The 144,179-nt window shown below is 47.7% G+C and overlaps 1 protein-coding gene across 1 annotated transcript; it reads left to right on the forward strand.

Moving 5' to 3' along the window:
• Positions 1–28,034: 28,034 nt before the first annotated feature.
• On the forward strand, positions 28,035–94,472 carry LOC136573460 (vomeronasal type-2 receptor 26-like). The gene is made up of 6 exons (XM_066574750.1): positions 28,035–28,559; positions 64,456–65,475; positions 65,604–65,727; positions 88,119–89,018; positions 91,042–91,145; positions 94,410–94,472. Exons 1-6 carry the CDS (start codon positions 28,035–28,037, stop codon positions 94,470–94,472), a joined length of 2,736 nt encoding a protein of 911 aa, XP_066430847.1.
• Positions 94,473–144,179: the final 49,707 nt, after the last annotated feature.

A 144,179-nucleotide genomic window follows, 5' to 3' on the forward strand; every position in this document is an offset into this window, starting at 1 on the left:
ACTCCAGGAATTGGGGATATGTGTCAGCCTGAAGTCCCTTTTGTGTCCAATGCGTAGTCTATGAGCGGGGTTTTTGGAGAGGAGTGGTAGCAGCGCAGGGGAGAGGGAAGTGTATCTTGAGTTATTCAAAGCCTGTCGGCATTTTTGTCGTCTGGGTCCACGCTAACCAATCTTTCCTGAATTGGGGCAGGGTGTTTCTCTGGTGTGCAATCAGTTTTTCGTGGACACAGTTTAAGCTGACGATTTCTCGTATTTCTTCTATTGAGGGTATGTGCTTGGATCTCCAATTCCTCGCCAGTAAGATGCGTGCTGTGTGGAGTATGTGAGTAATAATTATTCTATGGCTTTTCGGTACATTTTCTATGCCTATTAGGAGCAAGGCAAATTCTGGTTCTAATTTGCCCAGAGAAGGTAATAAGTTGGATATGTGTTGTGAGATCTTGCTCCAATAATCGTGGATTTGAGGACATGACCAAAATATGTGCAGCGGGGATCCGGCTCCTCCGCAGCCTCTCCAGCAGAGGGGAGAGGTGTTTTTCCCAATCTGTGACAATCTTAGGGGGGTGCAGTACCATCTAGTCAGAAGTTTTTGGTATTGTTCCCAGTGGGATGCACACGAGGTGGATTTGTGAGCCCATTTTAGGGCTTCGCACCACGCATTTGGGGCAAATTTTTTGTTCAAGTCCTTTTCCCAGTTAAGAAAATTAACCATTTTTTTTGAAAAATTGAGTGCCAGATAGGCTGCTGTAGATAGTTTTTGAAAGTTTTTTCTGTGGTGGGATGCTTCCATTTAGTATGTCGCTTAGTGGGTTTGGAAGTGTTGCATAGAGGGTCTTGTGGACTCCTAAAAATTTGCTTATTCGTAAGTACGTGTAGTATTCTGATGGTGGAATTCCATATTTTTCTTGGATCTGGGAAAAGGATAGTATGGTGTCCCCTTGATATGTCTATGATCTTCATTGATGTTCTATGTGGCCAATTAGATAAGGCAAGATCGGGGATTAAATGCTTTAGGCTGAGGAGTGGGAGGGGGGTATTTGTTGACGAAGTCGCCTCTGAATTTATTTTGGTGTTTATGGTACTCCAGGCCTGCGTAGTAACTTTAACTGTTTGGGGATGTTGCGAATTTCTGTAACTTTGTACAGAGTTTGCTAAGAGGTACGCTTTCCAGTCAGTGATGCTTGTTAAAGATGTTTCTATGTTTGCCCATATTTTGTCTGTGACTGGTTTACACCAGTGTCTGTTTTGGTCGATTAAGAAAGTTCTGTGGTAGCTGCGTAGGTTGGGGATTCCCATACCTCCAAACTTTAGGGGTCTGTTTAGAATAGAAAGTGCCACCCTAGGCTTAGCTCCGCCCCAAATAAACCCGTTCATTTGTTGGTGAAAAGCTGAGAAGATAGAGTCAGGAATAGGGATCGGAAGAGTTCTAAAGAGATATAGTATGCAAGGGAGAATGAGCATTTTGCTTTTCGATGTGGAGTCCAGCTGTGGATTGTGGATAATATTAAATTCTCCACAAATTAGGAGTTTCCCTTTAATTATGTGTGTAATTTGTTTAAGGACGGTGTTCAGGAAAGCTCCTTGTCCTGTATTAGGAGCGTAGATGTTCACTATGGTGAATGTCACATTGTTGATCTTGCACACCAAAGCGACAAACCTCCCCCTGTCGTCTAGCACTTCATGAAGCAGTTGGAACGCAATTGTTTTTTTATTGCTATTAAAACTCCTGCTTTTTTCTTTGGGCCGTTTGCGTAAATAATGTAGGGGAATTCTCTGTTAGTTAGCCTAGTGGGGTCGGATTTCTGGAAATGAGATTCCTGGATGCAGGCTATGTCGGCCTTAGATCTTTTAATTTCTCTCCAGAGGAGGGATCTTTTGTATGGGCTATTCAGGCCTTTTACGTTCAGAGACATAATTTTCAATGCCATTTGAGAAGTGTTAAGAATGCGTTGGATAAGCTGAGTGGGTGACAGGAGCATTGCCAAGAAAGGTTAGCATAGTGTAAGAGTAAACAATAGGGTACCTTCAAGGGAACATAAAACATTTGGGAAATAGTAACCAGAAATAAACAGAAAATCGTGCAGTGGATCATACTGCGCAAACGTGTGGGAAAGTCTGCAGGAAAATTGTGGCAAACCTGAACTCGTCGGTGCGGGTACCAGCCATTTATGCACTTTAGCTTGCATCTCTCCACTCCTGGGAGATCTTGGGAGAGGAGCTGCTCCTCCGGGTATGGATTTGGTCCGGTCGCGTTGAGCAGGGAATGTTTCATTTTTCTAGAAGTTCCAGACCTCCTTCAAGCGTAGAAATTACATATGTTTTCCCGTTCTTTGTGGTGATAATTTTTGTTGGGAAGCCCCACTTGTATCTTATGTCGTGGTTTCGTAGTGCCGAGGTTATAGGAGCTAGTTTTTTCCTAGCTGTTATTGTAGCTTGAGAGAGGTCGGCGAAAAGTGTGATGTTCTGAAAAGGAGCTGGTAATGCCGGCATTTGTCTTGATGACCGCATAAGATGGTCTTTAATGTGGAAAAAGTGGATACGTGCAATTGTATCTCGAGGGTAGGAAGTCGGGAGGTTTCGAGCTCTTGGTAGTCTGTGAGCGCGATCTATGGTTAGGTCTAGAGATGAGCATTGTGGAACGACTGCACGGATCAAGCCCTGCAGAAACGGGGCGAAATCAGTGGGGGGAATTGATTCTGGTATTCCCCTGAATTTGATGTTGTTCCGGCGGTTTCTATCTTCAATATCTGCCAGTTTGTTTCGCAGCGTCTCCACTTCCTCTTCTAGGTTGTTATGTGAGTCCACCAATGAGTTGTGGGCAGATGCGAATTTTCCATTTTACGCTCTGCATGATCTACTCGCCCTCCTAGTTCTTCCACCGAAGCGCTTATGCCAGCGATGCTGCTAGCAATGTTTTTTTGTATTGATGTGTATAGTGCCAGCATTGCTTCTTTCATAAACGTTTGAGAAGCTGCTTGATTCTGAGCTGGAATATCTTGTAGGGTTGTTCCTGGCGAGTGATCGCGGTTAGATGAATATCGTGGACATTGTTTCAGCGGGCTAGAGGAGTTCGATTTGTTTTCCTTTGACGCGTCTGTACTAGTTGTCGAGTAGTGCGCTCCTCTCTTGTAGTTTATCACGTCCTGGGTAGCGGTAGGAGAGTCGTTGAAGTTTTTGGGGGACCTGTTTGGGTAGCCGTTGTCAGCCTTGGGGGACCCTCTTCCTGGGGATTCTCCCAAAGGTGATGTGTTAGAAGAGTTCTGTTCCCCTGGGTGAACCCCATCTCCCCACGCTGAGTTGCTATATGTTGGCATAGGTGAAACTGGGCTCTGTGGTTCAGCGAGTGAGCAGGTTCGGGGGGAGTGCGCTGTGTTGGAGGCAATTGCACTTTTTGTTTGTGGTAGCTGTCAGAAGCTGCACTTATTGTGGAGCTTGAGCTGATTGGGACTGATTCCCCATTGGCTCTCCTTCTGTTTGCAGGAGGCTCATAGGCACAGTAAGGGAGTCCAGCAGTGTCTTTAGCTGCACTCTTTATCGGGAGTCTTGGGACTGAGGCAATCTTAGGGGATTTCCCCACATCAGGAGGAGTTGCATGCAGCCGGGCTGAGAGGGTTAAAGCACCCAGGGAGAGCGGGGGGGGGGGGGGCGATTGTAGCACTGCCTGATAATGGAGAGCAGAGGAGTTCTCACATGTCCCGCTGTCACAGCCTGTCTGCTCCTCGGGTGAGCTCAGTGCAGCGGTGGGGGCTCTGAGCTTCTGCTCTGAGTGTCCTCTTGTGACAGCTGTGGTGGGCATGGAGGGAAGAGCTGCTGGGGTGTCAGCCACGCTGGAAGCAGAGGGGGTTCCCGGTTCTCGGCTCCATCGGCTGTCTGTCATGTCGCCTGGGTCCGCAACTTGCAGACTCTTTGTGACAGGTGCGGGGAATGTGGAGTGAAGAGCCGCGGGAGCGTTAGCCGCGCTGGTGGCAGGGGGAGTGGGAGTTCCCGGCTCGGTCGGCTGTCAGTCATGCCGCCGGGGTCCGCAGCTTGCAGCGTCTCCTCTGATAAATAAGATGGAGAGTGCTTCCTACCTTGGGGTAGCTCGGGAAGGCTTCTTCCTTCTCTTTTGCCCTTGTCACTTTCGGCAGATCTGGAGATGTCTAGCCGCGGCCCCTCCTCTCCTTCAGAGCGCGGGAGTGGAGAGTCGCCATGTTGCAGCTCCGCTCCTCGGCTTCTTGTTCCGTAAAAGTCGGTAAGTTTCCTTGGTGGGAACTATTTCATATTTTTGGGCATACTGGGTGAGGGTGAGCGTCCTCAGAAGTGGATTTAAATAGTTTGGCTGGTTTTTTAGGTCGCTTGTATAGTCGCTAGGCATGTTAGGACGGGAGCTGTGTTAAGATGCGTCCATCCAGCTCTCCTTCCAGGCCACGCCCCCCGATTTTCAGCATTTTGAGGAACACTTTATTTTCCGGCACCAAACCAAGATTACAAATGCTCATAGGTGTCAGAATGATAGATACCCCCACAAATGACCCCATTTTAAAAACTACACCCCTCAATGTATTCACTGAGGGTGGTTGTGAGTATTTATACCCCACAGATTTTTTTCAGGAATTAATGCAATTTAGAGGAGAAAAAATGAAATTTCATGTTTTTGCAAATATGCTATTTAACAGATGGGATTTTTTTTCTATAATGCACATGAAAATGTGTATTTGCACCCCAAATGGATCCCCCTGTTTGTCCTGTGTTCAGAAACATACCCATTGTTGCCCTAATCTGGTGTCCGTATGCACAACAGTTTCCAAACCGAAAAGAGCAGACGGTGGCTTTCAGAAGTCATTTTGCCTGAAGGCGATTTCTGCCCCATTGCCCAATTGTAGAGCCCTTGATGGACCAAAACATGACCCCATTTTGAAAACTAGACCTCTTAATGAATTTATCTAGGGGTGTGCTGCGCATTTTGACCCCACGGTTTTTGAATGAATCTAAGCAAAGCAGAAGGAAAAAATTATGATTTTCATTTTTTGGCAATCATGTCACTTTTAAACCCGTTTTTTTTGTACAGCATACATATGAATGAAGACTTGTACCACAAAATGGATACCCCTGTTTGTCCCGTGTTCAGAAACATACCCATTATGGCCCTAAAATTATGTCCGTATTCACAACGGGGCCCAAACCGAAAGGAGCAGCCGGTGGCTTTTAGAACAGACATTTTGCATGAAGGCGTTTTAAGCCGCATTGCCCACTTGTAGAACCCTTGAGCGGCCAAAACGACAGAGGACCCCCACAAATGACCCCATTTTGAAAACTAGACTACTTAACGCATACATCTAGGGGTGTACTGTATATTTTAACCCCACAGTTTTCCCCATGACATCATGACAGCTTACGCTGGAGGTTGCTCACCTGCTGACCTGAAGGGACAGGAAGAGGCAGAGTATAAAAAGCACCTCCCCTCCACCAACACCAGTGTTTTTCCTGTCCCTTCAGGACAGCAACGGCAGAGCTCCAGCGACGCTGTCCCATGCCGGAGGAGGACTTACCGGCGAAGCAGCCCCGGCAACCCCAGTGGGAAGTACCTCATCTGGGAGCTTTCCGGGGACTGCGTGGGCCGGGGTCCAAGTACGGGCTGCCGGCACCACTGCGGCCGTCATTTCGGGCGGCGGCCGCCATCTCCGGGTCCAGGCCGACAGGAGCGCTCCAGGGGGCGTGGTCTCGGCGGAATACAGCGCGGTGACATCAGACGCTCCGCAAATGGGGCGTGGCCTATGAAGGGGGCGTGGCCTGCGCGCCCGGCGCCGAATTTAAAAATCTGCTGCCCCTGCATCAGCTGGTGGTGGTTCTCCACGCTAAGGAACGATCCTAAGTACAGGAAGCGTTCCTGCAAGACGCAAGATGTCGGCCAGAGAGGACCCAGAGACCCTCCAAACTGTAAGTGGTCCGGTGGACCAACCTACACCTGCACTACATACACTTCCCGACTAACAGAGTTTCCCTTGTCTTACAGGACAGGGATACTCAAAAACCGAGGGAGGCTAGGAGGAGCAGTAAAAAATGTCCAGTATGTCTAACCAAACTCGACGACTCCTGCACAAAAATGTTATGTGCTACCTGTTCTGCAAAAGTTATGCAGGAGGAAAAAAACTTCCCTTATGGCCGAAATTCGGTCAGTCATCCGGGAAGAAGTGCAGTCTTCCCTCTCAGACCTCCAACCTGGGCCTTCCGGGGTTGCACGCAGGTCGGTTCCGGCGGTGTCTGAGTCCGACTCCGACATAGCGGAAAATATGGATTTTGACGGGGAAGTGACGCAGGAGGATAAAAAATATATTTTCTCTACCTCAGACATGGATCAACTGCTAAAAGCTGTACGCAGAACCATGCAGGTGGAGGAAGACGTGCAGCAACCCCGCACAGTCCAGGAGGATATGTTCGCGGGGTTACTCCCGCAACGGAAATCTTCATTCCCCGTAAACGCCACGCTCAAGCAGCTGATTCTAAATGAGTGGGAGAGTGTGGATCAGGCTCCGCTAATCCCTAGGGAATTCAAAGAACGCCTTTTATTTCCGGGAGATGAGGTGTCCTTTTTGGACGAGATACCAAAAGTCGATGCGGCAATTGCCATGGTATCCAGAAAGTCCGGATTACCCTTTGAGGATACGTCCCACTTAAAGGACCCGTTGGACCATAAGGTGGACACAACCATGCGTAAAGCCTGGTCTACCTCCGGTCTGATCATGAAATCCAACATCGCGGCCACTTCCGTGGCTCGTTCCATGTCAATCTGGTTGGACCAATTCGCAGCCCTAGTCGACCAAAATGCCCCTAGGGAGGAGTTCGCAAGCGGCATCCCTCTGCTACGGATGGCAACAGGGTTTCTGGCGGATGCTTCAATGGAAACAGTCCGCCTCGGAGCCCGCATGGCAGCACTATCGAACACCGCCAGAAGGGCAGTGTGGGTAAAAGAGTGGTCGGGGGACTCAGCTTCCAAAAATAGGCTATGTACCCTACCGTTCCGGGGCGGGCGCATATTTGGACCAGACCTGGATCGTCTGCTGGAGAAAGCAGCGGACAAGAGTCACGGACTGCCTGCCACCAGACCACCCAAGAGACCCTTCACTCCTCATCCCTCGTCCACGTACGCCGGGAAGGGGAAGACCGGAAGATGGTCTTATCCGAAGGGCGGAAGGGGTAAGACTTTAACTTTTGTCTCTCAGCCCATACTTGCGGGCCCGGTAGGGGGTAGACTGGCTCGCTGTTCCAATAGCTGGCGTAGTATTACAACTAACGAGTGGGTACTGCACCTAGTGGCGGAGGGGTACAGGATCGAGCTACTATCCCGCCCCCCGGACAGATTTATGATAACCCCAACCCAGTCTCCAGGCCTAGAACAGGCTCTGTTGGAGGGCGTACGGAACCTGCAGGGTCTCGGCGCGGTTATCCCGGTCCCCAAGAAGGAACAGGGAAAAGGTTTCTATTCCCCCCTCTTTCTGGTTCCCAAACCAGATGGCTCCCACCGCACCATTATCAATCTCAAACAACTGAATACATTCATTGAATATAGGAAATTCAAAATGGAAACCATTAGAACTGCAACTCCTCTAATTGCCAGGGATAACGTAATGGCTACAATAGACCTTAAGGATGCCTATTTTCACATCCCTATTTACGCCAACTCACAAAAGTTCCTGAGGTTTGCGCTGAGGGTAGAGGGGGAAATCTGCCACTTTCAGTTCGTCTGCCTCCCATTTGGAATCTCCTCGGCTCCGCAAATTTTTTCCAAGGTCGTGATAGAAATGGTGGCCTTCTTACGAAATCAGGGTGTCATGATCATCCCCTACTTGGACGACTTCCTATTGGTGGCAGATTCCCCGTCCACTCTGAGATCACACTTGGAGTCCACATTGCAATTATTTAAGGAGCTTGGCTGGATTATTAACGAGTCAAAATCCAACATGGAGCCAGAAACCAGGAAGAAATTCCTGGGCGTCATCCTGGATTCCAGTCTACAAAATTCGTCCCTTCCTCCCCTAAGAAAACATCTAATCATAGAGGAATGTTCCAACCTCTATAAAAAACATCGGGTAACGATAAGAGACGCAATGCGGAACCTGGGACTAATGACTTCGTGCATCGGCGTGGTCCCCTGGGCCCAGTTCCATAGTCGCGGACTCCAGTCACTAATTCTCCAGAATTGGGACAAGTTGCAGGCTTCGCTTGATCAGACAATCCCTATTTCTGCGGAAGCCAGAGCTTCACTCCGTTGGTGGGTGTCGTCGGACAACCTGTCTCAGGCATCCGATTGGAATTTGGACCCGGCAGTAATAATCACGACCGATGCCAGCGCCAAAGGGTGGGGGGCCCATTTTGAAGGCGGTTATGTACAGGGGGCCTGGGACGTTCACAAGAAAGCTAGCTCATCGAACTTTAGGGAGCTTAAAGCGGTATGGAAATCCCTGCGTAGCCTGCAAACACGGTTAGTGGCGAAGCATGTGAGGATCTTCTCAGACAATATGACAACAGTATCACTCATTCGCCACCAGGGTACCACCAGGAATCCTCCACTACAACGACTGGCGGGGCGGATCCTTCAATGGGCGGAAGGCACAACAAAGTCCCTATCGGCCTTTCATATAAAAGGAGCCGAGAACTCAGCCGCGGACTTTTTAATCAGAAGGAAAGTGGACCCAGGAGAGTGGGAACTCCATCCAGAGGTGTTCAGCCTTCTTGTGGAGAAGTGGGGGGTACCAGAAGTAGACCTCTTTGCGTCAAGCGCAAACACCAAATGCCGGCTTTTCTTTTCCAGAGGCGCAGAGAAACAGGCCGTGGGCACGGACGCTCTCTCTCACCCCTGGGATTGGGACCTAGCGTATGCCTTTCCCCCTCTACCACTAATCCCGCTCCTGCTAAGGAAATTACTGCAGTCAACCCTAACAGTAATTCTTGTAGCACCATATTGGCCCAAAAGACCGTGGTTCCCCCTCCTGAGATCCCTGTCAGTGGGAGAGCCCTTCCACCTTCCAACGAGACCGGACCTACTGTCGCAGGGCCCTCTTCTTTACCCGGAAGTTCACAGATTCAGGCTTACGGCCTGGAGCTTGAGCGGGTAAAGTTCCTAGGGAAGGGTCTTTCTCCTAATGTTATTTCCACCATTAGCGAGAGCCTTAAACCCTCGACACACAAAATCTACTCCCAAGTCTGGGAAAAATTTTCGGAGTGGATAGGCCAGGACATCCAGCAGCTGGACCAGCCAGACGTCCGTAAAATCTTAGATTTTCTCCAGGCGGGCCTGGATAAAGGTTTGAGTCCGAATACCCTCAAAGTCCAAATTGCGGCCTTGGGGGCATTCTTCGATCTCCCGCTGGCGGAGCACAGGTGGATTAGGAGATTTCTTAGAGGGGCTAGCAGATTACATCCATTCACACGGCCCACGGCACCACCCTGGGATCTGACCATAGTCCTTCAGGCCTTCTGCGACCCCCCCATTCGAACCGATTACGGATCTATCCATCGCCTGGCTGACGTACAAGGTAGCCCTGCTTGTGGCAGTTACATCGGCCAGACGCATGGGGGAAATCCAGGCCCTCTCACGAAGGGCCCCATATATGACTATCCACCCAGACAAAATAGTTTTTTCTTTAGACCCATCCTTCCAGCCTAAAGTATTGTCAGATTTCCCCAAGGGCCAACCAATAGTTATTCCAGCCTTTTGCCAAAATTTCAAAAATGGAAAAGAACAAAAGCTCCATAATATAGACGTCAAAAGAGCGGTACTAGAGTACCTTGAGGCAACGGAAAGTTTCAGGAAGTCTGACAAACTTTTCGTTCAATTTCAGGGGCAGGCCAAAGGAAAGGCCGCTTCTAAAGATGCGATCGCCAGGTGGCTCAGGAGAGCCATCCAGGAGGCTTACAAGGCCAAGGGCATCCCCCCTCCAGAAGGATTGAAGGCCCACTCAACGAGAGCGGTGGCATCCTCTTGGGCAGAGAGAGCGCACGCGTCGATTGAGCAAATCTGTAACGCACCCACATGGACTTCAGGCCATACTTTCATTAAACATTATAGGCTGGACTTTAAATATAGTCAGGACGTATCCTTCGGTAGGAAGGTGCTCCAAGCCGTAATCCCTCCCTAAAAAGCCCATGCCACTTATTTGGTATTCCTCCAGCGTATGCTGTCATGATGTCATGGGGAAAACGGGAATTTTTTCTTACCGATAATTCCCTTTCTGGAAGACATCATGACAGCATACGGGCTCCCCCCCCCCCCCCCTTACCAACATGGTTACCCTAGTTTGTCCATCACATGAGCTAATGTGTATGCTTTGACTTTGTTTTCTGAGGTGTGTGATGTCAATAAAAACACACCTTCTGGTTAAGTATACTGTCACTGTGGTCATTTGGAACGCACTGGTGTTGGTGGAGGGGAGGTGCTTTTTATACTCTGCCTCTTCCTGTCCCTTCAGGTCAGCAGGTGAGCAACCTCCAGCGTATGCTGTCATGATGTCTTCCAGAAAGGGAATTATCGGTAAGAAAAAATTCCCGTTTTTGAATGAATCTGAGCAAAGCACATGGAAAAAATTACGATTTTAATTTTTTGGCAATTGTGTCATTTTAAAAACATTTTTTTTGCATAGCGTACATCAGAATGAAAAAGTTCACCCCAAAATGGATACCCCCGTTTGTCCAGTTTTCAGAGACACACCCATTGTGGCCTTAATATTATGTCTGTATGCACAACGGGACTCAAAACGAAAGGTGCATCAAACTTCAACTGTGTCTTAAATTTTACGTAATCACCATTGTCTATTGGATAACGGCGATCACGTGACTGGAAACCACTCACTGCGGCCCTCGGTCACTGCTACAGGCTCTTGGCTACATTTAGTAGCCAGGAGTAAGGAGACTTTGAATTTCCAGGGCCCTCAACAGCTTTTGCGCTTTTGTCTGCCATTTTGCTAATGGGCACATGCGCCAAAGTTGGGGAAAGGTCCGTGGATAAAGATCCCGTCGGGGGACATCGCCGGAGGCCCTTAGGTAAGTAAGTTCACCTCCTCTCACGAATCTGATCTGTGATTGGAGGTGAAAATTTCACTTCTTTTACTTTTACGTGATTGCTGTTTTCAATTGGAAAACGGCAATCACGTGACCAGGAACCGCGTTTTGCAGGCACCGGTGAAATCTCCAGGCTCTCAGCTACGTTTGGTAGCCAAGAGCAGGGAGATTTTAAATTACCCTGGCAATCTGTGCCTTTTGCACATGCATCCGCCATCTTGGCGGCGTGCGCGTGCGCAGAAGCCGTGGTGAAGTCCACGGATAAATGCGGTGCCATTGGATAGCAGCGATCATGTGACTGGGAACCGCATACAGCGGCTCCCGGGGACATCCCTCTGCTCTCGGCTACACGTGGGAGCCGAGACCAGAAGAATTTTTTAATTTCCCTGGCCGCGCGCACCTTCTAAGCGCGCGCCCAACGTATGACATCTGGCGCGCATGTGCAGAAGGCGCTGACAGGACCTGGAGGCTCGGACATCGCCAGTCATCGCCAGTACTTTCAGCTGCCCCGATGGATCTGATCCACCGGGGCAGCTGAATCTTTCACTTTTTTAAACTTTTTATTAACTTTTCACATGATCGGTAAATGCCGGCGATCATGTGACCGGGGGAGGGGACCCGTGGCCCGGAATGGCAGCTCCAGGTTGCCGGCTGCCACGTCCTCAGCTTGAAGGGCCTTAATCCCTGCAGAAAACATATTTCTACGTCCTCAGGGAATAAGGCCCAGCAAGCTAGGACGTAAAAAGTCTATGGGCTGGTTGTTAAGGGGTTAAGGCAATGAAAAATGCGGCCTTTGCTGTGCAGCCGTCTACACAAATGTTGGCTCAACCCCAATCTTCCCATGACCAACCGGAAAGGGTTTCAAGGTCACCTGGCTATCCCATTCAGTATGTGTCCCATGAAAGTGACTACACCGACACCATGACGGGCAGTTCCCCTTCACAACCCTCGTTCTTGTCAATGATGAGCATCCCTTTGCCGCAAACAGCACAACATACTACCTCTGCCTTATACTCACCACCAAGCAGTTCTCAATCAGGAAGTGGAGAAGGGTTGTTCGGGAGTTATACGACATTGCAGTGATCCCAGTTATTGGTGGGATCACTGCAATGTCGTGTACGTAAAAACTGCAGTTATCATCTTTGAAAACGCTTCCGGCTTCTTGGACACTGTATGGGATTGCTGGGTGTCCCAGAAATATTTCGGGATGGTCATGAGAAAGATTGGGGAGAAATTTGTACTATGGATCACTACCGAGACTCACTGCTCTGCTGCTAAATTTATAATGCTAAAATGCAAACAAATTCCTTCTCTTCAGTTTCATAACTTTGGTTGATTCACACAGGGCTGATTTTAAACGGGCCGATTAGCCGCTGCAACGTTTCCGACGTAAATTCCGTGGCAAGTCAGGCGTGTGTGAACTAGGTTTTTTTTTTTTCTCGCTTGAGGGCAGCACCCAGCAACTATGGAGTGCTGTCCGCAGGCGCGGGATGTGCGTCAAAGTTGCTTCAAAACACACAAACATTTGCTTGCTTTCAAGTATCACTTTGTCGCGCTTCACTCTCCAAATCACCAAAAGCCAAAATTGCCAAATACTCCAATCGTGGTGAAACTGAACGGGAAGGATTTTTTTTTTGTTATTTTTTATTTATATTTTTTTAAATGGTTCCCTCTGGGTGCCTTATTTATTACCTATTGTATACTAACTGGCTGGCTGTCCTCCAAGGTTGGGGTTTGATACTTCTCGAGTTCCATGACATCCTTTTTTTTTTAGTGTATATGTACGTTGTCTGTAATGTACCCTACATTTGAGTTTGCAGTACATGAATAATTAAAAAAAAATACTGCTGGGAACAAATGCATTTTGCCTGCCTGCTCCACTCAGTATTTTAGCTTGCGGTCTGTCCGACAAGTTTGGGGTTTGCTAGTTTGCTAGTTTCATGCCAGCATCATTCTTTGGTTGTTTAGCTGTTTATGTACATGTTCTCTGTAATGCACCCTACATTTGAGATTGCAGTAAATTTAATAATCCCCCCCCAAAATTTGTGCTGTCAACAAATGGCTTATGACTGCCTGTTCCCCTCCATATTCCAGCTTGCTGCCTGTCCGCCAAGGTTGGGGTTTGATACTTCTCGAGTTCCGTGACATCCTTTTTTTTGGTGTATATGTACATGTTGTCAGTAATGTACCCTACATTTGAGTTCGCAGTACATGAATAATTAAAAAAAAAAATACAGCTGGGAACCAGTGCATTTTGCTGGCCTGTTCCCCTCAGTATTGTAGCTTGCGGTCTGTCCGCCAAGTTTGGTGTTTGATACTTCTTGAGTTCCATGGCATCCTTTTTTTGTGTGTATTTGTACATGTTGTCTGTAATATACCCTACATTAGAGTTCGCAGTACATGAATAATTAAAAAAAAATTACTGCTGGGAACAAGTGCATTTTGCCGGCCTGTTCCCCAACCCTAACCAAGGCGGACAGCGAGTCTGCGAAAACAGTGCGTAAGCATGCCGCCATAAGCTTCCTGTGCAAAGCATTGTTTTTTTCAGGAAGAATGGACCCCTTGCTTGTATGTTGTTTTTTATTACAATGAACATGGACATGTACACCAATATAAAAGAGCTTTGTAGGAAACATCATATTGCCTTTTCTGTTTATGCACATGATCTTTCAACTGAAAGCAACATACAAGTCCAGAGTACATTTCACTTTTGCCAAATGAACACAGCTGTGTACAGGTGCCTTATGGTTGTCTGTTAATGCTGTACTTTTTGTTGGCTGCCTATGCGCAAATTTTCGCTGCACTGACGTCTGGCTTGTCTTGTAACATAGAAGAACGCAGCGCTTTTCACGAGCAAAAAAAAAAATGCTGTGATCACGTGCCATATGGCAACATATTCACCCAGTTTTTTTGCTGGCTTGCTGTCCGCCAAACTTGGGAATTGTAGTTTTCCATTTTAGGAATAAACTGTAAAAAGCAACCAGCATTTGGCACTTGTTCACAGCCTTTTTTTTTTTTTATAATGTGGACAAAGAAATGTTACAAGAACTTACATGTTGCCAAAACTACAAAGATCATGTACATAAATACATAACTACAAAGAATTACGCAGGGAAACTGTATTTTTAAATGTATGTGTATATGTACTAGATGCTTGCACTCTAATAAGCTACCGACATGTCCAGAGTAAATTTCATTAATAAAATTTTTTTTTTAAAAAGCGGGAACAGCTGCCTTAAACACTGACTATTCACGTTCCGCTGTAACTGCCAGGATGTCCCCCGAGGTTATGGTGTTATCTGCTGGATTTTTACGCGGAACAAAATATTTTTTCTTTTGTGTTTCTAAAAAAGGTGTTCATATAGTTGATTATTTATGCGCGTACCTAAAATTACAAAATGATTTAATAAAGAGTGTTGAGAATAATATTAATAGTCCAGATTGTTTTTTGTAAACAACTGTTTTATTGCAATCTCACAATTAGATAATTGAGAATAGTGTAAGATGACATTATTCCCCCCCAATTTTTTTTTCTTTTTTATAAAGTACAATTGCATTGTAAAAACATTTAAATCTGCTGTGAACACTCCATATGAGATGGAGCATCTCTGCTGGTGCATAAATAAACAAATTTTGTTTTGAAATGTGGTCTTTTGCGTTCTTTTGGAGTTGGTCGCCGGGGGATCAAACTGCAGTTAGGGCTGCACACCACCGGCACAGGAGTACTGCCATGGCACGGTGCCTTCGGGACTAAGGAAATAGTCAGTGAAGTGTTCCCTGACCTGCAAAGCAGTAGCAGCCGGGCGACCAGCACCCCAGTTGATGGCCATGTCAAAGACAGGTTCGAGTTCTTCAACATCTATCTCGGGGCGATATTCCTGGAGATAGTTGTGAAGAACACAACATGCCTTGACAAGGTCATCAACTGTGTTAGGGTCTACCATCAGTGTAGTCCCTAAAACTCTCCACTGACTAACCATAATCACGAAGGCACACTCAACCACTCGACGTGCCCGGGTCAGCCTATAATTAAAAATCCTTTTCCGGGCATTCAGTCCTCTTCGTTGGTATGGGCGCAGCAGGTTTGGCATTAGAGGGAAAGCCTCATCCGATACCATCCCAAAGGGGACTGGATGTGTGGTTCCCAGCAAATGTTGGGGGGCTGGGAGCATAACACCATCTCAGAGAATTTGCATCCCAATCTGAGATGTTCACAGCACCCGAGAATCTCACAGTATTTAATTGGTGCACACTACAAGCAGTTTATAACGGTGGAAAATTTGGTCGAATTAGTGGCACACAAATACTATCTGCATTCCATCACGAGGAAGCATTTGGGAAGTTGGATTAAAACTTTAGAATCTCTCTATTTTTCCTCATCCATTCTCCCCATTGTCATATTAATTGTAGATGGGGAGAGAGAATGAGAAAAATTACATTTTACCTGCACCCTCCTGAACTGACAAAGTTCCAGAAGGTGCAGGTGCTCACTGCAGCGGTGGGATAGCTGTTTACCTGTTCGGTGTCTTTAGCATTTTCTCTTCTGCCTACCGACTCCGCGATCGTGTGACTGCTGGGGTCAGGTGGCAACCAGCGGCAACATGATCTACGTGCCAGGAGGCAGAAGACAGAATGCTAAACACACCAAACAGGTAAACAGCTACCCCCAACACTGCAGGATCCCGGCTACGCGTTCATGAGACCGTGACGGAAGAGGTAACACCGGCAGCCACCTGATTGCAAGCCACAATCTACATGCATTACATTGCGCGATTTGGGCGCTTCGTAATCTGTAAATTAGAAGGCAGGAAGGGTTAAAAACCATTTCTGCCTTCTCCTTGGGCGTCCTTGATGAGGATCAGTGCAGGAGTGCATATGCACCCGATGTGTCGGATGATTGGGTACAGATGCAGCACTCCTGCACAGAAGTGTGCGGTCTGTCTTGACATCGTAGCTGTGGAGGGAAATGATGATGTCAGGACCCATTTTCATGCGGATATCAAGGAACTTTGCATGCGCAGAAATTCCGCGACGGGATTCCCTGTGGACTTACCACACATTGCGGCTTGCATAGCATTGCAGACAAAAATACGCAGTCGTATGCAGACATTCGTGATTTGCCAGCACAAAATGGCGATTGGCTAACAAGCAGCGGGAGGTTCCAATTCTGTATGGGGCTCGCAGAGCCCCACACTGAATCGTTTCTTACCCAACGGCAACCTACTCTCACAGCGGGAGCTGAACGGTGTACCTGAATACTACTCCATGGACTCACCCGGATGCACATGAACGAGCCAGAACTGCCAACACCAGTGAATTAGCAGAGCACTCTGCAGGGGCTCGGATTCTGTCCCGCTGCGAGAATTCTCGAACCCCGATCAGCGCAGGCCATCAGGCTGCCTGCAGACGGCCAGGTCGGATCAGGGTGCGAGAATTCTGGCAGCGGCACCCGACCCGAGGCCTTGCAGGGAGCAGTGCGGGACACGCACACAAAAATAGCAAGCCAAAATTATTTTCGCAAGCTAAATTTAGCCCCGCCCCATCCCGCCTCCTTTTATTGCAAATAGTGCAGAGGGGCGGAGAGGAGGCAGAGAGGGGGCGGGAGCTCAGTTCCTGCTCCCGGCTCTTCCATCCTCCCCCCCTGCAGATGAGGACGACGTATATCGGCTTGGCGTGAAAACCGAGCCGATATATGTTCGTGTGAATGCAGCCTTAGGGTACTCGAGATGCTCATTACTCGAATCGCACACCACACGGTACTCGAGTCAATTCCATTTCCTTCCCCGCATGTTTAGCACCATTTTCTAGCCAATAGACATGCAGGGAAGGCATTACCACTTCCTCCTGTGACGTGCCAGCCCTATCCCACCCCCCCTGCAGTGAGTTGCTGGTGAGATCAAGTGACTGCTGAGTACATAAAGCGGTTCCGCCCCTGGCACGCCTCAGACACACGCTGGCTGGGAAAGTGCTGTTGCTCATTCAGGAATAGTGTTAGTGTCTTCAAGAACCCCAACGGTCCTTCTTAGGGCTACATCTGACCGTGTGTATTACTGTATGGCTGGCTGGGAGCAGTTTTGCACAATTGTTTTGTTTTTTTCATCTCGGGCTGTGCAGGCCATTTCATCCATAGCGTTCTTAGTCTGAAGTGTATTATACAGAGTATAGGGAAAGGGCTGCTGCTGATATTGGGAAAGTGTTAGCGTAGGTCCTGTCTTCAAGAACCCCAATGGTCCTTCTTAGGGCTACATCTCACTGTGTGCATTTTACTTGGTGGCTGCTGGGAGTTGTAGTGCATCCTTTTTGCACCCTTCCGTAATATTTTTTTCCGGCTGGAGTGCAGCACAATACCGCTCTCACCCTGAAGGTGCACACAAATAATTCCAAGCCTTCTGTGAACAAACTTATTTATACTGCTCTCTGTCTGCAGTTAATTAGACAGGGTGGGTGAGTGAGATCCGCATCTGATTGGTCAGGCTGTGACCAATTAGAGGCAGCTCATTCAGCAGGCGCGGATTTTAAATCCCCGGCTGCTGAATACTACTCACAGCTGTTTAGAGCAGTTCAGGAGGACTGCCGCTGGCCGAGCTGAACTCCGTCTGCCGGGACCAGGTGAGTATATATATATATATTTTTTTATTTTTACACATTTCTGGATGAATTGCAGGGAAGGGCTTATATATTTAAACCCTTCCCGACAATTCATCCCGCGCTCGCCGGCAGCCCATTGCTTTCAATGGAGCCGGCTGTATTGCCGGCTCCATTGAATTCAATGGTCAGTGCTCGTTTAATCGAGACGAGTACCGCGTGGTGCTCGTCTCGAGTAATGAGCATCTCGAGCACCCTGATACTCGAACGAGCATCAAGCTCGGACGAGTATGCTCGCTCATCTCTATTGTAGAGTGATAGTTAATATTTATGGAAGATTTCGGCACTCTCTATTGGATTGGAGGTTTTATTCCCAGAGATTGGGTCAACCATGAAAGGTATTTTTGCTTTATTTCTATTCTGTTTTACTCTATTGGCCATCATTCGGGTGAATTTGTTGTTGCTTATGTAGTAGGAGGATTTTAGGTTTTTAAGTTATTTTCGTGTTTTTCGATGAGGATGTTGTGAGCTTTAGTTCTTAGTTCCACTAGGGGTTTATGAGTTATAGTAGAGGGGTTATTTTGTACTTCTTTTTCTATTTCCGCTAAGCGTAGAAGGGTGTTTTTAAGTAGTTTTTCTCTTTCTCTGGATCATCACCCCTTTGACAACAGATTTGTGTGCGTTCCAAAGGGTGAATCGACACATTTCTGGGGAGTCATTAAATATGAAATATTGCTCTATTGTTTCTTTAACTTTCGACTGATAAGTTGGTTCCTTCATTAAGAAAGGGTTGTTTCTCCAATTTCCAAATGAAGGGGTTTGGGGGCCCATCTTCAATTTAAGAGTAATTGGAGCGTGGTCTGACCACAACATTACTCCGATTTTCGCTTCTTGGGCTCTCTTAAGAATTGGGAAATCTACCAGAAACATGTAGATTCTGGAGAATGACTTGTGGCAAAAAGAGTAAAAGGTATATTCTCTAGAGTTGACATTTAGGCATCTAAAGGAGTCATATAAATTTGCTCTATGCAACCAAGTTGAAAGCGTTGGGTTTCTTACTCTACTTGAAGAGTTAGTATTCAAGGTATCATCAGCTATTAGGTTGAAATCGCTGCATATCAGGAGGTTGCCTTGTTGAACTTTTCTGACTTTCCTTATTACTTTGTTCAAATAACTAATTTGCTTTGAATTAGGGGTGTATAAGTTGACTAGTGTCATCAGTAGCCCATTGATTTTACATATCAAAATTAGAATCTTCCTTCATTATCTTTTATTTCCTCTATTAGTTGGAAGTCCACTGAGTCTCTTATTGCTACCATTACTCCCGCTTTCTTTTTGGTTGCGTTGGCTAGGAAGATTGCAGGGAATCGATTATGGGTTATGCGGCGGGCCCTGTCTTGGGCAAAGTGGGTTTCCTGTACACAGAATACGTCCGCACCAGAGTCCCTTGCCTCCCTCCACAGGGCCGATCTCTTGAAGGGTGTATTCAGACCTCTGGCGTTTACGGATAGCAAGTTTAGTTCCATGGGGATTTTAATAAAGAAGCTTTATGCAGGGAGTGCTTGTTCTTAAGGTAGTATCCGGGACATCCTCTTGAGCCTTGATGATTAATCCCAAATGGGAGGTATGAAACAAGAAGGTGGATCCAAAAATTATTGGGAAGAAAATTAACGGTGCGAATTGAAACTGAACTGATGGTTCTCACTTTTTGAGCAGCCATCTTGTTGAAATTTAACATAAAACTAAAACGGGCCAATTTGAAGCTTTGGGTTGACCGGAGCTCACTTTCAAAAAGGCCGAGGATTGGGGTATTTAAAGTCCAACCTGTGTTGGATGACACCCTTTAATCTTGTTTTTTTTTAGGGCAAAGTATTCATAAGGAGGTAAAGGAGGCGCCTCAGCTAACGCCGCGCTTGTTTCTGAGACCAATCCTTTTTCACATAGGATGGAGCGACCTCCTGCGGAGTGGGAATATTCCACTTTTTAAAAAGAGACAAGCCTTCATCTGGTGTAGTAATAATGATGGTTTTGCCTTCTTTGTTAATATTGAGCTTTGTTGGGAAGCCCCATCTGTAGAGAATTTTATGTTCTCTGACGGCTGCTGTGATTGTTAAGAGCTTTTTCCGGGCTAGCATCGTGGTTTGTGAAAAATCCGAATATAGTTTGATATTGTTGAATGGATGGGGGGAACTCCTTTAAGCTCCTTGAAATTTTCATTAGTTCGTCTTTTATGTTGTAGAAATGCAGTCTAGCAATTACGTCTCTTGGGACGCTATCAGGGATGTTTTTTCCTTTAGGCAGTCCATGTATTCTAGCTATGATACGCTCCTGTGAGATAGAGTTTCGGAGGAGGGTCTGTATAAGATCTTGGGCAAATTTATTAAGCTCTTCTGGTCTTACCGACTCGGGTATTCCTCTGAATTTGATGTTGTTACGCCTATTGCGGTCTTCCAGATCCGCCAATTTTAGTTTAAAGGGGTGGTCTCGCAAAACCAAGTGGGGTTATACACTTCCGTATGGCCATATTAATGCACTTTGTAATATACATCGTGCATTAAATATGAGCCATACAGAAGTTATTCCACTTACCTGTTCCGTTGCTAGCGTCCTCGTCTCCATGGTTCCGTCTAAATTCGCTGGCAGCTTGCTTTTTTAGACGCGCTTGCGCAGTCCGGTCTTCTCCTTTCAGCACGAGCCGCTTCAGTGTGCTCCCCGCTACAGCTCTTCTGCGCATGCGCAGATGAGCTGTCACTGCTCGGGAGCGCGCTGGAGCGGCCATTCTGTACCATCCTCTGTTAGAGGAAGGTGCAGAGCCTCCCAGCTGTCCGGAGAAGCCGCCCAGCTGTCCTGCCGTCCAGGTAAGTGATGGGCCGGGGGGGCTGTCGCTAGGCCGGGGGGGGGCTGTCGCTAGGCCGGGGGAACTAGCGCTGGGCCAGGGGGGTAAGTGATGGGTCGGGGGTGATGTTCACTGACAGGTGAAGGCCCCGGAGCCCAGCGCTGGGCTCCGGGGCCTTCACCTGGGCTCCGGAACCTAGCGCTGGGCTCCGGAACCTAGCGCTGGGCTCCGGAACCTAGCGCTGGGCTCCGGGGCCTTCACCTGGGCTCCGGGGCCTTCACCTGGGCTGAGGGTCTAGCGCTGGGGAGCCGGGAGCGTAGCGCTGGGGAGCCGGGGGCTAGCGCCAGTTACCTGCTGCCTGGCGGTGGGTGACTGGTCGGCGGCTGCGGGGCGTCTGGTCGGCGGCTGCGGGGCGTCTGGTCGGCGGCTGCGGGTCGTCTGGTCGGCGGCTGCGGGGCGTCTGGTCGGCGGCTGCGGGGCGTCTGGTCGGCGGCTGCGGGGCGTCCGGTTGCCATGGAGACACAGCTGGCAGCGTCTCGGGAGCGCGCACGTCGGGCTGCAGCGAGCGACGGGGAAAGAGCCGGCGGCCATCTTGGGGAAACTTTTATAAGTTGCTGAAACGCTGGAACGGTAAGTACAAACCAGCTAGAAAAGTCATTTACAGGGGTAATTAGTAATGTATGTTTAATTAGGGGGACTGGGCAAAAAAAAAAAAATCACTGCTTCCTCGAGACATCTCCTTTAAGCATTTCAACTTCATCTTCTAGTTTATAATGGGCATCTATCAGTTCATTGTGCGAGCTGGTAATATCGCCTGTTTTGTTTTCTAAATGATCTACTCGTTCGCCGAGGCTCGCTATAGCGGAGCTGACTCTGGTGTTTATCTCATTTAAGTCATTTTTTAGTGATCCTTTAAGTGCCAGCACAATGTCCCCTATGAAGAATTCTGATGCTGTTTGGCTGGAGCATTCTATGTTTAGAATAGGATCATTGGTATCTTTATTACTATTGCTCTGGTGAACAGTAATGTCTGGAACATACTCCTCAGTTCTTTGGCGTCTCTTCTCTGGGCTATTACTAGCTGAGGCTACATCTGCATTCTCCCCATCCTGTACTGAGTGAGATAAAGAAGATGGCGCTGTAGTAGCAGACACTTCCCTCTTCTTACTTATGCTGAGCTGAGCCATTTTATAATTAATTGATGTCGCCTGCGATAGTGACTGTGGCTCTTGAGAGGAGGGATGCAGAGGCTTATCGTGGTGTGTATGTCTGGGGGATGAGGGACAGGAGGATGCCCGCTTACCCCTTTTTCTTGGCGCAGGATCTTCTCTGCTTTCTGCCTCTACTCCTCCGCTGGTCGGGTCCCTGTCAGCCGTGTGATCCCGCTCCCGCTCCTCTTCTGCCTCCCGAGCCGTGAAGAAGTCAGTGAGACGCTTCGGACCCGGCTTGTTAGGTCTCCGACATGACATCTCCTGGTGTACAGCGCTCTCCGACAGCCGATGCAGGTGGGAACTTTGCTCTAAAGTCGCTGGGTGTTGCTTTGGGTGAGTATTCTAGCGGAGATCACAGAAAGCTGACTGCCATCAGTGGCATCCAGGCCACGCCCCCAACATTATATTTAAAATAACGTGCTGAGGAATTAAATCCTGCACCTCATGTCAGTGTCCACATGGGTTTTGTGCAGATTGTTTCCGCACCATGTGGGTGATTTTCAAAACTGCTACTATAAATTCCACAACTAATCTGCCCCGTGTAGTAATAGTGTTTCCACCCCATGTTGGTGGCCCCAGTAGTAATATTGACCCCCTGTATTCCTGGCCCCACTAGTAAAAGCAACCACATATATTGGTGGCCCCAGTAGTAAAAGCATCCCCCTATATTGGTGGCGCTGGTAGTAATAGCTACCCCCCTATATGGGTGGCACTGGTAGTAATGGTGACCCCCACAGTGGCCTTGGTAGTAATTATTGCGGCCCTGGCAGTAAAAGGTGACCCCTATTGTGGCATTGGCAGTAGTAGGTGACCCCTATTGCAGCCCCTGCAATAAAAGGTAACCCCTATTGCGGTCTCTGCAGTAATAGGTGACACCTATTGTGACCCTTGCAGTAATAGGTAACCCCTATTGTAGCCCTGGCACTAATAGGTGGCCCCTATTGCGGCCCCTGCAGTAATGGGTGACCCCTATTGCGGCCCCGACAGTAATAGGTGACCCCTATTGCGGCCCCAGTAGTAAAATGTGTCCCCAGTAATAATAGCAAAACCTATTGCTGCCCCAGTAGTAATAGTGACCCAAGTAGTTATAATGACCCCAATTGCTGCCACAATAGTAATAGCGACCCCAGTAATTATAGAGACCCCTATTGCTGCCCTAGTAGTAATAGCGACCCCAGTAGTTATAATGACCCCTATTGTGACCCCAATCGTAATAGCTGTAAAAGTAACGGTAGCCGTAACCCTCCAGCAGGGGCACAAACTACTTCATAACCCCCCTCCCCTCACATACAGCTGCACGGCAGCGCCACTGCCAGGACCGAGTGTCAGCAGCCGGGATGCCCTGCAGCCGTGATGGGAGAGAGCCAAGGAGAACGCACAGCGCCGAGGTGGGGTGAGTGACAGCCGTGCAACAGATAGTGGCAGCATAGCTGCGCAAACCACAGCAGCCAAAGGGGCAGTGGTCAATGAGGCCAGCTCCTGCAAACACAGTAGCAGCAAGAGCTCCAGCGGTCTGCAGTGCACAGCAGAGGGCCGGGGACCACTGATGGCAGGAGCGCTGACTGCACAGGCCGGGGGTCACTGATGGCAAGATCCCTGGGGATTTTAAGCCGCAGCCAGCTGGGGGTGAGTGATGGCAGCAGCAGCAAAGGGAGCAGCAAGAGGGCTGGCATGGGGACATTCAGCTGAAAGGGCAGCAGGGGGCCAGAAAACATTTGACTGAGAGCACACACAGCCCAACACAAGCTGAGGGTGTCAGCAAATGTCAAGACTGGTGTATTATGTCCCAACCCGTAACTTCCGGTGATGACATAATACACCAGTACTGACGTGATTTCCAGCCAGAGAGCCGCGGCACCCCTGGCAGACTCTTCGGCACCCCAGTTGGGAATCATTGTTCTATATAATCATTGTTTTCTGAGCATGTTTCTTTTGCTCTAACATATTCCTCCAAGGGGATAGCTTTTATAGTGTGGGCCGGATGTCTACTCTTAGCATGCAATATAGCATTCCCTGCTTCTGGTTTGTGGTAGAGTGTGGTCTGGATCTCAATGAAGTTTTCTTTGGCTATGAACTCTAAATCCAAAAATGTTATGGAGATCTTATTATAGGTACTAGTAAATTTCTGGTTTAAATCATTTGTATTAATCTAGCTGATGAAATCTTTGACCTCTTCTTCAACGGAGCTCCAAACTATGAAAATATAATCTCTAAAGCGATTATAGCAAATTATTTTATCTGAAAAGGAGTTAGATATAGAAAAAAATTTGATGTTTCTTCTACCATGCCATACAAATATTGGCAAGAGTGGGTGAGAATGTAGACCGCACTGGAGCTCCGCTGATTTGGAGGTAATAGGTTCCATCATACAAAAAAAATATGGCGCAATAAAAATTCTATGCACATCACAATAAACACTATTAGTTCCACTATAATTGCTGTATTTCTGAAGATGGAATATAAATGATAGTATAGCCTGTTGGTGGGGAATACAGTAGAGATGAGCGAACGTACTCGTCCGAGCTTGATGCTCGCTCGAGTATTAGGGTACTCGTGACGAACACCACGTGGTACTCGAGTCAATTCCATTTCCTTCCCTGCATGTTTTGCAACATTTTCTGTCCAATAGACATGCAGAGAAGGCATTACAACTTCCTCCTGTGACGTTCCATCCCTATCCCACCCCCCTGCAGTGAGTGGCTGGTGAGATCAAGTGACCGCTGAGTATTTAAAAGCTGTCCCGCCCGCGGCTCGGATTAGACACACGCTGGCAGAGATCAGGGAAGGTGCTGCTCATTGAGGGATAGTGTTAGTGTAGGTTCCTGTCTTCAAGAACCCCAACGGTCCTTCTTAGGGCCACATCTGACCGTGTGCATTACTGTTGTGGCTGCGGGAGCAGTTTTGCACCAAAATTTTATTTTTTTTTCATCTTGGGCTCTGCAGGCTATTACAGCTATAGCGTTCTCAGTCTGCAGTCAATTATACAGAGCATAGGGGCAGTACTGGTGAGGCAGGGACAGTGGTAGTGTATAATCCTGTCTACAAGAACCCCAACGGTCCTTTTTTGGGCTACCTGTGACCGTGTGCATTTTACTGCGTGGCTGCTGGGAGTTGTAGTACTTCCCTATTACGCACCTAGGCCTGTTTGCATGCAGCCTTCCGTATAATTTTTTTCTGGCTGCAATTTGCGCTACATTACCGCTGTCAGCCTTCAACAGTACGCCAATAATTCCATAATTTTTTACACCGCTCTGTGTCTGCTGTCAACTTCACACACAGCGTACGGCGACAGCCCCTGATAGAGGGAAAGTTATATACACGCTATATAGCCTGTATTCTTTTTTTAAAAAAATTTAAATGGGGTGGAGTCTGACCGCTGAGCGGGATGGAGGTCTAGGTACCGAGCTCCGTCTCAGCGGCGCCTTCCAGAGCTGATTACAGTGGCTACAAGCAGTGCAGATGGGGGAAATCACGAAGGAGAGAGGGGGGAAATCTCAGGAACACCCCGATCGCATAAGGGACAGATTGACCTGCAGAAGTTCCTTAAAGAATGGAGCGCGCGCTCACCCCGCACCCAGCTAAAGATGGCTCCGGCCCGGGAATCTGCAGCAATGCACAGTAAGGCAGAGGAGGAGGGGGGCTCATCAGAGGAGGAAGAGGGAGAGAACGTCTCTAGAGCTTTCATGAGAGACTTATTCTCCCAGGCCCTGATCCCACTTAAGTCAGACCTTACAGAGATCAAGGAGGACCTTAAGCAAATGGAGCGACGTGTAGAGGACTTAGAATCCACCTCTGCCACCATTATTACACATTCAGGCGAAATGGAAAAAATTATAGAAGAACAGCATGAGCAGCTGAATAAAACCCTCATAATGCAGGAGGACTTAGAAAACCGAAACAGACGCAGCAATGTGCGCATTAAAGGTCTCCCTGAATCCTGGGCTACTGACTGTCTCCCCAAAGTTGCAACGGAGATCTTTACCTCATTATTAGGAGCAGAAAGAGCCGCAGCTATTAATATAGAGCGGATACATAGAGCCCTGCGACCTCTACTCCCTGCATTAGACCCCCCAAGGGACGTGGTTTGCAAACTGCTCATGTTTCCGGACGCTGTAGCAATACTGAGAGCAGCAAGGCAACAAAAAGAACTCTGTTATGCCGATGCCCCTATACAGCTATACCAGGACTTAGCGCCTTCAACCTTGGCGAAGCGCCGGGCCCTGCGTCCGCTCCTGGAAATATTAAAAGAGAACGGCATAAAGTATGCCTGGCTGTTCCCGTTTGGGCTAGGAGTCACCTACAAGGGTCACAGGCTCAATGTACGAACCCCAGAGGACCTCCAACAGCTCTGACAACTACTAGACATGGAACCAGTATAGCTTCAAGGATGGTTACCTTTGCCGGACTTGTCAAGACTTCCCATGTTAGCTCCACAGGAGAATTGGCAAACTGTGAGCAACCCCAAATCTCCGAAGAATAGAAAGAAAAAATCAAGAGAAGAGGTCGCAGAAATGGACACTTGAAAGAGACTTCAGTCCCTACCAAATTTTTATTCTTAAGTAGTTGTTCCCTCTCTCACCCCCCCCCCTTAGACAATATATTGTGAGTAGCTTTTCTCAGGGTGATGCACAACATCCATCAAGAGACCCTGGCTTTCAGAATGGGAGGGGACTCGCCTCCAGTATTGCCCCGGACCTGTTAACCTGGGCAATGAGAGAGGAACCAGCTGGCAGTTCAATCCGCCGATGAAGAGTGGTATATACTACTTATACCCCCCTCTCTCACCTGGGTGGCGACCCTGAGGTTTCCCATTTTAGGAACAAATGTTCTTCCCCCTGTTGGACGTGAACAGTCCTGGAAGGTGCCTGCCAGGTCAGGCTGTTGATAGTTTCCACAGTGACCTATGTGTTGTTGGTCACTGGTGTAATACCGATTGAAGCTCTACCCCCCCCCCCCCTCCCGGAGGAGGACCGGGAGCACACCAGACCTCTCTTTAACAGGGTATAGAGCGTTAAAGTTCATTACTGCTTATACTTGATTACTGTTCCTTCAACCTACCCATCCTTCCCTACCCCTTTTTTCCTTTATCCTTCCCCTTGTCCCTCAGGTAGGGACTCCAGTGTCTCATCGCAAAAGTACTGTTGTCCGTTAATAATATTCTCTCTTCTCAGATACAGACTTTCCTCTCTAAACACTGCAAACCATGAATGATCTACACCTCACATCATTCAATGTCAAGGGCCTCAACTCGCCGCTGAAACGCCACAACGTAGCGCTGCTGCTAAAAAGGTACAACTCAAAAATTGTTCTCCTGCAGGAGACGCATTTCAGAGGGGACAAGTGCTACGCATTGCCAGGCAGACATTACCTCCAATGCTATCATAACTCCCACCCCTCATCGGCGTCCAAAGGAGTCTCCATACTCTTTCATAAGTCTATGAACTTTGTATGCAAGTCCCAATATTCGGACGGAGAGGGGAGGGTGTTATTCCTCAAAGGCCTTCTAGATAATGTTAAAATCACTATAGCAAATTTATACGCTCCAAACACTGATCAGGTCACGTGGTTACTTAAACAGTTCGACACACTCAAACAATTTGCAATAGGTCACGTGATCTTGAGGGGAGATTTTAATTTGACCCTCAACCCCTTACTAGACTCATCTGTGGGCTGCTCTCAGGTCAAATTAAGAAAACTCAATCGGGGTCTCCAGGAATTAGGAATGGTCGACGTATGGCGACTCCTTAACCCCTCGGTGAAGGATTTCACCTTCTTCTCCTCGGTCCACTCCTCCTTCCAGAGACTGGACTATCTGTTGATATCCAAAGGACTATTGGAGTTCCTAAATAAAGCCGAAATAGATCCTCTGACCATCTCTGACCACGCCCCCATACATATCCTGCTCAGACCTATCCACCCATCCTACAGAGAATGGAGATGGAGGCTTAAGCCATCACTACTGGATTCGGAAGAAGAGGTTATAGATCTATCCAAAGCCATTGAGGAATACTTTCTTCTTAATACAAACGGAGAGGTTGGCACTCCCACAGTCTGGGAGGCCCATAAAGCCTAGGTTAGAGGTCTTTTGATTGCCCTAGGCTCCAGGGTCAAGAAAAAACTACAAAAAGATATAGATAATAAGCTCTTACTAATAGCTAAACTCGAACAATCTGTTAAACTTGGAGAAATTAGAAGACTTAAGAAAAGAATTAAAACTCTGCCTCGAATCGAGGTTCAACAAAAAGAACCTCTTTATGAAGCAGGTTGTTTATGCGCAAGGAAATAGGGGCAGCAAATTTATGACATCGCTAATTAAAAAAGCCCGGGCCAAGAACACAATCAGAGCTATCAAAATCACATCTGGAGGAATGGCCACATCCTCTGAGGAAATTGCCAAGGAATTCCAGTTGTTCTATAAAAAATTATACAACATACAAACAACCCCCAACGAGGGAGGGAATCAGAGTATGAAAGAACAAATTGACAGGTTTCTCCAGAAGGTAAATATGCCTAAACTGGATCACCAGGAAGCGGAATCTCTTCTGACCCCGGTCTCCCAACAGGAAGTGAAAAATCTGATAGCCTCTTGCACGCCTAACAAAAGTCCAGGCCCCGATGGACTTACTAGGGCTTACTATAAAACCTTGCAAACAGTGTTGGTACCAAGGCTAACAGACCTCTTTAACGCCTTACTGGGGGGTAATGAACTCCCTAGACAGGCACAGGAGGCCCATATTACCCTTATTCCTAAAGATAATAAGGATCCCACACTTTGCGGAAATTATAGGCCTATTTCGCTTATTAATTTGGCCGTAAAGCTATGGGCGAAGCTTCTGGCGAAGAGGCTCGAGGCCCTTGTCCCTTTCTTGATCGATGGGGAGCAGGCGGGTTTCGTGAGGGGGAGAGAGGGCAAAGATAACTGTCATAGATTACTACACGCAACTCGTTATGCACAAAACCACCATATTTCCCTAGCCTTTGTAGGCACAGATGCAGAAAAGGCATTTTATAGGGTGAATTGGACATATATGAAAAGAGTACTGCTTAATTACAATCTACATCCCGATTTTGTATCTGCTATATTTACACTCTACGCTAAACCCCATGCGAGACTAAGAGTAAATGATACTAGGTCACCTCCATTTGAAATAAATAATGGTACACGACAGGGATGCCCTCTCTCCCCCACACTATTTGTTCTGGCTTTGGAACCTCTTCTGGTCGAAGTGAGGCAAGACCCGAATATTAAAGGCCTATCTATAGGGGATAAGGTATTGTCCACTGCGGCATTCGCCGATAATAGTTTTTTTGGTGACCAACCCTATTGAGGGCCTCCCCGGACTGGTAGGACTGCTGAACCTCTTCGGAGAAATTTCAAATTTCAAAATCAACTTCCATAAATCCACCGTACTAAATATCTCTATCCCCCGCGCCCTGTCTAATACCCTCTCGACATCCTCCCCCTTTAAGTGGTCAGAGGTCTCACTGGATTATTTAGGAGTGATAATAACAAAAAAAGCGGAAGACTTGTTCAAGGCTAACTTCATACCACTAGTAAATAAAATTAAAAACCTTCTGAGAACATGATATACCAGTTATATCGTGGTTCGGCAGAAAGAACATCTTGAAGTCCTATATCCTCCCCATAGTGCTATATAGAATAAGGATGCTTCCTATTCACCTTCCTACAAGCTTTTTTAAGACCCTGCGCACCATCTTTTCCGCTTTTGTATGGAGGCACCGGGGGCCGAGACTGGCCTACAGCCTAATGATAAGGAGGGGGCCCGAGGGAGGCATCGATCTACCTAACATAAGTGATTACTATAGGGCTTCGCAATTAAGCTACTGGATGAATCTATTGAGCCTGATAGGAGACAAGTTACTATCAGCAATGGCCCTGCAATATAACAGGGAGGCCTCGGAGGGCGATATATGGCTACCGGAAAAAAAAAAAACGTTATAAAGCAAAGAACTTTAATTCCCTTACTGAGAGGCCCGTGTGAAGTATGGGATGGGGAGAGAGAAAGACTGGCTCCGTCACCCTCACCAATCCTCCTGCTGAACATAATACACAAATTACTGGACCTCAGGTCAGACCCAGTCACTGAGTCGATCTGGAATAAATTCAGAACTCATAAGATTGGAGACTTGTTCTCCATAGCTCATCTATCCCCTCCGGAGATTATCCAAACCCTCCTGCCTTCGCACAAGCTGTCCTTCCTACACCAAGCAATGGTGACCAGTAGAGATGAGCGAACGTACTCGGATAAGCACTACTCGTCCGAGTAATGTGCTTTATCCGAGTATCTCGCCGCTCGTCCTGAAAGATTCGGGGCGCTCCGCTGCTGACAGGTGAGTCGCAGCGGGGAGCAGGGGAGAGCGGGCGGGAGAGAAGGAGAGAAAGATCTCCCCTCCGTTCCTCCCCGCTCTCCCCTGCAGCTCCCCGCTCCGCAGCGTGTCCCGAATCTTTCAGGACGAGCGGGGAGGTACTCGGATAAAGCACATTACTCGGACGAGTAGTGCTTATCCGAGTACGTTCGCTCATCTCTAGTGACCAGGGTTATAGGAGAATTTATTAAAAGGTTTAAAGTGGCGAGACCTATGCTCTCCTTTGAGACTACTCTGAACAATAAAGACCCGAAATCAAGGAAAATTGCCCCGTTATGTAAACGCTACATAATACTACAGAGTATAACTAAACCAGCTTTCATTAGCTCCTGGGAGAAGGAGCTCGGCGTCTCCCTATCCCAAGAGGACATCAATTCAATATTAGCAAGATCATTTGGTATCTCCCCCTGTATCACGGCTCAGGAAGCGCATTATAAACTACTTGTAAGGTGGTATAAGACCCAGCAATGACTTTATGCTTATAAATTAGCTTCCCAAGACAAATGTTGGAGGTGCGGTAGAGAGGAAGGGTCATACCTTCACCTATGGTGGAACTGTACCCCCCTAAAACCCTATTGGAGGGGAGTTGAGGAGATCCTGAGGAAAATCAAACCAAATGTTTCGCTCTCACCAGATATATTGTTCCTTTGGAAGCCTTCCTCAACATTTCACCCCAGAAAAGACAAACTGATGGCCTTCCTGATAGACTCAGCAAAAGCATTAATACCACTGCATTGGCAATGCAAGGCACTCCCCTCGCTGAAACAATGGAAAGAAAGAGTAGATAGACTCTTTAATCTCGAGGAGCTATCGAGTTGGAATAACAGCACACACGACAGATTTACCAAAATCTGGACTCCATGGCGTAGTTTGAGGCTCTTGGACATCTTTTCCCATGGAGGTACCCCTCCTACTACCCCCACCTGACCCCCCCCCTTCCCTACCTCCCTTCCCTCCAATTACCCCCCCCCCCCCTTCCTTCCATAGTTGTATATTGAGAATTTTCTTTTTATCTCACCGCCCCGGTCTCAGGACTAGTGTTAGGTGGCACGGATGAACGAGATGTAAAATGTTTACTTAGTGTACTGTAAGCAAATAGCTATACTTTAAACCTAAGCTTGTAATACGAACCAAATGAAAGTCTGTTTCTTGCATTTAGTGAAAATCTTACTTGCTTTTGATATCCTGTATGACTTGTTTGACAAAAAACTTGAATAAAAAGTGATTTGAAAAAAAAAAAAAATAAATAAATAAATAAAAGCTCCTTCTTACAGATAGCTCTGACCGTCTGAAATTTACTGGGTGTCTGGTGGGAGTTGTAGTGAATCACTATTGCACGGCTAGGCCAGTTTGCAGCTTTCCGTATTCTTTGTTTCTGCCTGGAGTTAGCGTTACAATGTCGCTGTCAGCCTCCAACTGTATGCAAATAATTCCATAATTATTTATACAGCTCTGTGTCTGCCGTCAACTTCACGCACAGCGTACGGTGAGAGCCGCTGATAGAGGGAAAGTCATATACATGCTATATAGCCTTTATTCTCTTTCAAAATTTTTTTTAAAAAAGCTCCTTTTTACGGCTATCTGTGACCATGTGCATTTTACTGTGTGGCTGCTGGGAGTTGTAGTGCATCACTATTGCAGAGCCAGACCTTTTTGCAGCCTTCCGTATAATTTTTTTTCTGGCTGCAGTTAGCGTCACATTACCACTGTCAGCCTTCAACGGTACGCCAATAATTCCATAATTTTTTACACCGGTCTGTGTCTGCCGTCAACTTCACGCACAGCGTACGGCGACAGCCCCTGATAGAGGGAAGTTCATACACGCTATATAGCCTGCATTCTTTTTTTTAAAAAAAAATAAAAAAAAAGCTCCTTCTTACGGCTAGCTCTGACCGTCTGAAATTTACTGGGTGTCTGGTGGGAGTTGTAGTGAATCACTGTGGCACGGCTAGGACTGTTTGCAGCCTTCCGTTTTCTTTGTTTCTGCCTGGAGTTAGCGTTACGATACTGCTGTCAGCCTCCAACTATACGCAAATATTTCCATAATTATTTACACCGCTCTGTGTCTGCCATCAACTTCATGCACAGCGTACGGCCACAGCCACTGATAGAGGGAAAGTCATATACACGCTAAATAGCTTGTATTCTTTTTTTTTAAAAATGTAAATAAAAGCTCCTTCTTGCTGCTACCTCTGACCGTCTGAAATTTACTGGGTGTCTGGTGGGAGTTGTAGTGAATCACTATTGCACGGCTAGGCCTGTTTGCAGCCTTCCGTATTCTTTCTTTCTGCCTGGAGTTAGCGCTACAATACCGCTGTCAGCCTCCAACTGTACTCAAAAAATTCCATAATTATTTACACCGCTCTGTGTCTGCTCTATTCGTAATCCACCATGCTGAGGGGTAGGGGTAGGGCTAGAGGACGTGGACGTGGACGCGGGTGAGGACGCGGATGTCTAAGTGAGGGTGTGGGCACAGGCAGAGTTCCTGGTCCAGGTGAATCGCTGCCAGCTGCTGCGGGATTAGGAGAGAGGCAAGTTTCTGGGGTCCCCTGCTTCATATCACAATTCATGGGTCCACGTGGTAGACCTTTATTACAAACAGAGCAGTGTGAGCAGGTCCTGTCGTGGATGGCAGAAAATGCATCCAGCAATGTATCATCCACCCAGTCTTCTACGTCGTCCACTGCTGCAACTCTGAATCCTCTCGCTGCTGCTCCTCCTTCCTCCCAGCCTCCTCACTCCATGAAAATGACACATTCTGATGAGCAGGCAGACTCCCAGGAACTGTTTTCGGGTCCCTGCCTTGATTGGGAAAAATGGTTCCTCTCTCACCTGAGGAGTTTGTCGTGACCGATGCCCAACCTTTGGAAAGTTCCCGGGGTCCGGGTGATGAGGCTGGGGACTTACGGCAACTGTCTCAAGAACTTTCAGTAGGTGAGGAGGACGATGATGATGAGACACAGTTGTCTATCAGTGAGGTAGTAGTAAGGGCAGTAAGTCTGAGGGAGGAGCACACAGAGGATTCGGAGGAAGAGCCGCTGGACGATGAGGTGACTGACCCCACCTGGTTTGCTAAGCCAACTGAGGACAGGTCTTCAGAGGGGGAGGCAAGTACAGCAGCAGGACAGGTTGGAAGAGGCAGTGGGGTGGCAACGGGTAGAGGCAGGGCCAGAGCGAAGAATGCCCCAACTGTTTCCCAAAGCACCCCCTCGCGCCGAACCACCGTGCAGAGGCCTAGTTGTTCAAAGGTATGGATGTTTTTCAGTGAGAGCGTGGATGACCGACAAACAGTGGTGTGCAACCTGTGTCACGCCAAGATCAGCCGGGGAGCCACCACTACCAGCCTCACCACCACCAGCATGCGCAGGCATATGATGGCCAAGCACCCCACAAGGTGGGACGAAGGCCGTTCACCGCCTCCGGGTCGCAAAACTGCCTCTTCCCCTGTGCCCCAACCTGCCACTCAGATCAACCCCCCTCTAAGGACACAGGCACGAGCGCCTCCCGGCCTGCACCCACACCCCTCGTCTCCGCTGTCCTCGACCCCATCCAGCAATGTCTTTCAGCGCAGCGTCCAGCTGTCACTAGCGCAAGCATTGAAGCGAAAGCGCAAATACGCCGCCACGCACCCGCACGCTCAAGCTTTCAACGTGCACATTGCCAAATTGATCAGCCTGGAGATGCTGCAGTACAGGCTTGTGGAAACGGAGGCTTTTAAAAACATGATGGCGACGGCGGTCCCACGCTACTCGGTCCCCAGTCGCCACTATTATTCCCGGTGTGCCGTCCTAGCCCAGCACGTCTCCCGCAACATCAATCGTGCCTCACCAACGTGGTTACTGGGAAAGTTCACTTAACCACGGACAAATGGACAAGTACTGGAGGGCAGCGCCACTATATCTCCCTGACAGCGCACTGCGTGAATTTGGTGGAGGCTGGGACCGAGTCAGAGCCTGCGGCCGCACACGTCCTACCCACACCCAGAATAGCGGGTCCTTCTTCGGTTCTGGTATCTGCGGTGGTATATGCCACCTCCTCTAAACCCTCCCCCTCCTCCTCCTCCTACGCAACCTCTACCTCTCAATTAAAAAATGTGAGCACGTTGCCAGCAGTCTGTGTGGTGCGGCACGGCAGCACAGCGGTGGGCAAGCGTCAGTAGGCCGTGATGAAACTATTCAGCCTAGGTGACAATAGGCACACGGCCCCCGAAATGTTGCAGGGTCTGACAGAGCAGACCGACCTCAGGCTTTCGCCACTGAGCCAGCAACCGGGCATGGTCGTGTGTGACACTGGCCGTAACCTGGTGGCGGCTCTGCAGCTCAGCAGCCTCCCACACGTGCCATGCCTGGCCCACGTCTTCAATTTGGTGGTTCAGCAGTTTCTGAAAAGCTACCCCTACTTGTCTGACCTGCTCGGCAAGGTGCGCCGCGTCTGCACACATTTCCGCAAGTCCACCACGGACGCTGCTACCCTGAGGACCCTGGAACATCGGTTTAATCTGCTAGAGCACCGACTGCTGTGCGACGGGCCCTTACGGTGGAATTCTACGCTGCACATGCTGGCCATGCTCTATGAGCAGCATAGAGCAATAGTGGAATACCAACTCCAACATGGGCAGCGTAGTGGTAGTCAGCCTCCCCAATTCTTTACCGAGGAGTGGGCCTGGATGGCAGACATTTGCCAGGTCCTCGGAAACTTTGAGGAGTCTACCCAGATGGTGAGCGGCGACGCTGCAATCATTAGCGCAACCATCCCGCTGCTATGCCAGCAGTTCGCTGCAAGGCATAAAGGCCGAAGCATTGCAGTTGAAACAGAAGATGGGGGATGACAGTATGTCGCTTGATAGCCAGACCACCCTCATGTCTATATCTCAAAGCGTTTTGGAGAAGGAGGAGGGGTAGGAGCAGGAGGAGGGGGAAGAGACAACTGGGCACACTGCAGAGGGTTCCCATGCTGCTTGCCTCTCATCTGTTCAGCGTGTATGGCCTGCGGAGGAGGAGGAAGAGCCTGAAAGTCATCTTCCTAGTGAGGACAGCCATGTCTTGTGTACTGGCACCCTGGCACACATGGCTGACTTCATGTTAGGCTGCCTTTCTCGTGACTCTTGCGTTAGACACATTCTGGCCAACACGGATTACTGGGTGTACACCCTTCTCGACCCACGGTACAAGGAGAACCTTTCCAGTCTCATTCCCGAAGAGCAAAGGGGTACGAGAGTAATGCAATACCACAGGGCCCTGGTGGACAAAGTGATGCTAAATTTCCCATCTGACAGCGCTAGCGGCAGAAGGCGCAGTTCAGAGGGCTAAGTAGCAGGGGAGGCGCGGAGATCAGGCAGCATATTCAGAGCAGGCAGGGGAACACTCTCCAAGGCCTTTGCCAGCTTTATGGCTTCCCAGCAAGACTGCATCACCACTCCCCAGTCAAGGCTGAGTCGGAGGGAGCACTGTAAAAATATGGTGAGGGAGTACGTAGCTGATCGTACCACCGTTCTCGTGATGCCTCTGCTCCATACAGCTATTGGGTGTCAAAGCTGGGCACGTGGCACGAACTTGCGCTGTATGCCCTGGAGGTGCTGGCTTGCCCTGCCGCTAGCGTCTTGTCAGAGAGGGTGTTTAGTGCAGCTGGGGGAATCATCACGGACAAGCGTACCAGCCTGTCAACTGCCAGTGCCGACATGCTTACACTCATAAAGATGAACAAAGGCTTGATTTCCCCAGACTTCTCTTCTCCACCGGCGGAGAGCAGCAGAACCTAAAGATTCTTTTCGCTGCAACCGCAGATATAAGCACTCTTCTCTATCACTGGGAAAACGGGGCATTTATCTTTGTCAATCTGTCTCACATATTAGTCCTCCTCCCACTACTCCTCCTCCAGAAACAACATGTCATCGCGCTGAACGGCCAATTTTCATGCAGCCCAAAAGGCTCATCTACCAATGTTTTTACAATTTTTCAAAATTTTAAAAGTATTGATACTTTAACATCAACCAATTTTTTCAACATGGCTGCCTACAGGCTCTGTTACAAATTAAGCAACAGCGAGCTGCATCTTTCAAAAGATATTTATGGGTTTCACCTGCCCTCTCGGTTGATAAATTTTTCTGAGGTACACTTGTACTCTTGGTACACTTATTTTTCGGGCCCACGCCTACACTGTAATCCAACTAATTTTTCCGGCCTTTGCCTACGCTCATGGTACCCCAATGTTTCAGAGGTTGGCCTATATTATTACTACAGAAATTTTACTGGGGTCTGCCTGCCTATACTTCTGCTACAAGAAAGTTACAGGGGTCTGCCGTCTACTTCTGCCACTTAAATGTTACGGGGGTCAGCCTATACTGCTGCCACGTAAATTTTACAGGGGTCTGCCTATACTGCTGCTACTTAAATGTTACAGGGTACTGCCTATACTGCTGCTACTTAAATGTTACAGGGTTCTGCCTATACTTCTGCCACGTAAATCTTACAGGGGTCTGCCTATACTTCTGCTACAGAAATGTTACTGGGATCTGTCTATACTGTTACTACAGAAATGTTACAGGGGTCTGTGTATACTTCTGCTACAAAAATGTTACTGGGGTGTGCCTATACTGCTGCCATGTAAAGTTTACAGGGGTCTGCCTATACTACTGCCAGAAGGATGTTACTGGGGTCTGCCTATACTGCTGCCACTTAAATGTTACAGGGGTCTGCCTATACTTCTGCCACGTAAATTTTACAGAGGCCTGACTATACTTCTGCTAGAGAAATGTTACAGGGGTCTGCCTATACTTCTACTAATGAAATGTTACTGGCATCTGTCTATACTGTTACTACAGGAATGTTACTGGGGTCTCCCTACACTTCTGCAACATAACTGTTACTGGGGTCAGCTTATACCTTTGCTACAGGAATATTACAGGGGTCTGTGTATACTATGGGTTCACTAAGTCTTCCCATCGTGGTGTTCTACCTATCTGGCCCCCCAAAAAACCCAGACTGGCTAGGGCATGGATTGTGGGCCAAGTCAAACATGTATTTTCTCTCACTTTACCACAGCTATCTGGGGCACTGCAATGGGATTTCTTTCTGTACCGTCTGTGGGTTCCTAGGACCAACCCATGCTATGGGTGCACACAGACTTCCCATAGCGGTGTTGTACCTGCCTGGCACTAAAAAAAAAACCCAGACTGACTAGGACATGGGGTGTGTGCCGAAGCCAACATGTATCTTCTCTCACTTTACCACAGCTATCCGGGGCACTGCAATGGGATTTCTTTATGTACCTTCTCTGGGCTCCTGGGACCCACCCATGCTGTGCGTGCACATAGACTTCCCATAGCGGAGTTGTACCTGCCTGGCATTAAAAAAAAAAACCTAGACTGACTAGGGCATGGATTGTGGGCCGAAGCCAACATGTATTTTCTCTCACGTTACCACAGCTATCCGGGGCACTGCAATGGGATTACTTTATGTACCTTCCCTGGGGTCCACCCATGCTGTGGGTGCACACAAGACTTCCCATAGTGGTATTGTACCTGCCTCGCACTAAAAAAAACCCAGACTGATTAGGGCATGGAGTGTGGGCCGAAGCCAACATGTATTTTCTCTCACGTTACCACAGCTATCTGGGGCACTGCATTGGGACAAACAAGAGGAGCGATACAGCGCTAATGAGACGTTCACAGCTACGCTAGCATCGGAGTTCGCTCTATGCCCGCGATTGCTAACGGTTTGTGCAGAGGCCTATGTCCTCGGCGCAGCGAAAGTCTGCCATATTTGGGCACTCTGATTTTCTTTATGTGTACTGTCTTTAAGTTCCTTGGACCCACCCATGCTATGGGTGCACACAGACTTCCCATAGAGGTGTTTTACCTGTCTGTCCCCAAAACACTGACAGACTTGGGTAGGGTGCAGAGTGCAGATGGTTTCCCCTTTGCGTTGTCGATGAGGTATCCGACACCCAAACAGAATGAGTAGTGTGTGGACACATAGATTCCCCATTGCTATTTCACTCGCAGCACCTTGGGCCACACAATGTGTCTGCAGGGACAGAGGCAGACCCAGGGCCCACTCACAAACTTCCCACACAGAGTATTGCTGCATTGTGGAGATGTGTAGAAGTGCTGGGCTGGCACCTGAGTCCCCTTTATGACCACGTTTGCAGCTCCTGACGGAGGTGGCACAGGATTGGAATGAAGATCAAATGTCAATTTCTCATTGATTCTCAACAGCATTGTGGGCTATCGCCCTCCCCCCCCCCTTTTAAAGAGGGTCGCTACCTGGCCCTGCCAGCCCTCTGCAGTGTGTGCCTCCTGTTCCTCCTCATGGCTAGACGCTCTTATAAATAGACATGAGGGTGGTGTGGCTATGAAGCGAGCGTGTGGCATGAGGGCAGCTGAAGGCTGCGCAGGGACACTTTTGTGTGCGCTGTGGACGCAGGGTCGTGCGGTGGATTGGGCAGTAGGTAACCCAGGAGAAGAGGCAGCGGTGTGTCCTGCAGGCAATGATTGTGCTTGGTTGGAGGTAGTGTGGTGCTTAGCTAAGGTGTCAACTAGGGTAGGAATGCACCACAAGGTCTTCAAAACTCTGACGTAGCTTCACAAGTACCCGATCCACGTATTAACAGGAGAGCTGCAGGATATTAAAAAGGGTTTCCCTTATAAAGGGTAACCCTCACAAAGAAATATATAACACAATGATGTTAGAAAATATGTCTCCGCGCTGCGTGGTACTTGAGTTATATGTGTGGGTACTCTTTATCTTTAGCGGTAAGCATAAAGACGAGTAGCGGTATAAGAAAGACACTTACTGGAAAGGAGTGGGGTGTGTATGGTACAGAAGCCCCCTCCTTGAAGTGCTGACTCCAATCACTGACGAAAGTACACACCAGTGTACTGGGTAAAATCCAAGGTTTATTTCATAATCCATCGATTGTGGAAAACGTAACAGGCAATGCGTTTCGGTGTCTAAGTCACACCTTTCTCAAGCCAATGAAGTATAAAAGATATATACACAACATACTCACATTTATAATGAAACTGAAAATAAAAGCTCAGTACGTCCGTTTCATTTAGTCCCCCAACCGGTGCAAATTTATTCGATTTATGCGTGGATCTCAATACATTCATCAGGAAGATCACAATATTAAGACATTTCAAAATCAAAAAACACTCAGAAATCAAATCTCTTCCGATCGACTGTTCCTCCCTGCAGAATATACGAACAGAACCCATTAATACAGGTTTGAAGTTAAAAAGTAAATTCTACCATCTGGAAAGTAAAAGTGGCTTCATAGAAACATTCTATCAAAAAGTATTGAATGATCTGACCAAGATGGCGAATATCAGCAGACCAACAGTGATAGAAAACAGAAAAGTGCTCTTCTAGGCTTAGCCTCTAACGAACGCATTGTCATAAAAAAAGCCGACAAAGGTGGAGCCACAGTAATAATGAACTTAGAACAATATGAAGCGGAAGTTAACAAGATTTTAGAGGATCAGGAATATTACAAGAAACTTAAAGAAGACCCACTTAAGAGAATTGAGTTGGAACTTTCAGCATTATTAAAAGAAGGGTTAGAACGAAACTGCCTCACAAAAGAAGAGATGCATTACATTCACATTAAACACCCAGATGTCCCATATTTTTACATTTTACCCAAAGTGCACAAGAATAGGAACACCCCCCCGGCCGCCCCATAGTAACTGGCACTAATTCTATTACTTCAGCCCTATCTGAATATATTGATCTTCTTCTTCAAAGAATAGTAGTCTCCCTGCATACACTAAGGACACGGGAGATTTTTTGGAAGCTATAAGAAAAATAAAGTGGCAAGAGGGCTATATATTCTGTACTCTGGATGTTACGGCTCTATACACCAACATAGCGCATGCAAAAGGTATTATGGCAGTAGATCATTTCCTATCAAAAGACGACCAAATGCCTAAGAACCAAAAAGAGTTTGTACTCAGAGCCATTGAGTTTATATTACGCAACAACTATTTTACATATAAAGACCAATTTTATTTACAGCAGAAAGGGACCGCCATGGGTACAAAATTTGCACCGGTTTACGCAAACCTTTTCATGGGGGCGTTCGAAGAAGAAAAGTTAGAAGAACAGAATATAAAATTCTACCGCAGATATATTGATGATATATTCCTCATTTGGGAAGGGAATGAAGAAGGTCTTCTGTGCTTCATGGAAAAACTAAACAAGAATAACTGGGGAATAAACTTTACTGAAGAACACAGTAATTCTAAAGCAACGTTTTTGGATATAGAAGTATACGTATAAAATCAGGAGATAATCACCAAAACCTTCTTTAAAAGAACGGACACCAATAGTTATCTTAGCTATAAGAGCTGTCATGCGAAAACATGGAAAAACAATATTCCCTACGGGCAATTCACCTGTTTAGGTAGAAATTGTACAAAAACTGATGATTTCATAACCCAATTAGATGTCCTAAAAAAACGCTTCAGAGAAAAGTGTTACCCCAACTTACTAGTGGAGCAAGCTTATAAAAAAGCTCTGAAACAAAATGAAGAAAAAGACACAACAGTAAAAAATAAAAATAAAGAAAAAGGAAAATGTGATTCAAAACTGTCAGATAGTCAACCAAGATTTATAACAAAATACAGTACCCAACATGCCAAAATCCGAAAAATTACACAATCCACTTGCCGCCAATCCAACCCTCACATTCCAGAGGAATAAAACTATGAAAGAAATAGTAGCCCCCTCATGCCTGCATAGACTGATCCAAAACATCAAAAAAAGGAGAAGATTCAAAATAATAGGGAATAATACCATTTTAAACAATATAAAAGGTACCTTCAGATGTGGAAAACCCAGGTGCAAGTGCTGTGCCCTTATTACCCACGGCATAAAAGAGATAAAAGTTAATTTGGATGGCACAACACACTATATTAAAAACTTACTAAATTGCACCACTAATTATGTAATTTACTATCTAGAATGCCCATGTGGGTTGGGATATGTGGGACGCACCATCAATGCATTAAGAATATGCATCGGACAACATAGAAACAATATAAGTAAGGGTTTTCTTAACCACAGCGTATCACGGCATTTCCTCCAACATCATGACTGTGATTTCGCAGGCTTAAAAGTAACACCCATAGAAAAAATTCATTCAAAATGTTTCTCTCTTCTTAAAAGAAGAGAAATGTACTGGATCTACAAAATAAAGACTTTAGCCCCATTCGGACTCAATGAAGTTTTAGAAAAGAACATTTAATCGATTGTTTTACTGTTTTTACTGTATTGTTCATATTTGTTTTTTACATCTTAATACTCACCTGTTACTAATATCTATCCGTTATTAGCATTATAATGCATTCCTTATCTTACCTTACACATATATTTATGCTTTTTATTATGTATTACTATTCATTATCATCTTTCCCTTCCCCTCCCACTCCCACCCCACTTCTCTCCCCCCCCCCCCATTCCCCATTCCCCGGCCCATTACATCAATTTCACTATTCATCAACATCCAATAATCCAATTACCACTATTCTTTACCATTTCATATAATTTTATTCATTAAATTATACACACCATTAACCTTTTTTAATATCTTTTATTATGCCGAACACCATCCGGCCTCTTATCAATTTCAATATTAATAGGTCAATTAATCATCAATTTTTCATGTATTTATTTATTTATTTATTTAATTAATTATTTATACATTTTCACCATGCCAGTTTTTTTGTCATTACCATAACGAATTGCTTTATTGCCAGCTTATTATATTGTCCTCAAGCGGCACGCTAACACAGCGTTACCACAACACATTACCGGTCATGTGACCTCTATGGTACACGTGACCATGTCACCACACCAAGCCACGCCCCCCGGTATGATGCGGCACACCATCACAGCCTGTCCGCGTTACTCCGCTCATAGCAGACACGATGCACCAATACAGCGTCACCACGTTTGTCTACTGATCCCTCCTAGCTATTAGACACAGCACGCCAATACAGCGTGACCGTGCCATATACAAACCCCTCCCCTTGGGATGACGCGGCACGCAGACACCATGTGACCACGGCGCTTAGCAGGTCACTCCCCCCGCAGATCACACGGATGACGCGGCACGCAGACACCATGTCACCGTGGCGCTTAGCAGATCACACGGCCTGAATTCTTTTAACCACGGAGCTAATCCTCCACCTGCCCTCTTCTACTCATATGTGGGCACAACTATATTGGTAAACCCTGTTCTCCATTTTTCCGTGCCTCCCCCCCTTTCCCCCCCCAGCTCATCATGCGTTCCAACGCTAGCTCCTCCCCCTACCATTACTTCACACGCTGTCATAGCTGATCCCGCCCACAATATAGCGCTACCCACGGACGTACTGAGCTTTCATTTTCAGTTTCATTATAGATGTGAGTATGTTGTGTATATGTCTTTTATACTTCATTGGCTTGAGAAAGGTGTCACTTAGACACCGAAACGCGTTGCCTGTTACGCTTTCCACAATCGATGGATTATGAAATAAACCTTGGATTTTACCCAGTACACTGGTGTGTACTTTCGTCAGTGATTGGAGTCAGCATTTCAAGGAGGGGGCTTCTGTACCATACACACCCCCCTCCTTTCCAGTAAGTGTCTTTCTTATACTGCTACTCGCCTTTATCCTTACCACTAAAGATAAAGAGTACCCACACATATAACTCAAGTAAAAACCTAAGCGGAACATTGGTCCCATACAAAAATGCTCGAGTCGCCCATTGACTTCAATGGGGTTCGTTACTCAAAACGAACTCTCGAGCATCGCGGAAAGTTCGACTAGAGCAATGAGCGCCCGAGCATTTTGGTGCTCGCTCATCTTTAATTAAGATCCACAGATATGGCTGGATAGGCAATCTGCAATGGCATCCCAGGGACCATTCAGAAGGCCCCCAGCTGCCATGGCAAACACATGGCATGCTATGATTATGGTTTGGCGAGTGCACCCCCGGCTACAAATGACACCTTGCCAATGACTCTCGACCTGCCCATGATCACGTGTAGTCACACTAGGCTGCTGCTTGAGATAGGTTGTGTCATGTTCAGCACGACTATGACTGTGGCATCCCCGAACAGGCACTGGTGTCCCACTTGATTGCTTTGCTGTCCCTTGTGTCAGATCTTGAGATGAGCAACTGTAGTTCTTAATTCAATGCAGCAACAATCTCCTGTCAATCCTCTCTGTCGATAAGCCATAGTGTAACACACAACACACAACACACTGGTCACTAAGCTAGAGAAACCACAGAAATGACAAAAGTTATTTTGGTTCATAGAAAAAAAAGAAGATGTTTGCCTACCTTGCTTATTTTTCCAAGTAATGGAATTTGAGACCAAAAATGTTCATAACATCAACAAACAATGAAATTTAACTTAATGCAGTTAAAACCAAGATAAAATCCCAAACACTGTGATATTACTGTGAAGAGGACAAACGTTCTAGGTAAAAGCGGATTATTTTCGGGGAGGGGGGCTCCTTGACCAAATTGGGGGGGGGGGGGGGAATTGATGTAGACTCTAAATGATGAAAAGCCACAAAAAACTACCCAGCTTCAGCAAAAATGAAGCAAACAGAGAGAACAAATTTGAAAAAGGAACAGATCTGTCCCCAAGGTGGTTCTAGTATTAAAAATTTAGAACATCAGTCCTAGTGCCACATGGAAAGGGAGAGTAGCCATATGATGAGCTATAAAATTAAGATGTTCTTGACAGAGTAGAAGTAATTCTTCAAAATCTTGAAGGAAAAGGAATTTTCAGTGTACCTGCAGAATCAGAGAAATGGAAACATGTGGCCCAAAGAAGCAGGGGGATCCAAAGTTAGTCAGCACCCTTACTGCTCAGGAACCAGTGTAAGGCTCCCACACAAGAGAGTAAGAAAGAGTTATATCAAGAAATAACTTTGCCCACAAAGAACTTCTAGTAAGCACTCAGAATCCTCTTGAATGGAAAAAAAGAAGCAGCATCTTGTATAATAAATAGAGATGAGCGAGCGTACTCGTCCGAGCTTGATACTCGTTTGAGTATCAGGGTGTTCGAGATGCTCGTTACTCGAGACGAGCACCACGCGATGTTCGAGTTACTTTCACTGTCATCTCTGAGACATTTGTGCGCTTTTCTGGCCAATAGAAAGACATGGAAGGCATTACAACTTCCTCATGTGATGTTCCAGCCCTATACCACCCCCCTGCAGTGAGTGGCTGGGGAGATCAGGTGACACCCGAGTATTAAAATCTGCCCCGCCCGCAGCTCACCACAGATGCATTCTGACAGAGATCAGGGAAAGTGCTGCTGATGCTGCTGCTGCTATAGGGAGAGCGTTAGGAGTTATATTAGGCTTCAAGAACCCCAACGGTCCTTCTTAGGGCCACATCTGACCGTGTGCAGTACTGTTGAGGCTGCTATGAGCAGTGTTGCACATTTCTTTTTTTGTATATCGGGCATGCAGAGCATTGCGTCCCCAGTCTGCAGTCATTGTACAGAGTATAGGGCCAGTAGTGGTGAGGCAGGGACAGTGGTACAGGGAAAGAGATATACAGGCTATATAGGCAGTGGGCTTTTTCAAGAAAATTGGGGAAAAATAGTATATTTGGGCTGCCTGTGACCGTCTTCAGTGTACTGCGTGTCTGCTGGGGGTAGTAGTCCTAATTAATACGCAGCTAAGCGTTACAGCAGGCTTGCGCAAAATTGTTTCCTGGCTCTGCTGTCTCCGTTACATCACCACCGTCATCCCGCCAGAGGGAAACAGTAAACATAATATACGCTGCCTACAGTATCTGTCTGCTGTATCAGCTCAGCATTTAAAAAAATTGAAGCAAAATACGTAAGGCCTACTAGTGGCCTTTGGCTACTTGACTGCTCCTGCGCTGTGAATTACACTAGCTGAGTCATACGCACCTACGTCACAGTGCAGGCGTGCACAGAATTGTTTCCTGGCTCTGCTGTGTGTTCCGTAAGTGAAGTCAGGATCCAACCACAGGCCAATAAGCGGCACATTTAATTACAGCGTTCTGTTTCTGCTCTACTCGTAATACACCATGCTGAGGGGTAGGGTAGGCCTAGAGGACGTGGACGTGGGCGAGGACGCGGAGGCCCAAGTCAGGGTGTGGCCACAGGCCGAGCTCCTGATCCAGGTGTATCGCAGCCGACTGCTGCGGGATTAGGAAAGAGGCAAATTTCAGGGGTCCCCAGATTCATCTCACAATTAATGGGTCCACGCGGTAGACCTTTATTAGAAAATGAGCAGTGTGAGCAGGTCCTGTCGTGGATGGCAGAAAGTGCATCCAGCAATCTATCGACCACCCAGACTTCTATGCCGTCCACTGCTGCAACTCTGAATCCTCTGGCTGCTGCTCCTCACTCCATTACAATGACACATTCAGACTCCCAGGAACTGTTCTCGGGCCCCTGCCCAGAATGGGCAGCAATGGTTCCTCTCCCACCGGAGGAGTTTGTCGTGACCGATGCCCAACCTTTGGAAAGTTACCGGGGTTCGGGGGATGAGGCTGGGGACTTCCGGTAACTGTCTCAAGAGCTTTCAGTGGGTGAGGAGGATGAAGACGATGAGACACAGTTGTCTATCAGTGAGGTAGTAGTAAGGGCAGTAAGTTCGAGGGAGGAGCGCACAGAGGATTCGGAGGAAGAGCAGCTGGACGATGAGGTGACTGACCCCACCTGGTTTGCTAAGCCTACTGAGGACAGGTCTTCAGAGGGGGAGGCAAATGCAGCAGCAGGGCAGGTTGGAAGAGGCAGTGCGGTGGCCAGGGGTAGAGGCAGGACCAGACCGAATAATCCACCAACTGTTTCCCAAAGCGCTCCCTCGCACCATGCCAGCCTGCAGAGGCCGAGGTGCTCAAAGGTGTAGCAGTTTTTCACTGAGAGTGCAGACGACCGACGAACTGTGGTGTGCAAGGTTTGTCGTGCCAAGATCAGCCATGGAGTCACCACCACCAGCCTCACCACCACCAGCATGCGCAGACATATGATGGCCAAGCACCCCACAAGGTGGGACGAAGGCCGTTCACCGCCTCCGGTTTGCACCACTGCCTCTCCCCCTCTGCCCCAACCTGCCACTGAGATCCAACCCCCCTCTCAGGACACAGGCACTACCGTCTCCCGGCCTGCACCCACACCCTCACCTCTGCTGTCCTCGGCCCCATCCAGCAATGTCTCTCAGCGCAGCGTCCAGCCGTCGCTGGCGCAACGGCTTGAGCGCAAGCGCAAGTACGCCGCCACGCACCTGCACGCTCAAGCGTTAAACGTGCAGATAGCCAAATTGATCAGCCTGGAGATGTTGCCGTATAGGCTTGTGGAAACGGAGGCTTTCAAAAACATGATGGCGGCGGCGGCCCCGCGCTACTCGGTTCCCAGTCGCCACTACTTTTCCCGATGTGCCGTCCCAGCCCTGCACGACCACGTCTCCCGCAACATTGTACGCGCCCTCACCAACGCGGTTACTGCCAAGGTCCACTTAACAACGGACACGTGGACAAGCACAGGCGGGCAGGGCCACTATATCTCCCTGACGGCACATTGGGTGAATTTAGTGGAGGCTGGGACAAAGTCAGAGCCTGGGACCGCTCACGTCCTACCCACCCCCAGAATTGCGGGCCCCAGCTCGGTGCTGGTATCTGCGGCAGTGTATGCTTCCTCCACTAAACCACCCTCCTCCTCCTATGCAACATCTGTCTCGCAATCAAGATGTGTCAGCAGCAGCACGTCGCCAGCAGTCGGTGGCGCGGGGGGTGGCAGCACAGCGGTGAGCAAGCGCCAGCAGGCCGTGCTGAAACTACTCAGCTTAGGAGAGAAGAGGCACACGGTCCACGAACTGCTGCAGGGTCTGACAGAGCAGACCGACCGCTGGCTTTTGCCACTGAGCCTCCAACCAGGCATGGTCGTGTGTGACAACGGCCGTAACCTGGTGGCGGCTCTGCAGCTCGGCAGCCTCACACACGTGCCATGCCTGGCCCACATCTTTAATTTGGTGGTTCAGCGCTTTCTGAAAAGCTACCCATCCTTGTCAGACCTGCTCGGAAAGGTGCGCCAGCTCAGTGCACATTTCCGCAAGTCCAAGATGGACGCTGCCACCCTGCGAATCCTGCAACATCGGTTTAATCTGCCAGTGCACCGACTGCTGTGCGACGTGCCCACTCGGTGGAACTCTACGCTCCACATGTTGGCCAAGCTCTATGAGCAGCGTAGAGCTATAGTGGAATACCAACTCCAACATGGGCGGCGTAGTGGGAGTCAGCCTCCTCAATCCTTTACAGAAGAGTGGGCCTGGTTGGCAGACATCTGCCAGGTCCTGGGAAACTTTGAGGAGTCTACCCAGATGGTGAGCGGCGATGCTGCAATCATTAGCGTCACTATTCCTCTGCTATGCCTCTTGAGAAGTTCCCTGCAAAGCATAAAGGCAGACGCTTTGCGCTCGATAACGGAGGCGGGGGAAGACAGTATGTCGCTGAATAGTCAGAGCACCCTCATGTCTATATCTCAGCGCGTTGAGGAGGAGGAGGGGGAGGAGCATGAGGAGGAGGGGGAAGAGACAGCTTGGCCCACTGCTGAGGGTACCCATGCTGCTTGCCTGTAATCCTTTCAGCGTGTATGGCCTGAGGAGGAGGAGGAGGAGGATCCTGAAAGTGATCTTCCTAGTGAGGACCGCCATGTGTTGTGTACAGGTACCCTGGCACACATGGTGGACTTCATGTTAGGATGCCTTTCTCGTGACCCTCGCGTTACACGCATTCTGGCCACTACGCATTACTGGGTGTACACACTGCTCGACCCACGGTATAAGGAGAACCTTTCCACTCTTATACCCGAAGAGGAAAAGGGTTCGAGAGTGATGCTATACCACAGGACCCTGGCGGACAAACTGATGGTAAAATTCCCATCCGACAGCGCTAGTGGCAGAAGGCGCAGTTCCGAGGGCCAGGTAGCAGGGGAGGCGCGGAGATCAGGCAGCATGTACAGCGCAGCAGGGGAACACGCTCCAAGGCCTTTGCCAGCTTTATGGCTCCCCAGCAAGACTGTGTCACCGCTCCCCAGTCAAGGCTGAGTCGGCGGGAGCACTGTAAAAGGATGGTGAGGGAGTACGTAGCCGATCGCACGACCATCCTCCGTGACGCCTCTGCCCCCTACAACTACTGGGTGTCGAAGCTGGAAATGTGGCCTGAACTCGCGCTGTATGCCCTGGAGGTGCTTGCTTGTCATGCGGCTAGCGTCTTGTCAGAGAGGGTGTTTAGTGCGGCTGGGGGAATCATCACGGATAAGCGTACCCGCCTGTCAACTGACAGTGCCGACAGGCTTGCACTCATAAAGATGAACAAAGCCTGGATTTCCCCAGACTTCTCTTCTCCACCAGCGGTCAGCAGCGGTACCTAAACAATACGTAGGCTGCACCCGCGGATGGAAGCATTGTTCCCTATCACCATCAAAAACGGGGACCTTTTAGCTTCATCAATCTGTGTATTATATTCATCCTCCTCCTCCTGCTCCTCCTCCTGAAACCTCACGTAATCAGGCCGAACGGGCAATTTTTCTTAGGCCCACAAGGCTCAGTCATATGACTTTAGTAAACAATGTTTATACGTTTCAATTCTCATTAAAGCGTTGAAACTTGCACCTGAACCAATTTTTATTTTAACTGGGCTGCCTCCAGGCCTAGGTACAAATTAAGCCACATTAACCAAAGCGATTAATGGGTTTCACCTGCCCTCTTGGTTGGGCATGGGCAATTTTTCTGAGGTACATTAGTACTGTTGGTACACCAATTTTTTTGGGTCCTCGCCTACAGTGCAATCCTAGTAATTTTTATGGGCTTCGCCTGCACTCATGGTACAGCAAGGTGTGTGGGGTTGGCCTACACTTTTGCTACATAAATGTAACTGGGGCCTTGTCTATACTGCAACTACTGAAATGTGCAAGAGACTGTTATCTCCCTAAACTGCTGCAACAGGAATGTTACTGTGGCCTGTCTAGACTGCTACTACTACTGAAATGGAACCAATACTGTGCTCCCCCTATACTGCTGCTAGTGCAATGTTACTGTGGCCTGTCTTGACTGCTACTACTACTGAAATGGAACTAATACTGTGCTCCCCCTATACTGCTGCTAGTGATATGTTACTGGGGCCAGTCTAGACTGCTACTACTACTGAAATGGAACCAATACTGTGCTCCCCCTATACTGCTGCTAGTGCAATGTTACTGTGGCCTGTCTTGACTGCTACTACTACTGAAATGGAACTAATATTGTGCTCCCCCTATACTGCTGCTAGTGATATATTACTGGGGCCTGTCTAGACTGCTACTACTACTGAAATGGAACTAATACTATGCTCCCCCTATACTGCTGCTAGTGATATGTTACTGGGGCCTGTCCAGACTGCTACTACTACTGAAATGGAACTAATACTGTGCTCCCCCTATACTGCTGCTAGTGATATGTTACTGTGGCCTGTCCAGACTGCTACTACTACTGAAATGGAACTAATACTGTGCTCCCCATATACTGCTGCTTCGGAATTGTTACTGGGGCCTGTCTTGACTGCTACTACTACTGAAATGGAACTAAGACTGCGCTCCCCCTATACTGCTGCTTCGGAATTGTTACTGGGGCCTGCCTGGACTGCTACTACTACTGAAATGGAACTAATACTGTACTCCCCCTATACTGCTGCTAGTGATATGTTACTGGGGCCTGTCCCTAATGCTACCGCTGAAATGTTACTAATTCTGGGCTCTACCTATACCGCTGCTAATGCTATGTCACTGAGGTGTGGAAACGGAGGCTTCCCAAAGACATGATGGTGGCGAGGCCATTTCCCACCAACGCGGTTACTGTTAAGGTGCATATAACAACGGACACGTGTAGAGGACACGTAGTGCCTCAAAAACATCCCCCTCCTCCTCCAACAATGAAAACATTCTTGGCAAATACCTTTGCATAGGTCCGTCTGGTGGCAGTCCAAGAATTTCACCTTTACCGACACAACAAGAGAGCCCCCCACCATCCCCCCGCCATGGCCCACTTAATCCTGGCCACATTCTGAAAACCAACTAAATAAAACCGCGCTACTAGGTCCGCAGTCGCCACCACATTCCCACCAACGCGGTTACTGTTAAGGTACATATCACCACTCTGACTGGGGCATGCACTGTGGGCCGAAGCACACCTGTATTGTATGTGATGTTAGCTCTGTTGAGCAGGGCACTGCAATGGGATACATTAATGTACCGCCGAAGCCCACCTGCATTTAATCTGACGTTAGCTTTGCTGTCCAGGGCACTGCAATGGGATGTATTTATGTACCGCCGGTGGGTTCCAGGGAGCCACCCATGCTGTGGGTCCACAGGGACTTCACATTAGGGATTTGTACCTGCCAGTGTCTATGTATTAAAAACCCCGGTCAGACTGGGGCATGCAGTGTGGGCCGAAGTCCACCTGCATTTAATCGGACGTTACCTCAGCTGTGATGGGCAATGCAATGGGATATATTTATGTACCGCCGGTGGCTTCCTGGGACCCACCCATGCTGTCGGTCCACACGGAGTTGTAACTCCATGTGTCCACTTCTAAAGAACCCCAGTCTGACTGGGGTATGCAGTGTGGGCCGAAGCCCACCTGCATTAAACCTGATGTTACCTCAGCTGTGATGGGCAATGCAATGGGATATATTTATGTACCGTCGGTGGCTTCCAGGGAGCCACCCATGCTGTGTGTCCACAGGGACTTCACATTAGGGAGTTGTACCTGCCAGTGTCTATGTATTAAAAACTCCGGTCAGACTGGGGCATGCAGTGTGGGCCGAAGACCACCTGCATTTAATCGGACGTTACCTCAGCTGTGATGGGCACTGCAATGGGATATATTTACGTACCGCCGGTGGCTTCCTGGGACCCACCCATGCTGTCGGTCCACACGGAGTTGTAACTGCATGTGTCCACTTCTAAAGAACCCCAGTCTGACTGGGGCATGCAGTGTGGGCCGAAGACCACCTGCATTTAATCGGACGTTACCTCAGCTGTGATGGGCACTGCAATGAGATATATTTATGTACCGCCGGTGGCTTCCTGGGACCCACTCATGCTGTGGGTGCACACGGAATTCCCATTGCGGAGTTGTACCTGCCTGTGACTGTTTATAAAAAACCCCGGTCTGACTGGGGCATGCAGACACCTTGACAGAATGAATAGTGTGTGGCACATGGGTTCCCCATTGCTATGCCCACGTGTGCAGCTCCTGATAGAGGTGGCACAGGATTGGATTTCTCATTGCTTCTGTACAGCATTGTGGGCTATCGCCCTGCCCCTTTTAAAGAGGGTCACTGCCTGGCCGTGCCAACCCTCTGCAGTGTGTGCCTGCGGTTCCTCCTTATGGCAGACGCACTTATAAGTAGACATGAGGGTGGGGTGGCTATGAGGCCAGCGTGTGGCATGAGTGCAGCTGAAGGCTGCGCAGGGACACTTTGGTGTGCGCTGTGGACACTGGGTCGTGCAGGGGGGGGGGGGGTGGGCAGCATGTTACCCAGGAGAAGTGGCAGCGGAGTGTCATGCAGGCAGTGATTGTGCTTTGTTGGAGGTAGTGTGGTGCTTAGCTAAGGTATGCCTTGCTAATGAGGGTTTTTCAGAAGTAAAAATTGTTGGGGGGGGGGCACTCTTGCCGCTATTGTGGCTTAATATTGGGACCTGGGAACTTGAGATGCAGCCCAACATGTAGCCCCTCGGCTGCCTTATCCGTTTCTGTGTCGTGTTCATCACTTTCTTGAATTGCCCAGATTTTCACAAATGAAAACCTTAGCGAGCATCGGCGATATACAAAAAATGCTTGGGTCGCCCATTGATTTCAATGGGGTTCGTTACTCAAAACGAACCCTCGAGCATCGCGAAAAGTTCATCTCGAGTAATGAGCACCCGAGCCTTTTTGATGCTCGCTCATCTCTAATAATAAAGAAATCAAATGTTTAAAAGAATTAGAGGACATACTTAGCTCTTCTAAAGGTCTGAGTGGTTTAGTTGAACTCAGATTTGGTACTAGAGAATTTACAAAACTTCTTAACTGAACAGATTGCATCCACGCTCCAGAAAAGGCTCTAGTTTTCCCAAAGAAGTCCATCAGGGTCTTCAGATCCATCTGAGATACCACATTCCTCAGTCACAGTATATGAGTTTCTTAATAGCTCTTAGGTCTGCTACCTGTGTCTGCCACTTTCCTGCATTCTTGGCAGATGCAGACATTGCTCTGGTCCTTCTGTATGAATATACTCTGTTTCTATTTTCTACCAGCAATAAAGGAGTTAACCCCTCTCAGTGCTCACAACCCGGTTCCTACTTAAATAGCAATTAATCTCATGTTTAAGTAAGCTGGGGAACCTCCTTCTTGCCTCAGTATCGATATGTGTTTTATTAGGAACAACCATCACCTGCCAGAACAAGAGGTATATCTCCATCGCTTCACCATAATCCATAATGACATCTTTGGATATCTGAACAAGTGAGCGCCACCTACTAAACACTCAGATATGTGTTTTATGTGTGTTTGCTTCAGACACCCAGCACATCTAGGTCACCAAATCCAAGACTATTCTGTCATATGTTCCAGTATCTGAGTCAGTTTATTTTGTATGTCCCTTTACTTATGCTTTAGACTGTCTGTGTCTGTCTATTTCTGTCCAGTCTGTGCATCATTCCTGTTTCTGTAGTAGTTAGTACTGTTCCGTGTTTTATGTACACTGTTCATGTTTCCTGTAAGGGATTTTTTTGATTGAAACTAGACTATATTACAGTCAGTAGAGTTTGCATTCAGTCAAATAAATATCCACTTGTACATGCAGGCACACTATGTAGTGTTTGTGTGACCCACAGGGATCACTCATCATCCGCTGGAGGTCACACAAGGCACCACACTCTATTACAAATTTGGCAGAAGCATTCTTTAGGTCCAAAATAGGAAAAATAAAGAGGTCACAACTCAAAAATTCAGTACTAAGTGCAAAAGTGTTGGCGCCCCCTGTGTAATGTACCAAATCTATTCTCTAACTTCACAATGTCGTACAGACATGAAATTTGGAATGAACATTCTTCAGGTCCTAGATAGGAAAAGTAAAGTAAAGGGGTCACATCTCGATTATTCAATGCTAATTGCAAAAGTAAGTACTCCTCTATGTAATGTAACTTCCAGGTGTTGTACAAGCGTGAAATTTGGCACAAGCATACTTTTGGTCCTAAATAAGAAAAGTAATTGGGTCATAACTAGAGATGAGCGAGCACCAAAATGCTCGGGTGCTCGTTACTCGGGATGAAATTTTCGCGATGCTCGAGGGTTCGTTTCGAGTAACGAACCCCATTGAAGTCAATGGGCGACAGGAGCATTTTTGTATATCGCCGATGCTCGCTAAGGTTTTCATTTGTGAAAATCGGGGCAATTCAAGAAAGTGACGGGAATGACACAGCAACGGATAGGGCAGGCGAGGGGCTACATGTTTGGCTGCATCCCAAGTTCCTAGGTCCCACTATTAAGCCACAATAGCGGCAAGAGTGCCCCCCCCCCCCGCACTGTCAGCATAAAGATCGTTCTTCTCTGCCACAGCAGTAACAGCTGTGGCAGAGAAGAGCGATGTTAGCCCATTGAATTCAATGGAGCCGGCAATACAGCAGGTTCCACTGAAAGCGATGGGCTGCCGGCGATCGCGGGATAAATTGTTGGGAAGGGCTTAAATATATAAGCCCTTCCCTGCAATTCATCCAGAAATGTGTTACAATAAAAATCATTACTCACTTCTCCTGGCGTTCTGCGGTGCTCCTGCAGGCTGTCGCTCCCTCCTGGTCCCCGGCAGAGGATTGCTTTCTCTACGAAGGGCTTGAAATCCCCGCCTCCAGAAACACACGTGCATTCAGCCAATCACAGCCATTCAATGACATCATGGAGGCAGGTCTGACTCACACCCACTGAATGGGTGTGAGTGAGACCTGCCTCTGATTGGCTCAGCGCTGAGCCAATCAGGGGGCAGGTCTGACTCACACCCCCTTCACACCCACTGCAGGACGGCCGCGCGGAACTCTGGCTGCCGGGAGCAGGTCAGTATATATATATTTTTAGTTTAACACTTTTCTGGATGAATTGCAGGGAAGGGCTTATATATTTAAGCCCTTCCCGACAATTCATCCCGCGCACGCCGGCAGCCCATTGCTTTCAATGGAGTCGGCTGTATTGCCGGCTCCATTGATTTCAATGGGCAAACATCGTTCTTCTCTGCCACAGCTGTTACAGCTGTGGCAGGGAAGAATGATTTGTCTTCTATATGTTCTCAATGAGGTTGGCGCTGTTGCCGCTGGCCCCATTGAGCGCATATAGAAAGGAAGAAGGACCCTTGGGGTTCTTGAAGCCTAAAATCACTCCTAACACTCTCCCTATAGCAGCTCCGGCATCAACAACACTTTCCCTCCTCTATGTCAGAATGCATCTGTGGCCAGCTGCTGGCCGGCAGATTTTAATACTTAGGTGACACCTAATCTCGCCAGCCACTCACTGCAGGGGGGTGGTATAGGGCTTGAACGTCGCAGGGGGAAGTTGTAGTGCCTTCCCTGTCTTTCTATTGGCCAGAAAAGCGCGCAAATTTCTCAGGGAAGAAAATGAAAGTAACTCGAACATCGCGTGGTACTCGTCACGAGTAATGAGCATCTCGAACACCCTAATAGTCGAACGAGTATCAAGCTCGGACGAGTATGCTCGCTCATCTGTAGTCATAACTAATTTATTCAATGCTAATTGCAAAAGTATTGGCAACCCTATGTAATGTAATGTCCTGGTGTCGTAGAAGCGTGAAATTTGGTGGAACCAATCTTTAGGCCCTATATACGAAATGTATAATTGAGTCATAACTCGATTATTCAATGCTAATTGCAAAAGTAAGTGCACCCCTATGTAATGTAACTTCCCGTTGTCATACAAGTGTGAAATTTGGCACAAACATTCTTTAGGTACTAGATAGGATAAGTAAGGTCCTAAATAAAACAAAGGAAAGGGGATCTAACTTGATTATTCAATGCTAAGTGCCAATGCATTGGCACCACTATGTAATGTAATTTTCTGGTATCGTACAAACATAATATCTGGCCCAACCATTCCCTATCAAAAATCCACAAATATCAAAAAAATCCTCTTGGCAGACGTACAATTTCATGTAAATATTCAATTACCAGCAATCTGTCACAATACATTGATGTTCTTTTACAAAAATATGTATCAATTTAGATTCATATCTTAAGGATACGCCCAGCCTCACTACTCTACTGAAAGCAGTTCCATGCCAGTCCTCATACTATTGGGCCACATTGGACATTAAATCTTTATATTCAAACATCCCACATGAAAAAGGCCTCCATGTTATCCACTCTATTCTGCAGCAAGATCCCACTATACCTACAAACAGAAAGACTTCATTCTCAATAGCATTGAATTTATCTTAAAAAGCAATTTTTTTCTTTTAACTAAATGTTTTACATACAAGAAAAAAGGTACCGCAATGGGGACTGAAATTGCGCCAAGTTCCATTAACCTGTATGTTGGATTTTTTGAGAATGAACACATCACCTATAAATCACAAATGGTCAGATAATATCAAGTTTTACAAGAGATACATAGATGACTTAAGTTTGATATGGATTTTAATCTCTTTAGTCATCTGAATACAAATGTTTTTATTCTTTTGTTTCGGGCAAAAACTCAAGTACACATATAGAATATTTAGACCTGATTTTATATCATGAAGATGATACCATTTTAACAAAAACATTTTTTAAATCAACAGACACAAATATTTATCTCAATTTTAAAAGTGTGCATAACAAAAAATGGAAAACCAACCTGCCTTAATTTAAACGACTGAGACATAACTCTACAAGAATTGAGGAAATTATGAAGCAAAGCAATATTGTAAGAAATAGTTTAAGACAAAGGTTATCCTGCAGAGCTAATCTCCTAATTGTTGAATAGACCAAAACAAGAAATCCAGAAAAAGCATTCAAGAAGAGCACAAGAACTTATCCAGATCCACCCAACCAATTTTACCACCTTAGCTTCATAACCACATATAACTCCTCACTCTCCACTCTTAAAAAATATTGGCCCATCAGTCAGCAAGATCCCTATCTTGTGAAAATCATTCCGCCAAACCTTTGATCACATTCAGATAGGCACAGAACATTTTGGCACCTAGTAACCTAGAGAACCACCCAAAAACCTCAAAAGTTTTATCCAAAAATCTGGGAAGTTTCATGTGTTAGAATCCAAAATGTAAATGCTATTTGAACATAGAGAATAAGAAAATGGAATTTGTAAGCTCTGTCTCAAAAAAAACCTTCAAAATTTGCTCACACATTGTTTCTAGACCTTCATTACATTCCTTCTACAATGTACTCGGCTGTTTTTGTTTAAATAAAGCAACACTTTCTTCTAAATAGCCAAGCATGTGTACAATTTTCTAAGAGGTTGTGGCACTCAATCAGCATCTTTTTCTTCTCTACCCATATGATGTGCATGCAAGTGTGATATGATGCTTACCACTGAGATCAATGGGAAACACTTGCAATCCTTAGACACCCGTGAAACATCTGCTGAACCCCTTAGTGACAAAGCCTGCTTGCGCCTTAGTGACAGAGCCAAATTTTGGAAATCTGACATATGTCGTTCAACATAGCATAACTCCGTAAAGGTTTTGCATATCCAAGTGATTCTGACAATGTTTTTTTTTCGCCACATGTTGTACTTTATTTATGTTGCAAAAATAGACTGATATAATTTGTGTATATTTATTAAAAGTACCAATATTGGAAAAATTTTGAAAAAATTGTAATTTTTTCACAATTTCAACTGTAATATCTCAAATATGTGCAAACATACTGTACAAATTTTTGATAGGATATATATTTCCATCTGTTTACTTTATTATGAATGCACATTTGAAAAATGTTTGTGTTTTTTAACCATTTAGATGACATGCAAATTTAACATTACTTTTCAGCATTTTGAGGAACACTTTGTTTTCTTACAGCAAGCCAAGTTTGCAAAGGCTCATGAGTGTCGGTATAATAGATACCCCCCAAATGACCCCATTTTAAAAACTACACCCCGTAAGGTATCCACTGAAAGGTGTCATGAGTATTTTGACCCAACATTTTTTTTTCAGGAATTAATTCAATTTAGAGGAGAAAAAATAAAATCTCATATTTTTGCAAATATGTCATTTTAAAGACATATTTTTTTCCTATAGTGCACATGAAAATGAGGATTGACACCCCAAAATGGATACCCCTGTTTCTCTTGTGTTCATAAATATGCCCATTGTGGCCCTAATCTTATGTCTGGATGCACAACGGGGCCCAAAACAAAAGGAGTAGTCAGTGTCTTTTAGAACATAAATTTTGCTTGACGGCGTTTTAGGCCACATAGCACACTTGTAGAGCTCTTGAGTGGCCAAAACCAAAGAGAACACCCACAAATGACCCCATTTTAAAAAACTAGACCCCTTAACAAATTTATCTAGGGGTGTACTGCCCATTTTGACCCCACAGTTTTTGAATAAATTCAAGCACATGAATTTCCCGGGTCTCGAGCCGCGGTCCCCGGTGACATCTCCTGGTTCCCGGCTACCTTCAGGAGCCAGGAGATTTTGAATTTGCTGGGGCTCCCAACCTTCTGCACATGCACGTGATGTCAGAGTGGCACCGAGTCCCGGAGGACTTTATTTACTTTTTTTTGCACTTTAATGCGATCGGCGCTATCCATTGGATAGCGCCGATCGCATTGCCGGGGCAACTGCCCGCAGCCCAGGATGACAGCTCCATGCTGTCGGCTACCTGCGGGCACTGACAGCATGGAGCTGCCACGTCCTCAGCCAAGAGGGTGCATGTTTTTACGTCCTCTAGGATTAAAGCCCACTTAGTGAGGACGTAAAAACACTATGGGGCGGTCACTAAGAGGTTAAGAATCGCAACTTCCCCAAAGTGATGCAAGACATTTTTTAATCAAAAAACTTCATGTCAACGTTAAAATGAGTTTCTCCACTTGATATTTTGCTCGCTCATGTGAATGCAGCCTCAGTTGAATAACTTGAGACAAATAAGGTTTCTTGTTGTCCTTCAGTTCTATATCTATGTCCTTGTTGTGTGTTTTACACAGCCCCAGCGCCCACCAACGGACCCCCTAACACCTGCTCAAGCAGATTATATAGTCAGCAGTAGGTGTTTCCTTTACATGAGATTTTTATATAAAGATAGCCATGAGAGATACATTTACCAACGGCCCATAGAGCCTTAGTGTACCAATATAGGTATATGCATCAGTAATGTGTGAAGTTAACCCTTTCACATATCATTTTCATTACATTTCAAATAAATGCATTTAAAAAAATGTGGGAACAAGGATGGAGCTGCCAAAGTAAAGCCATTGCCTGTAGCTGTTATATATGGACCCCACATGTATTACTGTGTGCAGCTGTTATATATGGACTCCACATATATTACTGCATGCAGCTGTTATATATGGACCCCACATGTATTACTGTGTGCAGCTGTTATATATGGCCCCCACGTGTATTACTGTGTGCAGCTATTATATATGGACCCCACATGTATTACTGTGTGCAGCTATTATATATGGACCCCACATGTATTACTGTGCACAGCTGCAATAAAGGGACCCAACATGTATTACTGTCTGCAGCTGTTATATATGGACCCCACGTGTATTACTGTGTGCAGCTGTTATATATGGACCCCACATGTATTACTGTGTGCAGCTGTTATATATGGACCCCACGTGTATTACTGTGTGCAGCTATTATATATGGACCCCACATGTATTACTGTGTGCAGCTGTTATATATGGACCCCACATGTATTACTGTGTGCAGCTGTTATATATGGCCCCCACGTGTATTACTGTATGCATCTGTTATGTATGGACCCCACATGTATTACTGTGCGCAGCTGCTATAAAGGGACCCAACATGTATTACTGTGTGCAGCTGTTATATATGGCCCCCACGTGTATTACTGTGTGCAGCTGTTATATATGGACCCCATGTGTATTTCTGTGTGCAGCTGTTATATATGGACCCCATGTGTATTTCTGTGTGCAGCTGTTATATATGGACCCCACCTGTATTACTGTGTACAGCTGTTATATATGGACCCCACGTGTATTACTGTGTGCAGCTGTTATATATGGACCCCACATGTATTACTGTGCGCAGCTGTTATATATGGCCCACACGTGTATTACTGTGTGCAGCTGTTATATATGGACCCCACATGCATTACTGTGTGCAGCTGTTATATATGGACCCCACGTGTATTACTGTGTGCAGCTGTTATATATGGCCCACACGTGTATTACTGTGTGCAGCTGTTATATAAGGACCCCACATGTATTACTGTGTGCAGCTGTTATATATGGCCCACACGTGTATTACTGTGTGCAGCTGTTATATATGGACCCCACGTGTATTACTGTGTGCAGCTGTTATATATGGCCCACACGTGTATTACTGTGTGCAGCTGTTATATAAGGACCCCACATGTATTACTGTGTGCAGCTGTTATATATGGACCCCACGTGTATTACTGTGTGCAGCTGTTATATAAGGACCCCACATGTATTACTGTGTGCAGCTGTTATATATGGACCCCACATGCATTACTGTGTGCAGCTGTTTTATATGGCCCCCACATGTATTACTGTGTACAGCTGTTATATATGGACCACACGTGTATTACTGTGTGCAGCTATTATATATGGACCCCACATGTATTACTGTGTGCAGCTGTTTTATATGGCCCCCACATGTATTACTGTGTACAGCTGTTATATATGGACCACACGTGTATTACTGTGTGCAGCTGTTATATATGGACCCCACATGTATTACTGTGTGCAGCTGTTATATATGGACCCCACGTGTATTACTGTGTACAGCTGTTATATATGGACCACACGTGTATTACTGTGTGCAGCTGTTATATATGGACCCCACATTTATTACTGTGTGCAGCTGTTATATAAGGACCTCACATGTATTACTGTGTACAGCTGTTATATATGGACCACACGTGTATTACTGTGTGCAGCTGTTATATATGGACCCCACATGTATTTCTGTGTGCAGCTGTTATATATGGACCCCACATGTATTACTGTGTGCAGCTGTTATATAAGGACCCCACATGTATTACTGTGAGCAGCTGTTATATATGGACCCCACGTGTATTACTGTGCACAGCTGTTATATATGGACCCCACATGTATTACTGTGAGTAGCTGTTATATATGGACCCCACGTGTATTACTGTGTGCAGCTGTTATATATGGACCCCACGTGAATTACTGTGTGCAGCTATTATATATGGACCCCACATGTATTACTGTGTGCAGCTGTTATATATGGACCCCACGTGAATTACTGTGTGCAGCTGTTATATATGGACCGCACGTGTATTACTGTGTGCAGCTATTATATATGGACCCCACATGTATTACTGTGTGCAGCTGTTATATATGGACCCCACGTGAATTACTGTGTGCAGCTGTTATATATGGACCCCACGTGTATTACTATGCACAGATGTTATATATGGACCCCACATGTATTACTGTGTGCAGCTGTTATATATGGACCCCACATGTATTACTGTGTGCAGCTGTTATATAAGGACCCTAGGTTTATTACTGTGCGCAGCTGTTATATATGGACCCCACGTGTATTACTGTGCGCAGCTGTTATATATGGACCCCACGTGAATTACTGTGCACAGATGTTATATATGGACCCCACATGTATTACTGTGTGCAGCTGTTATATATGGACCACACGTGTATTACTATGCACAGATGTTATATATGGACCCCACATGTATTACTGTGTGCAGCTGTTATATATGGACCCCACGTGAATTACTGTGTGCAGCTGTTATATATGGACCGCACATGTATTACTATGCACAGATGTTATATATGGACCCCACATGTATTACTGTGTGCAGCTGTTATATATGGACCCCACATGTATTACTGTGTGCAGCTGTTATATAAGGACCCTAGGTTTATTACTGTGCGCAGCTGTTATATATGGACCCCACGTGTATTACTGTGCGCAGCTGTTATATATGGACCCTAGGTGTATTACTGTGTGCAGCTGTTATATATGGACCCCACATGTATTACTGTGCGCAGCTGTTACATATGGACCCCACATGTATTACTGTGTGCAGCTGTTATATAAGGACCCCACGTGTATTACTGTGTGCAGCTGTTATATAAGGACCCCACGTGTATTACTGTGTGCAGCTGTTATATAAGGACCCCACGTGTATTACTGTGTGCAGCTGTTATATATGGACCCCACATGTATTACTGTGTGCAGCTGCTATTTATGGCCCCCATGTGTATTACTGTGTGCCACTGTTATATATGGACCCCACGTGTATTACTGTGCGCAGCTGTTATATATGGACCCCATGTGTATTTCTGTGCGCAGCTGTTATATATGAACCCCACGTGTATTACTGTGTGCAGCTGTTATATATGGACCCCACATGTATTACTGTGTGCAGCTATTATATATGGACCCCACATGTATTACTGTGTGCAGCTATTATATATGGACCTCACATGTATTACTGTATGCAGCGGCTTCATCAGCTTCACATTTCAGATTTGATACAGAAGTTCCACTGCTTTCATCTAAATGCGGCTCGCTCATGTAGAAACAATTCCATCCCGCTGTATGGGAGAGATATTCATCTCCATTCTATTCTACAACGAGTCTCCAGCATGTGAGCGCACCCTTAGGTCGGCTTATTTATGGCATAATTGTGTGCATAATTACAAACACAAAATTTGCACGGGCGATATGCAGTGACTAGATCCCATTAATTTCCCTGGGTTCGCTCACGTGCACATTTCAGTGGCGCAAATAAAAACAAAAATGTAGCATTCTTTATATTCCTGCGCCTTTGCACACCAAATGTCCCCATAGAAGTTAATGGGGATGCGCAAATACGTGTACAATACACTAGGAGATGCGTGAAAAAATGTGGAGTTGCACTGAAAAAAAAATAACACATCTTGAACTTATTAGAATAATTAGCCATTCCAATTGCTGGAAGCATCGGTGATATTTTTTTTGCCTGCACAAATGCACATGCCTGCAGAATATACACTAATGAACGTGCAAAAAAGCATTATTAATTCCACAAATACGCGTCGCTCATGTGCACGCAGGCCTATGTTCATGTGAAGCTGGACTTAAGCCGCCTTCACATGGATTGTAAATGCTGCAGAATTACCAGAGTGGCTTTGACTGTAGATTTTCTGCATCATTTAGGTGAGTTTCAAACAGGACAGATTTGCAGTGGGATTTCTCTGCTGATCCTCCGCACGGAAATTCTGCGGCATTTACAGTAGCAGCAAAGTAGATAACATTCTGAAAATGTCACCCACAAGTTATCCACAAATAACCCGCACAAAACCAATTCTGCAGCATATCTATTTTATTGCCGTTTCCACTGTGGAATTCACCTCTCCTCAGGGCTCAGTCAGACGGGTGTTTGTTTGTTGTGCATCTCTTTGTGCAGATCGCAAATGCACCAAAATTTGCGTTACCGAAGAGGGCATCGCACTGAAAAAAAAGCACATAGTTGTGTTTATGCGCACATAAAGTGCGCTGCCTGCAATCCCCTGCTGTGGCTGTGACAGCAACAGCAGGGGAGTCCCTGGGGGTAAAACCCCTGGATGCTGTCACATTCAGGGGTTTCACCTTGTGGTCAATGGGGCCAGCAGTAGCAGCGGTGGTCCCATTGACATACAGAGAAGAATGCGCTCCTCTGCCACAGCTGTGACAGCTGTAGCCGAGAATTTCTTCATCTCTGCGGGAAATCCCCTCATCACTGAAAACTGTAACAAAATGACAGATGAAGATATCCTCTGCCACAGCTGTCAGAGCAGTGGCAGAGGACCACAATGCTATGCCATTGAATTCAATGGAACTGGCTCCATTGAAAGCAGTGAGATACTGTCAGACCCTGCTGTGATTTCCAAGCCCTTCCCTGAAAATCATCCCTAAAATATGTGAAAAAAATTATATATATATATATATATATATATATATATATATATATATATATATATATATATACATAGTCACCTCTCTGCAGCTGCCGTGGCTCAGGCGTGTCTAGCTGCTTCTTCTCCTGAACTGCTCTAAAGTACTTTCAGTAAGCAGGGATTTTAAATCTGATCACTGGTTGATATTTATGAAATTAAGTGGATTTTTAGTACTTTTCTGGATCTCTGGGTGTAGTGGCATAGGAGGGGGGGGGGGGGGGCAGCAGGTGCTATCACTGTGGGGGTGACATAAAAATTCTCCACAGGTTGCACCACCGGACATTGCTATGCCACTGTAGTGACACATCTCATTGAAGATCAGGATATCAAAACTAAATAGTGGTTCAATTGTCTGTTCTTTCCTCTGTTATCCTGAATAAGGGCTACTGCAAATAAGCATAGGCACAAAAACGCTCGCCCCCGTACAATGTGTTTGTATCCTTTTTGCATCCTGTTCAAAACCTGTGTGTATTTGTGCAGGCATCGCTCTTTCACAGGGCGGAGGAACCACTCTCGTCCTGATTTAAAAGGCCGGTGTTTGCGGGTATGCACAGTGTTTTGTGCATACCTGAGAGTAAATATGTGCATATTTTCCCACTTTCAGTCTTCTATGGGAACCTTTGGGGCAGAAGTGTGCACCAAAATAAAGCATGTCATGTTTTTTTTTTGCATTCACAGAAAAGAGCCGTGAGAATGAGCCCATTGATATCAATCAGTTCTATTAACTGCATATTGGATGAAAAAAAATTTCCTATGTAAATACACCCTTGTGGGTCTGCCCAAAGGCCATATTCATGCTGGTGATATTCTCACACAAATCCTGCCCATGACCGACACAGACAGATCTCACACGGAAAATGAACCCATTCCTTTGTCTGAGCTCATTCACATGAGAATTTTTTTTATTCTGACCAAGAGTCTCAGTTGGAAAATCGCTGCATGTCCTATCTTTGTGTGAATCTCGCTAGACAATGGGGCATGTAATGTACGGTTTCCGGCACCTCGCACAGCACACAGATGGGGTGTCCATGTGTTGCGCCATGCGTTCTGCATTCGAGACTCTTGGGCACATCTTGCTGCAGCACATCTAAATACAGTATAACAGAATGGGTTTTGTATGTGGTATTTTGGATTACTGAGGACGTCCTACTAACTAATTGACTGAGAACAATCTGTACAAAATGATCTTCGTTTTCTTCTTTGTTTTGCAGATCAGCTATGGAGCCTCCGACCCCTCATTATCTAATAGACTCCTCTATCCACATGTTTTCCGAATGGTCCAAAATTACCACATCCACAATATGGTGATCAGCGAACTGTTGGAGCACTTTGGCTGGACCTGGGTTGGGATTATACTATCGAATGATGAAACTGGAGAGAATGAGCTGCAGATACTAACAAAGTACATGAGAGAGCGCGGGATCTGTGCTGCCTTCATCATAATACTTAGAAATAAAAATTATAATAGGATTTTACAAGCTGTAAACGATCCACAAGTCACCATCATTATAATGTGTGGGACCTTCTTTCCTCATATACTTGTTTTAATGCAATACTATGAATTTATATTTTTAGACACCACCTTCATACTTTCACCATCCTGGATCTCTACTGCTCCCGAAGGGATTATTGAAGACCTTCTGGTATATAATGGAAGTCTAGCAGTGAAGTTTTCATCATTTTTTCCAGGTTTGGAGGATTTTAAAAAAATATACAGAAAACAAGATGAGATGGACCAAATACAGTCTTACTGGAAATTGCTAGATGATCTAACTAAGAGTAATGATATAGATTCCTTCATATCAGACTATGTCATCAATAAAGAGCACAACTACACTCAGAACTATACTGTACCAAATCTGAGGGATAGCTTTATATCAGGGGTCATCCCAAGACTGTATTCTGCAGTAGAAGTTCTGGCAAAAGCTCTACATGAAATGTTCTTATTCATAAAGGACAAATATGAAGAAAACTCAATAACTGGATTTATACACTACAGACGGAAGTTACAGCGCTACATACAAATGATGAAGTCCTCACCGGATCCCATGAGTCCTTCATATTACTTTAATGAGCAGGGAGAAGCCATACATCCATATAAGATAATAAACTGGTTATATATAGGAGAGGCCATACAGGAGGTTGAAGTAGGAAATTTTACTCCGTGGGCCGTCAGTGGTGAACAGCTTCAGATAAATCGTCAGTCTATAACATGGAAACACACAAAGGAGGTGAGAAGAGTTATATTATGTAGGTGATTATGTAAATCTTGCCCTTTAACATCATTATATGGTTTACATCTTCTTATCATACATGTGTGTTTTATCTTTGCAGTAAAGGTTCTTGTCTTTTCCTACAGATCCCAGTATCCCGCTGCTCCGACCAATGTTCACCTGGAAGTAGGAAAAAGACAGGAGACACAATGCATTCCTGCTGCTATGACTGCGTCCCGTGTGCAGAAGGGGAGATCTCCAATATAACCGGTATATGGTAGTATAAGCAGTAGGTGATGATGACAATGATGTACCGAAAGGATGTACATATGAAAGAAAAAATAAGTGAACTCTTTTGAATTATCAGTATTTCTGCAATCATTACTAATAAAATGTGTCAGGGTCCATCAACATTTTAGACAAATAGAAAAAACAAAAATGTTCTACCATTCATATATTTTATTGTACACATTAAATACTCATCCAGAATGCATGGAGAAAAAGAATGTGAACTTATAAATTTAAAACAAACCTGTCACCTCCCTACAAGACCATAAAGTAAGTCCTGGTCCTGTTAGGGAGGTGACAAGGAGCTGTGTGATATATGCTTTATACTCACCTGCTCCGGGGTTCCTGCATTGTTTGCCACTGAAGTCACACAGTGAACTGAAATCTCTTTTCAGACTGCCGTGTGTGCGCTCTCCTATAGCTGTCTATGGGAGAGCGCACAGACAGAAACCTGAAATGAGTCTGATATTTGTGTGCCGCATTGACGTCAGTAGCAGGAACCAGGGAGTGAGTGTGTATAAAAAAAATTACCTGGCTCTGTGTCACATGTAGAGATGAGCGAGCACCAAAATGCTTGGGTGCTCATTGCTCGAGTGGAACTTTCCGTAATGCTCGAGAGCTCGTTTTAAGTAACGAACCCCATTGAAGTCAATGGGCGACTCGAGCATTTTTGTATGGGACAGATGCTCTGCATAGCTGATGACTTGTCAAACACCAGAAAACATCAGAAAGCCATGGAAACACCACAGAAACGGATAGGGAAGGGCAGGGGCAGCATGCATGGCTGCATCTGAGGCTCCCAGGTCCCACTAAAGCCAAAATAAGGGTAAGAGTCTGGCATCACCCCCTTAACAATTTACTTCGGACAAACCCTAATAGCAAGGCACACGCGCTGGCACATCTTAGCTAAGCACCACACTACCTGCAACCAAGGACAATCACTGCCTGTGGGTGATCTCGCTGCCTCTTCTACTGGGTTACATGCTGGCATTGCTGTCCAACCCCCCCTCCCTGCTCGACCTTCCGTCCACAGTGCGCACAAAAATTTCCTGCGCAGCGTTCAGCTGCCCTCATGCCACACGCTGGCTTCATAGCCACACCACCCTCATGTCTATTTATATGTGCGTATTGGATGAGGAGGAACTGGAGGCACACACTGCAGAGGGTTGGCAAGGCCAGACAGCGACCCTCTTTGAAAGTGTGGGCAATAGCCCACAATGCTGTTGAGAATTGATGATAGCTTGACATACGATCAACATTTCAATCCCGCGCCACCTCCGTCACAAAATTGTCAGGAGCCGCAAACGTGGGCATAAAGGGGACACAGGTGCCACCACTTCTACACATCTCCACAATGCAGCAATACTGGTTGGGAAGCACGCAAGCGGGCCCAGGGTCAGGTTGGTCCCAGCCTCCACCTTGTGTGACCCAAGGTGCCGTGAGTTACATAGCAACGGGAAATCTGTGTCCTGACACAATTCATTCTATGTAGGTGTCAGATAGCTCAACACCGCAAGTCTTTGAGTTCCTTGGGCTCGCCTATGGCAGAGTTTCACGCCGCCAAGGACCTTGGCCCACATTTCTACCCCACTCAGTTAGTGTATTTGTGCCAGATCAGTACAACACAGCAATGGGAAGTCTTTGTGCACCCACAGCATAGGCGAGCCCAAGGAACTTAAAGATGGTATTACACATAAAGAAATCAGAGTGCCCAAGCATGGCAGAGTTTCACCCCACTAAGGACCTTGGTCCACATTTCTACTCTTGTCAGTCAGTGTGTTTGTGCCATATCGGTAAAACACCGCTATGGGAAGTCTTTGTGCACCCACAGCATAGGTGAGCCCAAGGAACCTAAAGATGGTATTACACATAAAGAAATCAGAGCGCCCAAACATGGCAGTTTCACCCGACCAAGGACCTTGGCCTCGGCTCACACCCTCATTAATCGTGGGCATAAAGCGGACTCGGAATGCTTGTGCAGCCGTGAACGTTCCATTAACGCAGTAACGCTTCTTTTGTTTGGCCCAAACCAGTGTCTCAGATAACTGTGGTAACACAAGAGAAAATACATGTTGCCCAACGCTGATCCCCAGACCCCAAGCAGGAGGAGGAGGTGGCTTAATAAGGTCGAGAAACCAAGACCGAGGTAGGAACCACAATACTCTGTGTAGGAAGTTCGTGAGCTGGCCTTGGGTCAGGCTGGGTCCCAGCCTCCACCTTGTGTGACCCAAGGTGCTGTGAGTTAAATAGCTATGGGAAATCCATGGGTCCCCACACACTTCATTCTGTGTAGCTGTCAGATAGCTCAACACTGCAATGGGAAGTCTTTGAGTTCCTTGGGCTCGCCTATGCTGTCGGTGCGCAAAGATGATATTACACAAGAAGCAATCCAAGTGCCCAAACATGGCAGAGTTTCACCCCGCCAAGCACCTCAGCCATGGCACACATTTCTGTAGTAACGGTATAGGCAGACCCCAGTAGCATTTCTGTAGCAAAAGTATGGGCAGACCCCTGTAACATTTCTGTAGCAAGAGTGTAGGCGAACCCCTGAAATATTTCTGTAGCAAAAGTATAGGCAAACCCCTCAAACCATTCAGTAGAAGCTGCATAGGCGGACCCCAGTAACATTTCTGTAGCAAAGTTATAGGCAGACCCCTGTAACATTTCTGTAGCAAAAGTATTGGCGGACCCCAGTAACATTTCCGTAGCAAAAGTATTGGCAGACCCCAGTAACATTTCTATAGCAAACGTATAGGCAGACCACAGAAACATTGGTATACCAAGAGTATAGGTGGAACTCCAGTAAGATTTATGTAGCAAAAGTATATGCAGACCCCTGTAACATTTCTGTAGCAAGAGTGTAGGCAAACTGCTAAAACATTGGTGTACCAAGAGTATAGGCAAACCCCTAAAAAAATGTGGTTACCAAGAGTGTAGGCGAAGGCCGGAAAAATGAGTTAGATAACAGTATAGGCAAGGGCCAGAAAAATTGGTGTACCAAGAGTACAAGTGCACCCCTGAAAAATTGCTCAACCGCGAGGGCAGGAGAAACCCATAAACATTTTTTAAAGATACAGCTCGCTGTTACTTAATTTGTAACAGAGCCTGGAGGCAGCCCTGTGAAAAAACTTGGTGTCTGTTAAAGTATCAATCCTTTTGAAACGTTGAAAAATTGTAAAACACTTTTAAACAAAACCTTTTGGGCTGCAGAAAAGTTGGCCGTTCAGCGTGATGACATTCTGTTTTAGGAGGAGGAATAATAATATCCGAGAGTGATTGACAAAGCTAATTCCCCCTTTTTTGTGTTAGAGGATGCAATTACCTCCTGTTGCAGCAAAAAGAATCATTAGGTTCCACTGCTTTCCGCCGGTGGAGAAGAGAAGTCTGGGGGAAATCCAGCTTTTGTTCATCTTTATGAGTGTAAGCATGTTGGCAATGGCAGTTGACAGGCGGGTATACTTATCTGTGATGATTCCCGTGATGATTCCCCCAGCTGCACTAAACACCCTCTGACAAGACGCTAGCGGCAGGGCAAGCCAGCACCTCCAGGGCATACAGCGCAAGTTCGTGCCACGTGTCCAGCTTTGACACCCAATAGTTGTATGGACCTGAGGCATCAGGGAGGATGGTGGTACGATCGGCTATGTACTCCCTCACCATCTTTTTACAGTGCTCCCTCCAACTCAGCCTTGACTGGGGAGTGGTGACACAGTCTTGCTGGGGAGCCATAAAGCTGGCAAAGGCCTTGGAGAGTGTTCCCCTGCCTGCACTGAACATGCTGTCTGATCTCCGCGCCTCCCCTGCTACTTGGCCCTCAGAACTGCGCCTTCTGTACTATCAGTTTTTCCACCGGGGCCCTGTGGTATAGCATCACTCTCGAACCCCTTTCCTCTTCGGGAATGAGAGTGGAAAGGTTCTCCTTATACCATGGGTCGAGAAGGGTGTACACGCAGTAATCCATAGTGGCCAGAATGCGTCTAACGCGAGAGTCACGAGAAAGGAAGCCTAACATAAAGTTAGCAATGTGTGCCAGTACGCAAGACCTCCTACCCCTCCTCCTTCCTCCCTCCTCCCTCCTCACTCGGTCCTCCTCCTAGGTCCTCCTCCTCCAGGGTCCTCAGGGTGGCAGCCTCCGTGGTGGACTTGAGGAAATGTGCGCAGACGCGGCGCACCTTGCCGAGCAGGTCAGATAAGTGCGGGTAGTATTTCAGAAGCTGCTGAACCACCAGATTGAAGACGTGGGCCAGGCATGGCACATGTGTGAGGCTGCCGAGCTGCAGAGCCGCCACCAGGTTATGGCCGTTGTCACACACGACCATGCCCGGTTGGAGGCGAAAGTCAGAGATCGGTCTGCTCTGTCAGACCCTGAAACAGTTCGGGGGCCGTCTGCCTCTTGTCACCTAGGCTGAGTAGTTTCAGCACGGCCTGCTGACACTTGCCCACCGCTGTGCTTCCGCGCCGCGCACACCGACTGCTGGCGACGCGCTGCTCACATTTCTTAGTTGAGAGGTAGAGGTTGCGTAAGAGGAGGAGGAGGGGGAGGGTTTAGAGTAGGGGGCATAGACCGCCGCAGATACCAGAACCGAGGAAGGACCCGCAATTCTGGGTGTGGGTAGGACGTGTGCAGTCCCAGGCTCTGACTCAGTCCCAGCCTCCACCAAATTCACCCAATGTGCTGTCAGGGAGATATAGTGGCCCTGCCGGCCAGTACTTATCCACGTGTCCGTCGTTAAGTAAACCTTCCCAGTAACCGCATTGGTGAGGGCACGATTGATGTTGAGGGAGACATGCTGGTGTAGGGCTGGGACAGCACACCGGGAAAATAAGTGGCGACTGGGAACCGAGTAGCGTGGGACCGCCACCATCATGTTTTTGAAAGTCTCCGTTTCCACAAGCCTGTACGGCAGCATCTCCAGGCTGATCAATTTGGCAATGTGCACGTTTAAAGCTTGAGCATGCGGGTGCGTAGCGGCGTATCTGCGCTTTCGCTCCAATGCTTGTGCTAGTGACAGCTGGACGCTGGGCTGAGAGACATTGCTGGATGGGGTCGAGGACAGCGGAGGCGAGGGTGTGGGTGCAGGCCGGGAGGCACTCGTGCCTGTGTCCTGAGAGGGGGGTTGGATCTCAGTGGCAGGTTGGGGCACAAGGAGAGAGGCAGTGGTGCAACCCGGAGGCGGTGAACAGCCGTCGTCCAACCTTGTGGGATGCTTGGCCATCATATGCCTGCGCATGCTGCTGGTGGTGAGGCTGGTAGTGGTGGCTCCCCGGCTAATCTTAGCGCAACACAGGTTGCACACCACTGTTCATCGGTCATCCGCGCTCTCACTGAAAACATCCACACCTTTGAACACCTAGGCCTCTGCACAGTGGCTTGGCGCAAGGGGGTGCTTTGGGAAACAGTTGGGGGAGTCTTCACTCTGGCCCTGCCTCTACCCCTGGCCACCCCACTTCCACTTCCAACCTGTCCTGCTGCTGCACTTGCCTCCCCCTCTGAAGACCTGTCCTCAGTTGGCTTAGCAAACCAGGTGGGGTCAGTCACCTCATCGTCCAGCGACTCTTCCTCCAAATCCTCTGTGCGCTCCTCCCTCGGAGTTACTGCCCTTACTACTACCTCACTGATAGACAACTGTGTCTCATCATCATCGTCCTCCTCACCCATTGAAAGCTCTTGAGACAGTTGCCGTAAGTCCCCAGCCTCATCATCCGGACCCCGGGAACTTTCCAAAGGTTGGGCATCGGTCACGACAAACTCCTCAGGTGAGAGAGGAACCGTTTTTCCCAATCAAGGCAGGGACCCGAAAACAGTTCCTGGGAGTCTGCCTGCTCATCAGAATGTGTCATTTTCATGGAGTGAGGAGGCTGGGAGGAAGGAGGAGCAGCAGCGAGAGGATTCAGAGTTGCAGCAGTGGACGACGTAGAAGACTGGGTGGATGATACATTGCTGGTTGCATTTTCTGCCATCCACGACAGGACCTGCTCATACAGCTCTGTTTGTAATAAAGGTCTACCACGTGGACCCATGAATTGTGATATGAAGCTGGGGACCCCAGAAACTTGCCTCTCTCCTAATCCCGCATAAGCCGGCTGTGATTTACCTGGACCAGGAACTCGGCCTGTGCCCACACCCTCACTTGGACCTCCGCGTCCTCGCCTGTGTCCACATCCACGTCCTCTAGCCCTACCCCTACCCCTCAGCATGGTGGATTACGAATAGAGCAGACACAGAGCAGTGTAAATAATTATGGAATTATTTGCGTACACTTTCACGGTGACAGCGGTATTGTAACAGTAACTCCAGGCAGAAACAAAGAATACGGAACGCTGCAAACAGGCCTAGCTGTGCAATAGGGATGCCCTGCAACTCCCAGCAGAACACCCAGTAAATTTCAGACGGTCAGAGGTACCCCAACAGCCCAACGAACGAGCTTTTTATAGAATACAGGCTATATAGCATGTATATGACTTTCCCTCTATCAGTGACTGTGGCCGTACGCTGTGCGTGAAGTTCACTGCAGACACAGACCTGTGTAAGAAATTATGGAAGTATTGACAGACAGTTAGAGGCTGACAGCGGTATTGTAACGCAAACTGCAGGCAGAAAAAAATTATATGGAAGGCTGCAAAAAGGTCTGACTGATCAATAGTGATGCACTACAACTCTCACCAGACAACCTGTAAAATGCAGATGGTCAGAGGTAGCCCTAAGAAGGACTGTTGGGGTTCTTGTAGACAGGATCCTACACTACCATTGTTTCTGTATCAGCAGCACTTTCCCTATACTCTGTATTACAGACTGCAGACTTAGAATGCTATAGCTGTAATAGCCTGCACAGCCCGAGATGAAAAAAAAAAATTTTGGTGCAAAACTGCTACCAGCCAGCCACAACAGTAATGCACACGGTCAGATGTGGCCCTAAGAAGGACCGTTGGGTTCTTGTAGACAGGATCCTACACTAACACTCTCCCTATAGCAGCAGCAGCACTTTCCCTATGCTCTCCCAGTGTGTGTCTGAGGCGAGCCGTGGGTGGGACCGCTTTAAGTACTCTGCGGTCACTTGATCTCACCAGCCACTCATTGCAGGGTGGGGGGATAGGGCTGGCACGTCACAGGAGGAAGTGGTAATGCCTTCCCTGCATGTCTATTGGCTAGAAAATGGTGCTAAACATGCAGGGAAGGAAATGGAATTGACCTGAGTACCGCGTGGTGCTCGTCTCGAGTAACAAGCATCTTGAACACCCTAATGCTCGAACAAGCATCAAGCTCGGACGAGTGTGCTCGCTTATCTCTAATCAGCACTGTATAGCAATACAGAACTCATTGCACACAGTCTGTTTTTGGATTTAAGGGGACGTTAAATACCCTGAGTTGTAAATAGAGATGAACGAGCGTACTCGTCCGAGCTCGTCCGAGTATTAGGGTGTTCGAGATGCTTGTTACTCGAGACGAGCACCACGCGATGTTCGAGTTACTTTCACTTTCATCTCTGAGACATTAGCGCGCTTTTCTGGCCAATAGAAAGACATGGAAGGCATTGCAACTTCCTCCTATGATGTTCCAGCCCTATACCACCCCTCTGCAGTGAGTGGCTAGGGAGATCAGGTGACACACGAGTATTAAAATCTGCCCCGCCCGCGGCTCGCCACAGATGCATTCTGACATAGATCAGGGACAGTACTGCTGCTGCTATAGGGAGAGCGCTAGGAGTTATATTAGGCTTGAAGAACCCCAACGGTCCTTCTTAGGACCACATCTGACCGTGTGCAGTACTGTTGAGGCTGCTTTTAGCAGTGGTGCACAATTTTTTTTTTGTATATCGGGCGTGCAGAGCATTGCGTCCTCAGTCTGCAGTCATTGCACAGAGTATAGGGCCAGTACTGGTGAGGTCGGGAAAGAGATATACAGGCTATATAGGCAGTGGGCTTTTTCAATAAAATAGGGGAAAAATACTAACTTTGGGCTGCCTGTGACCGTGTACAGTTTACTGCGTGTCTGCTGGCGGTAGTAGTACTAATTAATACGCAGCTAAGCGTTACAGCAGTCTTGCGCAAAATTGTTTCCTGCCTCTGCTGTCTCCATTACATCACCGCCGTCATCCCGGCAGAGGGAAACAGTATACATAATATTATACGCTGCCTACAGTATCTGTCTGCTGGGAGTAGTAGTCATAATTAATATGCAGCTAAGCATTACAGCAGGCTTGCGCAAAATTGCTTCCTGCCTCTACTGTCTCTGTTACATCACCGCCGTCATCCAGCCAGAGGGAAAGAGTATACATAATATTATACGCTGCCTACAGTATCTGTCGGCTGGGGGTAGAAGTCCTAATTAATACGCAGCTAAGCATTACAGCAGGCTTGCGCAAAATTGCTTCCTGCCTCTACTGTCTCTGTTACATCACCGCCGTCATCCAGGCAGAGGGAAACAGTATACATAATATTATACGCTGCCTACAGTATCTGTCGGCTGGGGGTAGAAGTCCTAATTAATACGCAGCTAAGCGTTACAGGAGGCGTGCGCAAAATTGTTTCCTGCCTCTGCTGTCTCCGTTACATCACCGCCGTCATCCCGGCAGAGGGAAACAGTATACATAATATGATACGCTGCCTACAGTATCTGTCTGCTGGGAGTAGTAGTCATAATTAATATGCAGCTAAGCATTACAGCAGGCTTGCGCAAAATTGCTTCCTGCCTCTACTGTCTCCGTTACATCACCGCCGTCATCCCGGCAGAGGGAAACAGTATACATAATATTATACGCTGCCTACAGTATCTGTCTGCTGGGAGTAGTAGTCATAATTAATATGCAGCTAAGCATTACAGCAGGCTTGCACAAAATTGCTTCCTGCCTCTACTGTCTCCGTTACATCACCGCCGTCATCCCGGCAGAGGGAAACAGTATGCATAATATTATACGCTGCCTACAGTATCTGTCTGCTGGGGGTAGAAGTCCTAATTAATACGCAGCTAAGCGTTACAGGAGGCGTGCGCAAAATTGTTTCCTGCCTCTGCTGTCTCCGTTACATCATCGCCGTCATCCCGGAAGAGGGAATCAGTATACATAATATTATACGCTGCCTACAGTATCTGTCTGCTGGGGGTAGAAGTCCTAATTAATACGCAGCTAAGAGTTACAGCAGCCTTGCGCACAATTGTTTCCTGCCTCTGCTGTCTCCGTTACATCACCGCCGTCATCCCGGCAGAGGGAATCAGTATACATAATATTATACGCTGCCTACAGTATCTGTCTGATGGGGGTAGAAGTCTTAATTAATACGCAGCTAAGCGTTACAGCAGCCTTGCGCAAAATTGCTTCCTGCCTCTGCTGTCTCCGTTACATCACCGCCGTCATCCAGCCAGAGGGAAAGAGTATACATAATATTATACACTGCCTACAGTATTTGTCGGCTTGGGGTAGAAGTCCTAATTAATACGCAGCTAAGCGTTACAGCAGGCGTGTGCAAAATTGTTTCCTGCCTCTGCTGACTCCGTTACGTCACCGCCGTCATCCCGGCAGAGGGAAACAGTATACATAATATTATACGCTGCCTACAGTATCTGTCGGCTGGGGGTAGAAGTCCTAATTAATACGCAGCTAAGCGTTACAGGAGGCGTGCGCAAAATTGTTTCCTGCCTCTGCTGTCTCCGTTACGTCACCGCCGTCATCCCGGCAGAGGGAATCAGTATACATAATATTATACGCTGCCTACAGTATCTGTCTGCTGGGGGTAGAAGTCCTAATTAATACGCAGCTAAGCGTTACAGCAGCCTTGCGCAAAATTGTTTCCTGCCTCTGCTGTCTCCGTTACGTCACCGCCGTCATCCCGGCAGAGGGAATCAGTATACATAATATTATACGCTGCCTACAGTATCTGTCTGCTGGGGGTAGAAGTCCTAATTAATACGCAGCTAAGCGTTACAGCAGCCTTGCGCAAAATTGTTTCCAGTCTCTGCTGTCTCCGTTACATCACCGCCGTCATCCCGGCAGAGGGAAACAGTATGCATAATATTATACGCTGCCTACAGTATCTGTCTGCTGGGGGTAGAAGTCCTAATTAATACGCAGCTAAGCGTTACAGGAGGCGTGCGCAAAATTGTTTCCTGCCTCTGCTGTCTCCGTTACATCATCGCCGTCATCCCGGAAGAGGGAATCAGTATACATAATATTATACGCTGCCTACAGTATCTGTCTGCTGGGGGTAGAAGTCCTAATTAATACGCAGCTAAGAGTTACAGCAGCCTTGCGCACAATTGTTTCCTGCCTCTGCTGTCTCCGTTACATCACCGCCGTCATCCCGGCAGAGGGAATCAGTATACATAATATTATACGCTGCCTACAGTATCTGTCTGATGGGGGTAGAAGTCTTAATTAATACGCAGCTAAGCGTTACAGCAGCCTTGCGCAAAATTGCTTCCTGCCTCTGCTGTCTCCGTTACATCACCGCCGTCATCCAGCCAGAGGGAAAGAGTATACATAATATTATACACTGCCTACAGTATTTGTCGGCTTGGGGTAGAAGTCCTAATTAATACGCAGCTAAGCGTTACAGCAGGCGTGTGCAAAATTGTTTCCTGCCTCTGCTGACTCCGTTACGTCACCGCCGTCATCCCGGCAGAGGGAAACAGTATACATAATATTATACGCTGCCTACAGTATCTGTCGGCTGGGGGTAGAAGTCCTAATTAATACGCAGCTAAGCGTTACAGGAGGCGTGCGCAAAATTGTTTCCTGCCTCTGCTGTCTCCGTTACGTCACCGCCGTCATCCCGGCAGAGGGAATCAGTATACATAATATTATACGCTGCCTACAGTATCTGTCTGCTGGGGGTAGAAGTCCTAATTAATACGCAGCTAAGCGTTACAGCAGCCTTGCGCAAAATTGTTTCCTGCCTCTGCTGTCTCCGTTACGTCACCGCCGTCATCCCGGCAGAGGGAATCAGTATACATAATATTATACGCTGCCTACAGTATCTGTCTGCTGGGGGTAGAAGTCCTAATTAATACGCAGCTAAGCGTTACAGCAGCCTTGCGCAAAATTGTTTCCAGTCTCTGCTGTCTCCGTTACATCACCGCCGTCATCCCGGCAGAGGGAATCAGTATACATAATATTATACGCTGCCTACAGTATCTGTCTGCTGGGGGTAGAAGTCCTAATTAATATGCAGCTAAGTGTTACAGCAGGCGTGCGCAAAATTGTTTCCTGCCTCTGCTGTCTCCGTTACATCACCGCCGTCATCCCGGCAGAGAGAAACAGTATACATAATATTATACGCTGCCTACAGTATCTGTCTGCTGGGGGTAGTAGTCTTAATTAATATGCAGCTAAGCGTTACAGCAGGCTTGCGCAAAATTGTTTCCTGCCTCTGCTGTCTCCGTTACATCACCGCCGTCATCCCGGCAGAGGGAAACAGTATACATAATATTATACGCTGCCTACAGTATCTGTCTGCTGTATCAGCTCAGCAAAAAAAAAAAATAGAAGCAAAATACTTAAGACCTACTACTGGCCTTTGGCCACTTGACTGCTTCTGAGCTGTGAATTCCACTAGCTCAGTGATACGCACCTTCGTCTCACTACTGGCATGCGCAAAATTGTTTCCTGGCTCTGCTGTGCGGAACGCGAAGTCAACCTCCAACCACAGGCCAATAAGCGGCACATTTAATTACAGCGTTCTATTTCTGCGCTACTCGTAATACATCATGCTGAGGGGTAGGGGTAGGCCTAGAGGACGTGGACGCGGGCGAGGATGCAGAGGCCCAAGTCAGGGTGTGGGCACAGGCCGAGCTCCTGATCCAGGTGTATCGCAGCTGACTGCTGCGGGATTAGGAGAGAGGCAAGTTTCAGGGGTCCCCAGATGCATCTCACAATTAATGGGTCCACGCGGTAGAACTTTATTAGAAAATGAGCAGTGTGAGCAGGTCCTGTTGTGGATGGCAGAAAGTGCATCCAGCAATCTATCGACCACCCAGACTTCTACGCCGTCCACTGCTGCAACTCTGAATCCTCTGGCTGCTGCTCCTCCTTCCTCCCAGCCTCCTCACTCCATTACAATGACACATTCTGAGGAGCAGGCAGACTCCCAGGAACTGTTCTCGGGCCCCTGCCCAGAATGGGCAGCAATGGTTCCTCTCCCACCTGAGGAGTTTGTCGTGAGCAATGCCCAACCTTTGGAAAGTTCCCAGGGTCCGGGGGATGAGGCTGAGGACTTCCGGCAACTGTCTCAAGAGCTTTCAGTGGGTGAGGAGGACGATGACGATGAGACACAGTTGTCTATCAGTAAGGTAATAATAAGGGCAGTAAGTACGAGGGAGGAGCGCACAGAGGATTCGGAGGAAGAGCAGCTGGACGATGAGGTGACTGACCCAACCTGGTTTGCTAAGCCAACTGAGGACAGGTCTTCAGAGGGGGAGGCAAGTGCAGCAGCAGGGCAGGTTGGAAGAGGCAGTGCGGTGGCCAGGGGTAGAGGCAGGGCCAGACCAAATAATCCACCAACTGTTTCCCAAAGCGCCCCCTCGCGCCATGCCACCCTGCAGAGGCTGAGGAGCTCAAAGGTCTGGCAGTTTTTCACTGAGAGTGCAGACGACCGACGAACTGTGGTGTGCAAGGTTTGTCGCGCCAAGATCAGCCATGGAGCCACCACCACCAGCCTCACCACCACCAGCATGCGCAGACATATGAAGGCCAAGCACCCCACAAGGTGGGACGAAGGCCGTTCACCACCTCCAGTTTGCACCACTGCCTCTCCCCCTGTGCCCCAACCTGCCACTGAGATCCAACCCCCCTCTCAGGACACAGGCACTACCGTCTCCCGGCCTGCACCCACACCCTCACCTCCGCTGTCCTCGGCCCCATCCAGCAATGTCTCTCAGCGCACCGTGCAGCCATCGCTAGCGCAAGTGTTTGAACGCAAGTACGCTGCCACGCACCCGCACGTTCAAGCGTTAAACGTGCACATTGCCAAATTGATCAGCCTGGAGATGCTGCCGTATAGGCTTGTGGAAACGGAGGCTTTCAAAAACATGATGGCGGCGGCGGCCCCGCGCTACTCGGTTCCCAGTTGCCACTACTTTTCCCGATGTGCCGTCCCAGCCCTGCACGACCACGTCTCCCGCAACATTGTACGCGCCCTCACCAACGCGGTTACTGCCAAGGTCCACTTAACAACGGACACGTGGACAAGCACAGGCGGGCAGGGCCACTATATCTCGCTGACGGCACATTGGGTGAATTTAGTGGAGGCTAGGACCGAGTCAGAGCCTGTGACCGCTCACGTCCTACCCACCCCCAGAATTGCAGGCCCCAGCTCGGTGCTGGTATCTGCGGCGGTGTATGCTTCCTCCACTAAACCATCCTCCTCCTCCTCCTACGCAACCTCTGTCTCGCAATCAAGATGTGTCAGCAGCAGCACGTCGCCACCAGTCGGTGGCGTGCGGCGTGGCAGCACAGCGGTGAGCAAGCGCCAGCAGGCCGTGCTGAAACTACTCAGCTTAGGAGAGAAGAGGTACACGGCTCACGAACTGCTGCAGGGTCTGACAGAGCAGACCGACCGCTGGCTTTCGCCACTGAGCCTCCAACCAGGCATAGTCGTGTGTGACAACAGCCGTAACCTGGTGGCGGCTCTGCAGCTCGGCAGCCTCACACACGTGCCATGCCTGGCCCACGTCTTTAATTTGGTGGTTCAGCGCTTTCTGAAAAGCTACCCACGCTTGTCAGACCTTCTTGGAAAGGTGCGCCAGCTCAGCGCACATTTCCGCAAGTCCAAGACGGAAGCTGCCATCCTGCGGACCCTGCAACATCGGTTTAATCTGCCAGTGCACCGACTGCTGTGCGACGTGCCCACACGGTGGAACTCTACGCTCCACATGTTGGCCAGGCTCTATGAGCAGCGTAGAGCTATAGTGGAATACCAACTCCAACATGAGCGGTGTAGTGGGAGTCTGCCTCCTCAATTCTTTACAGAAGAGTGGGCCTGGTTGGCAGACATCTGCCAGGTCCTTGGAAACTTTGAGGAGTCTACCCAGATGGTGAGCGGCGATGCTGCAATCATTAGCATCACCATTCCTCTGCTATGCCTCTTGAGAAGTTCCCTGCAAAGCATAAAGGCAGACGAATTGCGCTCAGAAATGGAGGTGGGGAAAGACAGTATGTCGCTGGATAGTCAGAGCACCCTCATGTCTATATCTCAGCGCGTTGAGGTGGAGGAGGAGGGGGAGCAGCATGAGGAGGAGGGGGAAGAGACAGCTTGGCCCACTGCTGAGGGTACCCATGCTGCTTGCCTGTCATCCTTTCAGCGTGTATGGCCTAAGGAGGAGGAGGAGGATCCTGAAAGTGATCTTCCTAGTGAGGACAGCCATGTGTTGCGTACAGGTACCCTGGCACACATGGCTGACTTCATGTTAGGATGCCTTTCTCGTGACCCTCGCGTTACACGCATTCTGGCCACTACGGATTACTGGGTGTACACACTGCTCGACCCACGGTATAAGGGGAACCTTTCCACTCTCATACCCGAAGAGGAAAGGGGTTTGAGAGTGATGCTATACCACAGGACCCTGGTGGACAAACTGATGGTAAAATTCTCATCCAACAGCGCTAGTGGCAGAAGGCGCAGTTCCGAGGGCCAGGTAGCAGGGGAGGCGCGGAGATCAGGCAGCATGTACAGCACAGGCAGGGGAACACTATCCAAGGCCTTTGCCAGCTTTATGGCTCCCCAGCAAGACTGTGTCATTGCTCCCCAGTCAAGGCTGAGTCGGCGGGAGCACTGTAAAAGGATGGTGAGGGAGTACGTAGCCGATCGCACGACCGTCCCCCGTGATGCCTCTGCCACCTACAACTACTGGGTGTCGAAGCTGGACACGTGGCCTGAACTCGCGCTGTATGCCCTGGAGGTGCTTGTTTGTCCTGCGGCTAGCGTCTTGTCAGAGAGGGTGTTTAGTGCAGCTGGGGGAATAATCACGGATAAGCGTACTCGCCTGTCAACCGACAGTGCCGACAGGCTTACAATCATAAAGATGAACAAAGCCTGAATTTCCCCAGAGTCCTCTTCTCCACCAGCGGACAGCAGCGATACCTAAACAATATGTAGGCTGCACCCGCGGATGGAAGCATCGTTCTCTATCACCATCAAAAACTGGGACCTTTTAGCTTCATCAATCTGTGTATTATATATATCCTCCTCCTGCTCCTCCTCCTGAAACCTCACGTAATCACGCCGAACGGGCAATTTTTCTTAGGTCCACAAGGCTAAGTCATATAACTTTTGTAAACAATGTTTATACGTTTCAATTCTCAATTCAATAAAGCATTGAAACTTGCACCTGAACCAATTTTTATTTTAACTGGGCTGACTACAGGCCTAGTTACAAATTAAACAACATTAACCAAAGCGATTAATGGGTTTCACCTGCCCTCTTGGTTGGGCATGGGCAATTTTTCTGAGGTACATTTGCACTGTTGGTACACCAATTTTTTGGGGCCCTCGCCAACATTGTTATCCTAGTAATTTTTAGCCCACCTGCATTAAAGCTGACGTTACCTCAGCTGTGCTGCGCACTGCAATGGGATGTATTTATGTACCGCCGGTGGGTTCCAGGGAGCCACCCATGCTGTCGGTCCACACGAAGTTGTAACTGCATGTGTCCACTTCTAAAGAATCCCAGTCTGACTGGGGCATGCAGTGTGGGCCGAAGCCCACCTGCATCAAACCTGACGTTACCTCAGCTGTGATGGGCAATGCAATGGGATTTATTTATGTACCACCGGTGGCTTCCTGGGACCCACCAATGCTGTCGGTCCACACGGAGTTGTAACTGCATGTGTCCACTTCTAAAGAACCCCAGTCTGACTGGGGCATGCAGTGTGGGCTGAAGCCCACCTGCATCAAACCTGATGTTACCTCAGCTGTGATGGGCAATGCAATGGGATGTATTTATGTACCGCTGGTGGCTTCCTGGGACCCACCCATGCTGTCGGTCCACACGGAGTTGTAACTGCATGTGTCCACTTCTAAAGAACCCCAGTCTGACTGGGGCATGCAGTGTGGGCTGAAGCCCACCTGCATCAAACCTGATGTTACCTCAGCTGTGATGGGCAATGCAATGGGATTTATTTATGTACCGCTGGTGGCTTCCTGGGACCCACCCATGCTGTCGGTCCACACGGAGTTGTAACTGCATGTGTCCACTTCTAAAGAACCCCAGTCTGACTGGGGCATGCAGTGTGGGCCGAAGCCCACCTGCATCAAACCTGACGTTACCTCAGCTGTGATGGGCAATGCAATGGGATTTATTTATGTACCGCTGGTGGGTTCCAGGGAGCCACCCATGATGTCGGTCCACACGGAGTTGTAACTGCATGTGTCCACTTCTAAAGAACCACAGTCTGACTGCGGCATGCAGTGTGGGCCGAAGCCCACCTGCATCAAACCTCACGTTACCTCAGCTGTGATGGGCAATGCAATGGGATTTATTTATGTACCGCCAGTGGCTTCCTGGGACCCACCCATGCTGTCGGTCCACACAGAGTTGTAACTGCATGTGTCCACTTCTAAAGAACCCCAGTCGGGCTTCGGCTCACACTGCATGCCCCAGTCAACCTGCATCAAACCTGACGTTACCTCAGCTGTGATGGGCAATGCAATGGGATTTATTTATGTATCGCCGGTGGCTTCCTGGGACCCACCCATGCTGTCGGTCCACACAGAGTTGTAACTGCATGTGTCCACTTCTAAAGAACCCCAGTCTGACTGGGGCATGCAGTGTGGGCCGAAGCCCACCTGCATCAAACCTGACGTTACCTCAGCTGTGATGGGCAATGCAATGGGATTGATTTATGTACCGCCAGTGGCTACCTGGGACCCACCCATGCTGTCGGTCCACACAGAGTTGTCACTGCATGTGTCCACTTCTAAAGAACCCCAGTCTGACTGGGGCATGCAGTGTGGGCCGAAGCCCACCTGCATCAAACCTGACGTTACCTCAGCTGTGATGGGCAATGCAATGGGATTTATTTATTTACCGCCGGTGGCTTCCTGGGACCCACCCATGCTGTCGGTCCACACGGAGTTGTAACTGCATGTGTCCACTTCTAAAGAACTCCAGTCTGACTGGGGCATGCAGTGTGGGCCGAAGCCCACCTGCATCAAACCTGACATTACCTCAGCTGTGATGGGCAATGCAATGGCATATATTTATGTACTGCCGGTGGGTTCCAGGGAGCCACCCATGCTGTCGGTCCACACGGAGTTGTAACTGCATGTGTCCACTTCTAAAGAACCCCAGTCTGGCTGGGGCATGCAGTGTGGGCCGAAGCCCACCTGCATCAAACCTGACGTTACCTCAGCTGTGATGGGCAATGCAATGGGATATATTTGTGTATCACCGGTGGCTTCCTGGGAGCCACCCATGCTCTGGGTCCACAGGGACTTCACATTAGGGATTTGTACCTGCCAGTGTCTATGTATTAAAAACCCCGGTCAGACTGGGGCATGCAGTGTGGGCCGAAGCCCACCTGCATTAAACCTGATGTTACCTCAGCTGTGCTGGGCACTGCAATGGGATACATTTATGTATAGCCGGTGAGTTCCAGGGAGCCACCCATGCTGTGGCTGCACACGGAATTCCCATTGCGGAATTGTACCTGCCTGTGACTATTTATAAAAAACCCCGGTCTGACTGGGGCATGCAGACACCTTGACAGAATGAATAGTGTGTGGCACATGGGTTCCCCATTGCTTTGCCCACATTTGCAGCTCTTGATGGAGGTGGCACAGGATTGGATTTCTCATTGCTTCTGTACAGCATTATGGGCTATCGCCTTGCCCCTTTTAAAGAGGGTCGCTGCCTGGCCATGCCAATCCTCTGCAGTGTGTGCCTGCGGTTCCTCCTCATGGCAGACGCACTTATAAATAGACATGAGGGTGGTGTGGCTATGAGGCCAGCGTGTGGTATGAGGGCAGCTGAAGGCTGCGCAGGGACACTTTGGTGTGCGTTGTGGACACTGGGTCGTGCGGGGGGGGGTTGGGCAGCATGTAACCCAAGAGAAGTGGCAGCGGAGTGTCATGCAGGCAGTGATTGTGCTTTGTTGGAGGTAGTGTGGTGCTTAGCTAAGGTATGCCTTGCTAATGAGGGTTTTTCAGAAGTAAAAATTGTTGGGAGGGGGGGCCCACTCTTGCCGCTATTGTGGCTTAATAGTGGGACCTGGGAACCTGAAATGCAGCCCAACATGTAGCCCCTCGCCTGCCCTATCCGTTGCTGTGTCGTTCCCATCACTTTCTTGAATTGCCCAGATTTTCACAAATGGAAACCTTAGCGAGCATCGGCGAAATACAAAAATGCTTGGGTCGCCCATTGACTTCAATAGGGTTCGTTAGTGGAAACGAACCCTCGAGCATCCCGAAAAGTTCGTCTCGAGTAACGAGCACCCGAGCATTTTGGTGCTTGCTCATCTCTAGTTGTAAACAGCTGGATTGGATTAGGCTGAGAAACGCACGCATCCCTGAGCGTCTGCTATGGGCGGTATGTACAATCTGCTCCCGATCTGTTGCGCAGCGCGGGATCTTGCTTTGGCCACTTAAAATTTCTTCATGTGTCTCACTGTCCTCGTAGTGATCAAAGGAAACGTTATTGATTTAATGAGACTTTCACAGGTTCACTGTATACTTGTAGTGGCAACTTTTGCAACACCTCCTGCTTCAAACCAATCTTTGATTTTAGAATGTGTTGCTGAATTGTGGAGATGGGTAGAAGTACTGGCATCTGAGTCCCCTTTATGCCCACATTTTTGGCTCTTGGCAATTTTGTAACGGGAGTGGCATGGGCATTGAAATTCTGATCAGCACTGTATAGCAAGACAGAACTTATTGTACACTATTTATGGATTTAAGCAGAAGTAAAATACCCTGAGTGGTAAACAGCCGGTTTGGTTTGGGTCTGATAAACGCATGCATCCCTGGGGGTCAGCACTGGTCGGCATTTATTTGCTCTCATTTTACCACAGTTATCCGAGATACTAGATTAGAGCGTTCGCAGGAAGCATAACTGATTTAATGAGACTTTCATAGGTTCACTGTATACCTGTGGTGGCTAATTTTGCGACAAACCAATCTTTGGTTTTAGAATGCGTTGCAGAATTGTGGAGATGGGTAGAAGTACGGGCATCTGAGTCCCATTTATTCCCATCTGTGGCTCCAGACTATATAGTCATGGAGGTGGCACGGGCGTTAATTCTGATCATACGTTAATTTATCATTTATTCTCATCAGCATAGTTAGATATCGCCCACAATTTCAAAGAGGGTCACTGCCAGGCACTTTCAACCCTTTGCAGTGTATGTTTCCTGTTCCTCCTCATCAAATACGCACTTATAAATAGACATAAGGGTGGTGTGGCTATCAAGCGACCATGTGGAATGAGGACAGCTGAACTCTGTGCTGTGAAAAATTTGAATATGCTGTGGACGCAGTCTCTTACCTGCATCCGGGGGGAATTGGACAGCAATGCCAGAATGTAAACCAGGAGAAGAGGCAGATATGTCACCCGCAGGCTGTGATTGGCCTTTGTTCCATCTAGTGTGGTGCTTAGCTAAGATGTTTCAGCGCGTGTGCCTTGCTGATTATGGCCTGGCCCAACGAAATTGTTAGGGGGGGGGGGGGGGGGGGACCATCAGGCACTTGCCCACAATTTGGCTTGATAGTGTAACCTAGGAGCATCAGATGCATCCATGCATTCTGCCCCTGCTGTTCCCTATCTATTTCTGTGGTGTTTCCATCACTTTCTGATGTTTTTAGCTAATTCACACACCCTCCCCTATGCAAAGCACGGGTCAGCTCGAAAAATGTTCAAGTCTCCCATTGACTTCAATGGGGTTCATTACTCGAAACGAGCTCTCGAGCATTCCAAAAAGCTTGACTCGAGCAATGAGCAGCCAAGCATTTTGGTGCTCGCTCATCTCTAGTAACGATCCTTTTAATGCTAGGATTATCTCTGTTATGAAACATTCCGATGTAGCCATAGCTTAGCAATTGATATTCAATATTGGTTCTCTTTCTTTTACTATATCCCTTGCTGCACCATCGTCCTCATTGTGGGGGCTGTCTGCATAATTTGTTTTCTTTTCTATGGAGAGCTGCTTCACCTCCTTCTTGCAGCGCTGCAGGCGCCATTTTCTTTATGGGGTCTGGGCTTAAGACTTGCTTTCTCTCTACTTTTCTTCACTTCCCCAGCTTTTTCCTTGTGCAGTAGGTGAGAATTGGAAGCTTGCTTACCTTGCTCTCACTGCGGGGTAATCTCCCGAACCCGCTGCCTTCATGATCTCCAGTTGCTCTGTGCCTGCGGTCGGCACATCCATCTCTCCTCCTGCATCTTGCACTGGGAAAAACTCTGTTAGTCTCCGTAGCTGCTTCTTTAGCAATCGTTTCCTCTGCATCTTTTCCTCTTCTTTTTCTTTTTGGTAAATCAAAATTCTTCTTTTCTCCTTACTTGTTTGTTGCTTGTAAAGGTTTCTTTCAGTGGAGCTCAGTCTTCTGCTTTTACTGCCACCACCATCCAGGCCACGCCCCCTATTGTTCACATTTCCAGTAGTCCAGTCAGGAAAGAGAGGTAGAATATGTTTAGGGCACCTTTTCTAGCTGCCTCCTCGTGTGGGGTGAGAAGGGGGTCCTAAATAGGGCTGCTCAGTCGTGGATATAAATGCCGAACTGCTCAGCTGCCTCAGACCTTGAGATAGTGCAGCATCCGAGGAGCAAGTTCACAGCTGAGGAGACAGCAGGATAGATAAGGGCCTTGTCATGGGCTTAATCATCTCCTCAAATGGGGGTAGCTCTGGACCAGAACAAGGCACTGCCAGGGGATATCACAGGGTTAGCAATCAGAGGTTGCATGTAGACTATTTGTCACTCATGATGCCACCATTCTGTCCTTTATTACATCTGGGAGATCCGCCACAAAGTAGTCCACACACAGGGTAACTTCTGAACAAGAACCAGGAAAGGTACATTCTGTCTGTTTACTGAATCTCTCGAACATAGATTCAAATAAACAGTCTTTATACAGAAAACAAGTCATAGTGGTGTACCGGGGAGGATTTTTGGGGCATTTACATAATCTACAGTCTAAGTTATCGGTAAGATTTATCTCCCAGCAAATTCTCTCTCCACCGGCAAACACACTCTCTCTATCTGCTTCTTGCTATGAAGTGGCTTATCTATCTCTCAGCCTTCGGCAGAAGCATTGAGGACTCATGGGTTGAATGGGCCCACGCTGAGCATAAGGAGGTTGCACAGCTTCCTCCATGACTTCACACACAGATCAACTTGTCTCTTCCTCTCATGTATCTGAGTTCCAGAACATCCAGAATCTCCTCTCTCTCTCTTGAATCTCCAGCAAACACATATCTAGCCATATCACATGCACACAAATGATACATACATAATGATTAGAGATGAGCAAGTATACTCGCTAAAGGCAATTGCTCGAGCGAGCATTGCCTTTAGCAACTATCTCCCCCGCTCGAGACTGCAGATTTGGGTGCTGGCGCGGGGGAGCGGTGAGTAGCGGCTGTCAGCAGGAGGGAGTGGGGGGGGGGGGGGAAGAGGGAGAGAGAGAGATCTCTCCTCCGTTCCGCCCCGCTCTCCCCCGCAGCTCCATGCCCGCCGCCGGCACCCGAACCTGCAGTCTCGAGCGGGGGAGATACTCGCTAAAGGCAATGCTCGCACAAGCAATTGCTTTTAGCGAGTATACTCGCTCATCTATAATAATGATTCATTTTCCAGACAGGACAGAACATTCCCGACATTAACCCTTTCAGTCCTGCAGATATTCAATATACATAAATCTAATGCACTCTTCAAACAAGACACTGACAAGACAATGACACAAGACAGACATAGAATATTATGGAGAGGCCCCACTAACTCTGGGCCACTACAATAGAACAACTGAATCCATAGCTAGCACCCATGTGCCAGTCTGTGGCTAGGGGCTTCCAGATTTCACAGTCTTGCTGTCGTCACTCGCTGATTGCCATGGTATAACCTGGATATTTTCTACATATAATTATATACGCACAGCTGGTATAGGTTATGCAACTCCCTGTATATAGTAATAAGTACCATGCTAGTATAACCTGGGTATCTCCTGTATATGATGTCACACTTTATATACAATTAAAAAAACACATAAAAACCTGCATGCGGTATCGTTTGAATCAACATGCCATTTTTAATAGGGTATGCAGTTTCTTACAAATGCATGTAGTTTTTAAGCATGACATGCAGTTTTGTGATATATTTTTAATTGTGGTTCAAAAATGCCACAAATACCAATACCAAAAGATGGATGAATATAATATTTAATGTGTTATGAAATATTTCTACAGATGCTGAGGACTGTGTTAAATGCCAAACTGATGAATGGCCAAATGAGAAGAGAGACCGATGCCTGCCCAAAGTCCTGGAATTCATCTCTTACCAGAATGACACAATGGCTTCTGTATTTTCCTGTGTCTCGGTCTTTGGATGTCTTGTGACTGGCTTCATCTTTGGAATATTTATCTTCTACGGGGACACTCCTATTGTTAAAGCTAATAACCGGAACCTGAGTTATCTCCTCCTGGTCTCCATCATCCTCAGCTTCCTCTCTGTCTTCTTGTTTCTTGGTCGTCCCAGTGACGTAACTTGTAGATTACGGGAAACCAGTTTTGGGATTTTTTTCTCAATAGCCGTCTCTTCACTTCTCGCCAAGACTACTATGGTTTGTGCTGCTTTTAAGTCCACCAAGCCTGGAAGCCCCTGGAGAAAATGGTTGAATGTGAAGCTGCCCTATTCCATAGTGCTGTTGTGCTCATCTATTCAAGTTGTCATCTGTGTTATCTGGTTGTCCATTTCTCCCCCATACCAGGACCTGGACACTCTGTCTTATCCTGAGAAGATTATCATTCAGTGTAATGAAGGCTCAGATATCTGCTTCTACTCCATGCTGGGTTATATGGGGCTCCTGGCAGCAGTGAGCTTTGTTCTGGCTTTCACGGTGAGGACATTACCGGACAGTTTTAATGAGGCCAAGTACATCACCTTCAGCATGCTGCTGTTCTGCAGTGTCTGGATCTCCATGATCCCGGCTTATCTGAGCACAAGAGGGAAATATATGGTGGTGGTGGAGATATTTGCAGTAATGGCGTCCAGCGCTGGACTTTTAGGTTGTGTATTTCTCCCTAAATGTTTTATCATTTTGTTCAAATCTGAAATGAATAGAAAAATTGATCTGCTGGGAAAAAGAAGTAATGTTGGCAAAATATTGCCACCTGATAATATACAGTAGTACAGCATGTACGTGGCTCGTCAAACCACCCATTCCCAGGAAAGAGACATATACCAACCCACTTATATCTCGTGAACCTATCCCCGGCTCTATGTAATAGTGCAGGTGGCCCCACCCTTAAAGAGGTTGTCCCGCGCCGAAACGTTTTTTTTTTTTTTTTAAACCCCCCCCCCCCCCCCCCCCCCGTTCAGCGTGAGACAACCCCGATGCAGGGACTTAAAAAAAAAAACAGCACAGCGCTTACCTGAATCCCCGCGCTCCGGTGACTTCTTAACTTACCGGTTGAAGATGGCCACCGGGATCCTCTTCCTCCGTGGACCGCAGCTCTTCTGTGCGGTCCATTGCCGATTCCAGCCTCCTGATTGGCTGGAATCGGCACGTGACGGGGCGGAGCTACACGGAGCTACACGAAGCCCCATTGAGAAGATAAGAAGACCCGGACTGCGCAAGCACGTCTAATTTGGCCATTAGACGGCGAAAATTAGACGGCAACCATGGAGACGAGGACGCCAGCAACGGAACAGGTAAGTGAAAACTTTTTATAACTTCTGTATGGCTCATAATTAATGCACAATGTACATTACAAAGTGCATTATTATGGCCATACAGAAGTGTATAGACCCACTTGCTGCCGCGGGACAACCCCTTTAAGTACAGCTGATCAGTCCACCCACATCTCTGCAGTAGTGAGGGCCCAGCCAATCACTCAATGAGTTTCTCCCGACACTGGAGTTATTAATTTTTCCACACTGGAGCCTGTGCTATTCTCCCCAACACCCTCAATTGTTATTATATTGGCAGCCATCTAAAATTGTACACAGCACACTATTAAAAAGTTTAAAGTCTTTATTGAACAACCACAAGTATGCAACAGGCATATAAAAACGTGTGAAACTACACATGATCAGATGTATTTTCTTTTGAGCGATACAGTAGTCGGAATCTATACACAAACATCATATAATATTCATTATTAGTCAAGCTAATTATATATATAATTAGCTCGACTGTGGCTTTGTGTAGTAGTATGTACCAAGTCCAGCAAGTTAGATCTGGGAATAACAGCCTTCTTGTAATTAAATTTGCTTTAATGATTCCATGTTGTAATTTTTCTGCTCTGCAACAGTCTGTTTTTTGTAAACAGTGTGTTAGGTAGATATGCTGTAAAGCAACACTGATTTCATCACCATAATGTGATATCCATATCCCTCCACCCTTCTGCCACTTTGCTGGCTGCCAGCAAGGGGAAGGAGCATGACAGGGTGGGAGCTAGTGTTCTAATATCCTGCCCTGTCTTGCCCCCTCGCCTTGCTGGTAGCCGGCAAGATGTGGAGAGGGAGAGCAAAGTAGCAGGTTGTTTAGCAGAGCCTCGCAGGTAATTTCATACATAGAACGCTGATACATGCTAGCAAAAGGTATATCAGTAGTCATCAAGTGGTTAAATAAAACAGAAAGAAAACTAAACAGGGAAACAGCAAACACACACTGTATAGAAGTCATTCAAAGTTGCCAGTCCTGCCACTACAAATTATTTGAAGGCCTTACACAGACATCTGCAAACTACAAAAATAGCTGGTGAGTTACTTTAAACTACAATAAAAAGGAAACCTGAATAAAGCAATGGGTAGGAGATATGTCAGTGATGGTAGTGGAGTGGTAGAGGCCAGGCTTATTTGACACCTCAAGTGGCTCCCACTGAAGGAACATGTTCACAATTTTGCAGAATGTGAGGCAAGCCCACTGAAATTGCTTAGAGTTGGTTACATCTGAAGGATGCAGAACAGATCATAGAGTGGATGTCTCAAATACCACCACCTCCTTTTCCTCCCAGTTGCAGGAACACAGCAGTCAGTCTGCACCAGTTGGCCATTAACATCCCTCCTCTACTTTAACCATACCAACTCCCCCACACTCTTCATAGCAGTTCACATAGATCAATCTGAGGAGCTGTTTGGTCATTCAGAGTAATTCTTGTCATCCAGGCAGTCCAAACAACCAGAGGCAGAAAGACCAAGACACTGAATATACTGATGTCCAACCATTTTTATCCTCTGAAGAGAATGATGAGGGTGGGTCAAAGCATGTGGTGAGCCCTTTATAGGCAATGTGTACTCAGGGGTTGTTGAAACATTTGTGCCCGCTCCCGGTGCTCACTGGGATATAGCATCCACTGAGGAAGAGATGGACAATGACTGAAGAGGAGGTTAAAGATGATAATGTGTTTGATTCAACATGATCAGGCAGGGAGAGTCAAAGTAGCAAATCATATGGAGAAAGGAAGAGGCGGACCTTGAAGGGCAGCATCATGCTGAAACAGGGAGTAGGGTGTTGTAGACAAACATTAAGGGTGTACTGTTGCAGTCAGCTACTACTAGTCACAACAGAACTTGTGCAACCTGGGCATTTGATACCACACGTGATGACTGAAGAATAGTCATCTGTAAGATCTGTGAGAAGCTTCAACCCCTTCCCTCCCCATGACATAAGAGTACGTCATGGGAGTGGGGTACTTCCCATAAAATGACATACCCTAACATCATAGGGATAGCAGGAGATCATAGCAGATCTCGCGCTATCCCTCACTAGTAGCCGGCCTCCCGCTGTGACAGCGGGGGGCATCGGTGATGGGCCCCCCACTGTTGCCCCTTCCCTGTCGCAATCTAAGTAGATCGCAGCAGGGAAAGGGTTCACAGAGGGAGCGCACTCCCTCTCTGTGACTTCAAACGTCTCTTGCGATGTTATCGCAAAGAGCCCGGCTGGTTCCTATGGCAACAGGACGCCAGATCCCGGCGTCCTGTATTGCCATTGCCTATGATCACTGAAATAAGCGATAAGGCATGGCAGGAGAGAAGTCCTGCCATGCCTTATCATAGTGATCATCAGTGCTGCAGTGTAAGTCCCCCAGAGGGATACAAATGGTGTAAAAAATATCAAAATAATGTACAAAAAATAAAAATGTTAAGAAATGTTAAACCTTTTTTTTATGCTTTTTCTCATATTAGCATAAAAATCCCACATATTTGGTATGAACGTGTCCATAAAGACCCGTGCCATAAATCAAACATGCTTTTTTCCTGCACGGCTAAAACTGTTTAAAAAAATGCTAAAAAACTGGCAAAATGCTATTTTTTAGCATTTTGCCTCCAAAAAAATGCCATAAAAGTTATCAAAATAAACATATGTACCCCAAAATGGTACAAAAAAAAGCTACAGCTCATCTTGCAAAAAATAAGCCCTCATAGAGCTCCCTCCATGGAAAAATAAAAAAGTTATAGGACTTTGAATGCAGTACACCTGCTTTGTTGCATAGTGCATTTTTTGGCATCTCTACAGCTGCTCCTTGGAGTAGGCTTGTGTTCGTCTTACATAATTTCTCCTTATAAAAATGTATGACATTGCTTTTAAAACAAGCAGCTCTGCTGCTGTCTTTATTGGCACAATTTCTGATCTAGGAGACACTATCTGTGTTTTCTTTTGTTTTCAGTGACACCAATTTGCTGTGATTGACATCTACACCGCTGTACACCAAAATTTATTATCTCCTTTCCATAGAAGGTATTCTCCCATCCCGCACCCTTCAGAGAAATTATACTATACCCTGCTCAGAAACATTCAGATACCTACGACTCAAACACTTCATATCATCACTAGTAAAAAGCACTGCCCACTGACTATAGCACCCTTTGAAACCTTTTGTCTTAAATACCCTAATGCCAGAGCTCTTCTATCCCAAATCTATGCCAGACTAGTCCCCTCCTCTTATCATACTCAATCATCATATATCTCATACTGGGACACAGATATTGGAAGTTCCCTTTACTGAAGATGGTTGGTCTTAGATCTGGGAATCAACTAAAAAAAGCTCCTGCAATATACTCATGTTAGAAACCTCCTTTATAGTACTATTCTGTTGGTGTCTAGTCCCAACCCGAATGCCCCCAGTGTGCCAGGATACCCTTCAAATTGCTTTTGTGGTTTTCAACCTCCAGGTGACATGATACACATTTGGTCGTCCTGTCCCCGAGTCAAAAAACTATGGATAAGAGTCTACTTATTAATTTATTTAAAAAAGGGGTAGCATAGTTTGCTTCTAGAAGACTGGGTTGTCCTCACAAGATGTGTCAGAAAAAAATTGAAAAAATGGTTTGATGTTCCACACCAGATCTATAGAGATAGAAAAAGGAGCAGCATCCAACAATGTTAAACTGAAGATCTCAAATGTATAGCAGACACAGCTTGTATGTCTCAAAGTATGGTATCTTTATTCCCACACACCAATATGCAGCGACGTTTAAATAGAAACCTTGTACCAATCACCAAACACCACTCATTAAAAATGCTCTCTTATCCTGAGAACGGCGACATCCGGATGTACCGCGCATGAGCGAGATTAGCGAAAAAATGCGAGAATTCGGCAGCCATTTCCTATAGCCCTAGAAATGCAGAAGGAGTCAACCACATCATGTGTGGGGCATACCAAGTCCCGTGAGAGTTCAGCGGCCATCTTGGTCTGCCCAATCTCTGCATGTTAAATAGTACTCCATAATAGAGTATATGCGGCAGCCATCTTAGGACTCCTACAGATACAGCCATCTATTACTGCGGCATCCCTATATGTAATTAAACAAGGTCCAAATAGTGATCAAAGTAGCAGCAACACCCATCGCAGCAATTACAAATTTGTACATTCAAAACACTTAGGTAGCCCAATTATGATGTAGGGGTGCATAAAAAGAACACAAGGAGAACCTTATCATACGTTGACTGATGGGAAATGATCACATTATATACCCCATTAGTGCATAAATCTAGTGTAGATAACCAATGTTATGTATATAGACTAAGTGACCCCTATAATGCTTATTGTTTTTGTTTTGGGGCCCACCTTGGGAACAAAGTCACACTACTCAAGTATTAACGATGACCCATACTCAAAGATATTACGTAACTCAGAACTCATGCTGACAATATTCTTTTTTTATTATATACACGTCAATAGAGTAAACGTATAAAGGGGAATAATGGTCTCGATGTGTCTCCTTATTATATTATGCGAAAAAGCGGTAAAAATAATCCCAATGGCTGTGGAAGAGATGGAAGCCCAGAAATCGATGCGCGCTCCTCAACCGGTGTACAATCTAGAAAAGAGAGCACAAAATGTACATTATAAACAGATTAATAAAAAATACAAATTCTATCCTATAGCATAACCACAACATGACTATAGGGTATCATGATGCTGACGACACCTAACCTCCTATAAATGTAAAGCAGTATTGAACTCCAGATTTAAGCCCAAAGGTGATAAAGTCTCCAACCTATGGATCCATTCTGATTCCTTATGCTTCAGAGTCCTCTCCCTGTCACGTCCTTTGATGTCAACCGGGACATCGTCGATGACTCTGAAGCGTAACTGGCTCGTTGCATGATTCTTTTCCACAAAATGACGCGGTACGGGGAGATCAATCTTTTTAGTACGAATAGTACTTTTATGATTCGTAATTCGAGTTTTTACCTCTGTTCTTGTTTCTCCCACGTAATATAATCCGCATGGACATGTAATGATATAGATGACAAATGAAGAGCGACATGTAAAATGCCCTTTAATTTGGTAGGTTTTCCCCGTGTGGGGGTGATGGAACTGATCCCCTTTCAAAAGATTGCTGCAGCATGAACAACCCAGGCATGGGAAATTCCCACGCCTGGGTTGTGCCAGAACCTGTTGGCCCTTGCCCCTGTCTACTTTCTCGTAGGAGTGTACCAATTGATCTTTAATACTAGGGCCCCTCCTATACGCCATCATTGGAGGGCTAGAGAATTCAACAATTTGTGGACAGCTCTTCGTCAAAATGGGCCAGTAACGCCTAAGGACATTCGAGACCTGTCCACTCATTCTGTTGAATGTAGAGACAAATAGCATTCATCCTGTTGTTCCAGTCTTATCTCGTGGGGTCAAAAGTTCTGTCTGATCTCGGGCCCTTGCTCTCTCCGAGGCACCCTCGACTAGATCTGATGGATAGCCTCTTTCCTTAAATTTCTGGCACATTTGCCCAAGTCTCTCATAAACAACCGTTTCTCCTACGATCCGACGGACACGCAACAACTGGCTCCAAGGTAGTGATAATAAAGTCAGTTTAGGGTGACAACTCCCAAATTGGAGCAAGTTGTTGCGGTCTGTCTCCTTGCAAAACAAGGTCAGTCTCTAACACTGTTCCTTTTTTAATGACAAGGACATAGAGAAAATTAATTTTCTCTTCTGAATAGGTCCTAGTGAAATTCAACTCAGGCAGAATCTCATTCAATGACGCATAAAATAGGTTCAGTTCTTCAATCGTACCTTCCCAAAGACAGAATACATTGTCAATATAACGGCCCCAAAAGGAGAGCTTGGACCACATAGGATGTGTATAAACATAATTGCTTTCAATCCAATCCATAAAGATGTTTGCGTACATGGGTGCCACGTTGGATCCCATCGCGGTACCCTGGCACACCAGATCTAGTGGACAACTGCCACTTCTGTCAAGTTGGAAAGAAAAGAGACATAGTTACATCCAGCCATTGAAAAAAAGGTTTTATCTCCAGAGCCTGATGAATGCTTGGAAGGTTGTTTCAGCTGTTATGGACAATCCTCAGTATAAACGGACTGTATGATGTGCTAAATAAACATTGGGACAATATGTTATTAGGCATTGTGAGATTATTGTGAAGACTTGATAGATCAGAGAAACATAAAAACTGTTGGAAATGTTAGAAATGCAAATAGCAATCCCCTTAATTCCCCATAATTCCATCAGAACTCCAACATATAGTCTGTAACAATGTTAAATTCACGCAGGTGAAAAGAAAAAGCCAGGTCAACGAGTGCCCACTCCAAGTGGGTGTTTGGTGCCAGGACCCTTGGCTTATTCTCAATCCGTCAATGCCAAGCGGGGAAGGTGGGGTCAGTCACATACCTTTTCCTCAGATGCGTGGTCATCCTCCTTCCACAACTGTTCATATGTTGAGATTAAACAAGCGATAACCCTAGTGAGGGCAGTGGCCAAAGCCAAGATACACATGGGATTTAATAATAATGATCTCTCATGTATGAGTATACTCAAACACATCCTTTTTAGAAGAGCAGCATATAATAGTCCAACACAGAATGGTAAACCTCATGTGGTGTCTATGAGTCCAGGTAATCAGTATTTTTTATTACATTGTTCACTTTCCCAATGATTATGTAGTTAATGGAAATGTTAGTAGTGGCACGTGGTTATTTAGTTGATCAGATAAATTCACAGTTTTATTGCCCTTTTACAAAGGGTGACAGTCGGCTCAATGACTGCGCAAGCGCTGATGTCACCGCTAAGGCCATTAACGCTTATGCAGAGGGTTAAGAGAGAAAGACTTCGCTGCTGAATTGCTGGTTTCTTCCTAGCTTCTCACTCAGTGCTTCACCTTCTATGTAAACCACTGATAGTAAAACTTAACTTTTAATAATAAAACTATTTAAAACATGCGTAAACTGAAATGTGTTTATATTTTCTATGCACTGATATAACCGGGGCTGTGTTAGCTCCTGATATGGGATCAATTGCAGAGCTATATACTAATGGAGCAATATGTGTTATAAACCAATAACGAATTGTGAACGAATAATGGGCGTTTTCTTTTTTTTTTGCATTTGCACTGTATGATTATCCCTAAATTTTGTTCATTTGAAAGAATTTTGGGTGCAAATCCTTATGTATAAATGGGATGGGCCATAAGGACTGGTAAATCAGAAATATGATACAGTCCCAGATAATTGTAGTCACTAACCAACATACAATATTACTAAATTACCTTACAGCTTCCCAGGGTGGAAAGTGTCAAATGACGGATCATACAAGCTATATTTCAAACACAGCTGTTGTGTGTAGCTGCTTACGAAATATTTAGATTGCTAATGTACTGCATGCCTTATATGTTTAAAGCTTGGAAAACAGGAATTAGGACTAGTGATGAGCGAGCACACTCGCCTCAGCTTGATGCTCATTCGAGTATTAGGGTTCTCGAGATGCTCGTTACTCGAGACGAGCACCACAAGGAACTCAAATCAATTTAATTTCCCTTCCCTGCATGTTTAGCGCCATTTTCTAGCCAATAAACAAGCGGGGAAGGCATTACCACTTCCTGCTGTGACGTGCCAGCCCTGTGGCCACCAACAGAAGTGAGTGGCTGGTGGGATCAGGTGACCGCCGAGAACTTAAAGGGGTTGTCTCGCGAAATCAAGTGGGGTTATACACTTCTGTATGGCCATATTAATGCACTTTGTAATATACATCGTGCATTAAATATGAGCCATACAGAAGTTATTCACTTACCTGCTCCGTTGCTAGCGTCCTCGTCTCCATAGTTCCGTCTAAATTCGCTGGCGGCTTGCTGTTTTAGACGCCCTTGCACAGTCCGGTCTTCTGCTCTCAGCACGAGCCGCTTCAGACTGCTAGCCGCTACAGCTCTTCTGCGCATGCGCAGACGAGCTGTCACTTCTCGGGAGCGCGCTGGAGCGGCCATTCTGTACCATCCTCTCTTAGAGGAAGGTGCAGAAACTTGAGCCGCCCAGCTGTCCCGAGAAGCCGCCCAGCCGCCCTGAGAAGCCGCCCAGCTGTCCCGCCGTCCTCCCAGGTAAGTGATGGGGGGGGCTGCCGCTGCGCCGGGGGGACTGCCGCTAGGCCGGGGGGGCTGCCGCTGGACCGGGGGGTCTGCCGCTGGGCCGGGGGGTCTGCCGCTGCGCCGGGGGGGCCATTGTCTGTTGTCAGGGGTCTAGCGCCGGTTACCTGCTGCCTGGCGGTGGGTGACTGTGTGCCGTGGTCGGCCGCGTTCAATCCCGGGGTCCGGTCGGCGGCTGCGGGGCGTCTGGTTGTCAGGGAGACACAGCTGGTAGCGTCTCGGGAGCGAGCACGTCGGGCTACAGCAAGCGACGGGAAAAAAGCCGGCGGCCATCTTGGGAAAATTTTTATAAGTTGCTGAAACGCTGGAACTGTAAGTAGAAACCAGCTAGAAAAGTCATTTACAGGGGGGCTTAGTAATGTATACTTAATTAGGGGGACTGGGCAAAAAAAAAATTCACTGCTTCCTCGAGACAACCCCTTTAAGTTGGTCCCACCCGCGGCTCGCCTCAGACGCATGCTGGCAGAGGTTAGGGAAAGTGCTGCTGCTCATATAGGGAAAGTGTTAGAGTAGGGATCCTCTCTTCAAGAACCCCAATGGTCCTTCTTAGGGCTACTCCTCATTGTATGCATTACTGTTGTGGCTTGCTGGGAGCAGTAGTGCACCAATTACCAATCTACAAGTCTCTGTGTGCGGTAAATTAGTCACAGTTCTCAGGGCTATAAGGTGGGGTAATTTATTTTGGCCCTGCTCTATCCTTAATCTGATATGATTAGGAGTAGGGGTAAGGGTCGAAGATGTGGACGCGGCCGCAGGTGTCCAAGTGAGGGTGTGGGCACAGGCCGAGGTCCTGGCAGGGTGCATCATAGCCGGCTGCTGAGGGATTAGAAGAGCGCCAAGTCCCTATGCGTCCCAGCTTCATATCACAATTTGCGTATCCGCGTGGTGGACCTTTATTACAAACACAGCAGTGCAAGCAGATACTGTTGCAGATGGCAGATAACGCGTCCAGCAATATATCAAATATCCAGTCTTCTACGCAGTCCACTACTCCCGGCCTAGGGACTGTAACTGTGAATCCTCTGGCTGCTCCTCCTTCCTCCCAACCTTCTCACTCTAGGAAAATGACAGATTCTGAGCAGGCAGGCTCCCAGGAACTGTTCTCGGGTCCCTGCCATGAGTGGGAAAAAAATGGTTCCTCTCTCACTTGAGGAGTTTGTCGTGACCGATGCCCAACCTTGGGAAAGTTCCCGGAGTCCGGGTGATGAGGCTGGGGACTTCCAGCAACTGTCTCAAGAGCTTTTTGTGGATGAGGATGATGAGACACAATTGTCTGCCAGTGAGGTAGAAGTAAGGGCAATAAGTCAGAGGGAGGAGCGCACAGAGGATTCGGAGAAGAGCTGCTGGATGATGAGGTGACTGACCCCACCTGGTTTGCTAAGCCTACTGAGGACAGGGCTTCAGAGGGGGAGGCAAGTGCAGCAGCAAGACAGGTTGGAAGAGGCAGTGGAGTGGCCAGGGGTAGAGGCAGGGCCAGAGCAAAGAATCCCTCAACTGTTTCCCAAAGCACCCTCTCGCGGCAAGCCTCCATGCAGAGTGCTAGGTGTTCAAATGTGTGGATGTTTTTTACTGAGAACACGGACGACCGACGAACAGTGGTGTGAAACCTGTGCCGCACCACTACCAGCCTCACCACCACCAGCCTGTGTAGGCATATAATGGCCAAGCACCCCACAAGGTGGGACAATGGCCATTCACCACCTCCGGGTCACACCACTGCCTCCTCCCCTGTGTCACAACCTGCCACACAGATCTAATCCCCCTCTCAGGACGCAGGCACGAGCGTCTCCTGGCCGGCACCCACACCCTCACTTCCACGGTCATCCACAGCCTCTGGCAAAGTTGTTCAGCGCAGCGTTCAGCTATCGCTAACACAAGCGTTGGAGTGAAAGCAGAAATACTCTACCACCCACCCGCATGCACAAGCTTTAAACGTGCACATTACCAAATTAATGAGCCTGGAGATGCTGTTTTACAGGCTTGTGGAAACAGAGGCTTTCAAAAACATGATGGCGGCAGCGGTCCCATGCTACTCGGTCCCCAGTCACCAATATTTTTTCTGGTGTGCCATCCCCGACCTACACCAGCACGTCTCCCGCAAAATTACCTGTACTCTCAACAACACAGTTTCTGGAAAGGTCCACTTAGCGACGGACACGTGGACAAGGACTGGCGGGCAGGGCCACTATATCTCCCTGACGGCACATTGGGTGAACTTGGTGGAGACTGGGACCGAGTTAGAGCCTGGAACCGCTCACGTCCTACCCACACCAAGAATAGCGGGTCCTACCTTGGTGCTTTGTATCTGTGGCATATTTAGCCACCTTCTCCAAAATCCCTCCTCCGCTGCCACCTCCACCTCTCAATAACAAAGGGTGAGCACGTCGCCAGCAGTCAGTAGCGCGCAGCATTGCAGCACAGCGGTGGGCCAGCGTCAGCAAGCTGTGCTTAAACTAATTAGCTTAGGTGACAAGAGGCACACGGCCCCTGAGCTGTTACAGGGTCTGACAGTGCAGACCGACCTCTGGCTTTCGCCGCTGAGCCTCTAACTGGGCATGGTCATGTGACAACGGCCGTAACCTGGTGGTGGCTCTGCAGCTCGACAGCCTCACACACAGGCCATGCCTGGCCCACGTCTTCAATCTGGTGGTTCAGCGGTTTTTGAAAAACTACCCCCACTTGTCTGACCTGCTCAGCAAGGTGCGCCATGTGTGCGCACATTTCCGCAAGTCCACCACGGATGCTGACACCCTGAGGACACTGCAAGGTCGGTTTCAGCTGCCAGAGCACTGACTGCTGTGCGACGTGCCCATGCGATGAAATTCTACGCTGCACATGTTGGCCAGGCTGTACAAGCAGCGTAGAGCAATTGTGGAATACTAGCTGCAACATGGGTGGCGGAGTGATAGTCAGCCTCCACAGTTCTTTACAGAGGAGTGGGCATGGATGACAGACATCTGCCCGGTCCCCAGAAACTTTGAGGAGTCAATCCAAATGCTGAGCGTCGATGCGGCCAGCATTAGCGTTACCATCCCGCTGCTTTGCCTGCTGAGAATTTCGCTGCTAAGCATAAAGGATGACACTTTGTGGTTAGAAGAGGAGACAAGGGATGACAGTATGTCGCTTGATAGTCACACCACCCTCACGTTTATATCTCAGCATGTTTTGGAGGAGGAGGAGGAGGAGGAGGGGTAGGGCGAGGAGGAGGAAGAGGGGGAAGAGACTGCTGGCCACACTGCAGAGGGTACCCATGCTGCTTGCCTGTCATCTGTTCAGCGTGTATAGGCTGAAGAGCAGGAGGAGGAGTAGTAGCATCCTCCTATTGAGGACAGCGATGTGTTGCGTACTGGGACTCTGGCACACATGGCTGACTTCATGTTAGGCTGCCTTTACCGTGACCCACGCGTTAGACGCATTTTTGCCAACACGGATTACTGGGTGTGCACCCTCCTCGACCCACGCTATAAGGAGAACCTTTCCACTCTCATTCCTAAAGAGGAAATGGGTACGAGAGTGATGCAATACCACAGGGCCCTGGTGGAAAAAGTGATGCTAAAGTTCCCATCTCACAGCGCTAGTGGTAGAAGACACAGTTCTGAGGGCCAAGTAGCAGGGGAGGAGCGGCGATCAGGCAGCATGTCCAGCGCAGGCAGGGGAACTCTCTCCAAGGCCTTTGCCAGTTTTATAGCTCCCCAGCAAGACTGTCTCCACTCCCCAGTCAAGACTGAGTCGGAAGGAGCACTGTAAAAAGATAGTGAGGGAGTACATAGCCAACAGTACCACCGTCCTACGTGATGCCTCAGCTCCATACAAGTATTGGGTGTCAAAGCTGGACACGTGGCATGAACTTGCGCTGTATGCCCTGGAGGTGCTGGCCTGCCCTGCCGCTAGCGTCTTGTCAGAGAGGGTGCTTAGTGCTACTGGAGGGATCATCATGGATAAGCGTACCCGCCTGACAGTGCCGACATGCTTACCCTCATAAAGATGAACAAAGGCTGGATTTCCCCAGACTTCTCTTCTCCACCATTGGAAAGCAGTGAATCCTAAATATTATTTTCACTACAACAGGAGAAAAATGCATTCCCTACCACCCCAAAAAAATGGGAGACTTAGCTTTGTCAATTACTCTCAGATATCACTCCTCCTCCTCCTAAAGCAAAATGTCATCACGCTGAACTACCAATTTCTCTGCGGCCCAAAAGGCCCTGTTTAAAAGTTTTAAAAGTTAAACTTACACAAATTTTTTTGGAGGGCTGCATCCAGGCTCTGTTACAAATGAAGCAATTACAAGTCGTATCTTTAAAAAATGTTTATGGGTTTCACCTGCCCTCGGCGTTCAGCAATTGTTCACGGGTACACTTGTACTCTTGGTACACCAATTTTTCAGGCCATTGCCAATACTGTTAGCAAACTAATTTTTCTGGGCTTCGCCTATACTCTTGGTAAACAAATTGTTCCAGGTGTTCGCCTATACTTTTGCTACAGAAATGTTACAGGGGTCCACCTATGCTCTTGCTACTGAAATGTTTGTGGGGTTCGCCTATACTCTTGCTACTGAAAAGTTTCAGGGTTCTGCCTATATTCTTGCTACAGAAATGTTTCCGGAGTTCGCCAATAGTCTTGCAACAGAAAAGTTTCAGGGGTCCACCTATACTCTTGCTACAAAAATGTTTTTGATTGGTCCACTCGGGAATTGACACATTGGGGGTTGTCCTGTCATAATCACTTAGCTACTATATCCATGTGTTTAGCAGATACCATACTTATCCCTGAGTATTTGTCTGATTTTCATGACATATTTTCCAAGACACTGTCTGAGACTTTGCCTCCCCATTGGGAGTGGGACTGTGGTATTCATTTGATCCCCTACAGTCCCATCCCTAAGGGAGCCATTTTCAATTTATCTGCTTCTGAAACTGTAAATATGCAATCAGCTTGGTTATGTTACATCAAAGGTCTATTCCCTTAAACAATTTTGTCTGAGATGGGGATATCCATCTCAATAGGGCAGCCAGCTTGGCTGTTTCCATACTTCTGTCTGCAACATGCGGGCAGGTATTCCCTTCTTAGGCAAGCGTGCATGAGTATGTATAAGTGCAATTGCTCACACCTTAGTGCAATTTTTTGTGCTTTGAACAAGGTTGTTTTTGCGTGTGTGTTGTGATATTTCATTATACTTTTTCTAGCTGCAGGGCAAGCTTTTATGCACACAATACACAAAGACGCACTGATTGATTTGCTAATTTGTCTTATGAGTTCCAAGTGTTATATTTTTCCAGGGGAATTAGACAGTGTTTCACGCCTCTCCTTGTGTACCGCACACACGTTCGCATCCCCCATTGACTCCTCTTGGTATCTTTGGTGCCCATTTCAGAACAATAGAGCATGTATATCTTTTTTTGCAAAATCAAATTGCACAAGGCCAAAATACGTAAATGTGAACAAAGGCATTGACATCAATGTATTGTATTCTCTGCGTATTGTGCACACAAGTGTTACAAGCACAAATATACGTGCAAAAATGTCTGTGTGAAGCTGGTTGCAGCTACAAATGTATAAGCTAAGAATAACCCTTTAGGCATCACCACACAAGCGTATGCATATTTGGGGGCGCCTTAGTGCCACTTCTGCACACTAAACAATGCTTTTTTTGAGTTGCGTATCGGCTTGTTTTACTGTGCTTTTACGCACTTGTGGGTGCGTTTTACTGTTTTCCTTTTCCAGGGGAATTCCACAGCATATTACACGTCTCCTTGCATATTGCGCTCACTTTTGCATACCCCTCATTTATATCTATACAGACCTCTGGTGCACAAATGCGAAGAAAAGAAGGGCATTATGCGCGTATTTTTGCATGACTGAATGTGCGTGCAAAATACGGAAATATGAGTGAACTCCCTGAAATTAATGGGTTCTATTGTCTGTGTATTGTGTGTATAAATCTTATATGTACAAATATGCCCATGTCAGGAAGCACTTAAGTTTTCCACAAAAAAGTTGTTGATTTCCTATTTTATCCATCGTGGAAGTTTTGGAGGGGATCAAGGGGTTTGTTAAAGTGGCAGGACATCATCTGCATAGAGTGAGATTAAATGATTTATCACAGACAGTAATACCATGGATGTCCGGGTGAGCCCTAATGTTGGTTACAAGGGGATCTGTAGTGAAGGCATATAACAGTGAGGATAAGGAGCAGCCTTGACAGATTCCATTAAAGGGGAGGAGTAAGTGAGCCGATTGGAGTAGAGTACAGTCCTTCCAGCGCAGGTCTGCATTGAATAGAGTTATGGGTCGATAGCTGGGCTATTCAAGAGGATCTTTCCTTGCTTTAGGGATAACTGTTATATTGGATTGCAATATGCTAGTGAATATTAAACTGCCATGAAGAAATGAATTGAACACGACATAAGTAGGATAAAATATTAGGGTAGATTTGATAGTAACATGTGAGGCTGAAAAAAATGTATATATATCCATTGTCTTACAAAGTTGATACAGAGGAAGGCAAAAAACCTTAGCGATATGTGAGGCTGTCTGGGCCTGGGGACTTGCCTGCTGGTAGATCTTTCAGGCCTACCCCCAGTTTGTCCGCAGGAACTTAAGAGAGCCAGAACCTGTTTCAGGGGAGCGGTGAGTAGCCTCTGTCAGCAGGAGGGAGCGGGGGGAAAGAGGGAGAGAGAGATTCCCCCTCCAGTCCGCCCCGCTCTCCCCCGCAGCTCCGTGCTCGCTGCCGGCACCCGAACCTGCAGTCTCGAGCGGGGGTGATACTCGCTAAAGGCAATGCTCGCTCGAGCAATTGCCTTTAGCGAGTGTACTCGCTCATCTATAGTAAGGAGCATGGAGAGAGCCATTTGTGTAAAAGGGGGTCTCTAGCTGACGGGTCTGTGGGGAGAGCGTTAGGGAAGGCACAGAGGCGGATTAATTCTTTTGGAAAGTTTATGATCATTTGGGGGATTTGTAAAGTATTGTACTTGAGGAATCTTTAAGAGCATATGAGGAAGATTGAGCTGTTTTGTCATGTGGCTGCTTGGCTAATAGGGAAAGTGTTTTATTGCCTCTGTCATTAAAGAGGAGTTTGGTGTAGCTTCTAACTTGGATCATACAAGAACGTAAAGTACAAATATAGAGGGGTGCACTTGGGGTTGGGCCTCAAACCACTGGAGATCACTTTTGTAACAGCGGCCAATTGCTTGAGGCGATACGCTATTACTATGCAATGCCCCTCAAAAGCACATTTTTGTGCTTCCCATAAAATAGTCATAGATGGAGAAGATGGGGCATTATCCAAAAGTAATTTTGTAAATGAGTGCGCAGTTCATCACATAGTCATCACATCAGTAAAGGACACATGTTAAAATGTATGCCAAAGTGCTCAAGTAAGGGCAGCAAGTTGGTAACAAATGAGTACTCACTCAAAAGGGGCAGGTTCCTCTAGAAGTTCCCTAAGGGGTTAACCTCCACCCTTTGTATCCCAGGAAGCCTTTCTCAAATGCTGGAAGACTGCTCCTGATAAGGATTCACGTCCTCACAGGGATAAAGTTAAACTTCCAGGGACTTTAGTTGACAGTGCAGGGAATAGTACAAGGAGATGAAGGGCCACTTCTATGCCTTTTCTTTTGCTTCCACAGAAGGAGCAGCAGAGCTCTTTCCTGCAGCAACCAAACACTGTTATCTCAGTTAGATCCGCCTCTGCATTCTGGGCAGATGTGGGGGCATGGGGAGAAGTCAATCCTCCTCTTACGTCAGCACTGACATCTATGCGTGGAACACAATGTAGCGATCCATTCCAGGGAAGTTAGCGTCAGCAATAATGTCTATTTATTTCTCACATCCCCTTGAGTATGCATGCACTCACATAGACTTCTATGGGGCCCTTTGGTGCACAAACGTACATAAAAGAGAACATGTTGTTTTGGGGTTTTTTTGCGCCCGCAATTACGCCCATGTGAAGGAGCCCTAAGAGAAACATAATAATCTTGTACATATGATGCATTAAATGGCTAACAAAAAGATGATGTTACAGAAAGCTTTCAAACCTATTAGGGTTCTTCATCTCTGCACCATACCAGGATGCACTAGGAGAGGATACTGCAGGCAGCTGCAGACCGCTGTCCATAGAGCTGTAGAGCTTGTTTCTATAGCTGTTGACAAGCTCCACACTGTGTGCCTACTAGAGACTGTAACCACAATGATATGTACTAACAGAGACTGTAATCTCCAAGCTGAATATGTCCATTAGAGACTGTAGCTGCCAAGTTGTGTGTTATACTTACTGCCTCAGAACTTAGCCCCGCCCCCGTCCCACCTCTCCCCATTGCAAATAGTGCAGAGGGGCGGAGAGGAGGCAGAGAGGGGGGGGGAGCTCAGTTCCTGCTCCTGGCTCTTCCATCCTCCCCTTCCCCTGCACACAAGGACAACGTATATCGGCTCGGCGTGAAAACCGAGCTGATATACGTTCGTCTGAATGCAGCCTTAAAGTTGGACTGGGAAGGTGAGCCAAAAATTGTGCCAGAATTACTGTGTGGAACAAAATTAAACACAAATTGTGACAGAGCAGAACTGAGCATGCTCCCTGGACTGATGATTATTGGTGAATGCCCTGATATAAAGAGGGTAATTTTTTTGCTTCACAGTAAGGTGAGCCACTGACAGAGCCACAATGTGGGAATTGGACTGTCAGTTAACCTTTGCTGCTCGTTCACGGATGAGCTATTTTTGCAAAGGTGAAAGTGGGACCATGGCTCTGGTAGCATGCAGGCAATAGATCAAGGAGACATTGCGACTGGGTTCTGTGCATTGTATTTCTTTTAGACTGTATTGCTAGTAATGGAGTGTTAACAATGTTTCTTAGAAGGTATTACTATATATTAGTCAATTACATGTTTTGGAACAGAGGTAAAAGTTCAATTGCTTAAACATTAGAATTTTATTGTTAATCTTTCTGCTCTGGGGGCGGAGCCTGACCGCGGAGCAAGATGGCCGCTTGAGACCGGAGCTCCTTCAGCACGGCACCCACAGAGGACTCTCAGCACCGCTCGCAGCCGCCGAAATGAAACGGAACACGAAGGACAAGGGAGGTGAACAGCTCTGCACACCCAGATCACTGAAAAATCAAACGGGTATGCAGCGTTACCTGAAGGAGCGCGGTGCTCGCTCTCCTCATCCGTCTTCCAAGATAGCGCCGGCCCATGAGGCTGCATCTGCCTGCAGTAAGGAGGGGGAGAAGGAGCTCTTCTCCGATGAGGAAGATTCTGAAAATGTCTCTCAGGGGTTTACAAAAGAGCTTATTCTAAACGCTCTGCACCCTATAATGAACAATCTCTCAGAAATAAAAGAGGACATTAAGCAGATGGGGCGTAGAGTTGAAGATTTAGAGACTGTCTCTGCCTCTGTCACCTCCCATGCCCTGGCTATAGCCAAAATACTAAAGGACCAACATAACAACTTAAACAGGGCTCTTATTCTTCAGGAGGACCTCAAAAACCGTAATAGGAGGTGCAATATACGTTTTAAGGGCCCTCCCCCTGAGTCCTGGGCAACTGAATCCCTCAGCAGGGTAGCCACCAAAATATTTGAGCAACAATCTCAGTTGAACGCATCCACAGAGCTCCTAGACCCCTTCCCCCCCAACAGAGCCCCCCAGAGATGTGGTCTGTAAGCTCCTGTCCTTTCAAGATACCTCCGCCGTCCTAAAAGCTGCAAGACTCTGCAAAGACCTAAAATACGGGGACTCCCCAATACAGATCTTCCAGGATTTGTCCCCTGCTACCCTAACGAAGCGACGCATCCTTCGCCCCTTGCTGGAAGCTCTCAGAGCAAGAGACATTCGCCATGCATGGCTCTTCCCCTTTGGCATAAATATATCCTACAAAGGCCGCAGACTTTTGGTTTGTTCCCCGGATGACCTACGCAGCTTTTGGGAACATCTGGAGATGGACCCCATCGATCTGCCATGCTGGTTGCCCCTCCCAGAGTTCCCCACACTCCCGAAGCTAACCCTTCCTGAGGCTTGGCAAATGGCTGGCAATCCTAAGTCGCCTAAGGGAAAAAAAGAGGAAGGCTAAAGAACCAGCCTCTAATATGGACATTTGAATGGAAGATCTGCCTTGAATTTCTTGATCGACTTCCCATGGTTGGCACCTCGACCTCCCCGGACACATTTATGGGAGTTTTATGTGTCTGTAGACACACCTTGGGGCTCGACCCCTCAAGACCCCTCTTTCCACCAGGAAGTCTTGGGACAGCCTTCATTGTTAATGTGGTTGTTTAAGCTGTTGCATTTAATATAACTGTATGTTTCACTCCCCTGAGTAGGTTTTATGTGGTTGTAGCACTTGACCTCTAGTTTTGTGACCCTGTGGACGCCTGACTGATCACGCTGATTTCGTAGTTGTTTGTCCTTCATTTTTTGAAGCCCAGACAACTCGCCCCCACCTTGGGCTGGTCCGCGTTCCCCGGACTCGCAGATACAAATTTTCATCTATTTCAGTGCTGTGTTGTGCAGTTCATTTTCTGTATCTAATCACCCCCTTTGTCTCAACTCCCTTTCCCCCCCTCTTGCTCCCCACTTATCTCCCTTTTCCCCTTATACCTCATCCCGGGAGGTGGAGGGCTTGATTCCATCTGGAGAGGCTTCCTCTACTTATAACCTATTTTCTTCTCTTCCCTTCCCAGTGAGGGGACCGCCCGTTTGCTCTGCACCGGCGACATGGACGACCTCCTTCGTGTTACCACTTTCAACGTGAATGGTCTGAACTATCCCACTAAAAGGCACCACATTGCCCTTCTCCTAAAGAGATATGGCTCCCGGGTTGTGTTTCTCTAGGAGACCCACTTCAGGGGAGACAGATGTTTGTCCCTGCCTGGCAGGCAGTTCCCATTGGCTTTCCACAACTCCCACCCCTTGTCTGCCTCTAAAGGAGTTTCAATTTTAGTGCATAAATCTCTTACCTTTGCCTGTGAGGCACGCTACTCTGACGAGGAAGGCAGGGTTCTCTTCCTGAGGGGCCTACTAAATAACACTAAAATAACTCCTGTAAACCTCTATGCCCCAAACACTGACCAGGTGTCCTGACTGACGAAGCAACTAGAGGCCCTCAGACATTTTGCCACTGGCCAGGTCATCCTGGGCGGAGATTTTAATCTCACCCTATCCCCTCTGTTAGACTCTTCGGTCAGAAAATCCCAGATATCCCAAAGAAAACTGAGTAAACTCATCCGCACTCTCGCAGAGGTTGATATACTCGACGTCTGGAGATGTTTGAACTCAACCTCTAGAGACTACACTTTTTTTTCACAGGTCCACTCCTCCTTCCAGCGTCTAGACTATGTCTTTGTCTCTTCCTCCCTTTTGCAGCACACAGAAAAGGCCTCAATAGACACTATAGTCATCTCGGACCATGCCCCAGTTCATTTAAACCTCCATCTACCAAATCCCTCCCCTCGTGAGTGGCGGTGGAGACTCAATCCCTCCCTGCTAGACTCGGCAGCGGATAGATCACAACTCAACAAATTATTAGAAGAATATTTTTTCAACTCAACAACTCAGATGACTTGTCAGTCCCGCTGGTCTGGGAGGCCCATAAGGCATTCATGAGGGGACTCTTGATCGCTGCAGGATCCAGGGCCAAGTAAAAACAGCAAAAGGAAATCGACGATAAGCTCACCTAAATTGCCAAACTCGAACGGGTCACGAAACTCTCCTTAAGTAAGACCTCTTCGGAGGAACTATCTACCCTTCGAATGGAACTTAAACTCCTTCGTGAATCCAAATATAACAAAAAACATCTCTATTAGAGATGAGCGAACGTACTCGTCCGAGCTTGATGCTCGTTCGAGTATTAGCGTGTTCGAGATGCTCGTTACTAGAGGCGAGCACCACGTGATGTTCGAGTTACTTTCACTTTCATCTCTGAGACGTTAGCGCGCTTTTCTGGCCAATAGAAAGACAGGGAAGGCATTACAAGTTCCTCCTGTGATGTTCCAGCCCTATACCACCCCCCTGCAGTGAGTGGCTGGCGAGATCAGGTGTCACCCGAGTATATAAATCAGCCCCTCCCATGGCTCGCCACAGATGCATTCTGACATAGCTCAGGGAAAGTGCTGCTGATGCTGGAGCTGCTAAAGGGAGAGTGTTAGGAGTGATTTTAGGCTTCAAGAACCGCAACGGTCCTTCTTAGGGCCACATCTGACCGTGTGCAGTACTGTTGAGGCTGCTTTTTGCAGTGTTGCACATTTTTTTTTGTATATCGGCCGTGCAGAGCATTGCGTCCTCAGTCTGCAGTAATTTTACATAGTATACGGCCAGTAGTGCTGAGGCAGGGACAGTGAAAAAGGTGAAAGACATATACTGTCTATATAGGCAGTGGGCTTTTCCAAAAAAATTTGGGACAAAAAAAATCTACTTGGGCTGCCTGTGACCGTCCTTAGTGTAGTGTGTCTCTGCTGGGGGTAGTAGTCCTAATTAATACGCAGCCAGCTAAGTGTTACAGCAGGCTTGCGCAAAATTCTTTCCTGGCTCTGCGTTGCCCGTTACATCACCGCTGTCATCCTGTCCAGAGGGAAACAGTCTGCAGTAATTTTACATAGTATAGGGCCAGTAGTGCTGAGGCAGGGACAGTGAAAAAGGTGAAAGAAATATACTGTCTATATAGGCAGTGGGCTTTTCCAAAAACATTTGGGACAAAAAAATCTATTTGGGCTGCCTGTGACCGTCCTGAGTGTACTGCGTCTCTGCTGGGGGTAGTAGTCCTAATTAATACGCAGCCAGCTAAGTGTTACAGCAGGCTTGCGCAAAATTCTTTCCTGGCTCTGCTGTGCGTTCCGTAAGCGTAGTCAGCCTCCAACCACAGGCCAATAAGCGGCACATTTAATTACAGCGTTCTGTTTCTGCACTACTGGTAATACACAATGCTGAGGGGTTGGTGTTGGCCTAGAGGACGTGGACGCGGGCGAGGACGCAGAGGCCCAAGTCAGGGTGTGGGCACAGGCCAAGCTCCTGATCCAGGTGTATCGCAGTCGACTGCTGCGGGATTAGGAGAAAGGCACGTTTCTGGTGTCCCCACATTCATCTCACAATTAATGGGTCCACGCGGTAGACCTTTATTAGAAAATGAGCAGCGTGAGCAGGTCCTGTCGTGGATGGCAGAAAGTGCATCCAGCGATCTATTGACCACCCAGAGTTCTGCGCTGTCCACTGCTGCAACTCTGAATCCTCTGGCTGCTGCTCCTCCTTCCTCCCAGCCTCCTCACTCCATTACAATGACACATTCTGAGGAGCAGGCAGACTCCCAGGAACTGTTCCCCGGCCCCTGCCCAGAATGGGCAGCAATGGTTCCTCTCCCACCGGAGGAGTTTGTCGTGACCGATGCCCAACCTTTGGAAAGTTCCCGGGGTCCGGGGGATAAGGCAGCGGATAGATTTGGTGGTTCAGCGCTTTCTGAAAAGCTACCCACGCTTGTCAGACCTGCTCGGAAAGGTGCGCCGGCTCTGCGCACATTTCCGCAAGTCCCACACGGATGCTGCCACCCTGCGCACCCTGCAACATCGGTTTAATCTGCCAGTGCACCGACTGCTGTGCGACGTGCCCACACGATGGAACTCTACGCTCCACATGTTGGCCAGGCTCTATGAGCAGCGTAGAGCTATAGTGGAATACCAACTCCAACATGGGCGGCGCAGTGGGAGTCAGCCTCCTCAATTCTTTACAGAAGAGTGGGCCTGGTTGGCAGACATCTGCCAGGTCCTTGGAAACTTTGAGGAGTCTACCCAGATGGTGAGCGGCGATGCTGCAATCATTAGCATCACCATTCCTCTGCTATGCCTCTTGAGAAGTTCCCTGCAAAGCATAAAGGCAGACGTTTTGCGCTCGGAAACGGAGGCGGGGGAAAACAGTATGTCACTGGATAGTCAGAGCACCCTCCTGTCTATATCTCAGCGCGTTGAGGAGGAGGAGGAGGTGAAGGAGCATGAGGAGGAGGGGGAAGAGACAGCTTGGCCCACTGCTGAGGGTACCCATGCTGCTTGCCTGTCAACCTTTCAGCGTGTATGGCCTGAGGAGGAGGAGGAGGATCCAGAAAGTGATCTTCCTAGTGAGGACAGCCATGTGTTGCGTACAGGTACCCTGGCACACATGGCTGACTTCATGTTAGGATGCCTTTCTCGTGACCCTCGCGTTACACGCATTCTGGCCACTACAGATTACTGGGTGTACACACTGCTCGACCCACGGTATAAGGAGAACCTTTCCACTCTCATACCCGAAGAGGAAAGGGGTTTGAGAGTGATGCTATACCACAGGAACCTGGCGGACAAGCTGATGGTAAAATTCCCATCCGACAGCGCTAGTGGCAGAAGGCGCAGTTCCGAGGGCCAGGAAGCAGGGAAGGCGCGGAGATCAGGCAGCATGTACAGCACAGGCAGGGGAACACTCTCTAAGGCCTTTGCCAGCTTTATGGCTCCCCAGCAAGACTGTGTCACCGCTCCCCAGTCAAGGCTGAGCCGGCGGGAGCACTGTAAAAGGATGGTGAGGGAGTACGTAGCCGATCGCACGACCGTCCTCCGTGACGCCTCTGCCCCCTACAACTACTGGGTGTCGAAGCTGGACACGTGGCCTGAACTCGCGCTCTATGCCCTGGAGGTGCTTGCTTGTCCTGCGGCTAGCGTCTTGTCAGAGAGGGTGTTTAGTGCGGCTGGGGGAATCATCACGGATAAGCGTACCCGCCTGTTAACCGACAGTGCCGACAGGCTTACACTCATAAAGATGAACAAAGCCTGGATTTCCCCAGACTTTTCTTCTCCACCAGCGGACAGCAGCGATACCTAAACAATACGTAGGCTGCACTCGCGGATGGAAGCATCGTTCTCTATCACCATCAAAAACGGGGACCTTTTAGCTTCATCAATCTGTGTATTATCGTCATCCTCCTCCTCCTGCTCCTCCTCCTGAAACCTCACATAATCACGCTGAACGGGCAATTTTTCTTAGGCCCACAAGGCTCAGTCATATAATTTTTGTAAACAATTTTTATACGTTTCAATGCTCATTAAAGCGTTGAAACTTGCACCTGAACCAATTTTTATTTTAACTGGGCTGCCTCCAGGCCTAGTTACAAATTAAGCCACATTAACCAAAGCGATTATTGGGTTTCACCTGCCCTTTTGGTTGGGCATGGGCAATTTTTCTGAGGTACATTAATACTGTTGGTACACCAATTTGTTGGGGCCCTCGCCTACAGTGTAATCCAATTAATTTTTTGCCCACCTGCATTAAAGCTGATGTTACATCAGCTGTGCTGGGCACTGCAATGGGATATATTTATGTACCGCCGGTGGGTTTCAGGGTGCCACCCATGCTGTCGGTCCACACGGAGTAGTAACTGCATGTGTCCACTTCTAAAGAACCCCAGTCTGACTGGGGCATGCAGTGTGGGCCGAAGCCCACCTGCATTAAACACGACATTACCTCAGCTGTGCTGGGCACTGCAATGGGATATATTTATGTACCGCCGGTGGCTTCCTGGCACCCACCCATGCTGTCGGTCCACACGTAGTTGTAACTGCATGTGTCCACTTTTAAAGAACCCCAGTCTGACTGGGGCATGCAGTGTGGGCCGAAGCCCACCTGCATTTAACATGACATTACCTCAGCTGTGATGGGCAATGCAATGGGATATATTTATGTACCGCCGATGGGTTTCAGGGAGCCACCCATGCTGTCGGTCCACGCGGAGTTGTAACTGCATGTGTCCACTTCTAAAGAACCCCAGTCTGACTGAGGCATTAGTGTGGGCCGAAGCCCACCTGCATTAAACATGACACTACCTCAGCTGTGCTGGGCACTGCAATGGGATATATTTATGGACCGCCGGTGGGTTCCAGGGAGCCTCCCATGCTGTGGGTACACAGGGAGTTGTAACTGCATGTGTCTACTTCTAAAGAACCCCAGTCTGACTGGGGCATGCAGTGTGGGCCGAAGCCCACCTGCATTTAATCTGACGTTAGCTCTGCTGTCCAGGGCACTGCAATGGGATACATTTATGTACAGCCGGTGGGTTCCAGGGAGCCACCCATGCTGTGGGTGCACACGGAATTCCCATTGCGGAGTTGTACCTGCCTGTGACTATTTATAAAAAAACCCGGTCTGACTGGGGCATGCAGACACCTTGACAGAATGAATAGTGTGTGGCACATAGGTTCCCCATTGCTATGCCCACGTGTGCAGCTCCAGATGGAGGTTGCACAGGATTGGATTTCTCATTGCTTCTGTACAGCATTGTGGGCTATCGCTGCCTATCCATGCCAACCCTCTGCAGTGTGTGCCTGCGGTTCCTCCTCATGGCAGAGGCACTTATAAATAGACATGAGGGTGGTGTGGCATGAAGGCAGCTGAAGGCTGCGCAGGGACAATTTGGTGTGTGCTGTGGACACCGGGTCGTGCAGGGGGGGGGGGGGGGGTTGGGCAGCATGTTACCCAGGAGAAGTGGCAGCGGAGTGTCATGCAGGCAGTGATTGTGCTTTGTTGGAGGTAGTGTGGTGCTTAGCTAAGGTATGCATTGCTAATGAGGGCTTTTCAGAAGTAAAAATTGTTGGGAGGGGGGGCACTCTTGCCGCTATTGTGGCTTAATAGTGGGACCTGGGAACTTGAGATGCAGCCCAACATGTATCCCCTCGCCTGCCCTATCCGTTTCTGTGTCGTTCCCATCACTTTCTTGAATTGCCCAGATTTTCACAAATGGAAACCTTAGCGAGCATCGGCGTTATTCAAAAATGCTCGGGTCGCCCATTGACTTCAATGGGGTTCGTTATTCGAAACGAACCCTCGGGCATCGCGAAAATTTCGTCCCGAGTAACGAGCACCCAAGCATTTTGGTGCTCGCTCATCACTAATCTCTATCTAAAACACATTACTTATGCCCCAGGGAACAAAGGAAGTAAATATATGTCTACCCTTATTAAAAAAGCCCAATCTAGGAACCTTATAAAATCTATTAGAACCCCAGAGGGCCACCGAGTCTCCTCTACACCTGAAATAGCCAAAGAATTCCAAACCTTTTATTCTCGCCTTTATAACCTCAGAGAACCCCTAACCCCGGAGACCAATCCCAACGCCAAAAAACAGATTGACTCCTTTCTTAAAGAACTAAACCTCCCCAAAATAGATGACGGGGAGGCGGCAACCTTCTTGACCCCGGTCACCCCCCAAGAAGTGGAGGACCTCCTAAACTCCTCCCACTCAGGCAAATGCCCGGGCCCAGATGGCCTCCCCCTCATCTATTATAAATCACTCAAAACCTCCCTTATTCCTCGTCTAACTGATCTTTTCAACTCACTATTGTGTGGGTCCCGCCTCCCCAAGCAAGCACAGTAAGCTCATATTACCCTAGTGTACAAAGAAAACAAAGATCCCGAGTCCTGTGGGAGCTATCGACCCATCTCTCTGATAAACTTCGATATGAAGCTATGGGCCAAGTATTGACAAAACGACTCGAAATACACATTGTAAAATTGATAAATCCCGAACAAACTGGCTTTGTCAAGGGGAGGGAAGGCAGAGACAATTGCCTGAGACTTCTGCAAGCGACAAGATATTCCCAAATCCATAACATACCCCTCGCTTTAGTAGGCACAGACGCCGAAAAAGCGTTCGACCGCGTGAACTGGCTCTATATGAAACTTGTCCTATTGCAGTTGAATATCCCCCCCAAAATTTATATCGGCAATTTTCTCTCTATACGCGATGCCCCATGCAAGGCTTAAAATTAACAACTCCCTCTCCCGGCCTTTTAACATAAATAACGGCACTAGGCAGGGGTAGCCTCCTTTCCCCTGCTCTCTTCATACTTGCCCTAGAACTGAGAATTCCATGCAGGGAAAAGTGTGATTCACGCTTGCTTGCAGAATAAAATATATAACCTTCCTTTATTTAGACATATTTAAAATTGCCAGGAGTACACATCTCTAAACCAGACATGATATTAGTCTGACTTGCAGTATAGCCCACATAAAGGCGTCTGATCCCAGAGGGGGGGAGGGGGGGATTCCATTAATTTTTTTACTCTGGAAAAATATGGTGCAGGTTTGACTTACAGTACAACCCCCCCAAAAGGGGTCTAGTTTAAATGTACTTTCTTCTCTTTGGTCATGTTTGATTCCTGTATATGCAATGCAGGACTGACGGTCTGACTAACGGTACTGCATGAGTGTGAATTGATGAAATGATTGGCCACATTTTTTTTTTTTAAATCAATTTTTATTGAAAATTTTTCATAGATCGCTTCCATGGAATAAGAATAAGCAAGAAAAAACATAACAAAATTATTTGTCTTTTCACATGTAAGTACCAATTTCAATAAGATATTTACAAAACTGGAAGTTGCGTAACTATAGGCTGCAGGCTAGCGTTCGTGACTAAGAGCAAGCAATCACCAATGGTAGCTCGCAGACTTACAACAAATCAATAAGGCTTAAACAGCATAGCCAAAACGTAAAGCCTAAGGTTTGCGAATAAACTGTCAGTAACAAGAAAAATAAATAAGAGCTAAGAGAAAACAAGAAGGGGGGAGGGTCTGATGGAGGGTGGGATAGGGCTCGGTAGGGGGTGTGGCAAGTGGGGGGGGGGAGTATTTTGCCTTGGACGCACACATCAGCGTTCTCACGTGTCCCGAAGTCAGGATGCGTTCCACTATTCAGGTTGGGTTTCATGGCCAGTATCCAACGTCTGAGGTCTCCCCACGGGACATGTCTCAATAAGGCTGTGTAGGCTCGGGGTCGATAGCTCAGAGTCAGCCTCCTACTACACCTGTGGGTCTTCTAGGTCTGAGTCATTAGAATTCTATGATTTTTGTCTTAATACTCTCCAAGGGCTCCAAGTCTGGAGGAAGCTATCATGTGATCCTTTAGACCAACTTGTGAGCTCTTCTAAATCGCATACTAGGTCCGTTTTTTCCTTCCACTGTAACACTGGGGGAGGGTTTTTTTGTAACCAATGTATGGGGATCAGAGCTTTGGCTGTATCCAAAAGAAAAGCGGTCAGCCTATTTTTTGACGGGTGAAAGTTAGGTGATGGTTTCCATAAGAAGACCATTTCCGCTGTTATTGAAAGGTTGGGGTGGATCATTCTCAAAGTTTTTTCCACTTCTTTCCAGTAGGGGGTGATGACTGGGCAATTTCACCATATATGAATGTAAGAGCCTACTCCAGATTCACATCTCCAGCATTTGTTATCTGGAGCTAATTTATAATCATATAACCACTGTGGGGTCTTGTACCATCGGACAAAAAGCTTGTAATGGTTTTCTTGCATTAGTATGCAAGGAGAAAGACCATATGCTAATTTTAGAATGAGCCTTACCTCCTTAGATGTTATGGATATACCCAGGTCTTTTTCCCATGAACTGATAAAGGTGGGTTTTGAGAATGTCGGAGCGGCTATGTAATGTCTTCGTAAGTTGGAGGTTTTGCGTAGCTTGGGGTTATTCACGCTCAAAAGCTTCTCGAATTGAGTCATAGGGGTGTGGAATTGTATTTCTTCTGAAACTCATTGAGTGTTGTTTGAAGATGTTTTACATGTAGGAAGGAGTGGGTCTGATTGGGAAGGAGTGTTTGAATTATTTCTGAGTGGGGTTTATGGGCTAGGGCTTGGAGGTCTTTAATTACCCTATCTCAAGCCCCCCTCCACAAACTGGCCACCCCTGTGTCGTGTGGGAGGCCTAGTAGCTTCCGTACCCTTCTAAGTGGTGTCATCGGTGAAGGTTTGGGAGCCAATGATTCGCTGAGTCGGTCCCAGGTCTCACAGGGGCCTCTGAGAAGGGGATCGGAGTTTTTTGCTCTGTAGGAGCTCTTGGAAGGGAACCAGAGATCCTCTACTAGAGAGTCGCCGTGACAGCCCTCGGCTAGGGTTCTTAGCAAGGGGTCTCCCGAGGGGGATGTTAAGTCTATCCAGTAGTTGAGTTGTGCTACTTTGTAAAAGTCTTGAAGACAGGGCATATCACTTCCCCCCTCATGCTTTTTCTTGATCATCAGACTATAGGCTAATCTGGGTCTCTTTTGTCTCCACACATATCCAGAGAAAATAGAGCGTAGGGTTCTGAAGAAGGATAAAGGGAGGTGTATTGGTAGCATGTGTAGCTTATAAAAGACTATGGGGAGTACATAGGATTTTAGAATATTTTTCCTTCCGAACCATGACAGTGCTGGTAAGTTATAGGAGTGAAGCAGGTTTTTAACTTGGGCAATTAAGGGTATAACTTTGCAGAGGTAAATGTTCTCCACCTTTTTTGTTAGTTTGATGCCTAGGTAATCCACCGATGCGTCCGACAAGGTAAAGGGGGATTTACAATTTCTCTCTGGGATGGAAACGTTGAGGATGGTTGATTTAGTAAAATTTATTTTAAAGTTGGAGAAGGAGCCAAAATCCTTCAAAATGGATGTAAGTCTTGGAATGCCTCTTTCTGGTTCGGTGACAACGAACATTATATTGTCCGCAAAAGCTGCGGAGGACAGTGTGTTTGTCTGTCTTCAGTCCTTTTATAGTTGTATCTTGTCTCACCCACTGCAGAAGAGGTTCCATTTGCGAGAATGAATAGGGTGGGAGATAGGGGGCAGCCCTGACGGGTGCCGTTGCGGATATTAAGTGGGGGGCATAATATATCATTAATTTTTATTCTGGCATGTGGGTTATAAAGCGAGAGTATTGCTAATATGAAAGCCGCGGGGAAATTGAATCTTCGGAGGACTCTCACCATGTACATCCAGTCAACCTTGTCAAAGGCTTTCTCAGCATCGGTGCTTACCAGGGCCATCGGTATATTTCTAGTTTGTGCATATTTTATTGCATGTAACAGGTGAACACAATTGTCTTTTCCCTCTCTGCCCTTGACAAAACCTGCCTGCTCTGGATTTATCAGTGATGGGACAAGGTCCTCTATCCTCCTGGCCAGGAGTCTTGCCCAAATCTTCACATCCACATTGATCAGTGAAATGGGTCCATAATTACTGCACATTTTAGGATCCTTGTTTTCTTTATGGATCAATGTTATGTGGGCTTCGTGTGCTTGTTTATGGAGGGTCTCTCCAGTCAGAAGAGCATTATAAACTTCTGTCAATTGGGGTACTAAGTGTGATTTGAACGATTTGTAGTAGGCTATTGAGAGACCATCAGGTCCAGGGCTTTTCCCCTGGGGGCAAGATTTTAGGACATCCTCTATCTCCTTGGATGTGAATAGTTCTAGGAGAGTGCTAGTACCGGCACTGTCTAATTTCGGCAGGTTCAAGGAGTTTAAAAAGGAATCCAACTGGTTTACTATTTTTGTTTGACTGGAAGGGATTCATCCTCTCCCAGATTATATAAATTTCAATAATAGCTTTGGAATTATGATTGGCCAAATTTGAGCTACCAGTATGGCCTTTAGCTATATATTGTAGATGGTCTGATATTCTGATGCTCAGTTTGCGTGTGGTACATCCAATATATTGTAACTTGCATGACGAACAGCCTGCCATATAGACAACTACTGTTGATTTGCAATTTATATATGATTTGATTGCATATAAGGTACTGGTATTGTCGCTACCAAACTCCTTTACACTTCTTGGTGCAAATTTACACATAGGGCACCGTGATTGCATGCATCTATAAAAGCCATTATTTTTTAGCCAATTGGTGTCTATTTGTTTGTTGCTGTTTCTGTTTGGATTAACTTTATTTTGCCTGAACATGAAATCAATCGATTTTGCCCTTCTAGACACACCTCTAGTACCTGACTCCAATATAACTTTTAATTTTGGATCTTGTTTTAAAATGGCTAGGTTGTTGGAAAAATTTTTTTGATCTGTGTGAATAGTCTGCTAAACGCTGTTGAAAAGGCAATGTATTCTCTGCTTTTTAATCTGTCTGAATACTTTTCATTTGAACTAATTTCTCTTGTTTGTCTAAAAGCTACTGGTTTTTTTGCCCGTTGTAGAATGCATGTTCCGTATCCCCTGTTTTGCAAACTATCACAGATTTCTTTTTCTGCATGTTGGTAATCTGTACTTAAAGTGCAAAGGCGCTTTGCCCTTAATAGCTCTCCCAATGGGATCGCTTGTATGGTTTGCATCGGATGGCAACTTGATGCGTGTAAAATCGTATTGCCAGCATCTTTTTTTCTGTACAATACACCGGCGATGGACCCATCCTGACTATTGCCCTTAATAAGAATATCCAAAAAAGGGATCTGTTTGTAATCAAAATCCATGGCAAATTCTAGATTGCAATCATTTTCATTGATATAAGTTAAAAAACTGGTTAGTTTGATCTGATTTTTTGTTTCGTATTCGTCTCTGTTCATACCATCAATAGTCATGTGTAGAGATGAGCGAGCACCAAAATGCTTGAGTGCTCGTTACTCGAGTCGAACTTTCAGTGATGCTCGAGAGTTCATTTCGAGTAACAAACCCCATTGAAGTCAATGGCCGACTAGAGCATTTTTGTATATGACTGGTGCTCCGCTAAGGTTTTCATTTGTGAAAATCTTAGCAAATCACCAAAGTCATGTAAAAAACACAGAAATGCATAGGGCAGGCAAGGAGCAACATGCTGCGCTGCATTTCGGGCTCCGAGGTCTCACTATTAAGCCACAATAGTGGCAAGAGTGAGACACACCCCCCCACCCCCCCGCACTGTCAGCATAAAGATCGTACTCCTCTGCCACAGCTGTAACAGCTGTGGCAGAGAAGAATGATGGTAGCCCATTGAATTCAATGGAGCCGGCAATACAGCCGGCTCCATTGAAAGCAATGGGCTGCCGGTGAGCGCGGGATGAATTTTCGGGAAGGGCTTAAAAATATAAGCCCTTACCTGAAAATCATCCTAAAATGTGTAAAAATAAAAAAAAATGTATACTCACCTTTCCACTGCAGCCGGAGTTCAGCCACGTCTGGCCAGCAGTTCTTCTGAACTGCACTGAGTAGTATTCAGCAGCCGGGGATTTAAAATCCCCGCCTGCTGAATGAGCTGCCTCTGATTGGTCACAGCCTCACCAATCAGAGGCAGCTCTCACTCACACCCATTCATGAATTCATGAATGGGTGAGTGAGTGCTGCCTCTGATTGACTCAGCGCAGGGACCAATCAGAGGCAGCACTCACCCATTCATGAATTCATGAATGGGTGTGAGTGAGAGCTGCCTCTGATTGGTGAGGCTGTGACCAATCAGAGGCAGCTCATTTAGCGGCGGGGATTTTAAACCCCCGGCTGGTGATAGATCAGCAGTTCAGCACCACAGTGCAGGGGACAGCAGGAGAAGACACAGCTGTGCCCCGGCAGCTGAAGGGAGGTGAGTATCTATTTTTTTTGTTTTTTAAATCACTTTTAATTCATTTCCAGGGAATGGCTTATATGTAAAGCCCTTCCCTGAAAAAGAATTCAGGTGTGCCAGCAGACCATTGTCTTCAATGGAGTCGCCGGCAGCAGCAGTGGCTCCATTGAAGAGAATGCCTGCATTTTTATTCTTTTTTACACTAAAATCTTTCTTTTTCAGGGAAGGGCTTATATGTAAAGTCCTTCCCTGAAAAGGAATGCAGGGAGCCAGCAGGCCATTGTTTTCAATGGAGCCGCCAGCAGCAGCCGCGGCTCCATTGAAGACAATGCGTGCATTCCCTATGGTGCACGCATGTCCTATCTTTGCAGGCACGCACCTGCAAAGTACGGACATGTGCACACACCATAGGGAATGCAGTGTTGTAAATACAAGCGTGTTTTTGTGTGTGCGTATGCACGCACCAAAACACGCTCATCTGAAGGCACCCTTAAGGATGATTTTCAGGTAAGGGCTTATATTTTTAAGCCCTTCCCGAAAATTCAACCCGCGCTTGCCGGCAGCCCATTGCTTTCAATGGAGCCGGCTGTATTGCCGGCTCCATTGAATTCAATGGTCAGTGCTCGTTTAATCAAGACGAGTACCGCGTGGTGCTCATCTCGAGTAACGAGCATCTCGAGCACCCTAATACTCTAACGAGCATCAAGCTCGGATGAGTATGCTCGCTCATCTCTAGTCATGTGCCATATAATAATTATGTCATCAATGTAATGCCCATACCAACATATGTTGTCGATAAAGGGGTTACACTGCTCATAAACATATCTGGATTCCCACCATGACACATACAATATTGCTAAAGAAGGGGAGAATCTTGAGCCCATTGGCACCCCCACCAATTGTAAGTATTGTATAGAATTTAACTTGAAAACATTGTGTCAGTAGAAATTCAGCTGCTTCCATCAAAAAAGCTCTTACAGAATCATTATATTGTGTATGAGACCTGAGGTGAAATGCAAGTGCCTGTAGCGCCAAATGGTGTGGGATAGAAGAATACAGTGCTTTGAGATTGCAAGTTACCCAGGTTTTATCCGCCCCCCATTTGTGTCCTGCCAATATTTGAATGACTTTGTTGCTATTAGGAATATATCCGGGGATTTGAACTACCACTGGCTGTAATTTTTTATCTACCCAATTGCTGAGTCTCTCACATAGGGATCCTTGTGCCGAAACTATTGGGCGCATGGAAGGTGGAAATACATTTTTATGAGACTTGGGAATCCCATAAAAATTTGCAAGAATAGGATTTTTGGGAACTAGATAAGCCATTTCTTTGTCACTTAATACTGCCATTGAGCCCCCTCTGGTAATCAAATCAGACAATGAATGGGTGAATGTTAGGGTGGGATTAATCTCTAATTTATCGTCTTATCGTCATTGAGTATTTTTTCAACACATAAACTGCATAATGCATAATCCATTATGGCAATAGTGCCCCCTTTGTCCGATTGCTGAATTATTAAATCAGTATTGTTAATGAGATTCTGTAAGTCACGCCTCTGAGACACTGAGATGTTGACATTTTTATATTTGGATGCATCTTTCTTTCGACTGGATCTATATAGGTCATTAAGATCTCTTTCCATACTGTTTTGAAAATCATCCACCAATCTAGTTCTGAGATGTTTGGGGTAAAAAGAGAGATTGTGAATCCTCATATCTGATGGCATTGGAATTGAATCTGGCACCATATTAGTGTCCATCTGTTCTTTTTCTAGTTGTTCTAAATCCCAGACAAAGGCAATATCCCTTGTTGTTAGGTCCGCATGTTTATCGTCTTGTTTCACAGGCTCATAAGAAGCTATTCTGTTTGACTCATTGATTTTGGTTTGTTCGCAGAAATAATTCTTTACAATGAGGTCCCGAACACATTTGTTTAGGTCCAGCATAGTATTGAAAGGGTCAAATGTGCAGTCAGGTACAAAATTCATACCCTTATTGATAATTTCCAATTGCTGGTTAGATAGAATGCAGGGTGTGAAAAAAATTATATTGTCTGCTAATTCCGAATGGTTGGTCTGCGGCTGGGGTATCACCTTCTTGGTATATAGTCCCCTCTCGGCGCCTCGTTTTTTGACAGTCTCCCCATAGTCTGCATTCTTTGTGTTGGTTCTTCAAATACCTGAGGGTCACCACTGGAGACATCTGATGATACATAAGATGTATCCCCTTCCCACTCTGAGGGTGCATTCACACGAACGTATATCGGTTCGGTTTTCACGCCGAGCCGATATATGTCGTCCTCATTTGCAGGGGGGGGGGGGGGGATGGAAGTGCCAGGAGCAGAAACTGAGCTCCCACCCCTTCTCTGCCTCCGCTCCGCCCTTCTGCACTATTTGCAATGGGGAGAGGTGGGATGGCGCGGGGCTAATTTGCAGAACTTAGCCCCACCCCTGTCCCACCTTCTTTCATTGCAAATAGTGCAGAGGGGCGGAGAGGAGGCAGAGAGGGGGCGGAAGCTCAGTTCCTGCTCCTGGCTCTTCCAACCCCCTCCCCCCTGCAGAGAGAGACAACGTATATCGGCTCAGCGTGAAAACCGAGCCGATATACGTTCATGTTAATGCACCCTCCGGAGGAGAATGTGACACTATTCAAATTGCCTGTATGACTTCTCATTAATTGTTTTTTGAGAATTGATTTGGGTTTTTGAATCCTTTTGGAACTCCAGTTGTAAACTTTATCATCTTGGTAATCGCGTCTGTCTCTTTCCAGTATGTTTTTTTTATGTAATCTTTTCTTCCATTTTGTGTATTTCCATATCCTCTTTTTGTATTAAATTATCCCATTCTGTGGAATTAAAAGTTGCTCTCAATTTATGTTCAATGTCTTGTATGTTTTTCTGCAATTTATTTAATTTTAATTGCTCATTATCAAATATCAAACTCATCAGTTTACCAGAGCAATCAGAGAGGATGTTATTCCAACTGGACAGAAAATCATCATCATAAATTGCTGCTGGTATTTTTTTCAAACGTAATCCTCTTGGGATCATTGCAAGATCCAAATATTTATTCAGGGAGTGTAGGTCCCACCAAGTGCGTAATTGTAATTTCTTGTATTTAGTTAATGATTAGAGATGAGCGAACACCAAAATGTTCGGGTGTTCGTTATTCGGAACGAACTTCCCGCGATGCTCGAGGGTTCGTTTCGAACAACGAACCCCATTGAAGTCAATGGGCGACCAGAACATTTTTGTATTTCGCCGATGCTCGCTAAGGTTTTCATGTGTGAAAATCTGGGCAATTCAGGAAAGTGATGGGAATGACACAGTGACGGATAGGGCAGGCGAGGGGCTACGTGTTGGGCTGCATCTCAAGTTCACAGGTCCCACTATTAAGCCACAATACCGGCAAGAGTGCCCCCCCCCCCTCCCAACAACTTTTACTTCTGAAAAGCCCTCATTAGCATGGCATACCTTTGCTAAGCACCACACTACCTCCAACAAAGCACAATCACTGCCTGCATGACACTCCACTGACACTTCTCCTGGGTTACATGCTGCCCAACCGCCCCCCCCTCCCCCCCCCACAGCGCACACCAAAGTGTCCCTGGGCAGCCTTCAGCTGCCCTCATGCCACACCACGCTCATGTCTATTTAGAATTGCGTCTGCCATGACGAGGGACCGCAGGCACACACTGCAGAGGTTGGCACGGCTAGGCAGCGACCCTCTTTAAAAGTGGCGGAGCGATAGCCCACAATGCTGTACAGAAGCAATGAGAAATAGAATCCTGTGCCACCGCCATCAGGAGCTGCACACGTGGGCATAGCAATGGGGAACCTATGTGCCACACACTATTCATTCTGTCAAGGTGTCTGCATGCCCCAGTCAGACCGGGCTTTTTAATTCATAGACACAGGCAGGTACAACTCCCTATTGTGAAGTCCCTGTCGACCCACAGCATGGGTGGCTCCCTGGAACCCACCGGCGGTACGCAGAAATATCCCATTGCATTGCCCAACACAGCTGAGGTAGTAATGTCGTGCTTAATGCAGGTGGGCTTCGGCCCACACTGCATGCCCCAGTCAGACTGGGGTTCTTTACAAGTGGACACATGTAGGTTAAACTCCCTGTGGACCCACTGCCTGGGTGGGTGCCAGGAAGCCACCGGCGGTACATAGAAATATCCCATTGCATTGCCCAACACAGCTGAGGTAGTAATGTCGTGCGTAATACAGGTGGGCTTCGGCCCACACTGCATGCCCCAGTCAGACGGGTTCTTTAGAAGTGTACAGATGTATTAAAAACTCAGTGTGCACCTACAGCATGGGTGGCTCCCTGGAACCCACCGGCGGTACATAAAAATATCCCATTGCATTGCCCAACACAGCTGAGGTAACGTCAGCTGTAATGCAGGTGGGCTAAAAATTAATTTGATTACACTGTAGGCGAGGGCCCACAAAAATTGCTGTATCAACAGTACTAATGTACATCCCAAAAATTGGCCATGGCCAGCCAAGAGGGCAGGTGAAACCCATTAATCGCTTTGGTTAATGTGGCTTAAGTGGTAACTAGGCCTGGAGGCAGCCCAGTGTAACGAAAAATTGGTTCAAGTTAAAGTTCCAATGCTTTTAAGCGCATTGAAACTTATAAAAATTGTTCTGAAAAATTATTTGAGTGAGCCTTGTGGCCCTAAGAAAAATTGCCCTTTCAGCGTGATTACGTGAGGTTTCAGGAGGAGGAGCAGGAGGAGGAGGAGGAGGAATATTAGACACAGATTGATGAAGCAGAAATGTCCCCGTTTTGGATGGTGAGAGAGAACGTAGCTTCCATCCGCGGGTGCAGCCTACGTATTGCTTACGTATCGCTGCTGTCCGCTGGTGGAGAACAGAAGTCTGGGGAAATCCAGCCTTTGTTCATCTTGATGAGTGTTAGCCTGTCGGCACTGTCAGTTGACAAGCGGCTACGCTTATCTGTGATGATTCCCCCAGCCGCACTAAACACCCTCTCCGACAACACGCTAGCCGCAGGACAAGCAAGCACCTCCAGGGCATACAGCGCTAGTTCAGGCCACATGTCCAGCTTCGACACCCAGTAGTTGTAGGGGGCAGAGGCGTCACCAAGGATGGTCGTGCGATCCGCTACGTACTCCCTCACCATCCTTTTACAGTGCTCCCGCCGACTCAGCCGTGACTGGGGAGCGGTGACACAGTCTTGGTGGGGAGCCATAAAGCTGGCCAGGCCCTTAAAGACTGTTGCACTGCCTGGGATGTACATGCTGCTCGATCTACGCACATCCCCTGCTACCTTGCCCTCGGTACTGCGCCTTCTGCCACTAGCGCTGTCGGCTGGGAGTTTTACCATCAGCTTGTCCGCAAGGGTCCTGTGGTATAGCAACACTCTCGAACCCCTTTCCTCTTCGGGAATCAGAGTGGGCAGGTTCTCCTTATACCGTGGATCGAGCAGTGTGTACACCCAGTAATCCGTAGTGGCCAGAATGCGTGCAACGCGAGGGTCACGAGAAAGGCATCCTAACATGAAGTCAGCCATGTGTGCCAGGGTACCTGTACGCAACACATGGCTGTCTTCACTAGGAAGATCACTTTCAGGATCCTCCTCCTCCTCCTCCTCCTCAGGCCATACACGCTGAAAGGATGACAGGCAATCAGCCGGTGTACCGTCAGCAGCGGCCCAAGCTGTCTCTTCCCCCTCCTCCTCATCCTCCTCATGCTCCTCCTCCTCCTCCTGTACGCGCTGAGAAATAGACAGGAGGGTGCCCTGACTATCCAGCGGCATACTGTCTTCCCCCGCCCCCGTTTCCGAGCGCAAAGCAGCTGCCTTTATGGTTTGCAGGGAATTTCTCAAGATGCATAGCAGAGGAATGGTGACGCTAATGATTGTAGCATCGCCGCTCACCACCTGGGTAGACTCCTCAAAATTACCAAGGACATGGCAGATGTCTGCCAACCAGGCCCACTCTTCTGAAAGGAATTGAGGAGGCTGACTCCCACTGCGCCGCCCATGTTGGAGTTGGTATTCGACTATAGCTCTACGTTGTTCATAGAGCCTGGCCAACATGTGGAGCGTAGAGTTCCACCGTGTGGGCACGTCGCACAGCAGTCGGTGCACTGGCAGCTTAAAGTGATGTTGCAGGGTGCGCAGGGTGGCAGCGTCCGTGTGGGACTTGCGGAAATGTGCGCAGAGCCGGCGCGCCTTTACGAGCAGGTCTGACAAGCGTGGGTAGCTTTTCAGAAAGCGCTGAACCACCAAATTAAAGACGTGGGCCAGGCATGGCACGTGCGTGAGGCTGCCAAGCTGCAGAGCCGCCACCAGGTTACGCCCGTTGTCACACACGACCATGCCCGGTTGGAGGCTCAGCGGCGCAAGCCAGCGGTCGGTCTGCTCTGTCAGACCCTGCAGCAGTTCGTGGGCTGTGTGCCTCTTATCGCCTAAGCTGAGTAGTTTCAGCACGGCCTGCTGACGCTTGCCCACCGCTGTGCTGCCACACCGCGCGACACCGACTGCTGGCGACATGCTGCTGCTAACACATCTTGATTGCGAGACAGAGGAGGAGGAGGAGGAGGAGGGTGCTTTAGTGGAGGAAGCATACACCTCCGCAGATACCACCACCGAGCTGGGGCCCGCAATTCTGGGGGTGGGTAGGACGTGAGCGGTCCCAGGCTCTGACTCTGTCCCAGCCTCCACTAAATTCACCCAATGTGCCGTCAGGGAGATATAGTGGCCCTGCCCGCCTGTGCTTGTCCACGTGTCCGTAGTTAAGTGGACCGTGGCAGTAACCGCGTTGGTGAGGGCGCGCACAATGTTGCGGGAGACGTGGTCGTGCAGGGCTGGGACGGCACATCGGGAAAAGTAGTGGCGACTGGGAACTGAGTAGCGCGGGGCCGCCGCCTCCATGATACTTTTGAAGGACTCAGTTTCCACAACCCTATACGGCAGCATCTCAAGGCTGATGAATTTTGCTATGCGGACGGTTAACGTTTGAGCGTGCGGGTGCGTGGCGGCGTACTTGCGCTTGCGCTCGAACACTTGCGCAAGCGACGGCTGAACGGTGCGCTGAACTACACTGCTGGATGGGGCCGAGGACAGCGGAGATGAGGGTGTGGGTGCAGGCCAGGAGACGGTAGTGCCTGTGTCCTGAGAGGGGGGTTGCATCTCAGTGGCAGGTTGGGGCACAGGGGTGAGGGGTGCAAACCGGAGGCGGTGAACGGCCTTCGTCCCACCTTGTGGGGTGCTTGGCCATCATATGTCTGCGCATGGTGGTGGTGGTGAGGCTGTTGGTGTTGGCTCCCCGGCTGAGCTTTGCGCAACAAAGGTTGAACACCACTGTTCGTCGGTCGTCAGGCGTCTCTGTGAAAAACTGCCAGACCTTAGAGCACCTCGGCCTCTGCAGGGTGGCATGGCGCGAGGGGGCGCTTTGGGAAACACTTGGTGGATTATTCGGTCTGGCCCTGCCTCTACCCCTGGCCCTGGCCACCGCACTGCCTCTTGCAACCTGCCCTGCTGATGCCCTTGACTCCCCCTCTGAAGACCTGTCCTCCTGAGTAAGCGTTGCACACCAGGTGGGGTCAGTCACCTCATCGTCCTGCTGCTCTTCCTCCGAATCCTCTGTGCGCTGCTCCCTTGGACTTACTGCCCTTACTACTACCTCACTGCAAGACAACTGTGTCTGATCGTCATCGTCCTCCTCACCCACAGAAAGTTGTTGAGACAGTTGGCGGAAGTCCCCAGCCTCTTCCCTCGGACCCCGGGAACTTTCGAATGGTTGGGCATCAGTGACGATAAACTCCTCTGGTGGGAGAGGAACCGCTGCTGCCCAATCTAAGCAGGGGCCCGAGAACAGTTCCTGGGAGTGTTCCCGCTCCTGAGCAGGTGTCATTGTAGTGGAGTGAGGAGGCTGGGAGGAAGGAGGAGCAGCAGACAGAGGATTCGGATTTGCAGCAGTGGACGGCGCAGAACTGCGTGTTGACGATAGGTTGCTCGAAGCACTTTCTGCCATCCAGGACAGGACCTGCTCACACTGCTCATTTTCTAATAACCGTCTCCCGCGTGGACCCATTAATTGGGCGATGAATGTGGGGACGCCAGAAACGTGCCTCTCTCCTAATCGCGCAGCAGTCGGCTGCGACACACCGGGATCAGGAGCTCGGCCTGTGCCCACACCCTGACTTGGCCCTCCGCGTCCTCGGCCGCGTCCACGTCCTCTAGGCCTACCCCTACCCCTCAGCATGCTGTATTACCAGTGATTTGATTTCACAGGCAGGAAATAAATTGGCGCAAGACTGCAGGCCAAATATAATTTTTTCCCTTTTTGGAAAACGAAAGGCCCCACTGCCTCTAGTGAATGAATAATCTAAGTTTAATAACTGTGCTGTGTCCCTGCTAATGTGTCACAGAACGTGAGGGTAGCAGAGTTATTATAACTCTGGCAGAGCAGGTATTTTTTTTCCCAATTAAGGAAAGCAAATGGCGAAGCCAGCAGTAAAGCGTAGCTGGGTGCGTATGATTTAGCAATGTTTTTCACGCAGCTCACACGTGTCCACCGCCCGTAAGGACGGACAGAGGCTGGACAAATAGATTTGTTTCCACTTGTTTTTCCACCAAAAGGCAGCACTGCGTATATTCAATGAACATGAGAAGTTTAATAACTGTGCTGTGTCCCTGCTAATGTGTCACAGAACGTGAGGGTAGCAGAGTTATTATAACTCTGGCAGAGCAGGTATTTTTTTTCCCAATTAAGGAAAGCAAATGGCGAAGCCAGCAGTAAAGCGTAGCTGGGTGCGTATGATTTAGCAATGTTTTTCACGCAGCTCACACGTGTCCACCGCCCGTAAGGACGGACAGAGGCTGGACAAATAGATTTGTTTCCACTTGTTTTTCCACCAAAAGGCAGCACTGCGTATATTCAATGAACATGAGAAGTTTAATAACTGTGCTGTGTCCCTGCTAATGTGTCACAGAACGTGAGGGTAGCAGAGTTATTATAACTCTGGCAGAGCAGGTATTTTTTTTCCCAATTAAGGAAAGCAAATGGCGAAGCCAGCAGTAAAGCGTAGCTGGGTGCGTATGATTTAGCAATGTTTTTCACGCAGCTCACACGTGTCCACCGCCCGTAAGGACGGACAGAGGCTGGACAAATAGATTTGTTTCCACTTGTTTTTCCACCAAAAGGCAGCACTGCGTATATTCAATGAACATGAGAAGTTTAATAACTGTGCTGTGTCCCTGCTAATGTGTCACAGAACGTGAGGGTAGCAGAGTTATTATAACTCTGGCAGAGCAGGTATTTTTTTTCCCAATTAAGGAAAGCAAATGGCGAAGCCAGCAGTAAAGCGTAGCTGGGTGCGTATGATTTAGCAATGTTTTTCACGCAGCTCACACGTGTCCACCGCCAGTAAGGACGGACAGAGGCTGGACAAATAGATTTGTTTCCACTTGTTTTTCCACCAAAAGGCAGCACTGCGTATATTCAATGAACATGAGAAGTTTAATAACTGTGCTGTGTCCCTGCTAATGTGTCACAGAACGTGAGGGTAGCAGAGTTATTATAACTCTGGCAGAGCAGGTATTTTTTTTCCCAATTAAGGAAAGCAAATGGCGAAGCCAGCAGTAAAGCGTAGCTGGGTGCGTATGATTTAGCAATGTTTTTCACGCAGCTCACACGTGTCCACCGCCAGTAAGGACGGACAGAGGCTGGACAAATAGATTTGTTTCCACTTGTTTTTCCACCAAAAGGCAGCACTGCGTATATTCTATGAATAATAACTGTGTTGTGGCCCTGCCTATACAATTCTTTCCCTGCAGTATCAATGGAGGGTGGAATGCTCTGCAGAGGCGATTTTGAGAAGCCCCAAAAAAATGCAGCACAGCTAACAGCAGCCTGGACAGTACTGCACACGGATAAATATGGCCCTAGAAAGGACCGTTGAGGTTCTTGAAGGCTACACTCACTCCTAACACTCTCCCTGCCTATGCAGCACTTCTGTCCCTAATGCCAGGTGCAACGCTCTGCAGAGCCGATTTTGAGAAAAAAAAAAAATGGCACTGCTAACAGCAGCCAACACACAGCTATCAGTGGCCCTAATAAGGACCTTTGGGGGGTCTTGAAGCCTACACTAACTACCAATTCTTTCCCTACAGCAGCTCCGGTATAAACAGCACTGTCCCTCATCTAACTCACACCGCATCTGAGGCGAGCCGCGGGAGGGGCCGACTTTTATATTAGGCGAACACCTGATCTCGCCAGCCACTCACAGCAGGGGGGTGGTATAGGGCTTAAACGTTGCAGGGGGAAGTTGTAATGCCTTCCCTGTCTTTCAATTGGCCAGAAAAGCGCGCTAACGTCTCAGGGAAGGAAGTGAAAGTAACCAGAACACCGCATGGTGTTCGTTACGAATAACGAACATCCCGAACACCCTAATATTCGCACGAATATCAAGCTCGGACGAACGCGTTCGCTCATCTCTATTAATGATTGAATTAACTAGAGATGAGCGAGCACCAAAATGCTCGGGTGCTCGTTACTCGGGACAAAATTTTCGCGATGCTCGAGGGTTCGTTTCGAGTAACGAACCCCATTGAAGTCAATTGGCGACCCGAGCATTTTTGTATATCGCCAATGCTCGCTAAGGTTTTCATTTGTGAAAATCGGGGCAATTCAAGAAAGTGATGGGAATGACACAGCAACGGATAGGGCAGGCGAGGGGCTACATGTTGGGCTGCATCTCAAGTTCACAGGTCCCACTATTAAGCCACAATAGCAGCAAGAGTGCCCCCCCCCGCACTGTCAGCATAAAGATCGTTCTCCTTTGCCATAGCTGTAACAGCTGTGGCAGAGAAGAACAATGTTAGCCCATTGAATTCAATGGAGCCGGCAATACAGCAAGTTCCACTGAAAGCAATGGGCTGCTGGCGATCGCGGGATGAATTGTCGGGAAGGGCTTAAATAAATAAGCCCTTCCCTGCAATTAATCCAGAAATGTGTTACAATAAAAATGTATACCGTATATACCGGCGTATATAAGACGACCCCCCAACTGTCACCTTATACGCCGGGAATACAGCGGAGCAAAGAATAAAAATCATTACTCACTTCCCCCGGCGTTCTGCGGCGCTGCTGCAGGCTGTCGCTCCCTCCTGGTCCCCGGCAGAGCATTGCTTTCTGGACGCAGCGCTTGAAATCCCCGCCTCCAGAAAACACACGTGCCTTCAGCCAATCACAACCATTCAATGACATCATTGTCATTGGCTGTGATTGGCTGAAGGCATGTGTGTTTTCTGGAGGCGGGGATTTCAAGCCCTTCGTCCAGAAAGCAATGCTCTGCCGGGGACCAGAAGGGAGCGACAGCCTGCAGCAGCGCCGCAGAACGCTGGGGGAAGTGAGTAATGATTTTTATTCTTTGCTCCGCTGTATTCCCGGCGTATAAGGTGACAGTTGGGGGGTCGTCTTATACGCCCCGTCGCCTTATACGCCGGTATATACGGTATATATTTTTATTGTAACACATTTCTGGATGAATTGCAGGGAAGGGCTTATATATTTAAGCCCGTCCCGACAATTCATCCCGCGCACGCCGGCAGCCCATTGCTTTCAGTGGAACCTGCTGTATTGCCGGCTCCATTGAATTCAATGGGCAAACATCGTTCTTCTCTGCCACAGCTTTTACAGCTGTGGCAGAGAAGAATGATTTGTCTTCTATATGTTCTCAATGGGGTCGGCGCTACTGTCGCCGGCCCCATTGAGCGCATATAGAGAAGAGAACAGGAATTACAGATCGCTCATAGGTGCGATCTACAATTTTTATGGCCTAAGAAGGGCCGTTGGGGTTCTTGAAGCCTAAAATCACTCCTAGCGCTCTCCCTATAGCAGCTCCGGCATCAACAGCACTTTCCCTGAACTATGTCAGAATGCATCTGTGGCGAGCCGCGGGCGGGCAGATTTTAATACTCAGGTGACACCTAATCTCGCCAGCCACTCACTGCAGGGGGGTGGCATAGGGCTTGAACGTCGCAGGGGGAAGTTGTAATGCCTTCCCTGTCTTTCTATTGGCCAGAAAAGCGCGCAAATTTCTCAGGGAAGAAAATGAAAGTAACTCGAACATCGCGTCGTCTTCGTCTCGAGTAACGAGCATCTCGAACACCCTAATACTCGAACGAGTATCAAGCTCGGACAAGTATGCTCGCTCATCTCTAGAATTAATCCCTTTGTGTCAGGATGCATACTTTGTATATTGTCCTGAAACAGATTGGATAATTTTTGCATCCTGGCCCGGACAACTGTTTCTTGTTCAGTCATCATACTTTGTTGAAAACACCAATAAATATAAATTAAAATTGGTACATTAGAGTCCCATAAAACGTACTAATAACAGATGGTAAACCTTAGTGGCTAATTTTCATTTGCAAATAGTGTGGAGATCATGAGAAAATGTCCAAATAATGGAGACACTGCACTTATAAATATGGGTAGAAATTACCTCATTCCTTGTATACATGCATTTGGTGCTGTGTATATTCTTGGAACAAGTTATTCATAGCAACACCGGACGGGTAATTCCAAAGAAACAAACACTTGAAAATGGTGTGCTGTGCTGTCAGCTTGCTCACTTCATATATCTCACGATCCACTGCTTGCTCAAGCGGGTTCACCTGCCCCCGGTACTGGGCTTAAAGGGGTTGTCCCGAGGCAGCAAGTGGGTCTATACACTTCTGTATGGCCATAATAATGCACTTTGTAATATACATTGTGCATTAATTATGAGCCATACAGAAGTTATAAAAAGTTTTATACTTACCTGCTCCGTTGCTGGCGTCCTCGTCTCCATGGTGCCGACTAATTTTCGCCCTCCGATGGCCAAATTAGCCGCGCTTGCGCAGTCCGGGTCTTCTGCAGTCTTCTATGGGGCTCCGTGTAGCTCCGTGTAGCTCCGCCCCGTCACGTGCCGATTCCAGCCAATCAGGAGGCTGGAATCGGCAATGGACCGCACAGAAGAGCTGCGGTCCACGGAGGAAGAGGCCATCTTCAGCGGTGAGTAGAGAAGTCACCGGAGCGCGGGGATTAAGGTAAGCGCTCCAGTGAGCTTTCTTTACCTCCCTGCATCGGGGTTGTCTCGCGCCGAACGGGGGGGGGTTGAAAAAAAAAAAAACCCGTTTCGGCGCGGGACAACCCCTTTAAACAACAGAGAATTCCATGCAGGAAAAAGTGTGATTCACGCTTGCTTGCAGAATAAAATATATAATCTTCCTTTATTTAGACATATTTAAAATTGCCAGGAGTACACATCTCTAACCAGACGCGTATCGGCTGCACAGAGCCTTCGTCAGTGGTATGATCTGAATAGCGTGTGGGACCAGCTTAAATAAGTGGAACAGAAGGGGAGCAAAGTATAATGCAATCACATAGAAAGGGAAATTTTTATGGTCCTCTCTATATATAGATATATTTTATTAACTCAATTGTGAGGTTCAACTGCAATAGATATAAACATAGTGCAACTAGGGGTTAATCTTGCAATAATTGAAATAAATGAAGCCTTGGCAGAGCGCCCGTTGGTATCCATTTTGTGTTATATTGCTATTTGTGCGATATTTGTTTTACTACAAGCTTCATTCACAAGCATTATCTTACCAGTAATAGTGTGATGTTTCTGTGTATTTTCCCTTTGCCCTATAGCCTGTACAGCTGACAGTCATTGTAATTATTTGTTCTGTTCCACCTATTTAAGCTGGTCCCACACTCTATTCAGATCATACCACTGACGAAGGCTCTGTGCAGCCGATACGCGTCTGGTTTAGAGATGTGTACTAGAGATGAGCGAGCACCAAAATGCTCGGGTGCTCGATGCTCGAGAGTTCGTTTCGAGTAACGAACCCCATTGAAGTCAATGGGTGACTCGAGCATTTTTGTATATCAGCCATGCTCCGCTAAGGTTTTCATTTGTGAAAATCTGGAAAACCCAAGAAAGTGATGGAAACGACACAGAAACGGATAGGGCAGGCGAGGGGCAACATGCTGGGCTGCATCTCAGGTTCCCAGGTTCCACTATTAAGCCACAATAGCAGCAAAAGTGCCCCCCCCCTAACAATTTTTACTTCGGACAAACTCTCATTAGCAAGGCACACCTTAGTTAAGCACCACACTACCTCCAACAAAGCACAATCACTGCCTGCGGGACACACCGCTGCCTCTTCTCCTGGGTTACATGCTGCCCAACACCCCTGCACGACCCTGCGTCTGCAGCGCACACAAAAGTGTCCCTGCGCAACCTTCAGCTGCCCTCATGCCACACGCTCACTTCATAGCCACACCACCCTCATGTCTATTTATAAGTGTGTCTGCAATCAGGAGGAACGGGAGGCACACACTGCAGAGGGTTGGCAGGGCCAGGCAGCGACCCTCTTTAAAAGGGGCGGGGTGATAGCCCACAATGTTGTACAGAAGCAATGAGAAATCCAATCCTGTGCCACCTCCGTCAGGAGCTGCAAACGTGGGCATAGCAATGGGGAATCCATGTGCCCACACAGTATTCATTCTGTAAAGGTGTTGCATAGCTCAATCGACACCGCAAGGGGAAAGCCATCTGCACTCTGCCCCCCACCCAAGTCAGTCAGTGTCTTTGTGCCAGACAGGTCAAACACCGCGATGGGAACTAAGTTTGCACCAACAGCATAGGTGGGTCTAGGCAACCAAAGACATGAACAAAAATTAAATCTGAGCGGCCAAACATGGCAGACTTGCACCACGCCCACGACATAGGCCTCGGCCCACAGCTTCAGCAATCGTAGGCAGGAAACGGACTTTCACTGCACCCAGGACATAGGCCTCTGCACAAACCCTCAGCAATTGTGGGCCTACAGCGGACTCCAATGCTAGCATAGCTGTGTACGTCTCATTAGCGCTGTATTGCTCCTGTAGTTTGTCCCAATGCAGTGCCCCGGATAGTAGAGCTAACAACAGATGAAATACAGGTGGGCTTCGGCCCACACTGCATGCCCCAGTCAGACTAGGGTTTTTTATACATAGACACAGGCAGGTACAACTCCCCTATGTGAAGTCCCTGTGGACCCACAGCATGGGTGGCTCCCTGGAACCCACCGGCGGTACATAAATATATCCCATTGCAGTGCCCTGGACAGCAGAGCTAACGTCAGATTAAATACAGGTGGGCTTCGGCCCACACTGCATGCCCCAGTCAGACTGGGGTTTTTATAAGTAGACACAGGCAGGTACAACTCCGATATGTGAAGTCCCTGTGGACCCACAGCATGGGTGGGTCCCAGGAAGCCACCGGCAGTACATAAATATATCCCATCGCAGTGCCCTGCACAGCAGAGCTAACGTCAGATTAAATACAGGTGGGCTTCCGCCCAAACTGCATGCCCCAGTCAGACTTGGGTTTTTATAAGTAGACACAGGCAGGTACAACTCCCCTATGTGAAGTCCCTGTGGACCCACAGCATGGGTGGGTCCCAGGAAGCCACCGGCGGTACATAAATAAAACCCATTGCAGTGCCCTGCACAGCTGAGATAACGTCAGATAAAATACAGGTGGGCTTCGGCCCACACTGCATGCCCTAGTCAGTCTGGGTTTTTTTGGGGGGCCATGTACATGGAACACCGCGATGGGAACACTTAGTGCACCCATAGTATGCACCAACCCCTGTAATACTCCTGTAGCAAAGGTATACGTTGACCCCACAGTTATGTTGCAGAAGTCTAGGGAGACCCTATTAACACTTGTGTAGTAACAATATAGACCGACCCCAGTAACATTTCAGTAGCTGCAGTATAGGCAGAGCACAGTATCAGTTACATTTCAGTAGTAACGATATCGACAGACCCCTGTAACATTTCCGTAACAGCAGGACAGGCATAGCCCATTATTAGTGGGATTTCAGTAGTAACAGTATAGACAGATAGACAACACCTATGTGGAAAAGCTAGTATTTCTAAGACAAGAGAGGGGCATTTGATTGCAATGACAAGGATATTCAAGGTACTGAAAGTCTGCACTCCCCCTCATCTCAAGCTGAAAAATGGAAAGGCTTCATTCCTATGGTTTCAGTTGTCCATTTCAAAGTGTTAGCAAATAGCAATCCAAGTTTCCGGCTACTACCACGCACGTATCTTTCTTAGGAATTACCAAAGATGATCACAAGTAAAGGCCTCATCATTGGTCAGACCAAAATCATTCAGGGAGTATGTGGTTTTCAGCTGGCCTGCTTCCATTAAGGGTCGGTACCTGCTGCAACTCTGTCCCTTGCCCTGCAGGAATGCTGTGTTCTATAGTCACCTGTATTCCGACCTCAGCTGTACGCTTATCTTTGGACTTAGCAGTACCAACAAGTTGGAAGCCACCATTGCTCTACCAGTCGGCTGAAAGCTTCAGCTAGGGATAACGGAATACTACTGCGGTTTTATTTAGTTGGTTTTTAGGATGTGGCCAGGATTAAGTGGTCCGTGGCGGGGAGGTGGTGGGGTGCTTTTTTTTTGTGTCGGTTAAGGTGAAATTCTTGGACTGCCGCCAGACGGACCACTGCGAAAGCATTTGCCAAGAATGTTTTCATTGTTGGAGGAGGAGAAGGGGGATGTTTTTGAGGCAGTACGTGTCCTGTCCCCGTGTCCGTGGTTATATGCACCTTAGCAGTAACCGCGTTGGTGGGAAAGTAGTCGCGACTATGGACCTATTAGCGCGGTTTTATTTTGTTGGTTTTCGGAATTTGGCCAGGATGAAGTTGTGGAGTGTGGATATAGTAGCGCAGTTTTATTTAGTTGGTTTTTGGAATGTGGCCAAGATTAAGTGGGCCGTGGCGGGGGGGGGGAAGGGGGTTGTTATTATGTCGTTTAAGGTGAAATTCTTGGACTCCCGCCAGACGGACCACTGCGAAAGCATTTGCAAGAATGTTTTCATGGTTGGAGGAGGAGGAGGGGAATGTTTTGAGGCAGTACGTGTCTAGTCCACTTGTCCATGATTATATGCGCCTTACCAGTTACCGCGTCGCTGAAAAGTTGTCGCGCCTGGGGACCAAGTAGCGTGGCCTCGCCACCATCATGTCTTTGGGAAGCCTCCGTTTCCACAACCCTGTAACATAGCAGTAGCAGCAGTATAGGCAGAGCCGATAATTAGTAACATTTCAGTGGTAAGAGTATGGACAGACCCCAGTAAAATTTCATTGGCAGCAGTAGGGACAGACCCCAGTAACATTTCATTTGCAGCAGTATAGACAGACCCCAGTAATATTTCAGTAGTATAAGTCTAGACAGACCCCAGTAACAGATCAGTAGTAACATTAGGGAGAGACCCCAGTAACATTTCTGTAGTATCAGTTGCGACATGCCCCAGTAACATTTCAGTTCCAGCAGTGCTGACAGACCCCAGTTACATTTCAGTTCCAGCAGTGCATACAGCCCCAGTAACGCTTCAGTTCCAGCAGTGCAGACAGACCCCATTAACATTTCAGTAGCAACAGTATAGACAGACCCCAGTAACATCTCATTTACAGCAGTATAGACAGGCCCCAGTAACATTTCAGTAGCAACAGTATAGACAGACCCCAGTAACATTTCAGTTCCAGCAGTGCAGACAGACCCCAGTAACATTTTAGTAGTATCAGCTGCGACATGCCCCAGTAACATTTCAGTTCCAGCAGTGCAGACAGAACCCTGTAACATTTCAGTAGTATAATTAGGGACAGGCCCCAGTAACATTTCAGTAGCAACAACATTGACAGACCCCAGTAACATTTCATTTACAGCAGTGCAAACAGACCCCAGTAACATTTCAGTAGTATCATTAGGTACAGGCCCCAGCAACATTTCAGTAGCAACAGTATAGACAGACCCCAGTAACATTTCAGTTCCAGCAGTATAGACAGACCCCAGTAACATTTCATTTACAGCAGTATTGACAGACCCCAGTAACATTTCAGTTCCAGCAGTGCATACAGACCCCAGTAACATTTCAGTAGTATCAGTTGCGACATGCCCAAGTAACATTTCAGTTCCAGCAGTGCAAACAGACCCCAGTAATATTTCAGTAGTATCATTAGGTACAGGCCCCAGCAACATTTCAGTAGCAACAGTAAAGACAGACCCCAGTAACATTTCATTTCCAGCATTATTAACAGACCCCAGTAACATTTCAGTTCCAGCAGTGCAGACAGACCCCAGTAACATTTCTGTTCCAGCAGTGCAGACAGACCCAGTAACATTTCAGTAGTATCATTAGGACAGGCCCCAGTAACATTTCAATTGCAACAGCATAGACAGACCCCAGTAGCATTTCAGTTCCAGCAGTGCAGACAGCCCCAGATACAGTGGTGTACCATGAGTGCAGGCGAAGCCCATAAAAATTACTGGGATTACATTGTAGGCGAGGGCCCGAAAAATTGGTGTACCGACAGTACAAATGTACCCCAGAAAAATTGCCCATGCCTAACCCAGAGGGCAGGTGAAACCCATTAATCGCTTAGCTTACTGTGGCTTATTTTGTAACTAGGCCTGGAGGCAGCCCAGTCAAAATAAAAATTGGTTCAGGTGGAAGTTTCAATGCTTTAATGAGAATTGAAACGTATAAATATTGTTTAGAAAAGTTACATGAGCCTTTTGGGCCACAGAAAAATTGCCCGTTCAAGGTGATTACATGAGGTTTCAGGAGGAGGAGGATGAATATCATACACAGATTGACAAAGGTCTTTAGGTACCGCTGCTGTCCGCTGGTGGAGAAGAGAAGTCTGGGGAAATCCCGGCTTTGTTCATCTTTATGAGTGTAAGCCTGTCGGCACTGTCAATTGGCAGGCGGGTACGCTTGTCCGTGATGATTCCCCCAGCTGCACTAAACAAGACGCTAGTCGCAGGGCAAGCCAGCACCTCCAGGGCATACAGCGTGAGTTCGTGCCATGTGTCCAGCTTTGACAATCAGTGGTTGTACGGAGCAGAGGCCTCACTGAGGACGGTGGTACGATCGGCTACGTACTCCCTCACCATCTTTTCACAGTGCTCCTTCCGACTCAGCCTGGACTGGGGAGGTGTGACACAGTCTTGCTGGGGAGCCATAAAGCTGGCAAAGGCCTTGGAGAAATTTCCCCTGGCTGCGCTGAACATGCTGCCTGATCTCCGTGCCTCCCCTGCTACTTGGCCCTTGGAACTGCGCCTTCTGCCACTGGCGCTGTCGGATGGGAAGTTTACCATCAGTTTGTCCACCAGGGCCCTGTGGTATTGCATCACTCTCAAACCCCTTTCCTCTTCAGGAATGAGAGTGGAAAGGTTCTCCTTATACCGTGGCTCGAGCAGTGTGTACACCCAGTAAACCGTAGAGGCCAGAATGCATCTAACACAAGGGTCACAAGAAAGGCATGCTAACATGAAGTTAGCCATGTGTGCCAGGGTACCTGTATGCAACATATGGCTGTCCTCACTAGGAAGATCACTTTGAGGATCCTCCTCCTCAGGCCATACACGCTGAATGGATGAGAGGCAAGCAGCATGGGTACCCTCAGCAGTGGGCCAAGCTGTCTCTTCCTCCTCAGACTCCTACCCTCCTCCTCCTCAACGCGCTGAGATATAGACATGAGGGTTCTCTGACTATCCAGCAATATACTGTCTTCCACCGCCTCCGTTTCCGAGCGCAAAGCGTCAGCCTTTATGTTTTGCAGGGAACTTCTCAACAGGCATAGCAGGGGAATGGTGACGCTGATGATTGCAGCATCGCCGTTCACCATCAGGGTAGACTCCTCAAAGTTTCCAAGGACCTGGCAGATATCTGCCATCCAGGCCCACTCCTCGGTAAAGAATTGAGGAGGCTGACTCCCACTACGCCGCCCATGTTGGAATTGGTATTCCACTATAGCTCTACGCTGCTCATACAGCCTGGCCAACATGTGGAGCGTAGAGTTCCACCGTATGGGCACGTCGCAAAGCAGTCGGTGCACTGGCAGATTAAACCGATGTTGCAGGGTCCACAGGGTGGCAGTGTCCGTGTTGGACTTGCGGAAATGTGCGTTGACTTGGCGCACCTTGCCGAGGAGGTCTGACAAGTGTGGGTAGCCTTTCAGAAACGGCTGAACCACCAAATTAAAGACATGGGCCAGGCATGGCATGTGCCTGAGGCTTCCGAGCTGCAGAGCCGCCACCAGGTTACGTCCGTTGTCACACACGACCATGCCCGGCTGGAGGCTCAGTGGCGAAAGCCAGCGGTCGGTCTGCTCTGTCAGACCGTGCAACAGTTCGTGGGCCGTGCCTCTTCCCTCCTAAGCTGAGTAGTTTCAGCACGGCCTGCTGACACTTGCCCACCGCTGTGCTGCCGCGCGACACCGACTGCTAGCGACATGCTGCCGCTGACACGTCTTGATTGCGAGGTAGAGTTTGCGTAGGAGGAGGAGGAGGAAGGTTTAGTGGAGGTGGCATACACCACCGCAGATACCAGCACCGATCTGGTTGCCCGCAATTCTGGGGGTGGGTAGGACATGAGCGGTCCCAGGCTCTGACTCGGTCCCAGCCTCCACTAAATTCACCCAATGTGCCGTCAGGGAGATATAGTAGCCCTGCCCACCTGTGCTTGTCCATGTGTCCGTGGTTAAGTGGACCTTGCCAGTAACCGAGTTGGTGAGGGCGCGTACAATGTTGTGTGAGACGTGGTCGTGCAGGGCTGGGACGTCACACCGTGAAAAATAGTGGCAACTGGGGCCACCGCGGCCATCATGTTTTTGAAAGCCTTCGTTTCCACAAGCCTGTAGGGGAGCATCTCCAGGCTAATCAATTTGGCTATGTGGACATATAAAGCTTGAGCGTGCAGGTGCGTGGCGGCGTATTTGCGCTTTCACTTTAAGGATTCTCTTAGCAACAGCTGGACGCTGCTCTGAGAGAAATTGCTGGATGGGGCAGAGGACAGCGGAGGTGAAAGTGTGGGTCAAGGCCAGGAGACGCTAGTGCCTGTGTCGTGAGAGGTGGGTTGGATCTCAGTGGCAGCTTGTGGCCCAGGGGGAGAGGCAGTGGTGCGACCCGGAGGCGGTGAACGGCCTTCCTCCCATCTTCTGGGGTGCTTGGCCATCATTTGCCTGTGCATGCTGGTGGTGGTGAGGCTGGTACTGGTGGCTCCCGGGCTGATCTTGGTGCGACAAAGGTTGCACACCACTGTTCGTCAGTAGTCCGCGGTCTCAGTGAAAAACTGCCACACCTTTGAGCACCTCGGCCTCTGCACGGTGGCTTGGCGTGAGGGAATGCTTTGGGAAACAGCTGTTGGATTATTCGCTCTGGCCCTGCCTCTACCCCTGGCCACCCCACTTCCTCTTCCAACCTATCCTGCGGCTGCAATTGCCTCCCCCTCTGAAGACCTGTCCTCAGTTGGCTTATCACACCAGGTGGGGTCAGTCACCTCATCGTCCAGCGGCTCTTCCTCCGAATCCTCTGTGCGCTCCTCCCTCGGACTTACTGCCCTTACTACTGCCTCACTGATAGACAACTGTGTCTCATCGTCATCGTCCTCCTCACCCACTGAAAGCTCTTGAGAGAGTTGCCGGAAGTCCCCAGCCTCATCCCCCGGACCCCGGGAACCTTCCAAAGGTTGGGCATCGGTCACGACAAACTCCTCCGGTGGGAGAGGAACCATTGTTGCCCAATCTGGGAAGGGGCCCGAGAACAGTTCCTGGGAGTCTGCCTGCTCCTCAGAATGTGTCATTTTCATGGAGTGAGGAGGCTGGGAGGAAGGAGGAGCAGCAGCCAGAGGATTCAGAGTTGCAGCAGTGGACGGCGTAGAAGACTGGGTGGTCGATGGATTGCTGGATGCACTTTCTGCCATCCACGACAGGACCTGCTCACACTGCTCGTTTTTTAATAAAGGTCTACGACGTGGACCCAAAAATTGTGATATGAAGCTGAGGACCCCAGAAACTGTCCTCTCTCCTACTCCCGCAGCCGCCGGCTGTGATTCGCCTGGACCAGGAACTTGGCCTATACCCACACCCTCACTTGGAACTACGCGTCCACGTCCTATACCCCTACCCCTACCCCTCAGCATGGTGGATTAAGAATCGAGCAGACACTGAGCGGTGTCAAAATTTTTGTGAATTATTGCAGCGCAGTTGGTGCCTGCCAACGGTTATACAACGCAAAATGAAGCCAGAGATAAATTATAAGGAAGGATGCAAGCAGGACTAGCTGTGCAATATGCAGTTGTGATGCACCTCAAGTTCCACAGGCCACACAGTAATATGCACTGGGTTACAAGCAGCCGTAAAAAGGATTTCTTTTTTAAAATTTGTTTTTCTCCAATGCAATGCAGGCAATGGAGCGTGTATTGGACTCTCCCTCTATGGCTGTCTGGCACCGTACAACCTCAAGTCCCATAGGCCACGCAGTAATATGCACTGGGTTACAAGCAGCCGTAAAAAGGATTTATTTTTTAAAATAGTTTTTTTCAGATGCAATGCAGGCAATGGAGCATGTATTGGACTCTCCCTCTATGGCTGTCTGGCACCGTACACTGCGCCGGCAGCTGACTGGTAACACAGAGTGGTGAAAAATATTTGTGCTTTCTTGGCGTGCACTGCCCCCAGCAAAAAATGAAACTGAAGGCTGAACTCAGGTCTTGCTGTGCACTATGCAGTTCAGATTAACCTCAAGTCCCACAGGCCACGCAGTATTATGCACTGGGTTACAAGCAGCCGTAAAAAGGATTTCTTTTTTAAAATTTGTTTTTTTCCAATGCAATGCAGGCAATGGAGCGTGTATTGGACTCTCCCTCTAAGGCTGTCTGGCACTGTACAACCTTAAGTCCCACAGGCCATGCAGTAATGTGCACTGGGTTACAAGCAGCCGTAAAAAGGATTTCTTTTTTAAAATTTGTTTTTTTCCAATGCAATGCAGGCAATGGAGCGTGTATTGGACTCTCCCTCTAAGGGCGCCCACCCACTGGCGTTTTTTTTACCTGCGTTTGCGTTTTGCGTTTTTCCTGCACAGGCATAGAGATAACATGTGTTCCTGTCCACTGGCGTTTTTTTTTCGGTCTGTGGCGATTTTTAACATAGGAACTGTCAGTTGCATATGTGTCCTTATTTTTCTCTTAATGCACCCATGAATGGCAATGGAAATTAACGGAAAAGCCGCGAAAACGCC

Source organism: Eleutherodactylus coqui, chromosome 7 (assembly GCF_035609145.1).
Source record: "Eleutherodactylus coqui strain aEleCoq1 chromosome 7, aEleCoq1.hap1, whole genome shotgun sequence".
NCBI classification, from domain to species: Eukaryota; Metazoa; Chordata; class Amphibia; order Anura; family Eleutherodactylidae; genus Eleutherodactylus; species Eleutherodactylus coqui.

Excerpts from the sequence above, each read along its gene's own strand:
- LOC136573460 (XM_066574750.1), top strand. The coding sequence starts at position 28,035 with ATGGCCACATCCTCTGAGGAAATTGCCAAGGAATTCCAGTTGTTCTAT. Across the intron at positions 28,560-64,455 it reads ATGGGGAGCAGGCGGGTTTC|ATCAGCTATGGAGCCTCCGA; the intron begins GTGAGGGGGAGA and ends TTTGTTTTGCAG. Across the intron at positions 89,019-91,041 it reads TGATCTGCTGGGAAAAAGAA|GCAGTCCAAACAACCAGAGG; the intron begins GTAATGTTGGCA and ends CTTGTCATCCAG.